Source organism: Hypanus sabinus, chromosome X1 (assembly GCF_030144855.1).
Source record: "Hypanus sabinus isolate sHypSab1 chromosome X1, sHypSab1.hap1, whole genome shotgun sequence".
Taxonomy (NCBI): domain Eukaryota; kingdom Metazoa; phylum Chordata; class Chondrichthyes; order Myliobatiformes; family Dasyatidae; genus Hypanus; species Hypanus sabinus.
In genome coordinates this window covers 17446142-17553255 of record NC_082738.1, presented here as the reverse complement: position 1 = coordinate 17553255, position 107114 = coordinate 17446142, and the positions used below count along the sequence as shown (strand labels likewise).

General features: G+C 41.3%; 1 protein-coding gene across 3 annotated transcripts; it reads left to right on the top strand.

Moving 5' to 3' along the window:
- Positions 1 to 12738: 12738 nt before the first annotated feature.
- Positions 12739 to 97279, top strand: lmbr1l (limb development membrane protein 1-like). 3 transcript variants are annotated; one of them, XM_059955974.1, is made up of 18 exons: positions 12739 to 13058; positions 44100 to 44184; positions 54650 to 54683; positions 58544 to 58683; positions 60743 to 60846; positions 62788 to 62914; positions 64065 to 64133; positions 67636 to 67700; positions 69391 to 69463; positions 69734 to 69820; positions 69949 to 70025; positions 73756 to 73833; positions 75882 to 75955; positions 76682 to 76772; positions 77893 to 77959; positions 80002 to 80075; positions 81650 to 81811; positions 92583 to 97279. In XM_059955974.1, exons 1-18 carry the CDS (start codon positions 12999 to 13001, stop codon positions 92664 to 92666), a joined length of 1551 nt encoding a protein of 516 aa, XP_059811957.1. In that variant the 5' UTR covers positions 12739 to 12998; the 3' UTR covers positions 92667 to 97279. The 3 variants fall into 3 exon arrangements, with proteins under 3 accessions (XP_059811957.1, XP_059811956.1, XP_059811958.1); XM_059955973.1 differs by having other exon boundaries at positions 80002 to 80109; XM_059955975.1 differs by lacking the exon at positions 80002 to 80075.
- Positions 97280 to 107114: the final 9835 nt, after the last annotated feature.

Sequence of the window (107114 nt, the reverse complement as noted above, 5' to 3'; positions counted from 1 at the left end):
ATCTCCTTCCAATTTACTTTGGCCAACTCCTCTCTCATACCTCTGGAATTTGCTTTACTCCACTGAAATACTGCTACATCCGATTTTACTTTCTCCATATCAAGTTTCAAGTTGAACTCATTCACACTGTGATCACTGTCTCTGTATGGTTCTTTTATCTTAAGCTCCCTAGTCACCGCTGGTTTATTACATAACACCCAATCCAGTAGAGCTGATCCCCAGACTGTTCTAAAAAGCCATCTTGTAGGTATCCAACAAATTCACTCTCTTGTAATTCATTATCAACCTGATTTTCCCAATTGACATGCATGTTGAAATCTCCCATGACTATCATAACATTGACATGCCTTTTCTATTTCCTGTTGTCATCTGTAGTCCATATCCCAGCTACTGTTGGGAGGCCTATATGTAACTGCTATCAGTGTCCTTTTACCCTTGCAGTTTCTAAACTCAACCCACAAGGACTCAACATCTTCTGATCCTCTGTCACCAGGGAGGCAATGTCCCATTCGGGTGTCCCGTTCACATCCACAGGATCTCCTCTCTGTTCCCCTGACTATTGAGTCCTCTATTACTACCACTTCCCTTTCTTCCAGTTTCCCTTCTGCACTATGGACCTATGTTCAGTGCCAGTAACCTGGTCTCCATGGCATTCCCCTGGGAGGTCATCCCCCACCAAAGCATCCAAAATTGTATACTTATTTTTGAGGGAAATGGCCACGGGGTGTTCTGTGCTAAATGCCTATTTACATTTACATTTCTCCTGACAGTCACCCAGCTACTTGCCTCCTGCAACTTTGGAGTGACTACTTCCCTGTAACTCTGATCGATTATCTCCTCACTCTCCCGTACAAGCTGATCCTTTCTTCCTTTTTTTCATCCTTTCTTCCTTAAGTAGGCCTCTTGACTAGATGTTCCACATCTCTTGTCAACCATGGTTCCTTTACCCTACCATCCTTTCCCTGCCCTCACTGGACAAACTTATCCAGAACCCTTGCAAGTGCTCCCTAAAACAATCTCCGCATTTCTCTGAGTACATCTGTTCCCAAGTTATGCTCCCAAGTTCCTGCCTAATAACATCATAACTCCTCCTCCCCCAATTAAATACTTTCCTATACTGTCTGTTCCCATCTCTCTCTAAGGCTATGGTAAAAGTCCGGGAAGTGTGATCACTGTCTCTGAAATGCTGACCCACAGAGAGATCTGTCATCGGTCCAGGCTCATTGCCTAGCATCAGATCCAGTATGGCCTCTCTTCTATCCACATATTGTGATAAGAGTCCTTCCTGGACACCCCATCTAACCCTTTTGCAATTTAAAGAGGTGCCAATCAATCTTATGAAAGCTAAAGTCAACCCAGCAATCCTGTTATTTTTGCACCTTTCCAAAATCTGCTTCCTGATCTGTTTCTCAGTGTCTCTATTGTCTTTGGGGCATCTACAGAATACTGTTGAAACCCCTTTTACTGGGTGTCTCTGGAAAATGTGGCTCGTTAGCCCCTTGCTAACAGCCACTGGATTTTGTGGCAAGGAACCCATCTTTCTCAGGCTTCATACTTTGATTCCACCAAATCCATGAGGTTGGGATGTCTCACCCACCCAAACCCCAGTTTCTATGAACGCTGTGTGACTTGCCTGTCAGCAATAACAGATTAATCAAAAGTATATTTAAGAATGTTAACTTAAGCAAACAGCTATTAAAGGATAGAAAAGAAAAAAAAAAGGTCCCTATATACTTAAACAGTCACATGTGCACGGTGGAGCTCAAATCTTGAACTTGTCTGTAACTCATGCACAGGACCCTCGGTCTGTGTGAAAGCACACACCACCTTCCAAAGGTCGTTCAAAATCCATCTTAAACATATGGGCTCCCCCATGGGAGTTCTGTTCTTTCCTCCTCGAAGCCATTCATCTGCACAAAGCACTTTGTGCAACAGGGATAGCATCCTCCACCATCTTCCCGGCTCCCACTCACCAACCAAGACCTCTCCACTCCACGTTCTCTAGAACTTTCTCCCAATTCTACCATGCTGGTTGGCTGACGCCATATTCCTAAGTTGAACAACAAGCCTCTCATCTCAACTCAAACTCAAACAAGCTGCAAGCAGAACAGACTGCTCTTACAGAACTGCTAAAATGAAATATCTATAGCATAGCAGTAAAAGTCTTAACCAGGGTGATTGCTCCCTTCCTGTCAGCTAAGAGTTAGTTGTGATTCCTCCTTGGTACATGCCAAAATAAAATGGAAGATCAAATTCAAAATGGTTGTCTGGAGATGTGAACAAGAGCACATGTCTGAGATGAGATAGTGAATGATGTTTTCCTCCTTACAGTCCACTTGTCCCCATTTTCAAAAGTTGTGCCTGGGTTGAAGATCATAAGTGATAAGGGGGTGTAGCTGATATTGCAGTTGTGCTAGTTTTAATAACCAGTTTTCTTGTGGCCTTGAACACGTGCGGTGTCTCCATTGTTTGCAATTACAAATGCAAATACTGAGCTGAATCAGAAAAGACCACAGACAAATTTTAAAATAATTTGTTACACACCCACACTGACTCAGTAGACAATCCCTCCACAAGTCCCTCCTGTTCTGCAGCTGTAATACTATCCCTGATTAGCTCCACCTCTTACCTCCCTCCTTGTTCCTTTTGAAACATCGAAAGCACAGAACATCCAGCAGCCATTCTTGCCCTTGTGACAGCCAAGTGTCCATAGTGACCATAATGTCATCATTCCATATAATGGCCCATGCATCTCCCTAGATCCTAACAGTTCTTGTGTTGAAATAGACACTCTTCAATACACTCCACTGATAGCAATTTTGCCCTCTCAACTGCATATTCTTCCTCAGTCTCTACATGCTAAATCTGCCTGCATACTAACTGCTTCATCCTCTGGACCAATCTCCTACTAAATTAGTTTAAACCCTCCCAAAGAGCTCTAGCAAACCTGCCTGCAAGGATTTTGGTCCCCCTCAAGTTCAGGTATAACTTGTCCTTTTTGTACATGTCATACCTACCCCAGAAGAGATCCCAATGATACACAAATCTGAATCCCTGCCCCCTGCACCAGTTCCTCAGCCACACAATCATCTGCCAAATCCTATTCTTACTCTCACTGGCATGTGGCACAGGCAGCAATCCAGAGATTACTATCCTTGAAGTTCTGCTTTTCAGCCTCCTACTTAAGTCTTTGGGACCTCCTCGCTTTTCCTACCCATGTCATTAGTACCAATACAGTGCCTATTAGAAGTACTCACCCCCCCCCCCCTTGGCAGTTTTCATGTTTCATTGTTTTACAACATTGAATCACAGTGGATTTAATTTGGTTTTTTTGACACTGATCAACAGAAAAAGACTTTCATGTCAAAGTGAAAACAGATCTCTACAGAGTGATCTAAATGAATTACAAATATAAAACACAAAATAATTGATTGCAGAAGTATTCACCCCCCTTTAATATGATGCACCAAATCATCACTGGTGCAGCCAACTGGTTTTAGAAGTCACATAATTAGTAAAACAGAGATCACCGTGTGCGGTCAAGGTGTTTCAATTTGATTGTAGTAAAAATACATCGAAACATAGAAAATAGGTGCAGGAATAGGCCATTCGGCCCTTCGATCCTGCACCGCCATTCAGTATGATCATGGCTGATCATCCAACTCAGAACCCTGTACCTGTTTTCTCTCCATACCCCCGATCCCTTTAGCCACAAGGGCCATATCTAACTTAAACCTGTACACCTGTCTACATATATATACATATCTACACCTGTACCTGGAAGGTCCAGCTGCTGGTGAGTCAGTATCCTGGCAAAAACTACACCGTGAAGACAAAAGAACATTCCCAGCAACTCCACGAAAAGGTTATTGAAAAGTACACGTCAGGAGATGGAGATAAGAAAATTTCCAGGTCACTGAATATCCCTCGGAGTTGTTAAGTCAATCATCAAGAAATGGAAAGAATATGGCACAGCTGTAAATCTGCCCAGAGCTGGCCGTCCTCAAAAACTGAGTGACCGTGCAAGAAGGGGACGAGTGAGGGAGCCCACCAAGAGACCAATGGCAACTCTGGAGGAGTTACAGGCTTCAGTGTCTGAGATGGGAGAGACTGCACAAACAACAACTGTTGCCTGGGGGCTTCACCAGTTGCAGCTTTATGGGAGAGTGGCAAAGAGAAAGCCACTGTTGGGGGGTGGGGGTGAAAACTCTAATGAAATCTCTGCTAGAGTTTTCCAGAAGGCATGTGGGAGACTCTGAAGTCAGTTGAAAGAAGGTTCTATGAAACCAAATTGAACCTTTTGGCCATCAGACTAAACGCTATGTTTGGCTTAGGCCGAACACTGTACATCATCAAAAACATACCTTCCCTACCGTGAAGCACGGTGGTGGTTGCATCATGTGAGTCAGAGTCCAGACCTCAATCCAGTTGAGAATTTGTGGCTGGACTTGAAAAGGGCTATTCACTCACAATTCCCATGCAATCTGACAGAGCTCGAGCAATTTAGTAAAGAAAAATAGGGAAAAATTGCAGTGTCCAGATGTACAAAGCTGATAGAGACCTATCCACATAGACTCAAGGGTATAATTGTTTCCAAAGGTGCATCTATTTAATACTGATTTGAAGAGGGTGAGTGATTATGCCATCAATTATTTTGTTTAATAATTGTAATCACTGTAGAGATCTGTTTTCACTTTGACATGTTACGAATTCCCGTAACTGGATCACTTACCAGCAAAGATAGAGAGGTCCGTTGAAGTCTGATGGTACTATTTTTAAAAGTATTTATTGATAAAGAGCACAAAAAGAAGATTAATGCAAACATACAGATAATATACGTCGTCAATACTAAATCTAAGCGCGGGTATAATAATAACCAATAAGAAATAGCTCTATTGTTGTCTAGGGGTTAATGTATTGTCCAATGGAAAGATAACAGTCACTATTAGTTCGTTCAAGCTGCAGCATTGTTGGGTTTAAAAGTGATGCGGTTTAAACTTGCCCCAGGTCTTTTATGATGCCAATCCGTTGAGTCAGGGGAGCGGGCTTCCCCGTTGTTCGCTAAAAGCTGTTTTCCGTCGTTCCAGCCACGGAATCGAACGCACGTGGCTTCCTTCAGATGACTTCCTGCTGTTACGTGGTCGCTTAACGTTTCTCCTGGTGCATCTAAAGGGCTTGTTCCCCAGACTCTCTTTTATACTTCCTCACGGGGTCTCCGATGTCAATCAGGTTGGGATGATGCAATCCCTCAACCAGCCCACTCTGGTCATCCCCTGAGGGCTTCAATGAATAGTACCGTACTCAATACACGACTTGGTCTTCCGGAGACAATGACCATATCCCGCAGCTTTACATCGCCGGGGAAACGAGCCAGCCTGCACATCTCTTTTCCCAACCCAACAAGTGATCTTGCGATTCTCACAAAGGAGGGGGCTACGGATGTAACAGACACAAGAGAGTCTTTTTCTGTTGATCAGTGTGAAAAAAGGCCAAATTAAATCCACTGCGAGTCAATATTGTAAACAGTAAAACATGAAAACTTCCAAGGGGTTGTATATTTTTTATAGGCACTTTGTACCACAACTTCTGGCTGCTCCCTTCCTCTTCAGATTGTTATTAACACAATCTGATACGTCCTGACCCTGGCACCTAGGAGGCAAATACCATCTAAGTATCTTCATGTCCACAGAATCTCCTGTACGCTCTCCTAATTATCGAATCCCCTATCACCATTGAACTCCTTTTCTCCTCCCTTCTAACTTGTTGAGAGAGTTAGGTATCTGATTTTGTCAGATGTAGTAGGTCATAGCAAAGTCATTTAATCAATGACCACCTTTACCTTGGGAATTTCAGAAATCTGAATCAGTGAGCAAGCTCAAAGTGTTTTTGGGTAATTGGAGTCATAGTCATACAACCCTAGAGCATAGAAACAGGCCTTTCAGCCCATCTAGCCCATGCCAAACTGTAATACTGCCTCGTTGCATTGACCCACATCTGGTCCATTACCCTCCATACTCCTCCTATCCATTTGCTTATCCAAAGTTCTCTTAGATGTAGAAATAAAACCCACATCCACCACTGCCACTGGCACTTTGTTCTACTTGCACCGCCTTCTGAGTGAAGTCGTTCATCTTTGATTCCCCTTAACCATTTCAACTTTCACTCTTAACTCATGACCTCTAGTTCTAGTTTCACCCAACCTCAGTGGAAAAAGCCTGTTTGCATTCACCATATCTTTACCCCTCAATTTTGTATACTTCAGCGAAATCTCCCCTCATTCTCCTACATTCCAGGGAATAAAGAAGGCACAGCAGTGTTTGGCTCCCTGCCCCATTTCTAGAGCACCATTGAGAGTGTCCTGTCTAGATGCATCACTGTGTGGTACAGAAACTGCAAGGCATCGGACCACAAGACCCGACAGAGGATATTGAAAACCATTGAGAGGATCACCGTTGTCTCCCTCCCCCATATTTCTGACATCTACTGGGAATATTGGAGACAAAGGGCCCAAAGCATTGTTCAGGATTCCTACCATCCTTCCCACAATCTCTTGACCCACTACCATCAGGAAGGAGGTGCAGGAACATCAGGACTAGGACCCAGACTGGGTGACAGCTTCTTCCCTCAGGTTCTGAGACTAATGAATACCCTGCAACCACCGAGGTCTCATCACTAGGACAACGAGCTGCTTACTGTTTAGCTGTGCATTACTTGCAGTTTGAATTTATCTTATAAACTTATTTGTGGTAATATTTTATGTGCTGTGTGATATTTGTATTGTGGGCACACCGTGGTCTGAAGGAACATTGTTTCGTTTGGTTGGATATAGGTACAGTTAGATGACAATGAACTTGAACTTAAATAATGCAAAAATAGAGCAAAATAGTGAGGTAGTGTTCATGAATCAATCAGAAATCTGATGGAGGGTAAGAAGCTGGTCCTATAATGTTGAGTTACCTCCTCGTGGTAGTAATAGGTCATTGAGGATCTCCACTAACTTACTGCCTCCACATTCAACACATCATCCCTCCCCATTAATTTCCTGGCACTTATCCCTGCAAGTGATCTATATCTCCTCCCTCACCTCCATTCAGGGACCCAAACAGTCTTTCCAGGTAAGGTAAACTTTACCTGCGAATCTACTGAGGTCGTCTATTGTGTCCAGTGCTCCCGATGTGGCCTCAGCTACACTGGTGAGACACACCGTAAGATGGGAGACTGCTTTGTCAAGCTCCTCCACTCCATTCCACCCACCAAAAGCAGAGCTTCCTGGTGGCCAAATATTCTAATTCTGATTCCCATTCCCGTTCTGACATGTCGGTCCATGGCCTCCTCTTTAACCAAGATGAGGCCTCCCTCGGGGTGGAGGAGCAACACCTTGTATTCCATCTGGGTAGCCTCCAACTTGATGGCATGAATATCGACTTCTCCTTAAAGTGAATTTTTTCCTTTCCTCCTCCCCTCTTCTATTCCTCCCTCTGATCTTTTACCTCTTCTCACCTGCCTACCACTTTCCCCTCTTTCTCTTTCTCCTGTTGTTGACTGTCCTTTCAGTAACAGATTCCTTCTCCTTCAGCCCTTTACCTTGCTTATCCACCTGGCTTCACCTATCACTTTCGAGCTAGCCTCCTTCCCCTACACGCCCCCCCCCCACACACACACACCTTTTATATTCTGGTGTCTTCCCCCTTCCTTTCCAGTCTTGATGAAGTGTCTCGGCCTGAAACATCAACTATTTATTCATTCCCATACATGCTGCCTGGCCTGCTGAGTTCCTCCGACACTGTGCGCGTTGCTTGGATTTCCAGCATCTGCAGACTTTCTCAGTCTGCTGCTGAAGCTGTTAGTGGCACTGTTGCTGAACATTTGGTGATTTGCTAGGGCACAAACTAGCGTGCAAAAAGAGGATAAACAAAAAAGCTTCCCGTTAGAAATAGAACAGCTGCTGTGTTTGCACTCAGACACTCTCTGTCTGGACATCTGGGCTCAACAGCTTGTGTGTCTGCACTGACGTCACTACCAACGGAAAAGCTCTTGAGCTCCCTCCTCAGGTTTTATATTTACCAATACAGGTAGTCAAATCGGAGGATAAAACCAGATCAGGGAGCGAGAATCAGGCAGCAAGGAAGGCTATCAAAGTGCAGTGGGATCTGGACCAGCCAGAAAATTGGGCTGAAAAATGGCAGATGGAGTGTAATGCAGACAAGGGAGGTGTTGCACTTTTGGAGGACAAACCAAGGTAACACTTGCATAGCGAGGTATGCAGGAGAATAGAGGCTTCTGGGAAGAGATCCATAATTCCTTGGAAGTAATGTCACTGGCCAGTAGATGGGATCATGAAGAGAGCCTTTGGCATAATGGCTTTCATAAATCACAGTATTGAGTCTAAGAACTGGGATGTTATGTTGAAGTTGTATAAGATGTTGGTGACACTTAATTTGGAGTACTGTGTGCAGCTCTGGTCACCTACCGAGAGAAAAGATGTCAATAATATAGAAAGAGCATATAAAATATTTACAAGGATATTGCCAGGAATTGAGGACCTGTGTAATAAGGAAAGGTTGAATATGTTGTGGGTCCAGGTTAGATCGTCCATTCTGTGCACACCAAGGAACTCTATGCTCTTCATTCTCTCTGCGGCAGAGCCATTGATGTGCAATCAAAAGTGGTCAACCTGTGCCTTCCTGAAGTCCACAATCACCTCTTTTGTCTTGTCCACGTTGAGACTCAGTCCATTTGATAAGCCGCGCCACCTCCTCTCTGTATGCCAGCCCATCATTATTGCTGATGAGGACAACCACTGTTGCGAAATTGATGGTGTGGTTTGAGCTAGATCTGGCAGTGCAATCGTGAATCAGCAGTGGACTGAGCACACAACCCTGGGGAGGGGCACCAGCATGTTACTGCCAACTTGGACCGACTGGGACATTTATTTATTTAAAATATTTCTCATTGTAACCTAGTAATCATTTTATGTCTTGCACTACAAAACAACAAATTTCATGACATGAGTCATTGATAATAAATTTGTTTCTGATAAACCCTATTTGGATTCCCTGTCCGAATACATCATGGGTTGATGTTTAAATTTTGAATGATAGACTGTGAAACATGTCTTGTAATTTACAAAAACAACATGCTAATTAAATACTTGCTGTTTTCTGAAAATAATAACAGAATCACTACTGATGCAAAGGGGCAATGTATTCATGGATTTGGTAAGGCGGCTAGAGGGTTAGAGACATTTTAAATCTATGATCAGAATCGTAAATAACTTTCCAGTTGTAAAATATTACAATATTTAGCAAAACAGCATCCAAGATATAGTAATAACTGAATCTGAATACTTTTAGTGTAACTATTAAACTAGTGGAGATTAATTTTAAAAATACATTACCTAAGAGTTACTAGGACCAGAAACCCATATAGTAATAAAATAAAACACTAGAAATCTGAGCCCAAACAAATGTGGATGCAAAGGATAAATCCGATTTCCCCCACTGATTTGGTGAATTCTTCTACATTTTGATTTTGCTGCAGATTTAGTACTTCAGAGGCCCGGAGAATCGTGAAACAAAAGAGGAGAAACAGAAATCAACAAACATTAATGCAGTATAGAATCAGCCTCCAGGTTGCGCTCTGACCACACGGATATCCAATCCGTTGCTGATTGGTCCATTTGAATTTCAGCCCCTTCCTGCATTAAGTAATTCCGAGTTGCCTTTTGTGTTCGTCCGATGTTCACTGCTCGTCTGTAATCTGATCATCAGATGCTTAAAACAACAAAAATGTGGTTTCCATAAAGAGAAAGCATTATTTTATTAGATTATTTTTAAACTAATTTAAGTATAAGTTCAGTTTTATGTTTGCTGGGGAGTGCGTCTTATATAAGCAGAGCAATTTCCACTAAATGTAAAAGTCTGGGGGGTGAGGGAAGAGTTAGAATAAACAAAAGATTCTGCAGATGCTGGAAATCCAGAGCAGCACACAAAATGCTGGAGGACCTCAGCAGGCCAGGCAGCATCGATAAAAATGAATAAACAGTCGACTTTTCGGGCCGAGGCCCTTCATTAGGACTGGAAAGGAAGGGCAAAGATGGCAGAATAGCTTTCCCAGCCACCTGGCTTCACCTATCACCTTCCAGTTTACACTCCTTCCCTCTTCCCACCTTTTTATTCTGGCATTCTGGCATTTACTTTCCAGACCTGATGAAAGTTTTCAGCCTGAAATGTTAATGGCTTACAGTATTCATTTCCATAGATGCTCCCTGACCTGCTGAGTTCCTCCAGTGTATTGAGAGTGTTGGGGAAAAGAAAACAAACATTATTTCAGATTTTTAGTATCTGCAGTCTCTGCTTTCAGATTACTGAAAATGCTCAGTAAATTTGAGTAACATCTGTGGAGAGGTATTTGATGAAGCTTCATCTAAATTTTAACTTTGAGAAAAAGAACTGCAGGAGCAGGTAATCTGAATGAAAACAAAATGGAACCAATAGGTTAGGCAACATCTGTGGAAAGGGAAACAGATTTAAAATTTCAGAATAGCACTTTCTGCTTGTCTTTTTATTATTCACTCTACACCTCCAACCCACATCACGAGGGTCTGAGGGTCAAGGAAGCCTGCTCATTTCTTTCTTGAACAGAAGCCTAACTGACTCCCCTCTGCCAACACACGTGCCTGGCTGAACCTCCTCAGATAAAAGAAAAGAATTTCTCCTTCAACTCCACTCACTTTCTGCTGATCAAAATTGTAGTTTTGGGCCCCAGCTATGCCCATCTTTCTGTGCGATACATGGAACAGTATTTCTTCCTCTCCTAGTCAGGCTCTCTCAACTCTTTTCCTGGTACAACGGCATTGGTATTGCTTCTTGTAGTCATGCAAAACTCAAAGATGCAGCCAATTTCCACCATGGTCTCACCTACATATGCATATTCTCTGACAGCACTCTTCTCTTCCTTTCTTTCCTTTTAAAATCTTTTTATTAATTTTAAACAAACATAAATAAAACATGAATACTAAGTGTTTGAGAGTACATAATTAATAATTTAAATAGACATTTATATAATAATAAAATAGATAACCTCCCAAAGTCATAACATTGATGAACAAAGAAATAAAAAGAAAAAAAAAAGACCCCAGAGAAAAAAAACACTAACCAACATGGGCCATTGAATAATATTAAGTACATATACAGTAGTGCCAATAACTCCGAACCTCCATCCAAGCAATTAAGGATAATATAAGTAAGGTTTAGGAAAAGACAATTCAACTCATATGAAAATGTTGAATAAATGGTCTCCAAGTTTCTTCAAATTTAACTGAAGGGTCAAAAACAACACTTCTAATTTTTTCTAAGCTCAAACAAGAAATGGTTTGGGAAAACCGCTGAAATATAGTTTGAAGATTAATTTCTTTTCTCTCTTCCTAAATCTTTCTATCTCCACCACAGGTAATCCTTTTTAATACTCTGCCTCCATCCTCTCAGTTCCTCCATCCCTATCACATTTGCTCCAATAATGACTCATTCTGTATAGATGCCCCTGAATATTTTTTCTTCTTTCCAAATCATGGCTTCTCCTCTACCAGATGATGCACCATCAATAACTCACACTGAGACGTAAGGTGAGATATCGGCTTTTATTGACTGGAAGAAGGAACCAGGAGTGAGTGTCTATCATACAATGTCTTGGAGACTGAGGCCGAGCGTCAGGCCGCAGATCTCCTTTATACAGGGGCCTGTGGGAGGAGCCACAGGAGCAGTCAGCAGGGGCGTGTCCCGACAGGCACATAGTTCACCACACCAGAGTGATTAAATATACCATACTCAGTGTTTATAATGCCACCACCTCTACATTTGAGAAGCCAAATCTAGATTTATGGCAATAATTTTGCAGAGTACCTATATTTAATGTGTACAGACAAACCTGAGCTTCCCATTGCTGGCCACTTTTAATCCCCATCCATTCTGACCTGTCTGCAAGCTCCTGCACTGTTACAAAGTCCAACAGAAGCTTAAGGGACCTCATCTTCACCCTGATCAGAATTCTTCAGCCATCTACAATTAATACTGAATTCTCCAGCTTCAAATTATATCAAAACCATACATCAAACTAGATTTCTTTTCTTGAAAATTCAAGTTTATCATTATAGGCACATACTACCAGAATACAAGTACCATGAAAGTTAGCTTTTAGCAGCAGCAGAGTACATTACAAGCATTGTTGTCTTCGTCTATCCCATAACCTTGTCATTACCCACACTGCAGAGAGAAAAAAGACACTACGCGATCTTAACTACTACACTTAATCTCACCCCTTCCACCAGGTTCTTTCTACCGAAAACGAAACCTCTCTTATCCTGGTATGAAGAGTCACAGACCGGGACTATTAAATGCTTTTCTCCACAATCGCTGCCTGACGTGCTCTGTTCTTGCTCTTAATATGATATTAACTTATTATGTAAATCATTCAAACCGTATATAGTAATCTGTTCGAAAATTAGAACATACAGTACTGTGCTGGCAAGGCATTTTACGACAACACAATATTTATACTGTATTTCCCGCCGGGCTGCTTGATGCATAGTTTAAATGGAGGGTATCAACCAATCAAATACTGCAATGAAAGCAGTATTGTCTTTTCGCTATTTTCAACCAATAACGTGCTAAAAAAAAGCTACAACCAATCAGATACCCTCTTCATTATTTGGTAAAGCTTATCACTTTTCCTCACCAGTCAGTTAACACTTGAAGCCACAACAATCGGATTTGCGTTATATTAGCTAATCATAGATTGCGTTCCATTATAGTTTTAGTGTCTACCAATGATTCGTTGTGTGTAATGTTCTCTTGTGCTCCTTGTAGCCAATCCGGTATAGTGTTCCAATGCGATTTGCCCTGTGGAAGTAGGCGGGGTAATTGGCAGTTAAGCTGAAGAACGGCGTTTTCATCTATCGAGTCTCCGGGTAGTTTGCCATGTCTTAGTCATGAAGTTTTGCGATGGAAGACGACGTTATAATTAGAACTCAACTCTTTCATAACCGAGTTCGTGAGTGTATTGTAAGTATTTTTTAAAAGATTGATTGCTTTTCGTTTAGTTTTTGATCAAGATGAAAGAAAATTGCATGAATACAATTAATGTTCGAAAGGAACTTCAGCATGAGCATGGTATTGTTGATAGTTTATGATCATAGAGACGTGAGGAAAGTTGTGATTTTGATAACTGAAAACCCACGCGTGGCTTCACACGTGTTAAAGTATACTTGGGTTTGATGACATTCTCATGTTTTCACATTTTGAGAGTTGACTGAAGCCAAGATCTTATATTGTTACTGATTCTACAGGGTGTGTTTTCTTTCAACGTTGACTTATTCATTGGTTGTACCCTTGTGTTAACAATTTGCTCCGATCTTCAATGCTATGGACGCTTAATTTGAGAATTTAAAGAGATATAAATTTTGTCATGTTGCAGTCTATATTTTAGTTGACTATATTCATAGATGGTGTTGGTTAAGCACAAGCTGCAAATTAATCAGAATCACAAAGAGAAAATCTGCAGATGCTAAAAATCCGAACAACGCACACAGAACGCTGGAGGAACTCAGCAGACCAGGCAGCATCAGTGGGGGAAAAAAAGTACAGTTGATGTTTAGGGTCGAAACCTGAAATCAGAATGACATAGCATGGTGGGAATCTTTACCACTCTGTTTGCATCACTCTTTTTCCACATCTGAGCTGTTTGTTGCAGTTTTAAAATGTCTTTATTCTTCATCCTGCCTTTTTGTTTTTTTTTCCATTTATACTGAATCTTTCATCACCTGCAAATCCCATTTTAACTTGGAGTGCTGAAGCCCAAGGATCTCCAGTATATCCAAGTAATAGTGAAGGATCTTGGCCTGAAACATTAACTCTTTCATAAATGCTGCCTGATCTCTTTCTGACATTTTTTTAATAGTGGTAGAGAAATTGAGTCAACAATTTGAATCAGTTTTCTTTCTCCACACATACTGCTTGACCTGCTGAGTATTTACAGCATTTTGTGTTTTTAACTTTCCAATGAATCTCTTCTCCAAATCTGTCACAGGTGAAGATAGAGTATGGTTTCTTAGACATAGTCATTATCAGTTAGAGCAGGAAAAACCCTTGAAGATGTACTAATTAAATTAGGAAAGGTAAGAATAAAACTCAAATAAGGTGGTAGTAACATAATTTCTCTTCTGTGGTCCAAGCTTGTTGGGGGGGGGGGGGGGTGCAGGGAAACCCTAGACAAGTGAGTACAAATGGGCATTGTGTTGTAATTGCAGTGATGCAAACTGAGACTTTGGTTATGTCTGTCGACACAGTGATTTGATGGAGATCTGAAATACTTATAAATTGAATAGAATTGATTTAAACTGCACTGTTTAAGGATCTAGGATGAGGGAATATTTTGAAGAGTTAAATGTAAAACTATAACAGAGTAGGGAATGGTGTTCCTCCATTCCGCGAGCATTAAAACCACATTAGTAAATACTGCTCACAAACAAGAGAAAATCTGCAGATAAAAAGATGATGTTTTTTATTCCCAGTCCTGCTGAAGGGTTTCGGTCTGAAACATTGACTGTTTACTTTTTTCCCATAGATGCTGCCTTGCCTGCTGAGTTCCTCCAGCATTTTGTGTGTGTTGCTTTAATAACTACTGTTTGTATTTATATTTCACATTTTTAATTGGGAAAATTGGCTTAAGTAAAGGGACTCAAGAGCAGGGAGGGAATTGGATTTTGAACAGTTTTGAAAAATGGATAAATACCAGAACAGATTGGCTTGGCTGAGTGATTTTTGCCCCACTGTCTATTGCAGACATTACAAAATGAACTTGGTGCTGTAGGTGGATAGAATTTGAAAAGGGAATATGTCTGAGAAGCCTTTTTTTTTACTAAGTCCAGGAAAGGGAAAGTTTTCATAAGAGTTTTGGATGCCAGTGTATGGAAATAAGCAGTTCATCATTGGGAGCCTCCAAACTAAAGATAGTGATTAAAAGGAGTACAAAAAATCCATTAGCTTCTAATACTTGATAGAATGGGAGAAGTCAAAGGTGGTAGTTAGATATGAGGGGAAATATGTAGGCGCCCTTACTATCTGGAGTGATCCCAGAATAATAGAAAGCTTGTGTTTTAGTTTTGCATTTTAATGTGAAAATGTTTCTTGCACTACATAGCTAGCTATAAAAAGTGCAATGAGTTATCTGTTTTTGAGAGAAATAGAAAATGTTGTATTTTTTGAAAATATCGTATTTTTTTAAAATATGGCCGTGAGGTAAGTGAGCCATTGGTATTGCCACATTGTGTATTGGCACATCTGCAATTCATCATTATGAATGTGATGTATGTAATATGTTTATATTATGTTTATATTCCTTGAGTGAGTTGTACTTTCTTTAAGAATGCTTCTAAACTGATGTGATGTTAGGCCCTAGTAAATTGCCCAGTTTAAGTTTTGTGCTGATTTGTTTTCCGATTCAATTTTGGCACGGGCGTTTGCATTTTTGTGGCATTCTTTGGGGAAGTTGTGCAGTTTCCACACTGCATGCATTAGAATTATGGACAATTGTCACCTCTTCCACTACCTGTTTCCTCCATCCCCACCCAAACAAAATAACTCCTGGTATTGAAGTGAACAAACTTTGGTTCTGTGTTAGTGGATCAGTGGGTAAATATCACGTATAGATTTGGGGAGTAATTGATGTTGAAAATATGGCTAAATTGGCCATTTTCTCCACAGTTAAGTCATTTAATGATCTCATTACACACTGTAAAAATGTGGGTTTTGATTGAGGTAGAGTAAAACTAATCTTGACTTCATTGAAGGTTGAAAATCGGAAGGAAAAACTGAGCACATCAGGCTGTGAAGAAAGCAACAATTAATGTTTCATGTCAGTCAGTTGAACAGAATGGCCACTTAGCTTGGATGGCAGAGAACTGTTGAGATGCCAGGATATAACTCATCTTTTGCTTTGGAATGAGATAGCCAGCCCATAGATAAATATGAATCAATCTTAAGGTGTGGTAAAGTTTTACTTGAGCACAAATGATGAAATAATTGAACCATAACTTGCATAGAGACCTTTGTGCAGTCATTTGTCAAATGTTTCTCTTGCAAAGTGGAGTCATAAAGTGTACCTTTAACCTGCCCTTACTGTCCAGTGTTAAGTACTGGAATTATTTGATTTGTTAAGCAATATACACTATTAATGATGAACATAGCGGTTATCATGGTGATTACAAATTGCCTTCAGTCTGATTTTGCAATAGTACTAAAATAATATTCTGTTGCAAGTTGATCAAAAGCTTGTAACACTCCATAATACAGTGTACTTTAGATATTCAAAATCCATTAAGGATCCAAAGATGGGATACTCATTATCATATCCTTGAACCCTTTGCCCTCCTTGTTGGTGAGGAGCAAAATAAGTAAGAATTCCTGTTGATCTCTGAAGTCACTGTCCACTGCAGGCTGATTATGAAAGTATGATTTTACTTTTCTTGAGCACTGTTGTGGGAGGAAATGACCAGGTCGATGGAGAAAATCAATTCAAGGGATGTATCCAAATCTTTCTCTTCATTACAAATGGTCTTTTTTTTAATGACAGCCTTCTCTAAGTTTTCTAAACGTCAGGCGCTTGCCATGGTTCAGTCCTTTCTTCCTTGCCAAAGGTTCAGGATAACGAAACTGCTTGCACCTCTGAGCCAATATCCTCTCTTCACGTAAGCTTCCTGCTTCAGCCTCTCTGTTTGCTCCTCTCTCTGCTTGTTTGCTGTTGAACTCGTAGTCCAAGCAAAATTAACTTAGAAACACTTGGAAGGTTGATGTAGGAGTATAGATACTAAAGGTGTTGACACTGTTTCATCCTTCTGAGAAGATGTGTCTTCCTAAAAAGATCATTGTGGGGTGATAACCATGACAAGCTGTGGACTCCTGATGAAGGGTCTGGGCCCGAAACGTCGACTGTACTTCTTATAGATGCTGCCTGGCCTGCTGCATTCCACTAGCGTTTTGTGTGTGTTGCTTGAATTTCCAGCATCTGCAGATTTCCTCCTGCTTCCATGCTTCTTGGTGTTCCTTCTGGATCTCTCGGAATGCGTGCCAAACCCATTGGATCAGTGACGCTGTTGCATAAATACCTGTTTAAGAAGTGTCTGCGAATGATGTGTTTGCACCATCATTCCCTGTTCTGGGATATTGGATGTTTTACTTAGCTAAGAATTCCACTTAACTGTGTGAGTGTAGATGTGATATACCGTTCCTTTTTAAAAAGTATTCAACCCCCCCCCCCGGGAATTTTTCATGTTTTCTTGTTTTACAACATTGAAGCACAGTAGATTTAATTTGGCTTTTTTGAAACTGATTGACAGAAAAAGACTTTCATGTCAAAGTGAAAAAATATCTACAAAGAGATCTAAATTAATTACAAATATAACACAGAAAATAATTGATTGTATAAATATTCACCCCCCCCCCTTTAATATCACACACTAGATCATCACTAGTACAGCCAATTGGGTTTAGAAGTCACATAATTAGTAAAACAGAGATCACTGTGTGCAGTCAAGGTGTTTCAATTGATTGTAGTAAAAATACACCAATATCTGGAAGGTCCAACTGCTAGTGGGTGACTGCAAGAAGGGTATTAGTGAATGAGGTCACCAAGAGATCTATGACAACTCTGGAGGAGTTACAAGTTTCAGATGGGAGAGACTGCACAAACAACAACTGTTGCCCGGGTGCTTCACCAGTCGCAGCTTTATGGGAGAGTGGCAAAGAGAAAGCCACTGTTGGGGGGGGGGGGGGGGGGGAACTCACATGAAATCTTGGAGTTTGCCAGAAGTCATGTGGGAGACTCTGAAGTCAGCTGGAAGAAGGTTCTTTGGTTCGATGAAATCAACATTGAGCTTTTTGGCCATCAGACTAAACACTGCACACCATCAAAAACACACCATCTCTACTGTGAAGCATGGTGGTGGCTGCATCATGCTGTGGAGATGCTTCACTGCAGCAGGTCCTGGAAGGCTTGTGAAGGTAGAGGATAAAATGAATGCAGCAAAACACAGGCAATCCCTGAGTTACGAACGTCCAACATACAAACAGCTGATGAATGGAGGAAGGAGAATGCCGTCCGCCATTTTAATTCTGATCACGACGCTGTCCGCCATTTTAAGTCGTTGTCACTGTGTTGAGTATGTAACTTTGTATTTGGCTTAAATTTTTCTTAGCAAGATTCACCCTGACCCCCCCTCCCCTTTTTTTCTCCAGTCAGCACCGCCCCCACTTGTCCCATTTAACCTATCCAGTGTGGGTGGACTTTAGCACCTGGCGGAGCTCGGGACCCGCCACCCACGGCTGAATCCGCAGTGTTTCTGTTCTGTTTACGGAAAACGGTCATGATTGAAAATAAAGTGGAAATAATAAAGCGATCGGAAAGAGGCTTTATCCTTTTTCATTGGAAGAGCGTTAAGCTACAGTCGGTCACCGATCGGAACAATTTTAAAGGATAAAGTGAGAGTAGTGGACCATGTGAAAGGCCCTTCCCTGATGAAAGCTACAATTATTACTAAGCAACGCAGTGGTTTACTTATTGAAATACATATGTTTCTTAAGTGTTTTATATGCATAGATAGGTAAAATATATACTAAGACAAACATTTGACTAACTGACGCTAAATAATACCAGATGTACTTGTTCCGACTTGCGTACAAATCTGACTTAAAGACAGACTCAGGAATGGAACTCGTTCGTAACCCGGGGACAACCTGTACAGTAGTGGTCGCCAACCCGTCAATCACAATCAACTGTTTCGATCTTTGAGACTTTCCCAGTAGATCCCGAAAAAAAAGAAAAATAAATACACAAATACTGTTGAGAGATTGTTTCCGGGTTGCGGGGTTTTAGTTCCGTTCTTTCTGCCCAGTGTGTATGCGTGTAGCTCCCCCGCACTACACAGTGTACTTCAGTGGTCCCCAACCACAGGGCCGTGAGGAAACGATAGGAGTCAGCTGCATCTTTCCTCATTCCCACTGTACCTACGCGAGGTCATCAGTCGCCTAAACACAGTGACACCCTTATGCCAGGGATCACTGGTTGGCCTTGGGCAGCCGGCGAGAAGTGCCGTTGCTACTGGCCTGGAGCACGGACAGATGGGCGCCCCTCTAAACCTGTTTAACACACTGAATGTTCGTGGAGAATCTGGTGCTAAAATATTTGCAGACGACCTAATTTGGGCTCAGTGTTTCGTAAGCAGCAGAGCAGCTACCTTGCTGCGATCTACTGAAACAAACTTTTGTCGGCCGATAGATCCTACAGGGCGGGGTGGGCACGGGCCCTGTCGCTCTCCTCGCTCGGTTGGTCGCTCTCTCCGGACTGCGACCGCCGCGGCCCCGGCACGGGGACCTCCGGCCCTGACCATGTCATCTCACCTGATCCACGACCAGCCGCACCTGGCCAGGGTGTCTGGTGGCGGGCAGGCAGACCCGGAGGCTGTCTAATGAGGCAATGAAGCTCTCAAAACTGCTTCGGTACCCCGAGTCCAAGCGTCCAGCACTTAAAGACAAACACATTGAGTTTTTTCAGGGGAAAAAACATGAGCAAGCGGGACAGAAGCTAAGTGCTGAGAGCCACGTAAGCTAAATTGTGGAATAGACTGGACATAAGGAACCTGCTTCGAGTATTGCTGTATTCCTGTCGTGTTTAACACCCCACCCCCTGTCGGCCGGTCCGCAAGAATGTTGTCAATATTAAACCAGTCCGCAGTGCAAAGAAGGGTGTGTACCCCTGGTGTTTATACATTATTTCTACTTCTGGGTTGCGGGGTTTTACTTCTGGTCTTTTCTGCCCCGGTCCGCATGCATGTGACTAATTGATCTGGGGTTGATCTTGCCTTTTACTAAGGCCGAGGTAGGGGATATTGGGCTTAAAAAGGTTGGTGACCACTACTGCACAGGGAAATCATGGAGGAAAACCTGATGCAGTCTGCAAGAGAACTGTGAGCTGGGAGAAGATTTGTTTTCCAGTGAGACAATGACCCCAGGCATAAAGCCAAAGCTACACAGGAATGGTTTAAAAACAACAACGTTAATGTCCTGGAGTGGCCAAGTCAGAGTCCAGACCTCAATCCAACTGAGAATTTGTGGCTGGACTTGAAAAGGGCTGTTTGCTAACGATCCCCATGCAATCTGGCAGAGCTTGAGTAGTTTTGTAAAGAAGAATGGGGAAAAATTGCAGTGTCCAGATGTGCAAAGCTGATGGAGACCTATCCACACAGGCTCAAGGGTATAATTGCTGCCAAAGGTACATCTACTGAATTGAATTGAAGGGGGTGAGTAATTATTTTGTTTTTAATAATTGTAATAAATTTACACCAATTTGTAGAAATTTGTTTTCACTTTGACACGATAACCTACCACCCGGCCAATCTTTGGGATGTGAGAAGAAAGTAATCTAAGAGAAGCCCACGTGGTCTGAGAGCATACAAATTCTATGTGCAGCCCTGGACATCAGGATCAAACCTGGATTGCTTGAGCTACAAGGCAGTAGCACTACCTGCTATACCACTCACCATATCTAGTAAGACCACTTTCTGGGGCACCAAAGTGATGCTTCGATTTTCCACTGCCTATTCTGTTTTGACCTAGGAGACTGAAATTTGAAACTGCTGCAGACTATTGCTAACTTGGACATGACATGACTTGCCTTTTTTGAATTTGCTTCTGACAGTGCAGGTGTTTGTTGTCTTGTATTCAATAATTCAACTTGCTGGAATTGTCCAGTTTTCTCTCGTTCCGTTTTTAAACCATGTTGAGATGCTTTTGGAAATTTTGACTAATTATGATGAAAACCTAAACTAGATTGTTTGAAAACATTGCACTGGAATTTGGTTGGTTTGGTTTAATGTAAACTGGACTCTATTTGGAAACCATTCCAGTTGTAAATGAACATTTGGTAGGGGTGGATACAGTTGTTATAAATTATGTGTAACTTATTCAAGCTGTCAGAATCCCAAGAGGTAATAAATTGCATGCTGCTGCTAAGCTGGAGAACCTGAGCTGTCATTTAATCTTGTCAACTAAAGGGTTTCTCAGGGCATGAGTTTCTGTTTACTTGCACTGTTTATTTCTTTTTACTATGTTCCTGAAGTTGACCAGAATGTCACAAAAAAACTCTGTTTGCAAAAATTGTGTTGGTGCAAATAGTTCCTCACTCTTGTGCCTGTATAATGAATGCACTGTGTTAGCTGCGATCCTGTCCTAATTGTGCCTAATTGCCAGTCTTTAAGTGATGTTTAAACTTTTCCAACAGAGCAGCACTAATAGGATTGCTTTTCGAAACTTTAAATGCTACTTTATAATTTTAGTAAAATTTGCCAGGTGACCTGTCATTATAATTAGACACCAGTCTTATACAGCTCTTTAACATTCAGTTTGTTAGTTTAAAGTTTGATTATCTATGGTTGGACTGCTTAAAGTCCAATTGTATTTATGAAGCTGGATCAGTAACCATTCTCAAATATCAAGGTGTGTATGCTTTTTAAAATGTTCTCCAAAGAATAGAATAGAAGAATGCTCAAGACAATGAGATTGCACTGCTACTTCAGTCTGTACAAAATAGATATTTAAAATACATACAGTGCAGCTTAATTTTTAAAAATCCCCATATTTACAAAGTCACCAGTGTCTTTGATAGACCTTAATACTGAAAAGCCATCGGCAAGCTGGGGTGTAGCTTTATTCAGCTGCACAACAGCCCTCAGGAAGAAGCTGTTTTTCAGTCTTACTGTCTTGGCTAAGATGTTTCTGTATCTCTGACCAGATGGCAGGAGATTGAACAGACGGTGTCTGGGATGGGATGGGTCTTTAATGATGTTACGAGCGCGCCATAGGAATTGAGAGTTGTAGATTATCTTCAGGTCCCAATGATGTGTTCAGATTGGGTTTAAATCACCCATTAGAGTACTTTGTTATCTGTCTTGCTGCATCTGGAGTAGCACACTTTCATTCCATATGTCAGTTTGCTCTTCTTCGCACATCAATAAAAGTTGACTGGCAATTTTTGGGACAGATTAACTCTCCTTAAGCAAAACAGGTAGTATAGTCACTGTTGTGCCTTCGAGGTTGTGTTGATGGACCAAGGGAACTCCTCGGTGATGATCATCCCCAAAAACTTGAAACTGGAGACTTGAAAGTGCAACCTAACTGTGCTGGTTAATGTCATTTTTTTTAAACATTTGGTGATATGCAAATGAGGTTTTAGTGAAAACCAGTATAATTTTCAGCACAGATTTTGCCCAAAGTGAAAACCTTTTAATATAGTGAATCTAAGCAAAAGAAACGAACAAAATTTCAAACAATAGGGACAACCTACCGGGGAAAGCTGCAGCAATCAGATCTGTGGCTCAGAAGACAAGGGGGAAGAAGAGGGGTATAGTAGTGATAGCAGATTCAATAAAACCACAAGGCATAGGAGCAGAATTAGGCCATTTGGCCCATCGAGTCTGCTCCACTAGTCAATCATCTTTTTTTTGTTTCTCTTCCCCCCCCCCCGGCCCCCAACTCCACTCCTGGCCTTCTCCCTGTAACTGTTGATGCTGTGACCAATCAGAACTTGTCAATCTCTGCTTCAAATACAACCAACAACCTGGCCTCCACAGCTGCCTGTGGTAACAAATTCCACAAATTCACCCACCCGCTCGCTTCTCCGTGTCTCTGTTTTAAATGGACACCCCTCCATCCTGAGGATCTGCTGTCTTGTCCTAGACTCCCCCACCATGGGAAACATCCTTTCCACATCTACTCTGTCTAGGCCTTTCAACATTTGAAAGGTTTCAATGAGATCTCCCCTCATCCTTCTAAATTCCAGTGAGTACAGACCCAGAGCTATCAAGCGTTCCTCATATGATAACCCTTTCATTCCCGGAATCATCCTTGTGAACCTCCTCTAAACCATCTCCAATGCCAGCACATCTTTTCTTCAATGAGCCCAAAACTGTTCACAGTACTCAAGGTGAGACTTCACCAGAGCCTTATAAATCCTCAGCATCATATCCCTGCTCTTGTATTCTAGACCTCTTGAAATTAATGTTAACATTGCATTTGCCTTCCTCACCACCGACTCAACCTACAAGTTAACCTTTGCATCTCAGATTTTTGGGTTTTCTGCCCTTTGAAAATTGTCTACATATTTATTTCTTCTACCAAAGTGCATGACCATGGATTTTCCAACATTGTATTTCATTTGCCACTTTCTTGCCCATCCTCCTAATCTGTCCAAGTCCTTCTGCAGCATACCTGTTTCCTCAACACTATTTGTCCCTCCACCAATCTTTGTATTATTTGCAAACTTGGCAACAAAGCCATCTATTCCATCATCTAAATCATTTATATTCAGCATAAAAAGAAGTGGTCCCAGCCCTGACCCTTGCAGAACACCACTGGTCACTGGCAGCCGACCAGAAAGGGATCCTTTTATTCCCACTCGCCGCCTCCTACCAATCAGCCAGTGCTCTAACCATGTTGGTAACTTTCCTATAATACCATAAGCTCTTAATTTGGTAAGCAGCCTCGTGTGGCACCTTGTCAAAGGCCTTCTGGAAGTCCAAATATACAACATCCACTGCATCCCCCTTATCCTACTTGTAATCTCCTCAAGTAATGCCAACAGGTTTGTCAGGCAAGATTTTCCCTTAAGGAAACCATGTTGACTTTGTCCTATCTTGTCCTGTGTCACCAAGTACTCCGTGACCTCATCCTTAACAATTGACTCCAACATCTTCCCAACCACTGAGATCAGTCTAACTCAGGGGTCGGCAACCCGCGGCTCCGGAGCCGCATGCGACTCTTTGATCTCTGTGCTGTGGCTCCCTGTGGTTTGTTAGTTTTTGAAATGTAATTCAAAATTTGAAGATTATGGTGATCTTGTACAATCTAAAAACGTTGTGGAGACCCCATTTCCTGGCACATCCGAACCGGCTCACAATTAGCCACCGTTCCGGCTAAGGGAGATAGCCTACGGGGGTTTGTGAGTACGTGTCTTTTGGAGCATCCGCGCCCACGGGGACGGGTTGAGGGAGGCTTTAAATCAAGGCTGTTTAGTTCGAATAAAGTTACCTTTGACTGCAGTGTCGCTATTTTAGCGCTGCGTGTAGCGCTACACCGCTACAACGTGTTTTTTATCGCTATTAATATACATCACCACTGCCAATGCCTGACACCCGCCAGTGCGCGCTGTCTTTTAATTCTTCGATCCAAGGTAGGCTAACTATGGAGTAACCTTCAACCCAACGTCTTTTTTTCGGAGTTCAAAATGTTTTTGTTGCATGCAGAAATGTAATTTCGTTTTCTCTGCAGGAGTTCATCAATTTCATAAATGCAACACATCATAGTTTGTTTATACATAGCATAAAGGCAAAAAAAACCAGTTGTATGCAGTGTTATTTCATTTTAACTGTCAAACGGGTTTTGTGGCTCCCAGTGTTTTCTTTTCTGTGGGAAATGGGTCCATATTGGCTCTTTCAGTGGTAAACGTTGCCGACCCCTGGTCTAACTGGTCTATAGTTTCAGTTCTGCTGCCTCCCTCCTTTCTTAGAGTGACATTTGCAATTTTCCAGTCATCTGGCACCATGCCAGAGTCCAGTGATTTTTGAAAGATCATTACTAATGCCTCCACAATCTCTTTCAGAACCCTAGGGTGTAGTTCCTCTGGCCTGGGTGACTTGGATCTTTCAGCTTTTTAAGCACCTTCTCCCTTTATAATAGTAAACGCACTCACTTCTCTTCCCTCACACCCTTCAACATCTAGCACACTGCTAGTGTCTTCCGCAGTGAAGACTGATGTAAAATACTCATTTAGTTCATCTGCCATCTCCTTGGGTCCCATTATTATTTCCCCACCCTCATTTTCTAGTTGTCCTGTATCCATTCTCATCTCTTTTATATATTTGAAAAAGCTTTTTCTATCCACCTTGATATTGTTTGCTAGCTTGCTTTCAGATTTAATGTTTTCCTTCCTAATAATTCTTCTAGGTTTTCAAAAGCTTCCCAATCCTCTATCTTCCTGCTAATTTTTCCTTTACCTTAAGCTCCCTAATTCCCTCCGGTTCATTACAGAACACCCAATCCAGTATAGCTGATCCCCTAGTAGGCTCAACGATAAACTGCTCTAAAAAGCCATTCAACAAACTCACTCTCTCAAGCTCCATTACCAACTTGATTTTCCTAATCTATCTGCATGTACCTTGCTACCCCTTTTGATTCTGCCTCCCTCACACACTGATACTCACTCTGCTGGCTGCAATTTTGTTGGACCAGTTGCCTGCCCTTCCTGCCTGTCTGTCTGCACACTATCTTAGCTTTTTTACTATCCGTCCTTTACACCGGTTACCATCACCTTGACAAATTAGTTTAAACCCTCCCTAAAAGCTCTAACAAACCTGCCCGCAAGAATATTGCCCCCCCCCTCTGGTTCAGGTGAACCTCTTCCCTTTTGTACAGATCATTACTCCCTCAGAAGAGATTCCAATGAATCAAGAACCTGAAGTCCTGCCCTTGCAGCAGCTTCTCAGCAATGCAGTTATCTGCCAAATCATTCTATTTTTATCTTCACTGGAGCGTGGCACAGGTAGCAATCTAGAAATTACTATCCTGGAAGTCCTGCTTCTCAGCTTTCTGCCTAGCTCTCTAAATTCTCTCCGCAACCTTCTTGCTTTTCCTTTCTATATCATTGGTACCAATATATACCAAGACATCCCTGACCCTGCACCTGGGAGGCAACACACCATCCAGATGTCCTGTTCGCATCCACAGAATCTCCTGTCCGGTCCTCTCACTATTGAATCCCTATCACTACCGCTCTCCTCTTCCCCCTCTTTCCCTTCTTCACCACAGACCCTTGCTCAGTGCCAGTAACATGGTCTCCATGGCATTCCCCTGGGAGGTCATCCCCACCAACAGTATCCAAAATGGTATACTTATTATTGAGAGGAATGGCCACAGGGGTGTTCTGCGCTAATTGCCTATTCACTGTCCCATTCCTTCTCTTGACAGTCACCCAGCTCCTACCTCCTGCAACTTCGGGGTGACTACTTCCCTGTAACTCTGATCGATGATCTCCTCATTCTCTCGTACAAGCCGAAGGTCATCCAGATCTGCTCCAGATCCCTAACACGGTCTTCAAGGAGCTGCAGCCGGATGCACTTCACACAGATGTTGTTCCCTGGGAGACTCCAAGATGAAGAACACACAATGGCCATTTAAACTGCACTAAGTACCCCTGACACAGTAAGAAAAATGGGAAACCTAACAGAAATGTGCCCTGACAGCTTACCCAGAGCCGATGCCTCTTTCGAACTGAAGCCTGACACCCCCACACTCACTCCCGACAATGGCCACTCCGCGTGTCCCTTCCGTACTTTTATTTACTCCTCTCTGCACTGCTCCCACCACCAACTGGGCTGCCGGAATGACACCGAACACCCTCAAAGCTCTCCTTTTAATTTGCTAGGGGAACAGATTGGTGATTCTTTGGATTTGAAAGAGACTCCCAAATGGTATGTTGCCCCCCAGGTGCCAGGGTCAGGGACATCTCGGATTGGGTCCACAGTATTCTAAAGGGGGAGGGAGTGCAGCCAGAAATTCATGTTTCAATGTTTGGATATGCTGTACATGTGACAAAAAGCTTATTTTTTTTTATCTTCGACCAGTGAGTCTTGCATAGTGATGGACAAATTATTGGATAGGATCCTTAGAGAAAAGAGTTATGACAATTTAGAGAAGCATGGTCTGATTAGGGATAGTCAGTATGGCTTTGTGAGGGGCAGGTCATGCTTTACAAAACTGATCGAATTCTTTTGAGGCAGCGACAAAACACATTGATTAAGTCAGAGGATTGACATGGTATATATGGAATTTAGTAAGAAGTTTGATAAGGTTCACCATGGTAGGCTCATCCAGAAAGTGAGGAGGAATGGGGTCCCAGGAAACCTGGCTGTGTGGATACAGAATTGGCTTGGCCACAGAAGTCAGAGGGTGGTTGTAGATGGAGCATATTCTGCCTGGAGGTGCATGACTACTGATGTTCAGTTCAATTCATTTTATTTTCCATGAGGAACTTTGTGCAGTGGTAAGGACAACATCACAGAACTTAAGATACACAACACCACACTGCATATAATTAAACACAATATAGAATACTCACAATAGATAAGTACTAAAAATTAATGCATGTGATTTAAGATACAAATACACATAACTGTCAAAGATGCTGTGCATTCCGTAGATTCAAAATTGGGTGTTGGGGAGGGGAAGGGAGGAAGGCACAAAACTGGATAAGGCTCTCCTGGTGCTGATGGGCAGGGGCCTGTAGCGGCGTCCAGATGGCATGAGAGTGTAGTGTGTGTGAAGTGTATGTGTAATGTCCTCTACTATTTGTGGGGCTTCTTTATTGTCCGTCTCTTATGGATACTGCTGAGTGATTCTTGTTCCTGGCCAATGATTTTACTACTAATCTGTTTTTGGACCCCTGCTCTTTGTGATTTTTATAATTAACTTGGATGAGGATGTGGAAGGGTGGGTTTGCAAATGACATGAAGGTTGGTGGTGTTGTGAATAGCATAGAACTTTGTCGTAGGTTATCAGAGGACAGTGATGGGATGTAGAACTGAGCTGAGAAGTGGCAGATGGAACTCAGCTTGGTAAAATGTGAAGTGATACAAGGAGTACAAGGTTAATATCAGGACTCTTAGCAGTGTGGAGGAACAGGGTCCACACCTATAGATCCCTCAAAATTGCCATGCAAGTTAATAGAGTTGTTATGGTGTGTTGGCCTTCATTAGGTCGGGATTGAGTTCAAGAGCTGCACGGTAATGTTGCAGCTCTATGAAACACTGGCCAGACCACACTTGGAAAACTGGGTTCAGTTCTGGTTGACTCATTATAGGAAGGATGTGGAAGCTTTAGAGAGGGTGCAGAGATTTACCAGGATGCTGCCTTGATTAGAGAGCATGTCTATTAGAGGGCTTTTCTATTCTGAGTGAAGGAGGATAAGAAGTGACTTGATAAAGGTGTATAAGATGAGAAGCATGGATAGAGTGGACAGCCAGAGACTTTTTCCCAGGGTAGAAATGGCTAATACCAGACGGCACAGTTTTAAGCTGATTAGAGGGAAGTATAGGGGGTGATGCCAGAGGTAGGTTTTTTAAAACAGAGAGAGTGGTAAGTACGTGGAATGCACTACCAGGGATGATGGTAGAGGCAAATACATAGAGGGCATTTAAGAAACTCTTTGGTTGGCTCATGGATGAAAGAAAAGTGGAGGGCTATGTGGGAGGGAAGAATTAGATTGAGCTTGGAGAACATTAAAAGGTCAGCATAACACAGTGGGCTGAAAGGCCTGTACGGTGCTGTTCTATGTTCTAGAAGTATTAGATTGTGTTAGCTGTGGTTCACTTCAGTTTAGAAAAGATAGATCTTGTGCAATCTCTCTTTCAGCGTTTTGCATTCCTTTTTGACCAGGATGATTCAAGCTATGTGTGGTAATCTACATTGCCCAGTGTTAGCTAAAGCAACAGGTTTCTCTCATCGCAGATGCTGCCTGATCTGCTGACTATCCCTAGCATTATATATAGCCTAAAATAAAAATGTAAAAGTGGAACAAAATAAGTAAGAGTTAGTTATTAGTCTTTGCAGCTTTAGCGTAACCAGTATATTAGCTGTCCATATCGCCATCAGGAATTGTTTACTCAAATAGTTTATTCAAACTGTTTATCCTAAATAGTTGAAATTAACATCTGTTAGCTTAAATGTTCTTGGACACTGTTCTTGAGCCACTCGTGGACCCATACAATCTTCCTTCAAATATCAACTAAATAAACACAATGTTATGGAGAAGTTTTAAAGACTGTTAATCCCAAAGCTTTGATTTTAATCAAGTGTGAGTATCCCATCTTGCTTTCCAGTTCCTGTTGTGACTGATTTTTGTTTTCCCATTCTTGTCAAAATCAACCCCAGGGTGCTCCAAGCCCAATACCAATTCCTTCATGGTTTCCTGGCTGAGATCAGTAGGCAGAGTAAACAACTAATCTGACAAATCCCCTAGCCGTAAGACCTGGCTGTGCTCTAATTTTTATTTTATACATTGGGAAAGCCTTTGTTCTTAAATCTTGCTTGCTTTGATGCTCCCCCGATAATGTAACATCAGTCAGAGAGGGGGAAAAATGACCAGTCTTGTATCCCTTCATTGTATTGTGTTTATACTGTACAAAAGTAAAGCCATTCAAATGGAACATATAGCACTGGTTAAAATTAATTTGAATTCAGAGCTACCACATTAAGAAATGTACATTTTGAGCACAGTCAGAGTAGAGATAGATTAATGACAATCCATCAGTTAAACTATCAAGATGAGTTTTGGTGGTTAATTGGCTGTTAAGTCTGAATAATTAAACCTGGTTTGACTGGATGGATAAATGGGTTGGAGACAAGTCATGAACAAAGGCAGGATATCCTCGGAACAATAATGTTCACTTTAGACTGGCAGGTGCTGATCATGTACTGTGTATCTCCGCCCCTCTGACATTGAAACCTCTTGTAATGTTTTCTTCTGATTCTCAATTAGTCAAAAGTCATCAAAAACAGAGAAACAAGCCATATGTTGAAATCTGAAGTAAAAACAAAGTGCTCTGACTTCTGAGTGTTTCCTGCATTTTGTTTGTTATTTCTAGATCACCAAACTAAAGATGGGAACATTTAAAAAAAAATCTATATGATTCTTAGAAGATCCAATATGTTGGCTTCCTTTTTCTAAGGAACATTTTCATGAAAGGAAGATTTTTGAATATTTAACTGTTTTTCTTAAATATCAGGGTGACCCTGTGAGTTTTCTGTGAAGTTACAGCTAATTGTTTTTCAATGTCAAATCTTTCCTCCCCTCGCAAAGCATCTACCATGACTGTTACAAATGCTGCTTTCCTCCTCTCCAGACTATTTTGAGTTAAAGGCAGTACATTGACCTTTCCATTGTGGATTCTGTTTCAGGTTAGCTGCCAGGTTTCCTGCTACTTGGAGCATGTAATTGATGGGATTATATTTACAATTACTGAAAAATTCATAATTAAACAGCTGTGCTGAGGGCAAAATAACAGAAACAAATGCAAGTCAAAGTTCAAAGTAAACTTATCAAAGTACATATATGTCACCATATACAATCCTGAGATTCATTTTCTTGCAGGCATACTCAATAAATCCAAAAGCGAATAATAACCGTAACAGAATCAGTGAAAGATCACACTAACTTGGGTGTTCAACCTGAGCGCAAAAGATAACAAACTGCAAATACAAACAGAAATAAATAAGCAATAAATATCAAGAACATGAGATGAAGAGTCCTTGAATGTGAGTCCATAGGTTGTGGGAACATTTCAATGATGGGGTAAGTGAAGTTATCCTGTTTGGTTCAAGAACCTGATGGTTGAAGGTGGTGGTGTGGGTCCTGAGGCTCCTTTACCTTCCTCCTGATGGCAGCAGTGAGAAGAGAGTATGTCCTGGGTGGTGGGAGTCCCTGATGATGGATGCTGCTTTCCTGTGACAGCTTTTCATGTAGATGTGCTCAATGATGGGGAGGGCTTTAACTGTGATGGACTGGGGCATATCCACTACCTTTTGTAGGATTTTCTGTTCAATGGCATTGGTGTTTCCATACCAGGCTGTGATGCAGCCAGTCAATATTCGCTCCACCACACATCGGTAGAGGTTTATCAAAGTTTTAGATGTCATGCGGAATCTTTGCAACCTCCTAAGGAAGTAGAGGCACTGCTGAGCTTTCTTTGTAATTGCACTTGTGTGCTGGGCCCAGGACAAGTTCTCTGAAATGATACCACTGAGAAATTTAAAGTTGGTGACCCTCTCCATCTTTGACACCACAATGAGGACTGGCTCATGGATCTCAGGTTTCCTCCTCCTAAAGTCAATGATCAGCTCCTTGGTCTTGCTGACATTGAGTGAGAGGTTGTTGTTATGGCACCACTCAGCCCGATTTTCAACCTCACAACTATATGCTGATCCCATCACCACCTTTGATCCAGCCTGCGGCAGTGGGTGTCATCAGCAAATTTGAATATGGCTTTGGAGCTGGCATAAGTTTAAAGCGAGTAAAGCAGGGGTCTAAGCTCACAGCCCTGTGGTGCACCCCTTCTGATGAAGATTATGGAGGAGACATTGTTGCCAATCTGAACTGGCGGGTCTGCAAGTGAGTAAGTTGAAGATTCAATTGCACGAGCAAATATTGAGGCCAAGGTCTTGGAACTTATTGATTAGTTTTGAGGGGATGATGGTATTGAATGCTGAGCTGTAGTAAATGAAGATGTATGTCTTCTGCATCCTGATGCATGCATCTTTACTGTCTAGATGTTCCAGGGTTGAGTGAAGAGCCAATGAGATGGTGTCTTTTGTGGCCTTTTGCTCCAGTAGGCAAATTGGAGCGGATCCAAGTCACTTCTCAGGCAGGAGCTGATAGGTTTCATCACCAGCCTCTCAAAGCACTTAATCACTGTAGATGTTCATGCTATTGGACGATAATCATTAAGGCAGATTACCACATTCTTCTTAGGCACTGGGATAATTGAATCCTGCTTGAAGATGGTGGGTCCCTCAGACTGCCAAAGTGAGAGGTTAAAGATCTCAGTGAACACTCCAGCCAGTTGATCAGTGTCTGGGCTAATGCTTTTCATGGGTTTAACTTGTAGTGGATTCACTACTGGTTTACAGATTTGGAACTTTTAATAGAATCCACTGCTGCACATTTGGAGCTTAAGGTTACAGTAAAATGTGCTTCAACAACTGACAAGGGAAAGACTGTTCTTGGCTGAAAGGGCAAGATTTTCCCTCAAAGGAATTGTTTTTCTGGTGACTATGTTGAACAGGATGTAGCAACATAAGGATGTATCCTTTAGAACTGTGGCATGTCTATCCAGTGTGTGAAAATGTTCACTTGCCTTCCAACCGGAAAGACAGCAGCTGTTTTGCTTTTTTCTGGTCTCTGCTCTGGGACATTTTTTAAAACAGTACTTGTAAATTTATAGGCTTTGAGGAGGAATTTCAGTTTGTTTAATTCCTTTTTTGACCTCAGGGCCTATCAAAGTGCTACAGAGCCAATTAATTACATGGCTGTCCTATTTAGGCATTACCTTGGGGTTGAGAATGATTTGCTTCTATTTCAGTTTTGTGGATCCAGTGTAGGAACTACAGTTGGGCTAGGGGTTGTCTGGGGCAGGTGGTTAGGTGGTTTGAGAGGTAGTAGACTCCTGGAGTTTAAGCAAAGCTGTTACATGCCCTTGAAACAGGTTTTGTTTTGTGGGACAAAAGCACAGCTCTCTCAACAGGAGATTCCCTGCCCTTCAAATCATGTGTTGGAGTCTTTTGCCCACTCAAATACCTTAAAGATTGGAACTCCTTAAAGAAATGATTTGTAAAGAAAGAGAACTTGCATGTTAGTAGTTACTTCCATTGATTCGTGACCCTGCTTTTGTGCCAAGTAATTACTTCTGAAAAGTGTTTCCTTTTGGGGGGGGGGGTGCTCAAAGACTTAAAATGTGAAAATTGTTGGCTCAATTTCCAAGGAAATATGAGAATTTAGAGTAGTATTTTTCTTCCCCACTGTAACTCAGATGGTTAACTTGTTGACCAGAGAACTGTAGGAATTAACCAGTGTTCTTGTACTATTGGAGAACTGTCTGACTTTTTTGATATAGGTTACAAGGTCCTGCCTAAGGTCCGATTGGATCTATTCTCTTCAAGGACAGATGATGCACTTGGACGAAACCTGTGATGTAACAGAATGCTTTGATGAACAGTCTGTCATAACCATTTGATAGAATGCCTCCTCACCAGAACTCACCAACAAGTATCAAGATTTTGTTTGGCTGTGAGCAACAGGCCCTCCCTCTCAGATCCTTCCTGTACTCACTCCAAGTGCATGCCCTCAGTGAATGTGGTGATGGCCAAGAAGGTCTGGAAAAGGATGCAAGGATCTTTGTCAAGTTCAAGTTTATCGTCATTCAACTGTATACATGTATATAGCGCAATGAAATAATGTTGACACAATAATATTAACAGATAAAAAATATTCTGTCCATGTACAAGTTGACATAAAGTGTTTATACAACGTGTACTGTAGTTAAAGAAACAACAGTATAATGCCACTGCTACTGTCATAAATGATGTATGTTCAGAAGTCTCACAGCTTGGGAGAAAGAAGTCAAGGTTCATCTCAAGCAGCTGTGTAACAGAGGACTCTGATGTATGGGTTGTTTCCAGGGCCACACACTGTGATGGATCTAAAGTACTGATAGAAGATCATCAGTTCAGTGAAAGACACAGATTGGTTTGCTCAAAACTTGTTGGTCGCCCAGTACATTGAGATGTCCATAAGGGAATGCTGCATCCTTCAGCACGTACTCTTGCTGACTAGCACAGTCTAGTCTGCAGGAGGATGTGCTGAGGGACGCACAAAAGCTTGGTGCAGCTAATGCAAAGGTTCTGTGGGGAAGAACCACAGTCTAGGGTTCTGCTGACACCAGACACTGAGGGATTGGTCCTGTGCAACAGCCTCTCAAATTTATTGCTGATGGAAGTTTTGGGACTGAAAAATTCCAGTTGATGTAAGTATAAAATGTCTAGTAAACAATGACGTGAATATCCTGCATCTGGTGGGGGGGGGGTGGTCTTGTGTTACAGAATAGTATTGAGTTGCTAAGATGGGTGGATAAATATGATCATGGAAAAAAGTGAATTGATGATTTTGGGAAGAAGCAAGACTAGGATGTATACAGTGAAAGGTGGGGCCTGAAGAAACTTTGAAGGTGGTGTAAGAGTTCAAGGGTCACTAAGCACAGGTATAAAGAAAAGGATTATTCCCCTTTTGGTTGGGGGGGGGGGAAGAGGAAGATCAGGTGAAAAACACAGAATAAAAGAACTATAAGACTGAAAAAAAATCCATAGTCAAAGTTCATATCCATACCCAAAACACAGAAAGCCTCAGTAACATTATCTGGTACAGTGGCAGGCCATACGATCTTCTTTCTCCAGCAGCAGAGTGATTTCCATCCTCCCCCCCCCCCCCCCCCCCCCCAGCCCACCCCAGCACCCCAGCAATCAAAAGGCAGGAAGCTAGCACTCTCCTTCTGCTTTAGCCTCGATGTTTCAATCCCCTTGTCGTTTTAATAGGCAAGCGTCAAAAGCTCTAATTGGCAAAATGGAGTAGAACATCGATTTGCTCCCCCTGCCCCCCAGCCTCTTCCTGGGATACTTAAATAAGCCAAGAGAAGGTTTCTGAGGGAATTATGGGTCTTCATAATTGCAGATGGACTTGTTGCTGGAAATGGCATATGCATTACAGATCTGCACTGATTTCTGCACTTCTCTGGCCCTTGCCCTTGTCAACACGAAGGCTGATGACTGTTAGTAGAGAACAGACAGTCTATCTATACTATTGCACTCTAGTGTTTCAGTATCAGCCTGGAACATTGATCATATTCCACAGATACTAAAGAACATATGACCAGGTTATACATAAATATTAATTCTAAGCTTTTGAAATTGCTTCTTGATGAGTTACTTTCACTTGAATTCTCTTCTCAGAACCACAAGCATCATAAAAGATATTTAAATTGAGGAGTTAATTTGCCTGTGCCAATTTGTGACAGTTTTCCTCAATGCATTCCATTGTTTATAAATCTCAGAATTTTGGTCTATAATTGAGTACAGATTCTTGTGGGGAGAAACTTCAAGTGGCTTTCAGTAAAAATCAACTTTTGGAAATGCAATGCTAGGTTAATGGAATTAATTTATTGAATTTGCAAGTGATTTCTTCTCCCAATATGGTGTAACTCATATACATGAGAATGAATTCTGATTTGGTAATTAACATTTCAGCAATTTTTTGGCTTCATCGGTGAGATCAATGTTCAACTTTTATACTACTTTGGAGAAGTCATTTAGTCAGCTCCTTTGAAAATTTCATGTAATCTCATTTACAATTTCCTGCACAAAATGCTGGTGGAACACAGCAGGCCAGGCAGCATCTATAAGGAGAAGCACTGTTGACATTTTGGGCCGAGACCCTTCGTCAGGACTAACTGAAAGGAAAGATGGTAAGAGATTTGAAAGTAGTGGGGGGAGGGGAAATGCGAAATGATAGGAGAAGACCGGAGGGGGTAGGATGAAGCTAAGAGCTGGAAAGGTGATTGGCGAAAGTGATACAGAGCTGGAGAAGGGAAAGGATCATGGGACGGGAGGCCTCGGGAGAAAGAAGGATGGGGGGGGGGGGTAGCACCAGAGAGAGATGGCGAACAGGCAAACAACTAAATATGTCAGGGTTGGGGTAAGAAGGGGAGGAGGGGCATTAAAGGAAGTTAGAGAAGTCAATGTTCATGCCATCAGGTTGGAGGCTACCCAGCCGGAATATAAGGTGGTGTTCCTCCAACCTAAGTTTGGATTCATTTTGACAGTAGAGGAGGCCATGGATACTGTCAAAATGACATTGACTTCTCTAACTTCTGTTAATGCCCCTTCTCCCCTTCTTAGCCCATCCCTGACATATTTAGTTGTTTGCCTGTTCGCCATCTCTCTCTGGTGCTTCCCCCACCCCCCCTTTCCTTCTCTCTCCCGAGGCCTCCCGTCCCATGATCCTTTCCCTTCTCCAGCTCTGTATCACTTTCGCCAATCACCTTTCCAGCTCTTAGCTTCATCCCACCCCCTTCAGTCTTCTCCTATCATTTTGTATTTTCCCCTCCACCCCCCCCCCCACTACTTTCAAATCCCTTACTATCTTTCCTTTCAGTTAGTCCTGACGAAGGGTCTCGGCCCGAAACATCGACAGCGCTTCTCCCTATAGATGCTGCCTGGCCTGCTGTGTTCCACCAGCATTTTGTGTGTGTTGATTGAATTTCCAGCATCTGCAGATTTCCTCGTGTTTACAATTCCCTGCATTGTTTCCATTGCCTAACACAATTTGCAGAGATGCACAAATTAATTTGTAGATTAAAGCCAGCATGTCATGTGTTAGTTTTAATTCTGCTCAGTAAGAGCTTTACTTCAGCATTGGAATACATGGTCAAATTCTAATGCATTGCTTTGGCTCAGTTCAATATTTGTATAAACTATGAGGTGTCTTGCTATACTACATAGCATCTTAATCATTCAGTATGTTGGAGAGAAAACTGAACCAATGTGTGGTAGTTGAGCACCTTTTGCTCCATCTGCCACAACTGGGAGGATTTCCCGGTGGCCACCCATTTTAATTCTACTTCCCATTCCGACATGTCGGTTCGTGGCTGCTTCTGCAGTCACAGTGGAACCACCCTCACATTGAAGAAGCAACACATCATATTTCATCTGGGTAGCCTCCAATCTGATGGTACAAACATTGATTCCTGCAATTTCTTCCTCCTCCCCATTCTGGCTCCCCACTTACCCCTTCTCTAAACTCATCTGCTCATCTCCTCCCTCTGGTGCCCCTCCTCCTTCCTTTTCTCTCACATCCTCTCCTTTCAGATTCCTGCTTCATACGTTTACATCTATCACCTTTCCCCTCCCAGCTTCTTGATCCCCCACCCACCTTAGCTGATCTCGCCATTACTTCCCAACTTGTACTGCTTCTCCTCCCCTGCCCCACCTTTTTATTCAGGCTTCTGCCCTCTTCATTTCCAATACTGATTGGTCTGGAAAGGAAGGGGACAGATGCTGCCTGACCCACTGAGTTCCTCTAATATTTTGTGCAAGTTTGTACTGCCCAGCTTCTCTCCATGTGGTGGTGTTCCCTGAGGGCAGGTCGTAATTTAAATGTCACATGTAGGACTTTCGTGTGGCTTGTTAACAAGGAACAGCTGGGGGTGTTCTCTTTGTCTTTTTTATTGCGTTTGAACACTTTCTAGGTACCCTTGCCTATTGATTGCTGCTGGATTTTAGCCTTCTGACACAATTACCATTTCCTTCTGCATCCTTGAGCCAAGGAGAAAATTTGCCAAAGGTATTGTCTTTGATCATATTATAGTACATTGAACATTACAATACAGGTGTTTCAGCTCACAATATTGTGCCGACCTTTTAACCTACTCTAAGAGCAATTTAATACTTCCCTCCTAACACAGCCCTCCATTTTCTGGTATGTTAAAGTTCTGAAGCAAATTGTTAGAAGCATGATTTTTAATCTATTCATATATGTATACTGTATTGATTTACATTATTATTATTATTAATTTTGTGATTTCCCCCCCCTTCTACATTATGTATTGCATTGAACTGCTGCTAAGTTAACAAATTTCATGTCACATGCCAGTGATCACCAACCTGATTGTGATTCTGACTGGACTGAGTTTCAATATAGAAAAGTAAACATAACAGCTGAAATAAGAGTACCCAAAGTTTCAGGCCATTACTTTCTTTTTTCCTCAGTGCCTGCGGAAAGCTTTTAGAGTAACTTTTTGCGTTAGAGTGCAAGATCATGAAGTCATGCTTTATGACAAAGCAATTAGAGAAGCAGTGCTTCAAGGCTAAGTACTTTCTTATAGTTGGGCGAGTAACCTATAGTGTTTAATAATTGTTTTCAATAGCCTTGGCAGATGCTGGAGAGTCGATCATTGTTCTGCACTTGTGAAATAAAGACAGCAGCGAATATAACACTGGCCTACTTGAAAAATGTTATGTTTTCATCTTCCTACCCTTTCTCTTTCATTTTCTTCTTATTTTTTGTCTTCTCTTTCTCTTTCTCCTTCTTCCCCACACCACCACCCAGAAACACAATTCCATGTTGATTCCAGAACGCTACAACATGCCCAGATGGAGGTGCAGTTGGGCCTCATTGTAACCAAGTCTCTTCAAACTCCTAATGAAAAATAGCCACTGTCATGCCTTCTTTGTAATCGCATCAATATGTTTTACTCAGAGTAGATCTTCAGAGATGTTGACACCCAGGAACTTGAAACTGCTCACAACTGATCCCTGAATGCAGACTGGTGTGTGGTTCCCTTGATTTTCCAATTCCTAAGTCTTATTGCAAAGTTGTTGCACCCGGGATGCAATGTGTGAGATTGGAAGAAGTACAGGTGAATTATTGCTGCACTTGTAAGGACTGTTTGGGTCCCTACACTGTAAGAAGGGAAGGGACAATTGTTGCATTTCTTGCAGCTGCATAGAAAGAAAGAGCTGTAAGAAGGGGAGTGGTTGGTGCAAACAAAAGTGGACCAGGAAGTCACAAAGGATGAATGCCAAATACTGAAAGGAGAGGAGAGGGAAAGGTGTGTCTGGTTGAATCTCATTTATAAATGACGCAGATTGTTGAGAAATGCAGAGACTAGTGATGTCGTACCTTTATTCGGCCCTAGAGGAGAGGTGGTGAGAGCAGAAGCACAGGTTGATGAGATGTGATCAAGGCTTTGTTAAGAATAGTAACGGAGGATTCCATGGTTTGGGAATAAGGAATTTTTAGAGGCAGCTATACGGATGGCTTATAAAGAAATCGCCAAAGACTGGTTGAATTTAACTAAGAATTTTTCTTCTGAAATCCCCAAGCCTCATTTGATGTTACATTTTTCTTACATAGAGCCCAGAGGAATTTCAGAACAGCAAAAAAAAAAGCAAGACCTGTGTGTTTTTGGTCACATTGTTAACTGCTTTTAGATTTTATTGCAGGAACAGCTGTAGAGGATCTGATAGAATCCTCACTGTGTCAAGGCTGAATTCCTGGTAGACAAGTCATGCAAGCGTCCATTATCTGATCAGGCAAAACACAACTGGCTTTTGCTTGTATGTACGTCTGATCTTGGATCGTATATCAGGCACATTAAATTTAAAGATTGCATATTTGATATTTCTTGGTCCTTGGATGTACAACCTGGAAATTGCTCCTTCAATTTGTTTGTTGTGTGAAAGAACATATTTGGAAACGAGAGAAAATCTGCAGATGCTGGAAATCCAAGCAACACACACAAGGTGCTGGAGGAACTCAGCAGGCCAGACAGCACATATGGAAAAGAGTACAGTAGATGTTTCAGGCCAATACGCTTCAGCAGGACTGGAGAAAAAAGGATGACAAGTCTGAGATAGAGGGTGGGGTTGGATAGAGAGAAACACAAAATGAAAGGTAAAACTGGAAGGGGTGAAGTAAAGAGTTGATTGGTGAAAGAGAAACCGGGTTGGAGAAGGGGGAATCTAACAGGAGAGGACAGGAGGCCATGGAAGAAAGGGGGCAGAGGGAGCCATTACTGGAAATTAAAGAAATCGATGTTCATGCCATTTCCGACACCTCCCTCCACTTTCTCAATCTCTCTCTCTATCTTTGGAGACAACTTATCTACTAATATCTATTATAGACCCATGGACTACCTGTCACCCCCCCCCCCCCCCCCGTTATTTGTAAAAACGTCATCCCCTTCTCTCAATTTCTCCATCTCTGCTGCATTTGTTCTCAGGAAGAGGCTATTCATTCCAGAAAGAAGGAGATGTCCTCCTTCAAAGAAAGGGGCTTTCCTTCCTCCATCATCAACACTACCCTCAACCGCATCTCTTCCATTTTGTGCACATCTGCTCTGACCTCATCCTCCCGCCACCCTACCAGGGATAGGGTTCCTCTTGTGCTCGCTTACCTCCGCACCCAGCACATAATTCTCCGCAACTTCCGCCATCTCCAATGGGATCCGACCACCAAGCACATCTTTCCCTCCACTCTCCACCTCCCCACTTTCTGCTTTTCACAGGGATCGCTCCCTATGCGACTCCCATGTCCGTTCTTCCCTCCCCACTGATCTCCTTCCTGGCACTTGTCTTTGCAAATGGAACAAGTGCTACACCTGCCCATACATCCCCTCCATCACTAGCATTCAGGGCCCCAAACAGTCTTTCCAGGTGAGGTGACACTTCATCTGTGAGTCTGTGGGGTCATAAACTGCGTCCGGTGCTCTCAGTGTGGCCTCCTGTATATCGGTTAGACCTGACATAGATTGGGAGACTTTCGCCGAGCACCAATGCTCCGTCTGCCAGAACAAATGGGATCTTAATTCCACTTCCCATTCCCATTCTGATATATCTATCCATGGCCTCCTCTACTGTCAAGATGAATCCACGCTCAGGTTGGAGGAACAACACCTTGTATTCTGTCTGGGTAGCCTCCAACCTGATGGCATGAACATTGATTTCTCAAACTTCTGGTATGGCCCCCCGTTTTTTTCTTTCTTCCATGGCCTTCAATCCTCTCCTATCAGATTTTCCCCTTCTCCATCCCTATATCTCCTTCCCAGCTCTTTAATTCATCCCTCCCCTCCCGGTTTCACCTATCACCTTATGTTTTTCTCTTTCCCCTCCCCACCTTTAATATCTACATATTTAACTTCTGAGTTATTTTACTAGATAACTTTGCTTGTGGTCCTTTCCTAGGTAGCCCATAGTTGTAACATTATTGCTTAGTTAAATTCATGCTGCAAAAACTAAGTTTAAATTAGGGTCAGCAAGCCCAAACAACCCATTTGCTTCTTGCACTCTGCTTCTCCTCCGATCACTCTTTCCTCTTGTTCCCTGCTGGTAGATGTAACGGGCTGCATTTAGCTTGCAGCAGGAGGAGGGATCGGGCAGATTCGAACCTGCCTTACACAATCACCAACATTTTTCTTTATTTTACTGAGCAGATATTTTGTGCTGTGCAATTTTAATAGCTATACAAAAAGAACTAGTTTCAAGACTAGTTTATGTTTGCTTAAGCATTCATTAGGCTTTTTGCGTGTAAACCTGGCATCTTAATTGCCTGCATTTTGTTTTATTTCAAGAGATCATCCCAGTGATGTCTACTGTTTTGATTTAGAAGGCAATAAATGATTTGCACTCAAGCTTTTATATGATTGTAATATTCAAAATATACTTATTCTGTTATCTGTGTTCTGTATTGTTGGTGAATTCAGTAAGTAGTCATTCAGATATATAAACACAAGAGATTCTGCAGATGCTGGAGATCCAGAGCAACACACACAAACTGCTGGAGGAACTCAGCAGGTCAGGTAGCATCTGTGGAAGTGAATGAACAGTCGACGTTTCAAGCTGGAATCCTTCATCGGAACTGGAAAGAAAGGGGGCAGATGCCAGAATAAAAGGCTGGTGGGGTGGGGGTAGGAGAAGGAGGACTATCTAAAAGGTGATAGGTGAAGCCAGGTGGGTGGGAAAGATAAAAGGCCGGAGAAGAAAGAATCTGATAGAGGAGGGAGGATTATAGGAGAAAAGGAATGAGAAGGGTCACTGGGGGAAGTGAAGTAAAAAGTCAGAGTGGGCGATAGAAGGAGAGGGAAGGCGGACGGAGAAAAAACACCAGAAGGAGAAATCAATGTTCATGCCATCAGTTTGGAGGCTGCCCAGATGGAATATACAGTGTTGCTCCTCATTGAGGCAAAAGAGGAGGGCATGGACCAACATGTCGGAATGGGAATGAGGAGTGGTATTAAAATAGTTGGCCACTGGAAAATTACACTTTTTTCAGATGGAGTGGAGGTGTTTGACAAAGCAGCCCTCCAATTTACAACAGGTCTCACCAATGTAGAGGAGGCTATATCGGGAGCACCTGATACAATAAGCAACCCCAGCAGACATCGCCATGGATGTCCAGTCCCTGTACATTTCTATCCCTCCATCAAATGTAGACAAAACACTATTTCAATCCTTTTGTGACATTGCATTCACTGGGTAGCAAATTATTCCCTTGAAATGGAAGATCTATCAGATTTGTCTTAGAAATGGTTGGGTGAATGAAAGCTACCACATTGTGTTTTAGTTGGAAAGCACCTCTCATGTTATAGGGACATGCCCCACTCTGGGCTGTAGCGGATAGCATAATGCTATACAGCGCCAGGTATAAAATTGGGATTCAATTCCTGTAGCTGTCTGTAAGGAATTTGTATGTTCTCCCCATGTCTGTGGGGGTTTCTCCAGGTGCTCCGGTTTCCTTCCACAATCCAAAGGACGGGGTTAGTAAGTTGTGGGCGCGCTATGTTAGAACCGGTAGTGCGATGACATATGCAGGCAACCCTGAGCATGTCATTGATGCAAACAACACATTTCACTGTATGTTTTGATGTACATGTGACAAATAACACTACTGTTTAAAAAATCTTTTAAGCAGTGGCCAATCGAAGATCTAAAGCATGAGAAGCCAGGGGTCGTGGTCCATGTAGATACCAATGACATAGGTAGGAAGAGTGACTTGGTTCTGCAAAGTGAGTTCAGGAAATTGGGTGCTAAGTTAAAGGACAGGATCTCGGGGGTTGTGAGTTCAGGATTGTTACCCTTGCCACATGCTAGCGAGGCAAGAAGATCATTCAGCTTAACACACGGCTAAGGAGTTGGTGTCAGAGGGAGGGCATCAGGTTTTTGGATCATTGGGCTTTCTTCCAGGGAAGGTGAGACCTGTTCAGAAGAGATGGTTTTCACCTGAGCTGGAGAGGGACTAAGATCCGAGCAGGAAGGTTTGCCAGTGCTGCACGGTGGGGCGGTTTAAGCTAGAGTTGCAGGGGGGTGGGAACCAGAGTGTCAGAACTGATAGTGGAGAAGTTGTGGAGACAGATGTTAAGACCTCAGACAAAGTCAGGAATCAAAAGGTTGAGCATGGTGTGACTAATGTCCTGAACTGTGTATATTTCAATGCAAGAAATATTCTAGGAATGGCAAATAAGCTCAGAGCGTGGATCAGCATGTGGAATTATGATAGTGTAGTAATTAGCGAGACTTGGCTGCAAGAGGGGCAGGACTAGCAATTCAATATTCCATGGTTCCATTGTTTTAGACGAGGAAGAGGGGAAAGGACCTTGGATAGGAGGTAGAACCAAACAGTGCTCGGATGAGGTGTGACGTTACTAGTAAAGGAAAATGTCACGACAGTTCTCCGTCAGGACAGACAGGAGAACTCATCTAGTGAGGTGGTTTGGGTGGAACTGAGGAATAAGAAATGTATAACCATGTTAATGGGGCATATTACAGACCACCCAACAGTCCAAGGGGTTTAGAGGAACAAATTGGTAGAGCGATTGCAAGAAACACAAGGTTGTTATAGAAAACAAAAGAAAATCTGAGCAACACACACACACAATGCTGGAGGGACTCGGCAGGCCAGGCAGCACCTAGGAAAAGATGGCAAAGGATTTCAACCTGAAACATCGACTGTACACTTTTTTTCTAGGTGCTGCCTGGCCTGCTGAGTTGCTCTAGCATTGTTTGAGGTTGTGATAGTAGGTGATTTTAACTCTCCACATATTGACTGGGAATCCTGTACTGTAAAAGGACTAGATGGGATAGAGTTTGTTAAATGTGTTCAGGAAAGTTCCCTTAATCACTATATAAAAGTCTCAACGAGAGAGTGTGCGATACTTGATCTGTTATAATTTGTTATATATCGGGAATAATAATTGCCAGAGCAAGTGACAGAATTTTGTGCAGGAGAACTCTCTGCATCTAGTGATCATAATGCCATTACTTTCAAAGTAACCATGGAAAAGGATAGGCCTGGTCCGTGGGTTGAGATTCTAAATTAGAGAATTGGTTTACAAGAGACTTTGAGACCCTGGTTAAGAAAAAAAAGGAGATGCATAACAGGTATAGGAACAAATGAGGTGCTTATGGAGTATAAGAAATGCAAGAGAACACTTAAGAAATTAGAAATTGTTTAGCATGAACTAGATGGACCAAAGGGCCCGTTTCTGTGCTGTGCTTTTCTATGACTCCATCTTCAAAGACCAATCTTAATGTGCAAGTCCTGATAGTAACCACTGCCACAGTGCTTCAACATGGGTAGATGCTGCAGCCTCCCTTGCTGCTTCTCCAGATGATGTTGATAGATTCTGGTACTGTCCATCTGGTCTGCTCATGAAGGTTCCATTTTTGCCCCAGGTACCCACTGAGCAAAGGAAGAATTGGGTTGTGGGTAGACTTTTATTTTGCCTATGTGAACAGTTTTTGTTGCACTTTGAGTGCTGGAATGGGAGTGGGCTGCTTAGCACTAATGCATCGTGATCTATATTATGTCTGATCCATTAATATTTTTGTCATCTTTCTCCACAGATCTGTGCCCTGTTATTTATTGCACTATACATATTCTCCTACCTAGTCATCAGCTGGTTTAAAAAGAATGCTGACTTCACAACAGGTAACTCTTTAAAACAAAAATCTCTTATTGCAAGTGCAAAAATAATTATTCTGATTTTGTGGCCTGTGCATGAATAGCTGTTTCAGGCCAAGCTACTTTGGTGCATATATAATTGTATTGTTTGATTTTTTTTCCCCGTTTGTCTGTTGAATATGACTGTGACAGTTAGATTTGTGCAGCTCTTCACAGGTGATGTGAACTACATGAAGAAATCTGTGCAGGAGCGTTTTTAAAGTGGAAAAGCTTTTGCACTGGGGCACTTTCACTCTCTCAACCTTAGAAGTCCTTGTACATTGGTATGAGTTGTCATCACAACTGGGGTCTTCCTAGGTTGTAGTGGATGACCATGACTACTTCTGTGCCTTGTCATGACCTTTGCTCCCCATGAAACATTGCAGAACCACCTTCCTGGCTGCTGGATCTCACTGTTGATCTCATCCGCCCAGTCTGCTGGAGCTGACTTCGCCTGTACTGTATATCAGTTAAGATAAATGATACAGTTAATGGTCTTGGGTAACATGTTTGTTTCTGGTGGGCTAATGTGCACCTTTCAGTGCACTTGGTATCTTGTCACCTGAGTTACATCCTATTATTGTTTCTAAATTCTGGTAGTAGATGTAATGTGATGTCCATATTCTAGTAGTGCCATCTCCTTCAATTATGCACCAATTCTGTTGGTGTTGCATCCTTCCTTTTGACTGGTGACTATGATGTTGTGGGAAATAAAACAAGCTTCCTGTCTGTTACAAAACGGTATGGATAACAATTTTGCAAAGCAATTATGCAACTGGTCTTCATCTCTTTTTTCAGTAGAGAAGTTCAACATGCTTAGCTCCCAGCTGAAGAATGGGCAGATGGGGTGAGCTGAAGATGTGCTGCCAGTGCTTGCATAACTATCTTTTAGCAAGAGTCAATTTGTTCAGAGGGTGGGGCAGGAGGATGTTCGGCCAGGCAGAATTTTTGTCTGAGGCAGGATCGGAATGATCGAAGTTAACAAGCAATAGCTCCATTCAAAAGTGGTGAAGAGTCCAAGTGCAGGAATTCCATCCCTAAATCTCTGGTTCTCTCCTTTTGAGGCATTACTTTAAAGTCAAGCTCTCTTACTAAGGCTGATGAATGTAGGTTGTCACTCCGCTGCAGTACTGGGGGAGATCTGTTGGTGAAACCTGTCTGCTCTCTTTTGGATGTTATGCTGATACCATGAGGTTATGCTAAAGAAGTGTGATAGACCTACCTCCCTCTGGGGTTCTGGCCACTGTTTATCCCTCACTCATTATAAAACCAATTATCTGGCTACGATCTCACTGTTTTCATAGGATATTATGTGTTTATTTCGGTTGTTATGTTTTCTGCAATACAATGGTGATTATACTTCAAAAACACTAGTTCAAGAGATGAATGAGCTTTATAAATGTGAATCTTCGCTTCCAGCCTTATTCACTACCTCCTTTGAATCTGTGTCTATTTTTAGTCTGACCACATTCCTGCATAGTTGTTTGGGCACTTGCTCGAAAGGTGTATCATAATTGCAACTTGTTCTAACATCTAATGACGTTTGAAAGGGTGGTGGCTATATCCTAATGGGTGATTTCTGTGTTAATCTATGCAGTTTACAAATTGACTTCAAAAATGCCATTGTACTTGGACTCTCATAAAGCTACCAATCTCACTGTGAAGTGGAAGATGACCTTCACAAGCCATTTTAAGGAAATGCTGAAATGTAATGGAATGCGTTTTAAAGTGCAGCATCTGTATTTCATTCCAAGTGTTTCAGTGTGTTTGAAATCTCTTCTATCTTGTAGCTTGATGTTTTAAAAGAAAAGGAATTTACCAATTTCAGCTGATAAAATTCAGAAATAAATCATGTATGATGTACATTAATCTGGTTTAGTCTACCCGGTCAACAAAATTTTAACTTAGTATTTTCTTCCAAAAGCTACTGATAATCTGAACGCCATTAAGAAATTTATTAGAGATTAGCTTTATTTGTCACTCGTACATTGAAACATCAAAACACATTGAAATGCGTCCTTGGGCCAATAACCAACACAGTGTGAGGATTGTGCCAGGGACAGACAGCAAGTGTTGCCGTGTTTTCGGCACCAACGTAGCGCGCTCACAACTCAGGAACCCTAACCATACGTCTTTGGAATGTGGAAGGAAACCAGAACTGCTGAGTTTTCAGCAAAATAACTGCTTGAGAAAGGATTGTTCAAAGAATTTAATTTGGGGCCAGTTGTTTGAGCAGCTCTTTCATCATTCCCAGTACACTGAAACATCTACCTCAGATTTAACTTAAAATATTTAAACAAAATAGAACCTACAGATTATCAAGAATGCAGGTCCTCTTGGCAGTCAAAATAGGAATTGGTATCCTCTAGCCTGGTCCAAGCCCACTGAGTTCCACATCAGCAGACCCTTATCTCCCATAGTTTTTGCTTTTTAAAAGTGTGACTTATTCCCTCTATTGACCTTTATTTGCTGCTTATTACTGTAAAATCTGCTCAGCTGTTCAAGGTGGAGAGCCTTGCCCTTGGGAGCACTTTTTTCCCCATAGAGTTCTTTGAGATGTTGAGACTTGATTTGATTTGCATTTCTATTATGGAGTTTGTTTAAGATATCCATCCAAAGGTTATTCTAGTTTGGCCTATCAGAACAAAAGTATGTACAAAAACACTATTTTCTGTTCAAACATGCATTTCACAGCATTTCTCCACGTTTTCATTCATTACCCATTGAAAGAGTACTTTAATAATTTTCATCGCACAGATAGCTGGGAGGCAAGCGAATGCGACATGGAATTTTACAAATAAACTTTCACTGGAGAATTATCAGGATTCATTTTCTAGATTGGCTCCAGGAATGTGAAGACCTTTGCATAAAAGTGTTTTTATAAATGGCAGAAATTTGTGTTTACTCTCTGAAAAGCTGCATGCATATGCAAAAAGGGAGCTTTCTCTCCCTTTTTAAAAAAAACTCTTAAATGGCTTGGCTTCTATCTGTGCCATTTTTGTTCTGTTCCTCAGAAGTCTTTTTTTAAATAACTGGTAAGCCGCACATTTTTATTTACAGGATACCGTTAAAATAATAAAACCTCCCTGGGCCCATCTTCAGTGACATTAAACAAAATTTGGTGCTGAGCCATAAAAATGATATGAACAGGTGATTAAGAAGCTCAATCAAATAGGTAGGTTTTAGGGAGATTTGTAAGCCTCTTCACCCCTTTCCTCATTTTTAGGAAGAGGTTGTATGCAGGGGTAGATGTTGAGAAGTTGCAGGTGAATCCAGAACCAAGGGAGGGTTGGGAAGTGAAGGCAGGGATAGATGGACACTTGACAAGCAAGGAGGTGAGAAGTTAGTGAAAGCATGGAATTGTTGAATCAGCTGATATTGAATGGCAAAACAGAGTTGAGGGGCCAGGTGACCTACTCCTGCTGTTAGTTTATATATTTGTATGAGGGCACAGTGGCAAATGGTGAAGTGATTAAATATGGATATAATCAGGTTGAGGAGCACAGATATCATTTGAGCATCGTACATTTGAAAGGGTGTGATGATAAGACCATAAGACATGGGAGCAGATTTAGGCCACTCAGCCCAATGTCTCTTCTCCACCATTCAATCATGAGTGACTTATTTTCTCTCTCAACCCCATCTTTCTGCTTTCTCCCCATAACCTTTGATGCCCTTACTAATTAAGTACCTTGTAACCTCCATTTTAAATATACCCAATGACATGGGCACCATGGGTGTCTGTGGCAATGAACTTCACTGATTCATGACCCTCTGGCTGAAGAAATTCCTCCTCATCTCTGTTTTAAAGGGATGTCCTTCCATTCTGAGGCTGTGCCCTCTGATCCTAGATTCCCCCATGATGCAAGACATCGTCTCCACGTCCACTTTATCTAAGCCTTTCAATATTCAGTAGGTTTTAAGTTTTTCTAAACTCCAGTAAAGTCCAAGCCAGCAAACACTCCTCATATGTTAACCCTTTCATTCCTGGGATCAATTCACCAATACTTGCACATACTTGGATATGGGGCCTAAATCTGCTCACAATACTTCAGAATGAACATTGAGACTCAGTTAATGTCACTGTCAGCAAACCTACAAACAAATCAACAAGGGGATAATGTTCATTCATGCTAGGTATGAGTTGTTCGTGGGCAGTAGAAGTAACTGTTATGGATGATAGTTTCAGCAGGAAATAAGCTGCTGGAGGTGGTGGGGGGGGGGGTGACAGACAAAGGTGATGACTTTGATGTTCCCCTTATTTCAGCTCATTTGTGAGAGTGAGCAGGTACTTCATTAAGGAGATTTCCCCAGTACCTGCACTAAAGATCTGAAAAGGCAACAAATTCACTGGAAAAGAGGTGGCTACAGAAATATTGGGTAGGTCTGTAATAATCTAAAATTCCCTGGATTCTGGAATAACACCAACAGATGGGAAATGCAACTTCGATTACATTAGCTTTATTTGTCACCTGTATGTCGAAGCATACAGTGAAATACATTGTTTGCATCAAATCAAATAAGCAAGGATCGTTCTGGGCCACCCACAGGTGACCAGTGCTAACATAGTATGCCCACAACTCCCTAATCCTAACCCCTACGTCTTTGGGATGTGGGAGTAAACTGGAGCACCCGGAGGAAACTGATGTGGTCACAGAATGTACAAACTGCTCACAGACAACATCAAACCCAATCTCACAGCTGGTGCTGGAATGCAGTGTACTAACTGCTGCCCTGATTAAGAAAGATGGAGAGGTGATAATGTGGATTAACAGACCAGTTAGCCTGAAACCTGTTGATATTGTGACCTGCGCATTGGGTGATCCAACAGAAATGGAGTCTGGTAATGGGAATAAAAAATAAAATTGTAGTGTTATACTCAGTTGACATAGGCACATGAAGGAGAAAATGGGCCATGGGTGTGAGGAAAAAGAGAAAGAAAATAGAAAGAGTACCCTCTGGACTTTCCAAAGGAATTTAATAGGGGGACAAACAAGGTTAAACATATAATTGAAGCTACAGGACTGCTAGTGAGATAGCATGGTAAAAGAATTGTTAAAGATTTTTTTAAAAGGAATAAATCGGTATCTTTGTCTCAAGTGGCTACTCTCTTATCATGGGGACTGAGAGCAAGAGAAATGGTTTTTATGTAGAAGGTTGTAAATATTTGGAATTTGATACCTTGTTCATTGAGTGTTTCCAAGGCTGAGACTGACTTCAGATCTATTAAAAGAATATCCAGTGATTATGAAAATTGGATGGGAAAACGGAGTCCAAGCACAAATCAGTCAGGATTTTGCTGGAGCAGCCTTGCGAAGCTGTCTGTCTGGCTTCTGCTCACATTTCTCAGTTTTGTCAGCAAGTGGTCACATTTGGAGAGGTGGTTGTGAGGTAATGCTGGCAGTCGTCAGCATACAAGTGGAAACTGATACTGTTTGTGGTTGATGTCACCCAGGGCCAGTGTGTCAGTGCAAAATAGGAAGGGGGTAAAGATAAATCCTTGGTGAACACTAGAAATGGAACAGCAAAAAGTGAAGCCATGGCTACAGCTAGGTAGATCTGAATGAGGCGCGTGCACTCTCAACCAACCACCCAACCATGGAGGAAAATGGTGTGATTCACTGTATGAAATGCTGCATATAAGTTGAAGTCTGAAGCTGTGCGTGCCTGTAGTTTGTTTTGTTTGCTTTCAGTACTGATTTGCCAACTTCATCAGGTGCTCGAGTTGTTTTTACTCCCTGTGCTTTGGAAGATGAACCCAGTAGATTATTTTTCTGCAACTATTAATGGATTAGGCTTGTGGCCATCTTTCTGTGTGGGGAATCAAGATAAGTGATGGGGAGCTGTTCATAACTTCACTGAACATGGTGCAAGCTCTGTTGATTTTTGATAAAAGCTGTGCCCTTGGGTGGTGGATGGGGGAGAAAGAGATAAACCTCAATCGGCACTCACTGGCCTGTACATCTTCATTCAGCCCTGCTGTTGTCAGCAACTTTGAACTGTATACATTTTGAAGAGAAATATCAATTTAGCCTTTGAGACTGGAGACTGTAATTATTCACCATTAATGCCTTAGCTTATCATACTGGTTAAATCTTGTGTTTAAACAGAATGCTCTGTGTTTTGTTTTGTAACCATGCAACCTGGGACAACCAGTACTAAAATTTAACAGAGTAAACTTCTGATTGACTGTAGGTGACTGGTATCATATTTATATTTGTAAGAGGTGAGGCAATTTTTACTTGTATCATTCCCCACCCTGTCTCTCCTAAAAATAAACAATAAATAAATAAATCACGCTCAATGAAACTCCATTGCACTAGCCAATTGCCCTGTTATGACAGGGGTCACCAACTTTTTGTGCATCGCAGACCGGTTTAATATTAACAATATTCTTGCGGACTGGCCGATGGGGGGGGGGGGGCCGTGTGGGTGTTAATCAGGACCAGAATATAGGTGATAAGTCAACTATAAGTCACTTATAAGTGCCTAATACACTCAATTTCGTTTCTAAAAGGGTTTATCTAACAAATTTAATATTAAACACACAGCGCATCTTTTCCTGCATGAACATGGTGATCAGATAATTATAACTCACTTGTAAGTCAATAGCATCATAACATTTTAAGTAACGTTTGGATATTAAACACACAGCGCATATTTTCCTCGTATGAACATATAAAATCGTTGCAACACACCAGTGAGAGGAGGACAAGGTAAGGGCCGGAGGTCCCCGTACCGGGGCCGCGGCAGTCGCAGTCCGGAGAGAGCGGCCGACTGAGCAAGGAGTGTGACACCATGTGTCCCCGCCCCCCGTAGGTAGGTAGGATCTATCGGCTGACAAAAGTTTGGCTGGAGGGATGACTTTCAGTAGATCGCAGCGAGGTAGCTGCTCTGCTACTTACAAAACCCTGAGTCTGAATTAGGTCGTCTGCGAATATTTTAGCACCGGGTTCCCCAAGAACATTCAGTGTGGTAAACAGGTTTACAGGCGGCCCCCATCTGTCCGCGCTCCAGGCCAGTAGCAACGGCACTTCTCGCTGGCCACGTGAGGCGGCTGATTACCCAAGGCCAACCAGTGATCCCTGGCGTGAGGGTATCACTGTGTTTAGGTGACTGATGACCTCGCATGGGTTCAAGTTCAACAGTGGGCTTGACAGGGAATGAGGAAAGATGCAGCTGACTCATACAGTTTCATATCACCAAATCATATCGTTTCCTCGCAGCCTGGTAGCACATTCTTTGCGGCCCGGTACCGGTCCACGGCCCAGTGATTGGGGACCACTGTGTTAGGAGATTCCTGACTCTTTGTGGGAACCCAACTCCATCCTGTCGTTCTTCAATTTGAATTCTGACACCCTTGTGGGAGGCACTGCAGAAATTATCAGCAGTGACTTTGGTTCTGACAAAGGGACATGGACCTGAAATGTTAACTATTTCTCTTTCTACAGACATTTGCACCATTTTCTGTTTTCGTAACAAGCTTTTGGATATTTATTTCACCCCACTTCCTTCCCATTTTCAAAGACTCTTTTACAACTAGTGTTCTCAGTATTATGTTTATTTGTACAGTTTGTTTTCTTTTGTACCTTGGTTGTTTGTCAGTCTTTGCTTATGTGTAGCTCTTTGTAAAATTCTATTGTACTTTTTTTCCTGTTAAATGCTTGCAAGAAAATGAATTGCAAGGTAGTATAAGTTTACTTTGAACCCAACTCCACCTGCTTTTCTGACCAAGTTCTGATACCTCAGCCCCTTTCTGCACTTGTGACGGTTGCAAATTAATTCCACTCCAGAAATGGATCTAACGTGAGGTTTGGCTGATCTGTTCCGACTGGTGCAACTGGTCAAAGCTATTGTAGATTGCATCCTCCAGTCCCCAATCATACAAAGCTTCAGCATGCAAAGATAATGTATAATAATGGATTGTCCATGCCAAGATTAAAGCCAACAGCTGGAAAGGCTATTTTTATGTTCTCATTTCAAATCTCGTTTCAGCTATTGTAAGATCTCATACAGCACCTGATGGCATGTGTATGGCACATTACTTAACAGGATCTTGTGTTGTCGGTCAGCTAATGATGTCAGTGTGACTTAACCTCTTCCTGTGCCTTGCCAATATCCTGAACGTAGTGCTCGCCTATTAATGAGCTGAAGTATTGGGACACGTTCCATACAATACTTACGTAGTATATTCATGCCATATAACTACAAATGAAATGTTCTGCTGTTAAACTTTGTGTAAATAGTCCTTTGGAGAATGTAGAATGTATCTCTATATCAGACAGTAACATGTGTACATTAAACTAACAAACAATTTGCTTTAAATATGGGAAGGGAATCCGCTGCGATCCTGATACTTATCCAAAGAAGGGCCTGTTACTGCACTTTGGTAGAATAAATAAAAGGGTTGACAATTTTCTAAATGGAGAGAAAACACAAAAATCCGAGGTGCAAAGTGACTTGGGAGTCCTTGTGCAGGATTCCCTAAAGGTTAATTTGCAGGTTGAGTCTGTGGTGAGGAAGGCAAATGCAATGTTAGCATTCATTTCAAGGGGACTAGAATATAAAAGCAAGGATGTAATGTTGAGACTTTATAAAGCACTTGGAGTACTGTGAGCAATTTTGGACCCGTTATCTTAGAAAGGATGTGCTGAAACTGTTGTGGGTTCAAAGGAGGTTCACGAGAATTATTCCAGTATTGAATGGGTTGTCATATGAAGTGCATTTGATGGCTCTGGGCCTGTATTCACTAGAATTCAGAAGAATGAGGGGTGGCCTAATTGAAACCTATTGAATGGTGAAAGGTCTTATTAGAGTGGATGTACAGAGGATGTTTCCTCTGGTGGGAAAGTCTAGGAGCAGAGGACACTGCCTCAGAATTGAGGAGTGTCCTTTTAGAAAGAGATGAGGAGGAATTTCTTTAGCTAGAGAGTGGTGAATCTGTGGAACTCTTTGCCACAGGCAGCTGTGGAGACTAAGTCTTTATGTATACAGTATATGAGGCAGGGGTTGATAGATTGTCGATTGGTCAGGGCATGAAGGGATACAGGGAGAAGGCAGGAGATTGGGGCTGAGAGGGAAAATAGATCAGCCATGATGAAATGGCAGAGCAGACTCGATGGGCCAAATTCCCTAATTCAGATCCTTTGTCTTATGGTCTTAAGGGAGATGTTGCTTCAGGCTTGAATAGTGGAATAAATTTTAGGAACATTTTAAAGATTTTTTTAAAATGTATTCCAAGTCTTAGATGGAAGAATCAGCATTATGTCCATCAAATAGTCAAGATGAAGAGTGTTGGAATGTACAAGAGGCCAGAGTTCTTCAGTCACCTTCTACCTCTTTCTCCCCACCCCACCCCACCCCACAATGGAATGAACCTTGAAATCCTCTTAATTTGCAAACTCCTCTGTAGCCCAATTCAGGCGAGACTTCAAGCAGCATTATTTTGTATTGAGAATGCTGTTCTCGAACCAATCCTTCTTTTTGGACTCTGACTTGATACTACATTTCCTCATTTTATACTGCCCCTCTTTCAAATTTGATTAGTTTTCTTTGGGTTAGGAGCATGATTAAGGCATATCAGAAATGAGAACCAGTGATCTAGGCAAAGTGGAGAAGAATGTGTGTCCTAAATGTGCAGACTTCTGCCTGAATTCTCAGTTCCAGTAGAGGATTCTTGCTCCCAATGTGAGCCCCAGTTTTTTCCCCTTCATTCCATTCTCCCATTTCCCCTCTACATCCAAATGCATCTGCATGCAAGCATACAGCTGACCAGGTTGAAGTACAGTGGTACAAGGTTTTGCTCTTTAAGGAATAAACTATGAAGGAAGAAATAAGTGCCTTTCTTCACTTATTTACATGGCTATGAACATTTGAGAAAAGGCTGAGGAGATTAATATGGTACCAGGTGACATTCTGAGTGAGCTGGATTGGTGTCTGCTGCAAAAGTTTGTGACAGATTTAGAGATTTGATTGAGCTGCACTTCTTTAGATAGTGTCCCTTAAACAGAAGAATAATCATGTCTAGGCTTTAAATAATGAACTTTCAGCATTATTCTGCATGTCACTGCTGAAGGGTCCCAGTCTGAAATGTCGACTGTACTCTTTTCCATAGATGCTGCCTGGCTTGTTGAGTTCCTCCAGCATTTTGTGTGTGTTGTTTTAGCATCATGTGATCTTTTCCTACTTCAACCTTCATTCTTAAAAGGAAAGAAATATTTGATTCACTTTGTGACATGTGCAAAGTCTGGTTCAAAGTCCTTGATTTTTGGTATTAAAACTTTATCTGCTTCATCAAAACTTTGATCAAGTGACAGTGCAATCTGAAGCAATCTTTAATCTGATCTAATTTTACAAAGTATGATGCAATGTGCTCCCTTTTGATGCAAGAACAGCATTTGGAATGAAGTATGAATTTAAAATCTCATAATATAAATGTATCTTCTCTTTCTAGATAATAAAGAAGATGCAACAGTCAATCGCATCGCGTAAGTGTAATCAAATGGAGCTCTCCCACTTTTCACTTTTGTCATTAGGATCTTGCTTGCTGTTGTTCATCTGGCATTAGGTTTGAATAAAGGAGGAGTTCTGGGATCATCTTCAAACCACAATCTGTAGAAATGACTCATGGTAACTTAGAGCCAGTCAATTGATTGAGGTCCAAAATCCTGTTGGACTTTGGTATCCATTGGTGAATTTGGAATATCACTGACACCTCAGCTCTGCCCTTTGTACAGCCACGTATTTAACTGTGAACAAATTAATTCGTAAACTAATCCTATTATCTGGATCAACATGTCAGCCCATGGCCTCCTCTACTGCTGCAATGAGGCCACATTCAGGTTGGAAGAGCAACACCTTATATTCAGTATGCATAGCCTCCAACCTGATGGCACGAACTTCGATTTCTCTAACTTCTGGTAATTACCCCCCTCCCCCAGTTCACCATTCCTGTTTCCCTCTCTCACCTTGTCTCCCATCACCTCCCCCTTCCCTTTTGTCCATGGTCTTTTACCCTCTCTTATCAGACTCCCCTTTCTTCAGCCCTTTCACCAATCAACTTGCCTGCTCTTTACTTCATCCCTCCCCCTCCCCCTCCCAGTTTCACTTACCACCTACTACCTTGTATGTCTTCCTCCACCCCCACACCTTATTACTCTGACTTTGCACCTTTCTTATTCCAGACCTGCTGAAGGGTCTTGCTCTGAAATGTCGATTGTTTCCATAGATGCTGCCCGGCCTGCTGAGTTCCTCCAGCATTTGTGTGTGTTGCTCGGATTTCCAGCATCTGCAGATTTTCTCTTCTTTGTGCCATTATCTGGATAAGTTTATTTTTGTTCTGTGACTACTTGTGCCGCCTCCTTCCCCATGGGAGTATAATCTGTGTGCATTGAGATGAGTAATTACGATCAGCCATGATCATTTTGAATGAAGGAATAGGTTTGAGAGGCCAGGTAGACTACTCCCACTATTTTATGTTCTTGTATAATTCAGCAGTAGTAATCGAGGAAAAGATTACAAAAACCCCACAACGGCACTTTCATTGCTTTAACAAGATCTGGGGATGACTGTTCAACATTTGTTGCCCTTGAAAAGATGGTGGTGTGCTAGCTGCTGCCTTGAGCCACTGTAGTCTTTCTGCTGAATGTGCATGCACACTACCATTGGGTAGGGATTTCCAGCATCGATTCACTGGACTGACAATGAAGGAATAGTGAGAGGTTTCCAGCTCAGGAGGTGGTGGTGTTTCTCAACACCTGCTGCCCTTGTAGTTGTTGATGGCAGAGATCATGAGTTTGGGCGATGCTGTTGCAGTAGCCTGGTGTTAACTGCAGTGCACTTTGAAGATAGTAGCAAGGACAATGAATGTTTAAAGTAGTGATAAACACAAGAGAATCTGTAGATGCTGGAAGTCTTGAGCGACCCACACAAAATGCTGGAGGAAATCAAGTCATGCAGCATCTGCTGTTGAATTAAGATGGTGAATACCAGTCAAGCACATTGTCTTATTCTGGAAGGTGTCAAGTTTTGTGTTGTTGGAGCTATACTTATCCAGGCATTCAAGCACTCTCCTGACTTGAGAGTTAAATAATTTATTGAGAGTTTTAATCAGCCTTGTGATTTTTTTCATTAAAACTCAATGATTTCTTGAGGAAGAAAATCCACTGTTCCCGTTTGACACAACTGTGCTTGAATGCATGTTGCTATGCTGTTCTTTTGTTAATTGGTCGAGATGCCACCACCATCTTCCCAATTTGGGGTAGGCAATGTATGTCGCTGGCAAAGCCAGCCCCGTTTCCTAAGGTTGAGTAAAACTTATCCAGAGCCACACAGAAAAATGTTGGATTGCAATTGATGAGTTATTCCTTTTGTACTTCTGTGTTTTAACTGGGGATGGCTTTCTTGCCTATAAGAAACAATATTGGCTCAAAACCGCTCTACTTGGGATGCAAGAACTGCTGAAGACACAATAAAACCTATAAATGCTGCTGATACAGAACATTAGCAGCAAATTAAAGTACCTTTGTCATCTTCTGAAAACCCCAAGTGAATTATGGTTGCGGTGTAGCTGTGCTTGGATTTAGATTTAACTTATCGAGGTACAGTACAAAACAGGCCCTTCGAGCCGTACCACCCCAGCAACCCCTAACTTAACCCTTGCCTATGTTGTGCTGTCGTCCCTGGAACAGGATAATGAACAGCCTGATCAGCATGTTGATGTATTTGTGCAAAGCCCTAGAGGTGCAATTAAATTTCTCAATGGTGTGGAGCATTTGAGTCATGTCCATCGAGTGCTGTTATTTGTATAATTTTGTGATTGGTGAATGCTCATTTAGTTGGTTACCACTTGCTTTATAAATAGGTGTTGTGCACAAATCCACTGGGTCATCCTAGGTTCTGCTTAAGGAAGGACTCCTGAAATACCAGAGCAACAGCCTTAGTGAATCTGCTTTGTTGTTGAGCATGGTGTAGTCACATGGGCCACATCTGCCACTGAGAAAACCCTGTGGGGCTTGATGACTTGGTAAACACATCGTCAAGGGATCCCCTTTCATCGGGAAAGGAATTAAATTTATTTAGATCTTTTGTATTAGCTTTTGCTCAAGGTAATTACTGAGACTCTGAAGTCCTTTCACCATTTGTCATCTCTGTGCACCACTTCAACACAGAATGACACTGCAATCTGTGAGAAACCCAGTATCTTTTCAATCCACTGGTCTTTTTTTTGGGGGGGGGGTGAAATTACAGGGCCAGAGTGATATAAAATGAAACTTGCACCACCTAGAATTGAGTAAGTACATAGCTGTGTAGTTCTGCTTAAGGCTTAAAAATGTTACTGCAGTGTTCCAAGGATTATTGCTGGTCTGTAATGCTTAGGAGTCACTTTTAACCTAGTTGGCAAAAATACTAAAGCAGCTATGTTTCCCTGGGAAGGTGCCTCCTGAATATCTGCTGAGTGCAAACACATAACTAGCATGTTTTAGCCTCTTTGGCAGGTTCAGGACTTTTTTTAATAGGGTCCTTCTGGATTCACTTTGCTATATACACTCAGTGGCCACTTTATTAGGTATTTCCTGTATGTTGGTGGTCTTCTGCTGCCCATCCAGTTCAAGGTCCCACACGTTGTGCATTCAGAGATCTCTTCTGCACACCACTGTTATAATGTGTAGTTATTTGAGTTCCTGTCAGCTTGAACCAGTCTGGACATTCTCCTCTGACTTTGTCATTAACAAGGCATTTTCACCCTCAGAACTGCTGCTCACTGGATTTTTTTTTTGTTTTTCACACCATTCTTTTGGAAGTCTAGACCAGGGTTTCCCAACCTAGGGTCCACAGAACCCTTGCTTAATGGCATTGGCCCAAGGCATAAAAAAGGCTGGGAACCTCTGGTAGAAACAGTTGTGCATGAAAACCCCAGGAGATCAGCGATTTCTGAAATCTCAAACCACCCCGTCTGGCTCCAACAATCATTCCACGGCCAAAGTCACTTAGATCACATTTCTTCCCCATTCTGATGTTTGGTCTGAACAACTGAACCTCTTGACCATGTCTGCATGCTTTTGTGTATTGAGTTGGTGTCACATCATGGGCTGATGAGATATTTGCATTAATGTACAGGTGTACCTTATAAAGCAGCCACTGAGTTTAAATGTAGCCAACACCAAGGACACGAAGGATGTGCACGGCAATGACCCAGTTAATCAGTGGCACCTTTAGAGAAGGAAGTGAACTCTGTTTCTCAATCCTTGGCCCCTTCTGCCTGTACGTTTAATGTAAGATGTTTATTCTTTGTGTTGTGAAGTAGACAACTTCAAAGAGCTTGACTAACAATATTTTGTTTGAACAGGCTTTGGATGTGTACGTTCACTCTTGCGGTATCTGCTGGCGCTGTCTTTCTCCTTCCATTTTCAATCATTAGCAATGAGATTCTGCTGTCATTTCCTGAAAACTATTACATTCAATGGTTGAATGGTTCACTTCTTCATGGTGAGTATTCATTGGATTTGCTCCTAGATAATGTATAGAGCAATGCAGAACGGACGCCGGACCTTCGGCCCAGCGAGTCCCCATGGCGCCCATCCAGCTTGTCCCAATTTCCTGCGTTCGACACATAACTTTTTAAACCCCCTCTCCATGTACCAATCCAAGTGCTTCATAACTGGTACAGTTGTACTTTTGCTTCAACTACATCCTCTGGCAGCTTGTTCCATAGACTCACCACCCTCTGAAAAATTTGTCCCTCAAGTCCCCCTTTTAAATCTTTCCCCTCTCACCCTAAATCTGTGCTCCGTAGTGTTGGACTGCCCTACCCTGGGAAAACTTCTGTTACTGTTCATCTTATCAATGGCTCTCATAATTTAAAATATCTGTAAAGGATGTTCTCCTATACTCTGAGGGATAAAGACCTAGCCTGGCCAACTAGCTCCCCATATATCTGGCCCTTTAGACCTAGTAGCATCCTTGTGAACGTGCATTCTTTCTGGTTTAATCCCGAAAACAAGGTGACCAAAACTGTACACAGTATTCCAAGTGCAGCCTCACCAACAACTTGTACAACAGCAACATAATGTCCTAACTCCTATACTCAGTGAAATCCAGCATGCTGAACACCATCCTGTCTACTTGTGATGCCACTTCCAATTAACTTTACCCTTGTACACTTAGGTTCCTCTTTTTGATTATAGAATTCAGAGGGACTTAGTTCATTTAGGGAAGTGTACTGAAGTCTTCAAAAGGCAAGATCAAAAGTGAAGTTTTCTACCTTAATAAATTACATTATTTTGCCCTCAAATCACAGCCACGGTGTTCTTAAAAAAAAAAAATACTGCACACAGTCTAAATAGAATGTCTCCTTATACAAAGGTAAAGTAAAACAGCTGACAAGACTTTTTAAATGTTCATTTCTTGACCTCTAGCTGAAGCAGCAATTGTGTCAGTTAATGGGGAAATGGAACCATGGTTTCTACTCTAAGTCACTATCCTGCCAGTCAGTTTTGGGTGGGATTTGGTCACTTGCATGAGTGTGTGGGTCTCCTAGAAGATGTGTCACCTGGGACATGACAGAAACTTTGCAATGGTTGGGCTCTTTGGGACAGGGTACGATACAACACATAAAATTGCTACTGAAGGGCAACAGAAGATGCAGAGACGAATAATCACTATTAATTTACTGGCCATAGGAACTCAAAAGCACAATCTGCTGCTCACTGACTATTATAGCTCACTTAATTTAATGTCTACGTATAATTGATCTGAATTACAACTTAGATTGTTATTCAGTTAATAATTTTTAACACTTGAAAATGAAGACATACTTTATCCTTCACTTCGCCTTCAGTTAATGCTGCCATCTAGTGTTAACTTGGGGTAATGCAAAGTAAGTTTGCAGGTTTGAAGAAAATAGCCATTTGATCATACCTGCTGCCCCACAAATCTAGACTGAGATATTTTTCCTTTGGTAATTGAACTCTCTGTCTCTTCTTATTCAGTGCCACTTTGTCATCCACTTTTTGTTTTTGGAGTGTCGGCAATTGCCAACTCCAGGACTGACAATGGTGCACGTAAATACTAATCTCTTCAACACTAACACAAACGGCCCAGGTGAGAGAGAGTGCACTTACTTGTATGATCTTTGTCTAGATAAAAGGAGTTGCCTGAATATCCAAGAAAGTATTCACCTGTTTAAACTTTTTGATATCCAGATTTGCAGTGTACTGTAAGGATTAATGTTTTGGCTCAGATGACTGTCAGTGGATGAAACCTGGTATTTGTTCCAAATTGTATATATTTTTTAAAAGTTTCATTTCTAATGGCTTCCAAAATAGAAGCATCCTACTATAGTGGATTATTATTGAATAATCTATTCAAATTGTTTTGCTTTCCCGGTTAGCTTATAAATAAGGTTTTTTTTGTTATTTTGGATAATTAAGATTCAGTGATGCCAGTTTGAAAAGCCACATTGTGCAGTAGGGATATTTCAAATTCAGTGATTCTGACAGGTAATTCTACAGAGATTGAAAGGGTCCTTTGTCTCTTCTCTCTGCAGGCCTGTGGAACCTTGTTTTCCTCTTCTCCAACATCTCTCTGGTGTTTCTGATGCCTTTTGCATACTTCTTCACTGAATCAGAAGGATTTGTTGGCTCAAAGCAGGTAAGAAAGGATGCAATTATGTTGTAGACACCTGGAATTTCAGCAGTAAATGCCTGTAAGTATTACTGATCAAAATAAAATACCTTAAAATAGCTGTTATTTCAGTTAGAATGGTGTGTGTTACTTTTGGCAGGAAAACAGTTGTGATTGTTGCATAAAAGGTGTAAATTTACAACGAACGAGGACTTAAGTTCTACTTCCTTCCACCTTTAGTTGAGGTGCTCTTGTGGGAGGACAGAATTTGCATTGCTTAACAAAGAGCAAGAGTCATTTTTTCATGGGCAGAATGAGTTCAGAGACAGAAGAAGAGGTGAGAGAAGCGTAAGAAAGAGTTTTGGATGAGGGTGGGGGATGGACTCTGGACTAATGAGAGTTTGGCTTGATGAGCTGAAGAAAACTGGAGATCAAAGAAAACTGTGGGTTCATTGAGCTACTTGTTGCAAGTGAGAGTGGAAAGATGGGGGAAAAGGTGATAGCATTTGGTCAGACAGAAAAGGAACAGGAAGTTACCTTTGACCCTGGGTTTGTCAGTAATTTTGACAGAGGAGGATGACACCAAAAGTTATTTTGTGTTCCAGTCAGATTCAGTGATGAGTAGCTTGACCATTGTGTTTGATAGCATCTTGTTAGGCTTTGCATTTGCTGGTTTGTTTTAAAATATATTCAAAGTTCAGAGTAAGTATTATAGAAGTACATAAAGTATATGTATGTCACCACACACTAACCCGAAATTCATTTTTGAGGGCATTCATAGTAGATACAAAGAAACAATCAAATCAATGAAAAACAGACAAACAACCAATGTGCAAAAGTAGCACAAATACATTTTTTAAAAAAAGAAAAGTATTAAGTATTGAGAATGTTAGTTGTAGAGTCCTTGAAAGTGAGTTAGAAGTGGTTGTGGGATCAGTTCAATGTTGGGGAGTGAAGTTATTCGCTGTGGTTCAGGATACTGATGATTGAGAGGTAATAACTGTTTCTCAACCTGGTAATGTGTGACCCGAGGCTCGCGTACCACCTCCTTGATGGCAGTCTTGAGAAGAGAGTGTGGTCTGGATGGTGGGAGTCCTTGCTGAATGTTGCTTTCTTGTGCCAGTTTTCCACGTAGATGTGCTCAGTGATGGGAAGTGCTTTACCTGTACTGGACTGGGCTGTATCTACTATTTTTTTTTGTAGGCTTTTCCATTCAGGGGCATTAGTTGCATTGCAGCCTGGTATGGAAACACTAGTCAGTATACTCTCTAACACATGTCTATAGAAGTTTGTCAAATTTCAGATGATGCGCTAACTCGGCACAAACCACTAAGAAAGTAGAGGTGCCACCATGTCTTCTTTGTAATGGCAGTTGCATGCTGGACCCATGATTGAAAAGCTGGCTAAGTGGTACCATAATAACAACCTCTTACTCAATGTCAGCAAGACCAAAGAGCTGATTATTTACTTCAGAAGCAGGAAACCAGAGGTTGATAAGCCAGTCCTCATTAAAGAACCAAAGGTGGAGAGTGTCAGAAACTTTAAACTCCTCGGTGTTATTATTTCAGAGACCCTGTCTGGGCCCAGCACATAAGTGCAATTGTGAAGAAAGCACAGCAGCACCTCTACTTCCTTAGGAGTTTGTATAGATTCGGCATGACATCTAACACTTTGACAAACTTCTATAGATGTGTGGTGGAGAGTTTATTAACTGGTCGCATCACAGCCTGGTATGGAAATACCAATGCACTTAAATTGAAAATCCGACAAAAAGTAGTGGATACAGCCTAATCCATTCATGGTAAAGCCCTCCCCACCAGTGAGCACATCTCCATTAAATGCTGTCATAGAAAAGTAGCATCTATCATCAGGGACCCTACCATCCAGGTCATGCTGCCTGACCTGCTGAGTTCCTCCTGTATTTTGTTTGTGTTGCTCCTAATTGATAAATGTTTTTGTTTTAAACAGGGAGTAATGGCTCGAGTATATGAAACGTCCGTCGTCCTCTTTCTGCTGACTTTACTGGTTCTAGGGATTATCTGGGTGGCATTTGCAATTACCAATGATGATGTAGCTAGTAGAGAATCTCTGTATGGTGAGTACCTTGTAGAAAGTTGAGGAGACATGGCAGCAAGAAATTATGTTTATTTTAATCCTTCAATCCCAGTCCCTTGATTTGGAAGGCAACATTGTCCCAAACCTGCATTACTTCAGGATGGAGATTCACCCATCCTTGTGACTTGGCACATTCAGGCTACGTCCACACTAGACCGGATAATTTTGAAAACACCGGTTTCGCGTAAAAACCATAGGCATCCACACTATGCGTTTTTAAAAATATCTCTATCCACATTGAAACGGAGATTTCGGCGAATCTCCTCCTCCTGCGCATGCACAGGACACATCTATCGAAAATAAGCGACATGTTTGGTGTCGAATCTCACCGTAAAAGTGCGCGTTTGTGTAGTTACAGACTAGAAAAACTTAAAACGATGGACAGCTGTTGGCTCTCGCGCAGGAGAACTTGTTAGTTTAAAAAAAAACAAATACTGGAGCGTACGGAGGCAGCCATCAGGGAGTTCACAGACAGTATGACCCAGCTGACAATGAACATTGAAAAACTGACTAACTCTGTTGCATTAATAAAGCACCTTGTTAAATGTATAAAACATGTCTGCATCAGTATTATCTTGTACTTCCATACAATGTTACATTAGGCTGTTACACGTCTATTGTCAGAGAAGTACTTTCATAAATAGGTAAACCACCTTCATACGAGCAAGGACAGAAAACAGGGCAAAGTGAGTATACTTATTTATTCAGTAAGTTATGGGTCAAAGTATTTGGCAAGTCCATTTCTAACTCTTCTGGCTTCAGTCTCGTTGCCGTCTATTCTGAAATTGTTAGGTTGCATTCAAGAAAACAATGAAATGGCGCGCTGTCGTCTGATAGCATTTTCAGATTTCTCCGGTTACCCCGTCCACACTGATCCAGCCAGTCGAGCATTTTCAAAAATACACACTTTGGAGTGCGTTTCTGAAAATCTCAGGTTTCGAGGGACGAAAACACCGTTTTAGTGTGGATGGAGGGTAAAAACGAAGAGAAAAAGCTTCGGTTATGGATTTATCCAGTGTAGTGTGGACGTAGCCTCAATTATTACAGCCGTTGAGTTTAAAAGCTGAGTGTCGACATCCTGTTTGCTGCTGTTCTGTTCTTTGTTAACCTGTATTTTCTTTCACCAACAGATCTGTGGTATTATTACCTGCCTTATCTATACTCTTTCATCTCTCTATTTGGAGTCCTGCTTTTTCTCTGTAAGTAACTCCACAAATATTTATAGCCAGTGTTGCCTCTGATTTGTATATCTCATGATGGCTAATTGTATTTAGAAACAACTCTTCGACATTACTTATTTAATTTTTTTGGATCTGAGCAGTGACGCCTTCACATTTATTTGCTGCCAGGATAGAGCTTTAGTTGAACAGATTTAACAAGGGAAACAGACAAACCACACAACTGGAGCAGGACTTTCCAAACAGTTTGACTTCCCTTGCATGTTGGCACAAAGTTCTCTTTTTTTTTTATGCAGCCAGTCTTTGTTTGTTGGGCTTAATTGTTTTTGAAAATTCTACAGCATTTCAACATTTTAATTGCTGCTATTGTTTTAGTAGAAATGTTGTCAAGAACATTATTTTCAAATTGATTAAAAACTAGAGTGTTGATTTGAGCAATTAACCCTGTCTTCTCAGTCCTACTTGAACATCTATAATGAGTTATAGAAATAAGAAATAATGGGCACCACGGTGATGTAGCGGTTAGCGTGATGCTATTACAGTTTAGGGCGTTCTGGAGTTCAGAGTTCAATTCCAGCACCATCTGTAAGCTGTCTATACATCCTCCCTGTGGAATGTGTGGGATTCCTTGGGTGCTCCGGTTTCCTCACACAGTCCAAAGACATACTGGGCTTGGTTAATTGGTCATTGAAAATTGTCCTGTGATTGAACTAAAGTTAATTGGGTTTGCTGGGATGGTGTGGTTCGAAGGACTGGAAGGTCTACTCTGTGCTGTGTTGCTAAATGAATAAAACATTTTTTAAAACCATGGAATAATGCAGACAAATTTTAGCTATCACAGCCAGTGCAGTAGATCACATTTCTTATAAAATGGAGACTGAAACATAAAAGGAAAGCATTCACAGAGATCACGCACCTTGTCCACACTTACCTGATCTCCGCATCCCATAGCGTCATTGAACACTACAGCGCAGAAACAGGCCTTTTGCCCTATTAGTCCATGCTGAACTATTAATCTGCCTACTCCCACCAACCTGCACCCGGACCATAGTCCTCCATACCCCGCAATCCGTGTACCTATCCAAATCTCTCTTCAATGTTGAAATGGACCCGCATCCACCACTTCCAGTGGAAGCTCATTCTGCATTCATACTACTCTCTGAGTGAAGAAGTTCCCCCTTAAACATTTCACCTAACCCACAACCTCTAGTTCTAGCCTCAATCAACCTCAGTGGAAAAAGCCTGCTTGCATTTACCCTGGCTATACACTCATAACTTTGTATATCTCTATCAAATCTCCCCTCAATCTTCCATATTCTAAGGAATAAAGTCCTAACCTATTCAGTCTTTCCTTATAACTTAGGTCTTCCAGACCTGGCAACATCCTTGTAAATTTTCTTTGCCCTCTTTCAATTTTATTTACATCTTTCCTGTAGGTAGGAGACCAAAACTCAACACAGTACTCCAAATTAGATCTCACCGTCTTGTACAACTTCAGCATAACATCCCATCTCCTATACTCAATGCATTAAAGGCCAATGTGCCAAAAGTTTTCTTTACGACTCTCTCTCTACCTGTGATGCCACTTTAATTGAATTGTGGATCGATATTCCCAGATCCCTCTGTTCTACCGCATTCCTCAGTGAAAACCACTCACCATGTAATCCCTATTGAGGTTTGTCCTCCCAAAGTGTAGCATCTCTCCTTGTGCCTTGCGCAGCTGATTCCTTATCCCTGTCCCTGCCCTAAGCTGTTGGAAGTCAAACTTGAGCAAATAGTTGAGCAGCTCTCCAGTCAGCCTCTCCTTTTTATTTTATTATAGACCATAAGACAAAAGCAGAATTGAGCCATTTTGCCCAACAAGTCAGCTCCACCGTTCCATTATGGCTGATTTATTTTTTTCTCTTGACCTTATTCTCCTGCCTTCTTGCCATAATCTTTAACACCCTTATCAATCAAGAGCATACTAACCTCCGCTGTAAATATACCCATTGACTTGGCTCCACAACCATCTATAGCAATGAATTGCACAGATTCACCACCCTCTGGCTAAAGAAATTCCTCCTCCGTCTCTGTTCTAGAGGGATGTCCTTGTATTCTGAGGCTGTGCACTGAGGTTCTCAACTCCGTCATATTGGACACATCCTTTCCACTCTCTAGGTGGCCCCCGTTTTTCGAATGTTCGCTTTACAACAGCTCGCTGTTACGAAAAACCTACCTCTTTTCACTAACCAAAGAGGATTTTCGCTTTTACGAAAAGAAAGACGCCCGCTTTATGCATGTGTTACCCCGAGAAATACTACCATGACCGTGAAGCCTTGTGCGGGCAGTTGTGTGTGCATGCGTGTACGTGTGTAGGCATGTATGTGCGCTTGTGTGTACGTGCCGATTTTTTTTTTCTCTCTCCAAATCAATTTCAGTTTGCTGTCTTCTGGATTTTTGATAAGTGAAACTACACCGTACATAAAATATTTCTACTTTATATAGGCTGTATATTTATCACATCATTCCTGCTTTTACTATATGTTCGTGTTATTTTAGGTTTTATGTGTTAATTTGGTATGATTTGGGAGGTTATTTTTTGGGTCTGGGAACGCTGAAAAATTTTTCCCATATAAATTAGTGGTAATTGCTTCTTCGCTTTACAACATTTCGGCTTACAAACGGTTTCATAGGAACACTCTACCTTCAGATATCGGGGGAAACCTGTATCTCAGCCTTTCGATATTCAGTGTATTTCATTCTTCAAAGTTCCAGTGAGTACAAACCCAGAGCCATCAAACTCTCCTCTCATTCCTGGTATTATTCTTGTCAACCTCCTTTGGAACCTCCCCAATGTCAGTGTATCTTTTCTAAGATAAGGAGCCCCATACTGCTCACAATACTCCAAGTGTGGTCTGACCAATGCTTTATAAAGCCTCAGCATTTCATACTTGCTTTTATATTCTAGTCCTCTCAAAATGAAAGTTAGCATTGAATTTGCCTGCCTTACTGCAGACTCAAACTGCAAGATAAATGTAAGGGAATCCTACATGAGGACTCCCAAGTCCTTTTGCATCTCTGATTTTTGGATTTTCCTCCCATTTAGAAAATAGTCTACACTTTTACTCCTTGTACCAGTCCATGATCATACACTTTCCTACACTATATCCAACCTGCCACTTCTTTGTCCATTCTCCAAGTCCTTCTGCAGCCTCTCTGCTTCCTCAACACTACCTGCCCCTCTGCCTATCTTTGTATCATCTGCAAATTTGACCTCAAAGCCATTAATTACACCATCCAAATCATTGACTTAGAACGTAAAAAGAAGTGGTCCGAACACAGACCCCTGTGAAGCACCTCTATTCACTGGCAGCCAACCAGAAAAGGCATTCTTTGGCTGCTGCCAGTCTGCTGATCTTCTGTCAATATAACAAAATATTGCACATCTCAATTGAGTTACCTCTCGCTCCTCTAAATTTGTGGGCACAGTCTGAGTAAATTGCAAAGGTCTTTGATTTGCAAAATTGTCTTGTCTTTCCAGCATGCACTCCTTTTGGTTTGTCACGAATGTTCACCGTCACTGGGCAGCTGCTTGTGAAACCCAGGGTGAGTAACTCCGAACACCTTTGGTCCTGCTCAACCTACAGGTGGGGATCTCTGAATGCTAGCAGCCATCTGGCATCCCCTTTGAGCAGCGTTTGCAGGCTGACTGATGTCTTGGTGAGCGTACATTGCAGGAGGGTCACCTGGCTGATAATTGGGAAGAAAGATGATGTCAATTTTCAATTCAAGGACATTTCCAATCCCAACTGTTGACTGACTGAAATAAACACATGAAATACTTTAACTAATCAGCAGATTGGGTTCCAACTGATTGTGAGTGCTCTAAATTACAACAGTAGTGAGCAAGTGAACATGGGACCTTTAATCTGACTTGGTTCATGCTCTATTTGCATTTGCCCATTAATTACTGAAGGATTTCCTGAAAGAACTATCCAGAAGTCAAATTTATTGTCAAATGTGCAAGTACATGTGAAATGCCCAGGTGCAACGAGAAACTTGCTTGAAGCAGCATCACAGGTTCACACACACAACATTCACAAGAAAAACCCAAGTTAGACGTCATATAAAACTATGTAAGAAGGAACACAGTTGGAACAAAAATAAAGTCCATTGTAGTGCAAAGTGCTCATAGTGTTGAGGTAGTGATTAGGCCTGTGCCATTCAAGAACTGAATGGTTGAAGAAACATGGCTGTTCCTTAAGCTGATGATGTGGGACTAAAGGCTTCTGTACTGTGCCCAGTGATGAGTGTGAGAAGGTGGCATACTGAGATGGTGGGGATCTTTGATAGATGAGGGGGCACCTCTTGCAGATCCTATTGATGGCGCGGAGGGATGAGCCCGTGATGTACTGAGCTCAGTCCACTACACTACAGCTTCTTGTGTTCCTGTATTTTGGAATTACTGTATCAGACCGTGATGCAAACTCTTTGCGTTTGAGTGCCCTTGTGTTATAAACCAAGATGTAAAATGTCCTGTGGTTCCTTTTAGATAATAAATGGGAAAGTTATCAATTAGACAGTATATTTCTGCAACACCATTTAATTTGGTTGGGGGTGGGGAGGGGGAAGGAGTCGAATCAATTATCTCCTTGTTTGGGCTCTCACTCTATGCAAAACTGTGGATTGTAGCAATGAATATGCTTCAAAAACACTGAGTGCCTTGAAATTCTCTCTTTCTGCCATCGGTCAATGAGTAGAAAGTTTTTGAAATGCAAGATTTCACAGCGAGTTTAAACTTGCTTCCACCAGCAGAGCTAAATAAAATATAAAGAAAGACATTTTGAAGGCTGTTGAAAGAAGTCAGCAAGTCCATGCAGAAAAAAGTGTTCTAAAGATGGCATTGTTTATAAGGGAAGTCCTTCTGCAATGCAAAGTAACATCAGAAGATTGGTGTAGTAGCTTTTAATAAGAGAGGGGTGGTCACTGTGGTGAGAAGTGTATGTCAATTATAAACACTTCATTAGAACTTTGGAGAGAGTTCTCTCCCTCTCCTCTGCACCCCCCCCCCCACTTGCCTTGCCCACTCTTTTATTTTTGAAGCGAGGTATGCACCCCCTTCAAGTCAGTGCTTAGTAGATGCACCTTTGGCCTCCCCCTCTCCCTCTTTCTCTGCTAGCCCCCAAAGAGCCTTTTTCTGTGGTGTAACGCTCTCTGACTCTGTTAAAGGTGCTCTATAAATCATGTCGTTGAAGGTAGAGGGGATATTTCATTCATCTTGTTCTTGTACTTTCAGACTTTTGAAGATCTTGATGAACAGCTCAACTGTACAATATTTGAAGAGGCAGCTCTGGCACACAAGTTAAATGGTTTGGAAAACTGTTTTTTACACAGCCATCAATGGTGAAATAAGCTTAGCTGGATTTAACATCCCTTTTTTTGTGTTAAATACTAATAATAAGTATTGCATTCGCAAACAACAAATTTATTTTTCTTAAATTTGGCTTCTATTGTATTGTACAGCATTATATCCCAAATCGCTACATTGGCAAGCTTGATCTGCAATTAAATGACCATTTTACCTGTTGTTTCTTTAAATCAACATGGTTACTAATGCATAGATTTTGTTATGGTTGCAGGCAAATTATCAACCTGCTGGGTGTTTTTCAATGTGGAGTCACTCAAACGCCAGTTTCTGGCTATACATGCTAGGAGGCTTAAACTAGGTAAGAGAAAAAGTCTCTCTGTCTCTTTGTCCCCAACCCCCTCCGCCTGCCCTCTTACCCCCCCCCCCCCACTCTCTCTTGCTCTTTTTTTTCTCTCTCCAAATTAAACAACATATCTATTCCTATAGAGATGAGAAGAAGAACGTCAGCCTGGCAGAGGAATCTGGGTTATCTGTTGGCAATGTTGCTGCTTCTGATATTAACTGTAAGTGAATAATAGATTATAATTTTTTTGGGGGAGGGGGAAGAAATTCTACCCTCTTGCCTGCCTGAACATAACAAGTGAAGATTTTGGCCCTCAACTATTTTGTATGTTATGGATCAATTCATGTACCGGTCAATGATGCAAGGTACATACAGACACCTCATTCCAGTCCACTTCATCTCAATATGCACCTTGTTCACGTAGGAAATGCAGTGCACCCAATCCTTTCTTGTTTGCTCATACAGAGTTGCTGATTGCATAGAATATTTGTTTACAAAGTGTACTGCAAGCTGTTTTTTAAGTGCTTTGCCAACTGAATGCAGGCAATCGCTGAACAAATTTACCAAGTGCACAACAGTGCACTTTTTAGTCTGACCTTGTTGCTGTTCAAGGTTTTGTTTTGAGTCAAACTCCTGAATTTTAAAAACATTGCAAGTTCACTGTATATCTGGTCTGATTAGAAATATTAAGTGTTTCTCTGCAAAACCGCTTCGGATCTTATCAAGGTTGAATTGTCTATTGCAATATCCTAATTGCATTCTTTGATATGCCCACTCTGATCTTTTACAATTTAAAAAAAATAGTGGCAAGGTGATCGCTTGCAGGATTTTCCAGAATTTGGGAACTGTTGATACCTGGAATTCTTTACTGAATGTCTGACAGCAGAACACTGTGTCCTTGATTCCAAAGAGAGCTTGGTGAAAGTGTAAGTTTAAATCCATTCAGTGCAGAGTTTTGGTAAAGTTTGCTTTGTACCAACATACTTCCTGTAAGCTAGCCTTTTGTAGTTCTGTGCTCTCAGTGGCTTTGAGATTACACAAGTTCAAAGCAAATTTTCTACATTGAGGTCAGTTTTGTGCCAGTTTTTTTTTGTTATAATTTTAAGCTGTTGATTTTTTTCTTGTCGCAAGGTTCCCCTCAGCACCATTTCACTCGAGCTGAGTGTCTGCAGTTAAACCAGGGCAGGACTTGAACAGTAAATGGTTAGATCCTGGGGAGTGCTGTAGAACCGAGGGTCCAAGGGGCACAAGTAGTTCCCTTAAAGTGGTGACAGGCAGGCGGTGAGGATAGCCTTTGACATGCTGGAGCAGAGAAGGGTACCCAGACAGTGGAAAACATCCTGTATTGTCCCGGTACCGAAGAAACCACAACCAAGGGAGATGAATGACTTCAGACCTGTTGCTTTGACGTCGCACGTGATGAAGACCATGGAGCAGCTGATAATACAGAATCTGAGGCCACAAACCAGGCACGCCCGGGATCCTCTTCAGTTTGCGTATCAGGAGAAGGTGGGAGTGGAGGATGCTATCACGTACTTGCTGCACAAATCCCTCTCTCACCTGGACAGGGTCAGTGGTGCTGTGAGGATTACATTCCTGGACTTCCCTAGTGCCTTTAACACCATCCAGCCCAGGATCTTAAGGCACAAACTAACGGAGATGGGAGTAGACTCACACATGGTGGATTGGATAGCAGACTACTTGACAGACAGACCTCAGTATGTGCGGTTGGGAGACTGTAGGTCTGACACGGTGGTCAGCAGCACAGGAGCGCCGCAGGGGACCGTGCTCTCTCCGGTCCTGTTCACCCTGTACACATCAGACTTCCAATATAACTCAGAGTCCTGCCATGTGCAGAAGTTCGCTGATGACACGGCCATAGTGGGGTGTGTCAGGAATGGTCAGGAGGAAGAGTATAGGAAACTGATACAGGACTTTGTGATATGGTGCAACTCAAACTACCTGCGTCTCAATATCACCAAGACCAAGGAGATGGTGGTGGACTTTAGGAGACCTAGGCCTCATATGGAGCCAGTGATCATTAATGGAGAATGTGTGGAGCAGGTTAAGACATACAAGTATCTGGGAGAGCAGTTAGACGAGAAGCTAGACTGGACTGCCAACACAGATGCCCTGTGCAGGAAAGCACAGAGTCGACTGTACTTCCTCAGAAGGCTGGCGTCATTCAATGTTTGTAGTGAAATGCTGAAGATGTTCTATCGGTCAGTTGTGGAGAGCGCCCTCTTCTTTGTGGTGGCGTGCTGGGGAGGCAGCATTAAGAAGAGGGACGCCTCACGTCTTAATAAGCTGGTAAGGAAGGTGGGCTCTGTCGTGGGCACAGAACTGGAGAGTATGACATCGGTGGCAGAGCGGAGGGCGCTGAGTAGGCTACGGTCAATCATGGAAAAACCTGAACATCCTCTGCACAGCACCATCCAGAGACAGAGAAGCAGCTTCAGCGGCAGGTTGCTGTCAATGCAATGCTCCTCAGACAGGATGAAGAGATCATTACTCCCCAACACCATTCGGCTCTACAATTCAACCACCAGGGGCAAGACATGTTAAAGTGCTGGGGTTAGAACTGAGCTTAAGTTACCACTCAATGCACTTTAGTAAACTATTTAAGAACTTTTTAAAAGCTATTTATTAATGCTTTTTGGGAGGGTGATTTTAGATGCATATCATATTTATACTGAATTAAATACTGTATGTAATTAGTTTTGCTACAAATAAGTGAATGGGACACTGGAAAAATGTTGAATTTCCCCTTGGGAATGAATAAAGTATCTATCTATCTATCTATCTATCTATCTATCTATCTATCTATCTATCTATCTATCTATCTATCTATCTATCTATCTATCTATCTATCTATCTATCTATCTATCTATCTATCTATCTATCTATCTATCTATCTATCTATCTATCTATCTATATCTATCTATCTATCTATCTATCTATCTTCAGTTAAGGTTCTTAGAACAGGTGCTGGGATGTCATGAACAAAGTGTTGTTGAAACCGTACTTAAGAGTATTGTGCGTAGGTCTGGTCACCCCACTATAGGAAGCTAGAAAAGTGCAGAAAAGGTTCACGAGGATGTTACTGGGACTGGAGGGCTAGAGTTATAAGGAGAGACTGTTTTCCCTGGAGAGGTAATTTTCATAGAGATTTATAAAATCATCAGAGACATAGATAAAGTGGTTCATCACAGCATTTTTAGGGTACGGAGAGTCTAAAACTACAGGGTGTAGATTTAAGGTGAGAGGGGAAAGGTTAAAAAGGATATGAAGAACAACATTTTCCACACAGAGGGTGGTGGGAAAATGGAAATGGTTGAGGCAGGTACAATAATATTTAAAATACATTGGGACTTGGGACAAATGCAGGCAAATTGGGCTAGCTCATGTAGGCCTGAAGGGCTGTTTCTGTGCTGTATATAACTATGATTCTGACCATAAGCATGAAATGATCACTATTAATGATGCTGGTAGCTTAGCGTCTGGCTGGCTGTCATTTGTATGGCCGCAGGAGATGGGCGAAATAATGATCGGTTGTTAGTTCTAAAATAAACTTTTTATTGTGTGGTAGTTGATTGATGGTGCTGAATCCGGAAAGTTCAACTTCACATTAAAGGGCTCATTGAGATGAGCTATTTGTTGACTTTTGGCACAAACTTGTTTGGCTCTGTTGGAACTAGCAGTTGTGCATTACTCAACCTATAAATAAAAGTTACTTCATTTTTTAGGAATTGGTGTACTCAGTCAAATCAAATATAATTCGGTCTTTGCACTGTTCATACTAACTCTGGGGAACAAAAAGGCATCAAGTTGTTCCAATTGAGCTGCATCACTACCAAATGTAGCATAAGACTTCCTCTGTCCCTGGCAGAACTACTGTTATGCAACTTTGTGAACCTTCTAAAATCATATGTTTATCACTGGTGTTTCAGGGAATCTCTGTCCTGGTGGTGGGGTTCCACATCCTTCAATTACTAATTGATGAAACAGCCATGCCTAAAGGAATGCAGGTAAAGAACTTGAATATGTACTTTGCTGTAAATCTGGAGTAAGAACAAAATGATGGATACTCAGCAGGTCAGGCAGCATCTGTTGAGGGAAAAAACAGTTAATGTTTCAGGTCCAGGACCTTTCATCTGAGCTGTTCTTTTGATACTGCTTAACCTGAGCACTTTTAGCTTTGGCTTAATTCACTGTGTGTCATATTTGCATGCATGTTTAGGAAAAGTCATCAAAGTAGCGGACACACTTTGCATCGCTTTGCATTTTTTCTTTAAGAAAGCCCATCTTTGTTGAGAAAAGTCAGTAGGATGGGTTTAATTTGGCAAGGGCAGCCTGGTAGCATAGCAGTTAGTGCAGTGCTAGCAATAGGGGTTTAATTCCTCCCACTGTCTGTAAGGAGTTTATGCATTCTCCCTATGTCCACATGCTTTGGTTTTCTCCCCCATTCCAAAGCTGTACAGGTTAGGGTTAATAAGTTGTGGGCATGTTATGTTAGCACTGGAAGCATAGCAACACTTGTGGGTTGCCCCAGACATCCTCAGACTGTTGGTTGTTGACACAAACAAAGCATTTCATGGTATGCTTGGATGGACGTGTGATAAATAAAGCTAATCTAATCTAATCTGTTATGGATAAAAGGGTAAATTGCAGATTGCTGATCATACAATGTAAGATCTGGGGCTGAATGGTCATCTCCTGGTCCTATGATCCACCCATGCTTTAGTAAAGAGTAGAAGGTTAAGTTAACCAACTCCTTTAAAATCTATTCCTATCTTGTCTAGCCATTGTACTGTGATTATGGTTAGAATCACTAGAGTACGACGGCTTTATATTGTCTAAAAATCATCAAAGTCCTTGGAGCTAAGCAAAGCCCAAATATGAGGGCAGTTTTGCATCAAGGTCTGTGGATGGTTTGACTACATGGAGTACAATTGAATTCTCAAAGCTAGAGCTCATTTAGTTTGGGTGAGCAAGCTTTGAGCTGTTTCGTCCCGTGTGTCAGGCAACGTGTAGAACAGAACCTGATCTAATTTGATTTACAAAACTCATTTTAATCCCTTGCTAAACTGGTGCTTCCAACAATATGAGAAGCAAGCCCTCCTTTCATTCTGTACACAGTGGAACTGCAAAATGCATTGATGTAATCACAAGCAAATTTAAAATAGTTTGTCTACCTCTTAGCCTCTGAGACCTGTCTAGTCTCCACAGAGTTTTAGTGACCAGCAGGGGATCTCCAGGACTGGAAACAAGAACAAAATCCTGAATGGAAATTGGAAATTGCAGATCTGCCAAGTGATGACTTCCACCTCCCCTGTGATTCTGAAGGAATCTTGTCCCTCTAGATGAATATGGATGAGGGGTGGCTGGGGTTTAGAAGAATGAAGGGGGATCTCGTTGAAACCTACTGAATATTGAAAGGCTGAGATAGAGTGGATTGAAGATGTTCCCAAAAGTCTAGGACTAAAGGGCACAGCCTCAGAATAAAAAGGCATCCCTTTGGAACAGAGATGAGGAATTTCTTTTGCCAGAGGATAGTGAATCTGTGGAATTCATTGCCACAGACAGCTGTGGAGGCCAAATCATTGACAACCTTACTAATCTAGAACCTATAAATCTCTGCTTTAGGTATAATCAAAGGTTACGGGGAGAATAGGATTGAGAAGGAAAATAAATCAGCCATGATCAAACGGTGGATCAGACTGGACGGGACTTTCTATTTTATCCTTTCTATTGTGTGCAATATCTAGGTTGTACTATGGAGGAAAATGGAAGCTTAGTATTTGTAGGTCATATTGATAGTATGTTGATGGACTTCTGTGCTGAATTAACACAGGCACAGGTACTGACCAATATCCAGTATCATGTCCTTAACATGTGAGGTTGAGCAGCATTTGTGGATGCTTTCTCCCTCAATTCTCCCAAATGTAGTTGAAACCAATTTCTGTTATGTGACTGCAGACCTGGCTTGAAGCTGTTGGTGTCTTGAACGCCTAGTGGCTCTGTTATGAAGTCTGACTGCAGTGTGCAGTGTTACTAAGTGTTTTTTCTATTCCAGGATCCTCCTCTGGGAAAAGTCTCTCTCTCTATGTTTGGTTCATTTGGAGCGGCTATGGAAGTTGTTCTCATTTTGTATCCTTTCCAAACAAAAAACGTGCATTTCCATAGTGTAGTTTGCAACCTTGGGACATCCCAAAGCACTTCTGAGCCAAATGAAGTACTTTTTAAGTGTAGTCACTGCTGTAATGTGGGAAACGAGCCAATCTACTTATGAGCAATATTGGAGGAATAAATTTCAAAGTCAAAGAAAATTTATTATCAAAATTAAGTGTATGCCACCATATTGCCACCCTGAGATTAATTTTTGTAGGCATTTACAGGATCATAAAGAAATGCAATAGAATTTATGAAAAATATAGATAAATTCTGACAAACAACCAATGTGCAAAAGAAGATAAATAGTGCATATTTAAAAAAAAATAATACTGAGAACATGAATTGTATGAGCCCTTAGAAGTGAGCTCTTGATTGTTGGCTCTGAAGGACTAACCTGTTCTTCCTGAGGATAGTGTCACATGATCTTTTGTATCCTGAGTAGGCAGATTGGACCTAGAGTTGATATTTCATTTGAAAGATGGCATCTCTGAAATTGTGGCTCTCCCTTGGTAGTACAATGGAGTGTTGGACATTTATACTCGCATATTTGGAACAAGACTTGAACCCTCCACCTTTCTTATCTGGATGAGAACACAACACCCTGAACCCTAGTACTATAGATGGTAGTAAGAAAGAGAATGATGCTCTGAAGTTGATCTTTGTCTGTCACTTGAGTATTTTTGTACCTTAACTGCACTGCAGTTACCTATGGGTGTCATCAGTTGTTGGGTTTTATCGTTCACCACTTTTCATCAAACTTACCCCCAGAAAGCAGGACACCACCATGACCAAGGTAGGCATTGACTTATGTATACCTGTTTAGATTCGTTTCCTCTGAGGATTATAATAATGCATTTGTGTCCAGACTTTTGTGTTTGAGTTGTAACAGAGCAACACAATTAATAGCACATCACTGTACAAGCTCTGTTTTAGGCAAGAGACTAAAGGGTTGATAAACCCTTCTGAATCTCCCATCAGATTCTGTCTGTTTAAATACTATAAATACTCAATCTGACAAAAACCTGTATATTAGTGACTGTGAAGAATGTTTAATTTGTTTGCTAATACGCAAACTATGCCTGAATACTATTTTATCACAGTGCCTCATTTAGCTATCAACTGCGCTGGATCCACCAGCAACTTAGCAGCACATTAACATTTGACTTCATCCATGGTTTCATGTGTATGTTGCAAAAGGGAACAGGAAAAGACCTCCAAGGTGTAAGTTGCAATCAGTGCCGCTCTCCCCATAAGTTGACTCCTAGGAAAGGTAGAAAATCAAAAAAAGTTGGTCTTGGGAAAGGGAGGCTATGGTCTGCCAAGCTCCCGAAGGTGAGCAAGCTTTTTCTGGCAACACTGGCCCACAGCTAGTCCGTTTTCATAAGCTTGCATTGACTTTGCATTCACTTAAACTCTGGAATAAAATGATGGCACATAAAGCCTGTGAAAAGATCTGCCATGTTACATCCAATCTCAGTATTCCTGTTGCAACCTGTTCTCTTGTGTTTGGTCCCCTTCCTAAACTGTGGATGTGGATGATCCCAATTTCTCTTCCTGGAGTTAAAAGCTTCATATATCTCTATTCATGCTGATAATAAAGGGCTGTTATATCATAATAATACTCTCATAGCTCCATTCTGAACCTCCTTCTAAAGCCTGGATGCCCTGTCCTACATCAGGGGACCAAAACTGAATAGTATTCTAGATTGTGCCTGGTAAAGCCAGATTAATTGTTCTACAGTCCTTATTGTTTAGTGCAGATAAGGCCCCACTCTGAACCTCTTTCAAGCTATATTATGAGGAGACCAAAAATGGTCTCAGTGTTCCGGATATGACCTGATTGAAAGTGATTTAAAGGATTCTATTATCTTTATTGTAATACATAAAGCTGTTGATACATCTTTTTCACCTAGATAATTGGGAACTGTGTATCACTACTTGTTCTGAGCTCAGCTCTGCCGGTATTCGCCCGTACACTCGGTAAGTGTTTGTGCATACTTCCACAGACTATAGTTTGTGCTTAACTTCCAGTCCATATTTTTGGATCTCATAAACCATCTCAGTCTGAATTTAAAACACTTGTTATGCTCAACAAATGTTTGTCTTAGTTTATTGACTTGGTTGTTGGGCCATTCCAATTGACCTCAACATGCTCAGATAAGGGAGGGAAACAAATCAACCTAAACTCTGTTTTTTATCTTAACCATTGTGCACACTTTTTTTTGTCTGTAATTATGAAAGTGAACACTGTATACAAATGGGAAAGAATATGCCTGTGTACCACTTCATTACAGAGCACCACTGCTAATTCACGAGTTAAAGTGCAGTCATTATGTATCCAAGCTGAGAGTCAGTTTGATGCCCAACAAACAGTAAGAGGTAAATGACCACTAACCTCTGGGTTGCAGGAGGAATGTTGTTTGCGGCACCGGAAACCCCTTTGATCCTCTCCAAGTGGATCCTTGAACAAGCAAACAAGGCCTCCGTTTGATGTCTTATTTGAAGGCATGTGGGACAGTACCATGCCCCTCACAACCACACTGCTCCTTTCTTGTACATACTTGCTTTTAAGGGTTAGTTGTGATGAATGGTCATGGCTGAGACACTGTCAAGGCAGCAATGGCACAGCAAAGCCCTGGCCTTTTGAAAGGAATGGAGCAAAACATTGAAATAATATCATTAACATCTCTGTACATGCCATAGCCAACTTTTGCCAATCCTGAATGGAATCTTATGTTTAGTGGAAGAGACTGCTCAGAAATGACCCCTCATTACTTCAGAAGTAGTGAAACTGCTGTGCATTGTTTTGGAATATCCCAAAAGGGATGTGAGTACTGTAATAGAACTGAAAGTCTTTCCTTTCATAAAAGTTTTACAACACAGAAAGAGGCCAATTGCCTTATCCCTATTTATATTGAGATTTGTTTTGTAATGAGGAATAGCAACCCCAATGTAAAATGGTACAAAAGTGGTAGTTTTCAGATTCTGCAGAACATGTTAAGTTGTGAAGTGTTATTTTTGACGTGCCAATTGGAGATTTCTGAACCAAAATTGGAAAATAGCTTTTGCCATCTTGGAATATGTTTGTGTTGTCTCAGACAGCCAGCAGGTGGCACCAAACTCCATGAATTTAATCAGGACTTGTTCCCTTGGATTCAGTTATTAAAACTTACATCTGTAAAATTTGCTTTCTTCTCATATTAAGCACAAATATTGGAAGACTAGCCAAGCCTGATTGAGCATTTGCACTACAATGCAAATGCTCAATGTTTGCAACTTTTTCATGCTTGTTGGGGCAGATATACTATTAAGAGTCTTACATTATTTGATAAGAACGAAAGCAAGATCAGTTTTCGCTTTGCTGTTGAAAGGCTGAAATGGAATTGTTATTCAAAGGCTAAACCTTTTTAATTTTAAACCTTCCTTCCCTACATCTCAACTTCTGCTTTTCTGAAGCCATTCTCTCCTTTGAGAAGTGGTCACATGTCCCAGGTGCCCCGTCCATTAGAAAGTTATCCACATGCCTTGAGTGTCAAGTGGCTACACAACAGTACATGTGCAAGGATGAGTAGTGCTCGGGTGTAGAATGCTTTGCCTTTTGTTTTCCTCTACCTCTGTTTTCATGCTGACTTCATCTAGTTGTGGTATTACTACATCTGTAGCTGGGATTGTATATTCGAGCCCAAACTGGGGGTTGAATCCTGCTTCCCAAATTCATGGTCAGGTGCCCAACTTACCAGTTGCCCATGAGATGGCTCTTTCATTAACTGATGAAATGGAAATTTTATTTTTATAATTTATTTTTATTTCCTCCTTTACATTTCTGCATTTGATCCACTCTTAGACATAATTAATAATGGTATATTTTGCCACAGTCAAGCACTGGAACACTATCTCCCAAATATTTCAGCTGTAATCCTTCCCCATGGTCAATTCCACCGCAGTTATCAACAACACATTTATTTTATCTTCATGGTGATTTGATTTGATGTGTATTTCTGTAACTTTCTATGTTATTTCAGTAGCACCAGCAACTTCCTTTTCTTGTCAACTTGAAGTTCCTGCTCTAGCAGCTCCAAGCCTCAGTCCAACCAAGGTTGGAAATGGATTGTATTCAATTTATTTTCAAGGTGCTGCTCTGTGAATGTGCTAATAGAACTGAACTATACACTTCAAATTGTTTCAATCTATTAGTTTGATTTATCTTGGAGTAGATTAAATGGTCAGCACAACATTGTGGGTTGAAGGGCCTGTATTGTTCTATGTTTCCTTTGGAAAAATCAATGAGCCTGTACTATCATTTGTTGGTTGATCTATAAGCTACTTCACATTTAACTTGCCTTTTCCCTTTAATGGCTTTTTAGTTTTACAAAGATTTATTGATCTCAGATTTAAAATTAACAATTGACAATTATTTGAGACTGCCAAATTTCTACTACTGCCATATCTGCACCTGTTTTTTTTAATGCCTGGGATGGTATTTTTTTTAAATGTGTCTCCTTATTTTCAGCACAAGTTTCTGTTTTGAAAGAGGTCTGCATTGCTCCTAACCACCCTCCTTGTATAACTGGAAAAGCTTTTCACTAATTTCAGTCCCTTGCAAATTTCCTTTTTGTCCTTGTAGGTTTCGGTCTGTTACATTACACTTTTTCTTTGTTATCTCACCCAGTCACCAGAATCGGTGTTTTTTATATGCTCTTTCATGCTTTCTCCTTTCAATGTTCTATTTTCTCTTTTCTGTTTAATTATCTATTATCTGGCAATAAGGCTCTCCTCCCCAAGGGAGGGATGGGAATAATCAAGTTCGCTGCCTCATGAAATTTTATTTTAAATGTGCTCCACTGATCACCTGTCATTTTACCAGTGAACAGTATCTGTGGAAAGCCTGTCTCATCATGTGGAAGTTGGCCCCTTCAGATCTAGAATCCTAACAGCTGTTTCACATTACTCATTTAAACAATTAATTATACGAATGATTGGTATTTGTTAGGCTTTATTTCATTAGCTTCAACTATGTGTGTGGGTGCAGTGATCATGTTTGAGTTTGTCCATGCTCCTTCTGATCAAACCGGGTCATCCATGTCATGGCTTGCATTTGATTGGCCTTGCTGCTTATGACACTATCAGTACCTCAGTCAAAGAATGCATCCTGAATGGAGAATTAGTCCTAAATTTTTTTTTTTTGAACACTCTCAAACATTATGAGCAACACACACAAAACGCTAGAGGAACCTGCTTGTCAGGCAGCGTCTATGGTAGTGAATAAACAATTGATGTTTCAGGCTAAAAAGAGCTATCTCATTTGCCTTGTTTCTGACCTAGTGTTCCTGGGGTGGGGTTTTTGAGCTACAGGTGGTCACTAATACTTTGTTCCCTGATGACCTGCTCTTGTTAAGTGACCTGAAGGTTGCACGGTAGCATTGCTTTACAGCTGTAAAACGAGGGTTCATTTCCCACCACTGACTGTAAGGAGTTTTTAAGTCCTCCCCACGACCACTTGAGTTTCCTCCAACAGTCCAAATACATGCTGGTTAGTTGTGTTTTGATGTACACATAACTAAGTTAATCAATTAATCATTAGGAAGCTTTTCTGAATCAACTTGCAGGTGCTAAATTGAGTTTTGAATTGCGACTATATTTATCAGGGATTTTTTTTGTTGTTTTCTTTAGGAATCACCAACTTTGACTTGTTGGGACACTTTGGCAGGTTTAACTGGCTGGGAAATTTTTACATCGTCTTTCTCTACAACATGCTTTTTGCAGGCCTTACTGCATTGTGCCTGTTCAAAAAGTTCACCGAAACAATACAAGCAGAACTTCTCCTTGCGTTTGGTAAGTACCAGCTGTACAAATGTAATGGTGTATGAGATACCAGTAAATCATATTCAGACAGGCATTTTTTGTGTTTTTAGTTATTGAAACAGTAAATAGGATTAAATGATCTCCCATTCTGTTGTGTGTCCCAATAGGATTGATCTATTTTCAGAGATGGGTTGAAGACTGAAAATTATTGGGGAAAGTGACAAAAATGATACATTTTAGGTTATTGTGGCTTCTAAGGTTTTGAAAGATGTGGATATCCATCTACTCACAGATGGCAACAGAATCCTAATTCTGCACAGCAATCAAAGCTACAATGTTCTGGTACATTCACCATCCATGACACATCAAACATCTCTTGATGCTGAGTAATGGGTTGAGATTAGTTTGAATGTTTTAAAGGCAAGCCTATCATGCAGTGTTGCTTCCAGAAGTGTTTACCTTGGGAGCCGTGTGTCATTTGCATTAAAGTACAGATTTAGCAGATGTATAGCACGCTATGTAACAGATCTGACCTATTCCCGATTTGTGACTTTTTTCGGCTCCTGGGCTACTTTTCCTTTTTGATTGACAAAAACTGCCTTTATTCCAACATTCAACCATACTCTTGCCCTCACAATGGTCATTACTTGTGGCCAGCTTCCTTGTCTCAAAAGTCAAAGTTCAAAGTGAACTTGTCATCTGAGTAATATACAGTGCCTATAAAAAAGTATTCACTCCTCTTGGAAGATTTTGTTTCATTGTTTTACAACATTGAATCACAGTGGATTTAATTTGGCTTTTTTGACACTGATCAACAGAAAAAGACTTGTTCATGTCAAAGTGAAAACAGATCTCTACAATGTGATCTAAATTAATTACAAAAATGAAACACAAAATAATTGATTGTTGTTTAAAGGGCCTCCTTGGGCCAGCTCAAAACTTGTAACATTCTTCCTGTGTTTTGGGACAATTATAACATGGTCATGTGATGAGCTGTAAGCACTATATGACCACACCCCAGCAAGGCTTGGCACCACACTGTTCTCCTGTCTCATCCTGTCCAAGAGTTCTGCTGAAGGGTCTTAGCCTGTGACATTGACTGTGTATTCCCCTCTATAGATGCTGCCTGACATGCTGAATTCCTCCAGCATCTTGCGGGTGTGTTGCTCAAGTTTTCCAGTGTCCTCAGAATCTTTTGTATTTAGTGTGATCTGACTCCAGTTCAAATAAATAGTTGAGAATTAGAAGAAATTATTGCACATCTGTGTTTTAGTGGAAGTGGAACATCTATGGAACTTTGGTCTTGTTCAATGCCAAGTCTCAGTTTTTGGTATCACTTGGAACCCCTTTACAAGTAAATCTCTAGGAACTATCATTTACTTGATGAACATTTAATGTTCCCTCTCCAAATATTTTACAGTTTTTGACACACTGATCCAGTCCCCAGTTACAGATTTTGGAGTGACCCCCTCCCAGTATTATTGGCAAGGTTACCATTGGAAGCAGATGTAGCCATGCCAACAGCTTTCTTGGTCTCTGAAAGAACTTTCATTTACTTAAAGACCAGTTTTTCAATTAATTCCTCATGCAGTTACTGAAAAAAGGAATCTGCATAACCTGGATTACATACCTTCATTTGTGGTGTTCTGGCTTGCTTAAAAATAAATCAACAGGGGTTAAAACTATGGCCATGTGGTCAGTCACATGTGACGTTTGTCCTGAAATACAATCCCAGTATGGTCCCTCTGGGTTAGTCCACTATGTAAAGGGTTCTCCTCTGGGAGCCATTTCTAATCTCTCATTGTCAACAAATTGAATACAATGGCTGCCCAAGCTTATTCCGAGTGGTGAAGATAAGGGGGGGAATCGAGAGCCTCACCCACACCACGCGATTAGGAGTCTGTACCCACCTACTGAAAGGAGTTGATATTGGCACGTAAGCACTGCTTCATAAAGCAATTCTGTATTGTAAGGGGGGGAGGGAATTATACTTCAAAAGCAAATAACAATATAACTAATTGTATTATATTTTTAAGTTTATCAAGATAATTTGCACAGATTGTTGAACCAGTTTAGTTAACCACAGTCGTTTGAGGTATTTGAATGTTTTTGTACTGGCTTTCTAAGATGCCAGTTGACAGTTTTCTTTCATTAAATAAGCTTTTTTTTTATCCTAAAGCATTTCACCTGAGGAGAGAACATGACACAGCTTGATGCTAACTTCTGTTTGATGATATATTGGGACAGATATAAAGTGTGATGAAGCTGGCTAAGTTGCAAACTTAGCCAGCTCTGTTACGGACACTAGCCTCCCCAGCATTCAGGACATCTTCAAAAAGCGACATCATCATTAAATACCCCCTTCACCCAAGGCATGCCCTCTTCTCATTGCTACTGCCAGAGAGGAGGTACAGGAGCCTGAAAACACACAGCTTCTTTCCCTCCGCCATCAGATTTCGGAGTGGGCAATGAACTCACCCATGAACACTTCCTCACTATTTTTGCTCTCTTTGTGCCCTACTTATTTAATTTAAATGTTTTAATGTATTTATTGTAATTTATATTTTTATGTATTGCTGACACAAAACAACAAATTTCATGACATATGTCAGTGATATTAAATCTGATTCTGATTAAGGAAGCAGGATTTAGAAGGCACTTTGAAGGAAAACAAAGTTTTAGAGAGAAGAATATCCACACATTTGTCTTCCAACAGGCCTACATTCATTGTCAGTGAGAGTATGTATGTGATTTGTTCACATGCAAGCCTATTGGGTTGAATGCAAGTTGATGTCAAATGATGTGTTCATTTGATGTAATTTGTACAAAATTATGCCATGTGTAGCAAAAGCTGTAAGAATGCTAAAGCAGGGTTTAACTTTTGACTGGTTGAGGTTTACAGTGACTTAAAAAGGGCCCAATGCTATTCTGATGAAAGCTTTGACGTGTGTATTAGCATTACAATCACCTGTCTTCCTGATATTCATCTGCCTGGTGTCTGTTCTCCCCTCTTTGCATTTCTCTACCACTCCCACAGCCATACGCATCATCTTCTTCCTGAACCCCACCCACCATCAAAGCGGTCCTCTCTCTGACTCCTTGTATGATCAACCACACCAATCCACTTAACCCTCTTCTTTGACTTGCTTACTTTCACCACAATATAGGAGAGATTGCAGAGCGTGTCTAACCTACTGTGCCCAATACCGTGTCCAGACGCAGTAGGCATCCCCTTCAGCATGCTCTTTCAAACTTCTCCATGGGCGCAGTTAATTGTATTTGTTTATTTTTATTTTTACATTGGTTTGTTGGTTGGCAGTTTTGAATTCTTAATATTTTGGAATGCCATACACGCTTATAGCTTGAAAGCTGGCGAAGCCACTCTACGACTAAGGTTAAACAAAAGAGATTCAGCAGATGCTGGAAATAATTGAGCAACACACACAAAATGCTGGAGGAATTCAGCAAATTAGGCAAGATAAACAGCTGAGACTCTTAAACAATTGAGTGTACATACCTGTGGCTATTCCCCTCAATAATTAAGTATATAACTTTAGGTACAATTGAGGGGAATGACCTACAGGGGCAGCCACAGTGATCGGGTCTCTGGCAGTGAGTCTGGTGTTGTGACTCAGGAGAGCAGAGGGGTGGAGAGGACTGTGGTAGTGATAGAAAATTCCATAGAGGAACAGAGATGAGATTCTGTGGATGTGATAGAGACATCCGGATGGTGTGTTGCCTCCTAGGTGCCAGGGTCAGGGATGTCTTGGATCGGGTCTGTGGCATTCTTCAAAAGTGAGGATGAGCAACCAGAAGTCTTCGTGCATATCAGCATCAATGACATAGGCAGACAAGGTGAGGAGGTTCTGAGGAGAAATTTTAGGGAGCTCGGTGGAAAGTTGAGAAACAGAACCTCCAGAGTAGCAGTCACTGGATTGCTGTCTCTGTCGTGCACCAGTGAGGGTAAGAATAGATAATTTGATGTAGGGAGCAGGGATTGTCTCTTCTGCACAAAAGGGATGGGTTACAAATACAAATACTTTATTGTCACCAAACAATTGATACTAGAGCATACAATCATCGCAGTGATATTTGTTTCTGCGCTTTGCGCTCCCTGAAATACAAATCAAAGTAAATATAATAAAAATTTAAATTATAAATCATAATTAGAAAATAGAAAAGGGAAAGTAAGGTAGTGCAAGTCAGGTCCGGATATTTGGAAGGTACGGCCCAGATCCGGGTCAGGATCTGTTCAGCAGTCTCATCACAGTTGGAAAGAAGCTGTTCCCAAATCTGGTCGTACAAATCTTCAAGCTCCTGAACCTTCTGGAGAGAAGTGGGACAAAAAGTGTGTTGGCTGGGTGGGTCGTGTCCTTGATTATCCTGGCAGCACTGCTCTGACAGAGTGCGGTGTAAAGTGAGTCCAAGGACGGAAGATTGGTTTGTGTGATGTGCTGGGCTAAATTCACGATCTTCTGCAGCTTCTTCCGGTCTTGGACAGGACAACTTCCATACCAGGTTGTGATGCACCCTAGAAGAATGCTTTCTATGGTGCACCTATAAAAATTAGTGAGGGTTTTAGGGGACAGGCCGAATTACTTCAGCTTTCTCAGGAAGTAAAGGCGCTGGTGGGCCTTCTTGGCAGTGGACTCTGCTTGGTTAAACCAAGTCAGGTCATTTGTGATATTCACCCTGAACCCAAGGGGGTGGGGGCTCCAATATACTTGAGGGCAGGTTTGCGAGAGTTGTTTGGTAGGGTTTGAACTAATTTGGCAGTGGGTTGGGAATCAGAATGATAGGGCTAAGGATGATGTAGTTGGTTTACAACAGAGGCAATGTGTAGTGAGACTGCTAGCAAGGAGAGGCTGTTGATAGAGCAAAGTTGCAGTCAACAGGATGAGTTGCAGTGTGAAAGGTGGGTAAAATCAAAAAGGGAGAATGCAGGACTGCAAGTGTTATATCTGAATGCACGCAGTTTTCAGAACAAGGTAGATGAACTTGTAGCACAGTCACAGATTGGCATATATGACGATGTGGGCATCACTGAATCATGGCTAAAAGAAGATTATAGCTGGGAGCTGAACATCCAAGGATGCACATTGTATCAAAAGGATAGGCAGAGGGGGTCACTTGGCTCTGTTGGTTTAAAGAAAAATGAAATCAAATCATTAGAAAGAGGTGACATAGGATAGGAAGTTGTTGAATTGTTGAATCGTTGTGGGTAGAGCTGAGAAACATGGATAAGAGAGCCCTTATGGGACCCCTAACAGTAGTGAGGATGTGGTCTACAAATTACAATGGGAGATAGAAAATGCATGCCAAAAGGGCAGTGTTATGATAGTCATTCCATTTTTCAATCTTTTTATTGATTTTCAAATAAAGAATATACAAATCAGAGGAGGAGTTTAGCAAACAGATAATATAAAAGACATATAAACAGCAATAAAAAAACAAAGTATATAATGTCAAAATCAAATAGGTAAAATATTACGCTGTTATATATACAATGGTCAAAAAAAACTACAACTCCTCATAGCAATTGTAAAAAAAGATTGGAAATTTTATTTGATAAAGGAAAAAAAAACACTTAACTAAACTGAAACCAAAAAACGAGAAAGAAAAAAGAAAGATTGGGCAGTCCAACTGAGGATAAAATTTTTAAAAAAAGAGAGAAAAAAAAATCCTTCCAGTCATCTCCGAACCTTCACAGATAAGAATTTTCCCCAAAGAGAATAAAGAAAAATAAATAAATTAATCAATTGATTAAATCTTGTGAAAACATTGAATAAAGGGTCGCCAGACTTGTTCAAAATTAAAAGATGTATCAAATATCCGGCTTCTCATTTTCTCCAAGCTTAGACATGACATAATGGAGGAGAGCCAATAAAAAACAGTAGGTGGATTAGATTCTTTCCAGTGCAGCAAAATAGCTCTCCAAGCCAGTAAAGTTGAAAAAGCTATCACATGTTGGGCGGAAGCAGACACTTTGCTTGCTTCCTCTGGAATAATCCCAAAAATTGCTGTGTGGATTAGGTTGAACATCCACATCTATAACTTTAGATAATATTCCAAACACCTCCGTCCAAAAATTGTTTAAACTTACACATGACCAGAACATATGAGTTAGAGTAGCCACTTCTGTGTTACATCTGTCACAAATAGGGCTTATATTAGGAAAAAATATGGGGCAATTGATCTTTGGACATATGGGCCCTGTGTACTATCTTAAACTGAATTAAAATATGGCGTGCACAGATAGATGAATTATTGACTAAATAATAAACTTTACTCCATTGATTGTCTGAGAGTGAATGTTGAAGTTCTACTTCCCAGGTGCGTTGAACCCTATCATTAGGCGACATGCAAGCATTCATTAACTGTTTATAAATGATAGCTATTAATCATTTTTGAAAAGGATTAAACTGAAAAATAGCATAAGCTAAATTTAAAGAGCAGGCCGAGGGGTAATTTGGTAAAAAAAAAAACCGAGTTATGATAGTCGTGGGGCATTTCAATATGCAGGTAGATTGGGAAAATGAGGTTGGTGCTGGATTCCAAGAGGGGGAGTTTCTAGAACACCTACAGGATGGCTTTTTAGAGCAGCTCATGGTTGAGCCACCAGAGGATCAGTTATTCTGGATTGGGTGTTCTGCAATGAACCAGAATTGATTCGAGAGCTTAAGGTAAAAGAACCCTTAGGGGCAAGTGATCACAATATGATCCAATTCACCCTGAAATGTGAGAAGGAGAAGCTAAAGTCAGAGGTATCAGTGTTACAGTGGAGTAAAGGGAATTACAGAGACACGAGAGAGGAGTTGGCCAGACTTGATTAGAAAAGAACACTGGCAGGGATGATGGCAGATCAACAATGGCTGAAATTTCTGGAAGCAATTCAGAAGGCACAGGATATATACATCCCAAAGAGGCATAAGTATTCTAAAGACAAGATGATACAACTATGGCTAACAAGTAAAGTTAAAGCCAGCATAAAAGCCAAAGAGAGGAAATATAATAGAGCAAAAATTAGTGGGAAGTTAGATTGGGAAGCTTTTAAAAACCAACAGAAAGCAACTAAGAAAGTAATTAAGAAAGTAAAGGTGGAATATGAAAATAAGCTAACCAATAATGTTAAAGAGGATACCAAAAGTTACTTTAGATACTTTAAGTGTAAAAGAGAGGAAAGAGTAGATATCGGACTGTTGGAAAACAATGCTGGAGAGGTAGTAATGGGGGCAATGAATGGTGGATGAGCTGTATAAGTATTTTACATCAGTCTTCACTGTGCAAGACACTGGCTGTATGCTGGAAGTTCCTGGTGTCAGGGGTCATGAAGTGTGTGAGGTTGCCAATGCTGGGGAGAAGGTTCATGGGGAAACTGAAAGATCTGAAGGTAGATAAGTCACCTGGACCAGATGGTGTACACCCCAGGGTTCTGAAAGAGGTAGCTGAAGAGATTGTGGAGCCATTAGTAATGATCTTTCAAGAATCACTAGATTCTGAAATGGCTCAGGAAGACAGGAAAATTGCAAACATCTCTCCAAGAAGGGACAGAGGCAGAAGAAAGGAAACTGTAGGCCAGTTAGTCTGACCTCAGTGGTTGGAAAGATGCTGGAGTTGATTGTTAAAGATGTGGTTTTCAGGATACCTGGAGGCACATGATAAAATAGGCTATAGTCAGCATGGTTTCCTTAAGAGAAAATCTTTCCTGACAAATCTGTTGGAATTCTTTTGAAGAAATAACAGGCAGGGTAGACGAGGGAGATGAGTTGATGTTGTGTACTTGGATTTTCAGAAGGCCTTTGACAAGGTGCCACACATGAGGCAGCTTAACAAGCTGCAATCCAATGGTATTACAGGAAAGATACTAGCATGGATAAAGCAGTGGCAAAGTGTGGGAATGAAGGAAGCCTTTTCTGGTTGGCTGATGGTGATTTGCATTCCAAGGGTTCTGTGTTGGGACCGCTTTTTACGTTATCTGCCAATGACTTGGATGATGGAATTGATGGCTTTGTTGCAAAGTTTATAGACAATATGAAGATAGGTGGGGGGGCAGGTAGATCTCAGGAAGCAGAGAGACCACAGAAGGATTTAGACAGATTAGGAGTATGGGCAAAGAAGTGGCAGATGGAATACAGTGTCAGAAAGTGTATGGTCTTGCACTTTGGTAGAAGAAGTAAAAAGGTAGAGTATTTTCTAAATGGAGAGAAAATTCAGAAATCTGAGCACAACAAAACTGAAGAGTCTTTCTGCAGGAATCTCTAAAGGTTAATTTGCAGGTTGAGTCAGTGGTGAGGAAGGCAAGTGCAATGTTAGCATTCATTTTGAGAGGACTAGAATATAAAAGCAAGGATGTAATGTTCGGGCTTTATTAAGCACCGGTGAGGCCTCAATTGGAGTATTGTGAACAGTTTTGGGCCCCTTATCTTAGAAAGGATGTACTGACACTGGAGAGGGTTCAAAGGAGGTTCACGAAAATCAATCCACGATTGAACTGCTTGTCAGATGATGAGTGTTTGATGGCTCTGGGCCTGTATTCTCTCTAAGCACTGAGCAGATTTGGAGAGGTTGAGATTGGCTTCTCCAGCAGTGAAATCTAGGCCCAGAATGATTCGTTGCAGCGGGGCCCGGGTCCTAGTTCAAGGTTCGGACAATTTAAACATCAGCCAAGATTGTCTGGGGGTTTCTCTCCCTGTGATGCTAAAGCTGTGAGACTGTCCCTAGTTGCTGTGCTTCACGTCTGTGAACCTTTCAGCAACTTGCCCCATTAATATGATGAACTGAATACTGAGGCTTTGGGCCTCCTTCAAGCTGCTCCAGGGATTTGAATCTAAGGACTCAGTTTAGTTCAGAATGCTGTTGCCGTTGCTCGCTTCCATTGATTGCACGATTCATTTCGATTTTTCTTCTGTCTTTCTCTGTGGGCACTGAGGAGTTGGTCTTATTTTTTTTAAATTGGGTTCTTTCGGGTTCCATGCAAATCTTAAGGTTGTGTAATTTATACATTATTTGATAATAAATGCACTTAGAATCTTGAGTCTTTGTACTCACTAGAATTTAGAAGAATAAGGGGTGACCTCAGTGAAACCTATCAAATGTTAAAAAGTCTTGATAGAGTGGATGTTGAGAGGATGTTTCCTATGATGGGAGAGTCTAAGACCAAAGAACACAGCTTCAGAATAGAGGGGCGTCCTTTTAGAACGGAGATGAGGAAGAATTTCTTTGTCCAGAGAATGGTGAACCTGTGGAAATCTTTGCTGCAGGCAGCTGTGGAGGACGAGTCTTTTTGTATATTTAAGGCAGAGGTTGATAGGTTCTTGATTGGTCAGGGCATGAACAGATACGGGGAGAAGGCAGGAGACTGGGGCTGAGAGGAAAATTGGATCAGCCATGATGAAATGGCGGAACAGACGCAATGGGCCAAATGGCCTAATTCTGCTCCTGTATCTTATGGTCTAAATCAGGACTAAGTTCATTTAGGTGTTTTGTGGGCTTCCTTTGCGCTCATGGTATTTTACAGGTTGCTGCCGTGGTGCAGGGTCATTCCTATTCAGGATCAGAGCAGTTTCTGAAATCATGATCAACAGTAGCAGATTTACAAGCAAAAGTCATTCTTGTCGCCAAGGCTCAAGAGAAAATTTGGGTAATTTGGCACTGACAGGGAGTTATCCCTTTCCCATACTTGGTACACTGCATCTTCACGATATATTGAAGCCCCTTGATTTCTTTGTAATCCCCATTGTACACCTTTACACAATTGTGTCAATCTTTAAGCATTCACCAGCTTTTACTGCTTCTCTAAACTGAAAAATGGGTGCTGGTGCTTTTGTTTTTCGACTTAATCTCCCTCTGCTCCCCCACCACCACCCGCCCTCCGGCCCTGCTCCAATTCTGAACACTCAACAGTGAACTATTGGTCACTTCAACCAACTATTTCAACTTTAATTATCTGTGAATTAATTTTTTTAGAAATTAAATTTAATTGATTATTTTTGTTTAGTTATTTCACAAATACTTAATCATCCATTTGACATGTGCCTTTGATTTTTACTTCCATTTTTAATTTTTTCTTTATCTGAATAATTTATTTGACCAGGAGCCAAGTTTCACAATAACTTGCGTCTTTGACCAACTGGAGTAATTCCAAAATATGAAAAGATTATTGACTCAAATCCTGTGTTCGAAAATAATTAACTTCTATTCCTGGATGTAAAGATTACCAAAAAAACTCAGACAGGCCTGACCAGGCCTGGGCACACAGTGGGGAGTTCCTTCATCACAATGTAGTCTGACTTTTTTTTTAAAAGTCTTTAAGTTATTTATAATTATGTTTGATAAGATTACTTTCAAATAGACCTGTCAACTCTTCTAACTCTGACTTATCTCCGATCAAGGAGGTAAGTTGTGTGCACTGATTAACAGGAAAAGCAAATTTGATTCTGCCATTTCATCATGGATCTCAAACTCTTGAGACTGAGTAGTTGGGTAACACAGGTTAGTTATGAAAATAATTAATTGCAACCTCCTTGTGGAATTTTGCAGGGGTGGCTATGTGTAAACCTCGTTAAAGTTAATATTGTGCCAGTCGCGTCTGTAGATGAGGAATCCATGGGTTGGGTTGGCTTTCCCTTCAGGCGATTGGATTCTGAAACCACTTACGCAGAGGAGTCTCAAATTAAAATCTAAAGCTACAGTTTCAATTGATTAACTACACAAAGAAAATAGGCATTCAGTGGCGTTTCACCTGGTCTTGAATTTATGAATGTTGTGGTGCTAACTCCTTCTCAAATATTCTTTCTTTCAGGTTTGGATAGACACCCCCCTTCCAATCACACGAGCCAGCATCTCTGTCAAGGTGGATCCAACTAACAGCAAGAGACTCTCGTAGCGTTGCTGATGGGTCATGGTAGATGAAACCCAAAAGGACTGAACCGTTTTGAACCTATACTGTGAAAGCTGCTATTGGTTGATTTTTGAAGCATCAAGGCTCCTGTCTCAGGGCAAGGCAGCGTCAACTTTAACCTCAGGATCTTTCTGATCCTTAGGGCCGCCCAGTCAGAAACCTTTCCCACTACAGCAAACAAACTTTGTTTACATCAATTGGAGCTGGAATCTCTTTTGCTGTTGTGAGGTATACCTCATCAAGTAATTGCAAGATAATCCAATGTGGTTAATACTTCAAGTGATTAAATGTTTACACTCAATACTCTTGTGCACTATTTTTAATGTATATTTAGCATATTTTATTTGTGTATTTTTGCATTGTTGGGTTTTTTTTTAGTTTGTATTGAAAAAAGATCATTCCGTTTTTGTTATTAATTTACACTTGGACTGTCAAAATGCAGAGATTTGAACAAATTGCATTCTGATGACAGTGGATTAGAGAACAGAAAAATTACGCTCAGGATAAAACTGAAGCTTGTGTATAGTGGCTGAAGCTTAAGAGTTTTGACCATGTTAATCATTACAAGATGCTACTTGTGGAGAACCCTTTAGGATTTGTTCAATTCAGAACCATAGAATGGAGGCAGTGGAGGGTGTCTGCTGATAAAGTAACCCAGGCAGTTAACCTTGGAGTTAGGATGGTTGAGTGTGATTTTCTCTGAAGCTTCTAGAACATTGTAAGTAGTTATTGAGCTTGTTGTGATTTGTAAAGGGAAATGAACATTTTTTTATTTAGTAACAAACTTGTGCAAAGTTATGGGAGTTTAATCCACACTGGTTACTGGCAAAAACAAAACAGTTGCTTTGCTAATGGAGGTGTTGAGGTGACTGATGAAATGATGTCTCTTGTTCCATTGGTCTTTATATTCTTCAGTTTTCATTCTGTTAATTAAGTATCAGAAGCTATAAATGTGCGGTGGTGCACATATATTTAGGCTGCTTTGTGCCTCCCTAGTCAACCAAATTTTGTTGGATTGAATTATTGCATTTTATACCAACCAGCTTAGAGGCAGCATTATATCAGTTACCTGACAGCAGTTAAGGGGCTTGGCAAGGCAGATCAATGTTGCATAAATATGTGATCCATCAACAAATTATTATCACTTTGAATGTCAAAAAATGAGGATGATAATGTTTCATGGGCTTTTTGGGCAACTGGATTTTGGAGATTAGTGTGGTGACTTCCATGCTTTAATAATTTACATATATAATTATGTTATATAAGTTGATGTGATCATTAATTCGTTTGTAAAGTCACTAGCTCCCTGTGTTTATTGATAATGTATTTTCTCTCTACTGTGACCTCTTGCATCACAACCAACTGGAGGCTCCTGTGTACTCCGTGTAGGCGGGCTGGGTCTCCTGTCTCTGTTCTTCCTGACAGTGATCAACTTTAGCATGATGGCATCAGAATTTGAAATTGGTTACTCATTTCTTGCAATATGGTGGAGGGAAATTTCAGCCCTCCAGAAAGTGATTAATTATCCACTTGATTGGCACCACTATAGAAGTTCAGAAAAATGAAACTTAAACCATAAAACATTTGACAAACTAATTCTCCAATTGCAGCCTTACACTCCTCTTTGTCCCCCAGAGTACTGGACATAAATCTGCTTTCCTGTTCCTTAATATTCAGACATCAGGAAAATATTTTCAAGCTGTTATTATTTTAAATTGTGCTATATTATCCGTTTCTGCAGTTAAAATCATGGTCCGCTGAGTAAAGATGTCAACAAACTGTAGGGTAGCATTTGAAGTTTAATTTGGATAGACATTTTAAGATATGTAAACCAGTTATATAGGGAGTAACATATTTTGTGGAAACTGTCAATATTGGTGTTAAAATTTAATGACTGAATCTGAGGTTACTAATGGACCTCATTAAAGCAGGACAGAAACCTGTACAAAGCTAAGCAGTTGACATGCTGGTAAAATCAATGTGATTTTCGTGACCTTCTAGCAGTACCTAAGTGAAGGAAGGTTTTGAATTTGGAAAAGAAGGTGGAAGCCTGGATAGCAAGAGTTTTAATAATGATTGAGTGAAGTCCTGTCCTTGCTAAACTTCTGTGTAATCTCCTTGCAAAAGGTATTGGAAATTGTAGTTTGCAATAATCTAACTATGTAACTTCAAAGTACAAGAAAGTTAAGCTGTCTTGCTAGGTGAATGCCTTATTTGAAGGTATTTGTGAAGATACAAGTGTGGAATTATAATGTTCCTCGTTAAAATCTGGGTTTTGGTTAGAAATTACATTTCCTTTTGTCGGTTAGGACCACACCCACCCAACATTCAACAGAAAGATTTGACAAGGCACATATGTCATTAATGTGTATGTGTCTTTCCCATTTTTGGAACAGTAAAATCTTAATTTTTTTATTGGATTCTCAATCAAGAGTCTCAACTAAGTAGTTTTAGCATCAAAACTCTTGGTTGAATTTTATTTACAAAGGTTTGCTCTGCTGAAACGGAATTGAGGAATTGGTGGTCCTGTAGGATTGTATTTCAAGTCTGTACTCACTGATAATTTTTGTATATGATAAGCTAATTATCTCTTTGAGCCAAGCACAAATTTATTTCACACATAAGACATGGGACACCTGAGCAGACTGGTGTTAGATGTTCTGTGATCTGGCCACGGTCCTGAACTGTCATTAAGAGATGATCATATTTTAAGAAACATCTTAAAATCTTAACATCTGCCGGAAGTAAATTCCTTGTATGTGTTCAGGTACTTGGCGATTAAAGTCTGATTCTGATTCTGATATTCCAATATATTTGATAGGTCCAAAATAATATAAGAACAAGCCCATTTGCAATTTCCTTAATTGTCTCTTTTAATGGAGCAAATGGACCTTGCAGAGACTGACAACCTTTCTAATGTTTATATAATGCTGACTTAAAATATGAATGCATGTAACCCACTTCTCCTCTATTTTTGTTGGAGTGTTTTCATGAGATGGTATTTTGTTTACAGGCCAGGTGAGAGGTTTTCATTGTTGCTGTTTCTTCCTGCGTGAACGTGTTGCCAAAGAGATTGGTTCTTGCCAATATAATAAACCTTCTTCAGCTGTTAAGAATATTAATTTAAACTTTTTTTTAATTTAAGTGTTTTCAATATTACCATTATAACAAAAAAGTTTTTGATGCACTGGTAGATGTTGACTGAGAAGGATACAACAGAACCTTTTTGGTTGTAATGTAGTAGCAATATGAGTGTCATCTTTGTTCCCGTCCCTGCATGTTAAATGGTTCTTGATGGTCGTGAGCATCACAGTCAAATTTTTGTATGATGGGTTGAACTACTGAAAACTGTGGTTCATTCTTTTCAGATTAGTCTATAAGCTGGATATAGTTGAGTGGCCTGTATTAACATAACTTGTTCAGTTACATATTTAATGTAACTATGGTTCAGCTGGCTCTTGGACACATTACAGATAAAGGGTACTCATTTGCATTTTTGATTTAGTCCTGTGTTAGTACTTACTTGCTGGCCTTGCACATAAAGGTTGCTTGGATGAAGTACCGAGGATAGTTGGTGCCCATTGAATTATATCCCATTCTGACTCAATGCCTTCAGCAGAACGACCTCACTTCAGTGTGCATCAATTTTTGCCCCTCTGCCAGGTTTGACATTCCAATTGTAGTGTTTGGATTTATTTAAGTTGGTCTATCTGGCAGGAATTCCCAGTAATGAAGTATATTTTTAGTTATGGTTTTCTGGTTTAAGATGGTGCTGGTGAACACAGCGACGACTTGCTGGCAGCAAACACAACCATTACTCACACTTTTTATCGAAAATGATCACTGCAACTTCTCTTTCGGAGTTGAGCTTTCGACTGCCTGTACAACCTGACATTCTTGTAGTGTGAACTGAAGTCTCTAAGGTCTCTGCAGCATGGTGTGTATGGGCTGAATGGAGGCAGCGGCATCCAGGCCTAAGAATGAGGAACAGCTCATTGTTCGGCCAATTTAAGCGGTGGGCCAGATTGGAAAGGTCAGGGTGTCGGGGCTGGAAGCAAGGGACAGGCCAGTGTTCAGCTCGCTACTCTGCCAGGTTTACTCGTCTGTACTGAACTGAGGCTGTGACCTGCAACTAATAGGCTTTTGGACTGGCTTCATGGCTGTGGACTCACTTTCATGAACTTCAGTTCCGAATGTTATTTGCTTACTTTTATTGTTTGCACAATTTTTTTTCTGCACTTTGGGTGCTTGACAGTCTTTTTTTAGTGGGATCTGTTGGGTTTCTTTGATTTGCAGCTGTCTGTAAGGAGACAAATCTCAAGGTTGTATATAGTATACATCGATAATAAATGTACTTTGAACTTGAACTTTGAACTTTAGACTTATGGAAGCCCAGCATTCCAGTATCTCAGCAGCCAGTCTCTGAAAGTAGTTTTATCTTGGAGTGAACGTCTCTGATGTGTAATCATCACCCCGATGAAAAATGTGTCATTTTGTTCAATAGATATGGGTTGTGTGATTTGAAATTGAAGTGCAAACCCATGTTGTATTTTTCCATGCAATCTGTTAAATAAAATGTAAATAAAGTTTTTAATCAAAATCCATTTGTCTTCTCACTTGTTGGATTGGGTGTACTTGCTGTGGAATTCTATTCGCCACCTTTTGTGCTTCAGACCTTAATCTGTGGCAGTTCTGGGTTTCTTCATTTTTATTTTAAATTACGACAATTCTTGTATGTGAGCTCGGGCTCATTGTGAATGTTTGCAACTGCCAATTGAGTTAAGTGAATGCAGAACAAGGACAAAGAACAGTATTTATTTTGACTGCAGGTTTTACCAGAGAATAGTAGCACTACATTTTTCTGTCAGGCTAGGTGCTTTACTCTCCACATTAATGTATACCTTCAGAAACTGACTTGAAACCAATTTAGTTTTTAAAAAAAAATTAAATTGAAAAGGTAGCTGTCAATTAAATAAAGATTTCATCAAATCGAATAATAGTTTTTGCTCCTTAAATTTCCTTTGCTTTTAATTTCAAACTAAATGCTGCATCAGTCATTATTTTATGTTGGAGTTTATTGCATTCAGAATAAAATGATATACATTGAAGTCTTTACCTTCTCCCAACCCAATTAAATATTCACAAGAACCCCTGAAGCAATACCAGTGAGGACTGAGCTAGTGTTTCATGTGAAATTGAATGTGCTGCTATTCCTGTTTTGTGAGCCCTCACAATATTGGTTGATAATTTAGGACTGTGCAATAAAAGCCTTGTCACCTTTAACTATGAAAGGAAGATGGAATATTAAGTAAATATAGTTCTTCTGTATGAGTGTGTTTGAAGGTTCTTGTGTCTAGATGAAACGTAAGTAGTGCACTGGTGAATAAGCTATTTCTGGCGGCTCAGAGTCCTGGAGAGATGTAACACGGGGAGAGGCTTTCCTGCCCACGGAGTCCACACCAATCATCAACTACCCATTTACACTAATCCTGCATGAACCCCAATTTATTCTCCCTGCATTCTGATCAATATCTGCCCTCACCCCCCCCCCCCCAACTCCACTAGATTCTACCTGTACACTGAATTTACAGCGGCCAATTAGCCCACCAACCTGCATGTCTTTGGGATGTGAGAGGAAATCTGGGTGCCCAAGGGAAGCCCACACAGTCATAGGAAGAATGAGGCAATTCCACACAGCACCAGAGGTCAGGATTGAGCCAGGTCACTGGTGTTATCTACCGTCTGTACCATCGTGTTGTCCCACTGTGTGGTCTTCCCTAATAATGGTTTAACTATTTCAGCTCCATTGCATTGAATGTGGAACTCAGAAGCTTGAACAAAATTAGACTACAGAGCATATTCAAATTTGCAAAAGCATTTCCTGCTTCTGGTCACTTGCTTGAGATTCAATGACAGTCAAGTAAGCAGTTAATATTAGTTGGCCAACCTACTGGTGGAATTCCTATTCTTCGGTCATAGGATAGACCCATTGTGGAATGAATCCACTTTAATCCTGTTGGACTTACTTCCTGCCTCCCTGTGACCCAAATGTAAACCCCCAACCAGGTGGTACTGGACTTTTAGTCAACTCGAGCTTGTACAGCTTGCTTTATCACCAGAGAAATGGGTGATGTATTAATGACTGAATATCATTGGCATCAAATGCATACCAGGATGTAATTCCTGAGCATTGTCCAAGTTAGAATTGAATCTACTTCTCCACAATCTTTATCCCTTTTTCAGTCAAGGTGACCACCAATGATCTGCTGTCCATTCACTTGATTTGGGGTCTTACAACAGACATTACTTTCAGGACACAAAAGAGAGAGGTGAAAAGCTTTTATGAGTGGTGGGAACTTGAAGGATGGTTGCAGCAATTTTAGATCGTAAGACCATAAGACAGATGTAGGAGCAGGGTTAGTCTCTTTGGCCCATTGAGTCTGCTCCACCATTCCATCATAGCTGATTTACTCTCTCTCTCAACCTTATTTTTTTGCCTTCTCTCCCTCACCTTTTAACATCATTACTGGTCAAGAACCTATCAACTCCTGCTTTAAATACTTCCAGTGACTTGGCCTCCACACCCCAACTGTGGCAATGAATTCCACAGATTCACTACCCTGTGGCTAAACACTACCACATACTTTGCCTTTTGCCTATCAGCCGATCTTCTGTCCATGCTAGTATCTTTCCTACAATATCACAGGCTCTTAATTTGTCTATTAGCTTCATGTGTGGCACCTTGTCAAAGGCCTTTTTGCAAATCCATCCATCCTGCCTCTTTTATCCTCAGAGGGAGCCCAAACTGAATCTGGAATTGAATGTTTTGGACCAAGAGAAGAGAGGGGTGAGATGGGAGAATCTTATTTATTACATGTTTGGGCTGAAACCTTTGGAATGTTTCTGCTTTTTTCCTTGTACATTTTAATCCATTCTGCCAGACACTACCACTGATTTTGTGTTTGTATATTTTTATTGTTAGGCGAGTGGAGCTATATCATCAAGAAACTTTGAAGTTTTCAAACAGCTTTAAAATAGTTGTACCGCAAATTTGGCCTAAATTAACTTCATCTCATTAGATATTTTTTATTTCCATTTGGTGATGCGATTAGTAAAGTTTTTTTTTAGTTCCTGAATGGCTGTCATCAAGTGGCACTTTACACTGGGAGGATTGTAGGAAGAAAGCCTTCCTATTTGATTTAGCTGTTCTATTAAGTACAATTGTGTTTGTCATGAGTGATTATTCTATTTTTTTTTGGGAAAGGAAATATAATTTCAAATGTTGCCTCTGCTGCATTTTGCAGATAATGCTGAGAAAATGACACTGCTTGGTATTTGGATCTTGAATTTATTTTTCTTTTTAATGACTCTGTTCTTCCTGTCTACTGATTGCTACAACTTTTACACGGGAGCTCCTTGCTGAGGAGAGATGGGCTAAAGCTATAGTTCATAATTTGTTTTTATTCATTCTTTCTCCTGTGCTAATGAAATGGAATTGGATATTCAATGGGAAATTACTATGTACAGTAATCACGGTCTGGAACAGGAGTGACTGTCTTTACTGAGATGTTCTTGCCAGACTAAACTATAGATCCCAATATTTAGATTAAGGGATCAATGTCCTTTTATTCTTGGAATTTCTCCTTCACTCCCACTGCATCCCTCTTGCTGTATTCAGACTAGGGGATGTCTGCAGGACTGAACACTCTCCTCTATGCTCGCTGCCTTGCCCTACCAATAACCTTTTATTTTATTGAGATACAGCATGGAACAGCCCCTTACGGACCTTCGAGCCCTGCTGCCCAGCAACCCGTGAATTAACACTAGCCTAATCACAGGACACTTTACAACAAACAATTAACCTACAAACTGATATGCCTTTGGACTGTGGGAGGAAAAAACCCACGTGGTCACAGGGAGAATGTACAAACTCCTTACAGGCAGTGGCGGAATTGAATCCAGGTTGCCTGTGCTAACCACGATGCCTGTTTAGTGAAAATGCATGCATGCATTGACAGGCAGGCCAAAGACAGTCCAAATTGAACCCTTGTAACCAGTAGAGAGGGGTGAAATTAATTTTGCTGATCTAGACTGAGCTGAAAGACGTGTGATGCCACCCAGCCTCTCCTGGCTTCACCACTGAGTGTACTATGTACTGTAACCTGACCAGAGTTCTGCTTCATCCACATTCTGTCCATGTTACAGCTGGAGATGCACGTAATGGTCTTCCATCCTTTGGCCGTGGGATAGGATGGAGTTGGTATTGGTGGAGAATTGCACAAAGCTTGTGGGAAAGTCTTAAGCATTTGAATTTCTTCTGTACTTTCCTATATACACTCACAGCTTGCCTCAGCCTTTGTGTCTGTGATTTGGGGAGGGGAACTATAAATGAATGGAATGAAGTTTCCTTCTATTTTTTACTCCTTATTCTTAGGAATCTTTTGTTGCAGTTAAGGTAGAAGCCACTTGGCCCATCAGGGTCATTCCAATTCCAAGCAGAGCAATCCTATCTTGTATGCAGTGTAGCCCTGTAACTTGTTCTCTCTTCCTTTTGATGAACTCCCCCATTTTAAAGCACTGCTAAAACCTAGCCAGAATCACATCAAGCATTAGCAGAACTGCAAATACCAGGAGCTGGCGTCCTGAGCAAAGGCAGTGCAATGTCTGCATTCACAGTAATCATTCTCTGAAATGGACCACCCCCTGCTGCTTCTCCATAGGCTGTGCTGTTGGCAACCAACTTCACTACAATTCAGTCAAATCATAAACTGACAAACTTCATGTATTTGTGAATATCCCGTAGATTTTGCATCGCAATAAGATCTAAGCGAGTATTTAATGCCACGCAAAGCACAATTGCTGATTCAACTATCTTGCCGTACAAGAGCTAATTTTATGTATATTTTAATTAGTTCAATGTATGGGATTTCATATTTGGATGGTTTCTATCCTGTCGTTATTACCTCTTGTGTGCTAAAAAGGAACCTGCACCACGCTTTCGCTGTACTGCAATGCTAGATTCTGTATCCTGTTTTGTTTTTACTGCTTTAATGTACTTGTGTCTGTCTGTATGGTGCATAGAAATTTTTCATTACATTTCAGTACGTGTGACAATAGTATACCAATACAACAGCATGTTACTGAACCTACAAGGGAACGTGCTATCTTGGATATGGTCCTGTGCAATGCGACAGGTAAAATTAGCAATCTCAAAGTACGCTGCAGATGCTGTGATCAAATCAAGACGTACAAACAAGCTGGATGAGCTCAGCAGGTCGGACAGCATCCGTTGATGGCTCCTTTGAGTTCATCCAGCTTGTTTTTCTCATACAAATGGAGGGTGCCAGTGTAGTATGCCAAACAAGGAAGACTACAACAGGATGAAGAAGGAGTTGGATAGGGTGGACTGGGAACATGAGCTATATGGTGGAACGGTTGAGGAACAGTGGAATTCTTTCAGATTCACGGTGCTCAACAAAAGTATATTCCAGTTAAAAACAAAGATGGTAAGGGTGGGGAGAGTCAGCCTTGGGTAACTAAGGAAATAAAGGAAGGCATCAAACTAAAAGCTCATGCATACAAAGTCACCAAAAGTAGTGGGAAACTGGAAAATTGGGAAAGCAACAAAGAACCACTAAGTGAGCTATAAAGAAAGGAGGGGCTCGATTATGAAAATAAACTAGCACAAAATATAAAAATGAATAGTAAAAGTTTTTATAATTATATAAAGCAGAAAAGAGTGGCTAAAGTGAACATAGGTCCCCTGGAGGACGAGAAGGGGGAATTGATATTGGGTAGTGAGGAAATGGCCAAGGCTTTGAATGACTATTCTGTGTTGATATTCACAGTGGAGGACACATCTAACAAGCCAGGGAGAGACATTATGGATGTGATGGGAGGTGAGGACCTCGATACAATAGCTATCACTAAAGAGTTAGTGCTGAGCAAACTTGTGGGCCTGAAGATAGATAAGTCCCCTGGTCCTGATGGAATGCATCCCAGGGTACTGAAAGAAATGGCAGAGGTTATAGTAGAGGCTTTGGTGACGATTCACCAAAATTCTCTGGACTCTGGGCAGGTCCCAGCGGATTGGAAGATGGTGAATGTCATGCCACTGTTCAAACAAAAGATGTAGTCTAAAAGCAGGTAACTATAGGCCAGGTAGTTTAACATCTGTAGTTGGGAAAATGCTTGAAGCTATCATTAAAGAAGAAAATAGCGAGGCACGCGGAAGGAAATGGATCCATCAGGTAGACACAGCATGGATTCAGCAAAGGCAGGTCCTGTTTGACAAACTTACTGGAGTTCTTTGAGGATATAATGAGCATGTTTAGAGGAAAACAAATGGACATTATTTATTTGGATTTCCAGAAAGCGTTCGATAAGGTGCCACATAAAAGAGTTATTCATAAGATAAGGATGCATGGAGATCAGGGTGATGTATTAGCATGGACAGAGGATTGGCTAACTAATAGAAAGCAGAGATTTGGGATACATGGGTGTTACTCTGGTTGTCAATCAGTGGTGAGCGGTGTGTCACAGGTGTCAGTGCTGGGCCACAACTATTCACAATGTACATTAACATGCTGGAAGAGGGGACCCAAGTGTAGTCTATCTAAATTTGCTGATAACTCTAAATTGAGTGGAAAGTAAATTGTGCAGAGGATACAGAGTCTACAGAGAGATATAGATATGTTAAGTGAGTGGGCAAGGGTCTGGCAGATGGAGTACAATGTTGGTAAATGCGAGGTCATCCACTTTGGAAAGGAAAATGGAAGATCAGATTATTATTTAAATGGTAAAAAAATGCAGCACGCTGCTGTGTAGAGGGACCTGGGAGTGCCGTGTATGAATCACAAAAGGTTGGTTTGCAGGTGCAGCAGGCTATCAAGAAGGCAAATAGAATGTTGGCCTTCATTGCCAGAGGGATTGAATTTAAGAGCAGGGAGGTTATGCTACAACTGTACAGGGTACTGGTGAGGCCACTCCTGGAGTGCTGTGTGCAGTTCTGGTCTCCTTACTTGAGGAAGGATATACTGGCTTTGGAGGCAGTGCAGAGGTTCACCAGGTTGATTCCAGAGATGAAGGGGTTAGACTATGAGGGGAGATTGAGTTGTTTGGGATTGTACTCGCTGGAATTCAGAAGAATGAGAGGAGATCTTATAGAAACGTATAAAATTATGAAAAGGATAGATAAGATAGAGGCAGGAAAGTTGTCTCCATTGGTAGGTGAGACTAGAACTAGGGGACATAGCCTCAAGATTCGGGGGAGTAGATTTAGGACGGAGATGAGGAGGAACTGCTTTTCCCAGAGGGTGGTGAATCTGTGGAATTCTCTGCCCAATGAAGCAGTGGAGGTTGCCTCAGTAAATATATTTAAGACAAGGTTGGATAGATTTTTGCAAACTAGGGGAATTAAAGGATTATGGGGAAAAGGCAGGTAGGTGGAGATGAGTCCATGGCCAGATCAGCCACAATCTTATCTTGAATGATGGAGCAGGCTTGATGGGCCAGATGGCCCACTTCTGCTCCAATTTCTAATGTTCCTATGTGAAAGGTACAATATTTATTTAGCACTAAAATTTGAAAAGGCTATATAGATATGCTATTTGTTGACTGCGAGTTTTTAATGTTTAGTTACCTGACTAGATAGTGTCTGATCTGCTGGGTGCTGGAAATCTTGTTGAAGTGAACTGATGCAAACATCAGAGAAGAGAAGGTTCTTGCTTGAGATGCAATGTCAGTTAAATAATTGTTAACCAAGCTGTGGAATTTCTGTTGTTTAATTATATGATGGGCCCACTGTGTAATAGACCCACCTTAATCCTGTTAGACCTCCTTCCTGCCTTCCTGTGAGCCAAGTGTAAATCCCCAACCAGGTGGTATGGGACTTTTATTAGTCAACTTGATTTTGTTACCAGATAATTGAGTGAGGTATTACTGTCTGACTGAATGTTATTGGCATCAAATGTATGCCAAGATATAATTCCTGAGCATTGTCGACATCACAACAGCAGTTTGGGGAGATTCCTTTGAAGACTTTGCCAAGAGCTGTCGATTCATTGAGAATGTAAATTTTTGGTCCTCGTCTTATCAAAAAATCTTTCTGCCCCAAATCTGATCAGGACATTGTTTATTGATCTCAGTGTAGCATTTCTTCAGCATCTTTTCATCCCCATCTGCTTTACATTCACTTGTAAGCTGTAGCTCCTTGTTCTCCTCTTGCAACACAGGAGGAGGCCATTTGGCCTAACAAGTCCCTCCCAGTTGAGCGATATGGTCAACAGGCAAGAAACAGCACATCCTGATGCTTTCCCTAGCATTTTGGGTGGATTTTAACCTGGCTAGCTTGAAAAAAATCTCTATGATTGAAAAGTTCCAAAACGTAGGCTTCTGTACCTCCATTTGCAACTGGACCTCAATTCCTAACCAGAAGACCAGTCTGTTCAGTAAGACGAAAGGGCTGATTGAGGAATTCAGGAAGGGTAAGATGAAGGAATACATACCTATCCTCATAGAGGGATCAGAAGTGGAGAAGGTGAGCAGTTTCAAGTTCCGAGGTGTCAAGATCTCTGAGGATCTAACCTAGTCCCAACATACCAATGCAACTATAAAAGAAAGGCAAGACTGCAGCTGTATTTCATTAGGAGTTTGAAGAGATTTGGTATGTCACCAAAAACACTTGCAAGTTTCTACAGAGATACCGTAGAGAGCATCCTAACTGGCTGCATCACCATCTGATATGGGGTTGGGGGGGGGGGGCACAGCTCAGGATCGAAATAAGCAGCAGAGAGTTCTAAAATGAGTCGGCTCCATCATGGGCACCACAATCCAGAGTATCCAGGACATCTTCAAGCATCGGTGCCTCAGAAAGGCGGTGTCCATCATTAAGGACCCCCACCACCCAGGACATGTCCTCTTCTCACTGTTACCGTCAGGTAGGAGGTACAGAAGTCTGAAGACACACACTCAGTGATTCAAGAACAGCTTCTTCCCCTTGCTTCTTACAGCAATCCTTTTCTCTATTATGTATTCCATTGCACCGCTTATACAAAGTTAGCAAATTTCATGACGTATGCCAGTGAGATTAGTTCTGATTCTGATTCTCTTAATTCCCGGTACCACTGCAGTTTATTCTTTTGATGAGCATCTACTTGCTGTTTTGATTCTCCTGCTGGTTGCCTTCACAAGGGACCACTTGCAGCAGCCAGATCGTCTTGGACCCACTGCAATCACAGGGAGAAGGTGCAATACCTGAGTTCACGATCAAATCGGGGTCCTCACAATCATTGTGCAAGGGTGGCTTCTCTGCAAGCAATCGATACACTGCAAGCTGTATCACAAATATTGGTGATAAAGGTTGGCCAGAGACCCTTGGAGGACTCGTGTCTTTGGATGGCACGAGGGAAAGTTTGATTGGTGGGGTCTGCTCATGACAGCTGTAGAAAGATCCAGACTAGGGAGTGCAGGTGCGTTCAGCCTTGGGCTAGGAGAGGATGAGGCTTGATGTTGCCCAGCCTGTCAGTTCAATAGCTTCAGCTGAAGGAGCAGCCACTTGTACAGACTGTCTACTACTCGCAGAATAACACACCAGTGTAAATCAACACTTCTAAGGAAACTGCAAGAAAACAAAATGTGGAAACAAGCAAGATGTCACATTTTTAAAAAACCTCAGTGTATTTTGCAGCATTGTAATCACACTAATTATTACTTTTATGATTGAAGGTAATGGAATGAGTTTGTGTAGTGGCAGCTGTAAAGGAAATATACTCCACTTGTCTGAGAACAATACAAATTTTGAGTGCTGAGTGTCCTGCTGACTAATTTTAGTCTTCAGCAGATTAAGTTGCTTTGTCTGCCTTGGTAATTTTAGCAGAGGCGGGAAATCAAGAGTACACCTTTCTGTCAAATCTGCCTCAGTTGTTCAGATTGGGTCATAACAAACTTTTATTTTGCCTAATGAGCCTTTTCCGATTGGCCCGTGCGTATGTTGATGTTTTGGGCACAAGTCCTTGTCTGAGGAAACTGTAAAAATATGAATTCAAAGGAGGGTTTGTATTCTCTCCGGAGACGTGTGACGGAATCAGACTGGTGAATTGCATGCCAGTTCGTACATCTATCAGCCGTGCTAAGGAATGAGATCATTCACACCACCAAGTGATGTTAAAGCAATGAAATGGGGTGACACTGACTTTAAATTATCTCCTGTACTTTTAAAATACATCCTGTACTTTTTTTGACATTGAGCTTAACAGTGTTGATGTGCAGAGTGATCTTGGGGTCCAATTCTTTTGCTCCCTGGATGTGGCTACGCAGGTTAATAGCATGGTAAAGAACGTGTGTGGCATGATTGCTTAGTCAAGGAATTGGGTTCAAGAGTCCTGAAGTTACTTTGCAGCTTTATAAAATTCAAGTTAGGCCACATCTGGGGTA

Coding starts and splice junctions, on each gene's coding strand:
- lmbr1l (XM_059955973.1), top strand. CDS start 12,999: ATGGAAGACGACGTTATAATTAGAACTCAACTCTTTCATAACCGAGTT. Junction 70,026..73,755: donor TGCTGCTTCTGATATTAACT/GTAAGTGAATAA, acceptor CTGGTGTTTCAG/GGAATCTCTGTCCTGGTGGT. Junction 80,110..81,649: donor GTATTCAATTTATTTTCAAG/GTGCTGCTCTGT, acceptor TGTTTTCTTTAG/GAATCACCAACTTTGACTTG.